Source organism: Lactuca sativa, chromosome 9 (genome assembly GCF_002870075.4).
Source record: "Lactuca sativa cultivar Salinas chromosome 9, Lsat_Salinas_v11, whole genome shotgun sequence".
Lineage (NCBI taxonomy): Eukaryota > Viridiplantae > Streptophyta > Magnoliopsida > Asterales > Asteraceae > Lactuca > Lactuca sativa.
Genome location: NC_056631.2, coordinates 201,422,325 through 201,566,503, shown reverse-complemented (window position 1 = coordinate 201,566,503; position 144,179 = coordinate 201,422,325). Strand labels below are relative to the sequence as shown.

The 144,179-nt window shown below is 40.0% G+C and overlaps 2 protein-coding genes and 1 non-coding gene across 3 annotated transcripts; 1 reads left to right on the top strand and 2 right to left on the bottom strand.

The window, feature by feature from the left end:
- Positions 1-19,432: 19,432 nt before the first annotated feature.
- LOC111903188 (uncharacterized) lies at positions 19,433-19,834 on the bottom strand. Its single transcript, XM_023898976.1, has one exon. The coding sequence runs from the start codon at positions 19,832-19,834 to the stop codon at positions 19,433-19,435; it is 402 nt and encodes a 133-aa protein (XP_023754744.1).
- Positions 19,835-20,045: 211 nt separating this feature from the next.
- On the bottom strand, positions 20,046-20,816 carry LOC111903187 (uncharacterized). The gene has a single exon (XM_023898974.2). It carries the CDS (start codon positions 20,814-20,816, stop codon positions 20,046-20,048), a length of 771 nt encoding a protein of 256 aa, XP_023754742.1.
- An 886-nt stretch (positions 20,817-21,702) lies between these two features.
- Positions 21,703-21,809, top strand: LOC111903211 (small nucleolar RNA R71). The gene has a single exon (XR_002854071.1). It is a non-coding gene; the product is annotated as a small nucleolar RNA R71 (small nucleolar RNA).
- The last annotated feature ends 122,370 nt before the right edge of the window (positions 21,810-144,179 follow it).

Genomic DNA, 144,179 nt, shown 5'->3' with positions numbered 1-144,179 from the left:
TAGATTAGGATAATACCTTGGATGTTCTTATTTGCATGTATAATAGAGAAAACATAGATCCAAGGTATTTAGGGTTGCATGTACACTTAGGAAGTGTTAGAATGCTCAAAACCCAACAACTATGACTAGAGATAACATGCACAACGTCTTACAGACGCCCTGATCCTATGACTCTTGTCACCCGCAGACCTGCAGGTCCGGCTGTAGCTAGTAGCGAGGTGTGGGATGTCAACCCCAATATAGATCTATACACAATTATCATGATCTCCCTACAACGGACTCTAGTTATAACTTACAAGAATTGGGATCCCGTACTCGAACGCACGGGTAGAGAAATGTCTCACAACCAAGTTAACTAGTTTACAAATAGATTGATGTTGAATCTTTCCCGTAGTGGGAGTAAAATAACCTTTCATTTTCCTTAATGTATAAATGTATCACAAACTATACCTATTATAGTTTATTAAAATCATTGATAATGTAAAGAACATAAACTATACTACCATAATTTAACGTATGTTTGAATACCCATGAGTGTGAACTTTGTTTATGAAATCAATTTATAACTATGCGACTTGAAGTTAAAATCCATTTGTTTTCTGATTTTTGTGGAATTTACCAAGCCAACATGACACATAATGGAAATCATCAAGATTAACACTTTGCTCAACATGTTACAAAGTGTGATAAAAATAGCATGCTGTTAACGGATTTTCCCTATTTCTGCACTATTTTAGAAAATTCACAGAAAAATCATACAATGTTGAAAACTAGATTCGTAAATTCTGAGAGTTTCCAAAATGTGTCTAGTTTGTTCATAATTTTTTTTATGATTTTTAGATGCCTCTAACAGGAGTGAAAATATCCATGTTCACAGACTGGTCCGGATTCATAGCTACAGTGATAAGCAGTTTTGTAAAAATCACCATAAATTGTAGAAAAATTTTCTGGAGATGTGCAAGTAGTCATTTTAAAGCTAATAACTTGGACTACATGCACCTAAAACAGTTTTGTAAACTAAAATGTGTAAGTTGTCCAAAACAGTCCGTGAATGGAGGCAAACTTTTCTGATGAAAGCTGTTGGAAGAATTATTTGGTGTTCTTGTTGTTTTAACTTGTATTCTCTCCCTAAAAACTTAAGAAAACATGAAAATACTGGGGTATGAACTCACCTTATGTGATTTCAGAAGATGAGTGTTGGAGATGAGAAGTGTCCAACTCAAGAACACTTGAAGATTGCTTGAAGATTCAAGAATCTAGTACAATTTATGATGGAAATTTGTGTAAGAATCAATGATTTGAGTACAAGGACATGTATTAATCATGAGAAAGGTGATAAATCTTACCACAAATGAGATAAGACTTGATGATCAGCCCTTGAATCTCGAATTTGAGGGAGAGAATTTGAGAGAAAAGTGGGTTTGATCTTTGGTAGAAATGAGAGAAGTGAGTGATAATGAGGAGAGAGAAAGAGAGAGAGAGAGAGAGAGAGAGAGAGAGAGAGAGAGAGTTGTTCCAGCTCTAAAACATGGGAGAGGCTGAAAATTGAGTGGGAGAGGACTATGAAATGACTAGGGATGGTGGGGAGGTGTATGGGTTAGTCATGGAGTAGGTGTGGTGGTTGCTTGTGTCATAAATCAAAGATAAGTCAACACTCCACCTTAAATTTTCACCCACTTGATTTTATTCTTAAATAAATATTTTCATAAAAAAAAATGATTAAATTATGAATATTTAGGGTCTTATATGTTAAAATATGATTTCTAAAGAAAATCCCGCGTTAAAATAATTAAAAACGTGCTTAAAACGAAGAAACAATTGAAAACCAGGTGAAGGATGCTGAAATCCGAAGTCAGGAGGGGGCCTCGGTCTCAGCAGCTTTAGAACCGGAGGGAGGGCTTGGTCGCTGAAGTGAATCCGAAAGGAAGGGACTGCGGTCCGAAGAGAAGCTCGCTGCGGGGGGCATGGTTCCGGATTCGGCGCTGCGGCTCGCTGGCTACGGTCGGCTTGCTGCGGCTCGCTGACTGCAGTCTCCTTGGCTGCGGCTTCGGATGGCTACTCATGGGGACCCCGGTCCTCCCCCTTTGACCTCGGTTCTAGAAGGGTATGGCCCCTATAGAGAGGCTTCGTCCCTAAGAAGCTTATTTTCAATGAATATTCCCTTTTCAAGTGGTTTCTCACCAAGTCGAGTGTCGGAATGCCCCAAAAGCACATAAAAAGTTTGAGAGAGATTCGGAGAGAGATTTGGGAGAGATTCCACATTCTTGAAGAGATTTGGGAGAGATTTGTCATACTTGGAGAGATTTCACATACGGGGAGAGGTTTGGGAGAGATTCCACATTCTTGGAGAGATTTGGGAGAGATTTGACATTCTCGAAGAGATTTCGCATACGGAGAGAGATTTGGGATAGATTCCACATTCTTGGAGAGATTTGACATTCTCGAAGAGATTTCGCATACCGAGAGAGATTTGGGAGAGATTCGACATTCTTGGAGAGATTTGGGAGAGATTTGACATTCTCAAAGAGATTTCGCATACGGAGAGGGATTTGGGAGAGATTCCACATTCTTGGAGAGATTTGGGAGAGATTTGAAATTCTTGAAGAGATTTCGAATATGGAGAGAGATTTGGGAGAGATTCCACATTCTTGGAGAGATTTGGGAGAGATTTGAAATTCTCGAGGAGATTTCGCATATGGAGAGAGATTTGGGAGAGATTCAACATTCTTGGAGAGATTTGGGAGAGATTTGACATTCTCGAAGAGATTTCGCATATGGAGAGAGGTTTAACAGAGATAGAGTAAAAGAGTTCAAAAGAGAGACTTCTTTTGAGACCCTTCTGAGTGCTAGGCTTTGTAATGCATGGTTTGTAAACCTCGTTAAGCTTCGTTATGATTATTATATATCTCCGAGGGTCAAGGAATAATGTTTTATCGAGTAGATTCATCACTTACCCCGATTAGGGTATAGAATTTTCGGACATGTGAAAACTCTAAGTGATACTTTGTATTAAGATTGCAAGTTGCTCAATAAGAATTATAATGGAAACCCTAATATACAAGGGTTAGATGAGTCGACCGGTTTCACTTGTTGACTTTATTTGACTTTGACTTGACCAGAAATTGACGGTTGTCACATCATCCCCCCGTTAGAAGGAATTTTGTCCCGAAATTAGTGTTTCGACTAGGACTTCAAGAATTTGGAGGAAGGGTGGGGGAACTTTCGTTTCATCTGGTCTTCACGCTCCCACGTGAACTCGGGTCCTCGTTTAGCGTTCCAACGGACCTTAGCAATAGGGTTGCGACTTTGTTTCGTTCTTTTGACTTCCCGATCCTTGATTTCAACCGGTTCTTCTAAGAAGTGGAGACTCTTGGTGGTTTTGGTTTTGTCGAGGGTATTACGAGAGTCTCGACGGATAAGCACTATTTCAAGTTTGACGTGTGGAAGGCCGGGGGGGGGGGGTATGATGTGTGTAAAATGCACTTGTTTTATTCCTACTTTTTATTAATAAATTTAGCACACAAAGGCAGTGAACCTGTCTTATAGTGGTATAATTGAATAAGTAGGGTATCGAACTCAGGGACGGAAAGTTAAACTTATGGTTAATTTTAACTAAACAATTAATGAAAGTAAAAAGGTTTTTTCTCCAGTTTTGCAAGACTAGAAACTTAGACACACCATAAAACACTTAATTAACTAAGTAACTAAAGCAAATAACTAAGTCACCAAATTTGATAAAGATGTTTCTATTTAGGTTCAACCAATTCACTCCTACGGTTATTTTGTATTTATGATAGATTAATTGCTATTGGCTACCAACTATAGTGGTTAGGTTCATGTTCAGTACTCCTAACCCTTAGACAATCAATTAATTTAAGTGGTGATCAAGTGTTTAAACTAATTAATTCCCTAGATTAATGATTTGGATTAAATAAGATTTGTAGTGGTTAATCAAATCAGTGGTTCAGTTAACCTCTTGTATGTTGGTTTCTCAAACAAGCTCACACATTAATCTACTCATTACCTTGTCAATCTTAGTTTCATATTCAATATTTCTAAGCATATGATTAAGTGTTGACATAGACATATGAGGTTAACAAATAAGAGATGTTCATGCAGCTTATTTGTCTTCCAATTAACAGAAAATAGTTGTGATTAATGCATAAGGTTGTTTAACAAACTTAATTTAATAAATCACCAAGAAACAATCAACCAAAAGCTAAGAATTAAACCATAGGAGTTCCTTGGTATTCCCCAAACAGAAACAAAAACGTATTTAGCTCATAGTTGTAGTAAAAACAAACACAAAAACAAGTTTAACTAGATTAAACATACTTAATTCCTAAAGCTAAGTGGAATGATTAACCTAGTTACTTTAATTCTTCAAAAGGTTGAAGATTAGAGTTCCTCAGCGCCTTCAAGGGTTCTCAATCGCAGATGGAGCTTCAAAAAACGCCAGAAAAGTACTCCCTTCGGATAAAGGCTCAGTTTTTATAACTATCTCAAAACAGGGTGTACTCGGCGAGTAGCAGACCCAACTCGCCTAGTAGGTTCTTAGTTATCCGTCTCAGATCAGGGGTCGTGGCTTATCTTCTGGAATATTCTAAAGAACTCGCCGAGTAAGCTCGTGTACTTGCCGAGTAGGTAAGCTTTTGTCCCTCAATCTTCATTGTTTGGTCTCTAATTGCTTTCCCTTGTTCCCTTTCACTCCTAAGCATGTCTTTTGGACTGAAAACAAAATTTAAACAATATTAAGTACCTTTTGTCCACATTATACACATAATTAGTTAAAAATGAATAAAAATGTATGCTAAATAATTAACTAATTATGCACATATCAAAATACCCCACACTTGACTTTTGCTTGCCCCCAAGAAAAACTGAATTTTAAACATAGTAGAATCACATATGACAACTCCAATCTAACCCAACCATTATGCCAAGACCGCAACGCATGCATTTGTGTCTAAAATTGTCCTAAATACCCCCATACTCCAAATACTCACAATCCTCATAAACATTCGCCCACTCACCCCGAACTATGCTCATTTTATGCATCCCTCTGAATTCATCCGCAGAAAACCTCTTACCCTCAAGGTATTTTTAGTTGATCAACCCAAGCATACATAATCTAGAATTACAGTTTATGATACCACTATGGAGCTCTTTTTGAATTCTTCACTTTCTTGATGATTTCATCTTTGATTTCTTTGAATTCACCACCTTTTTTGTTTGATTTTTGATTTCTTCAACTTTTTGAATTTCATGGAATTTTAATCTTTTGATCTTCACTTTATTTGCTCCAAAATTCTTCAACTTTTCTTGCAGTTGTCTCTCTCTCTCTCTCTCTTTTTTTACATGTACCTCTCTTTTTCACTCAAAAACCTACACGCTTAAGCAGGGCCGCTCAACCTCAACCTTTATTGGCTAACGATAATAATTTTCCTGGATACATTTCAGGTTTAGGTTGTTAAACATATTGCATCCCTCAGGCTGAGCATGGTTGTGTTTTTGTCCCATGATTTCATTGGAATAAGGAAGCCACAAATGCACTAGAACGTGTATAGGCTCAACTAAACATTTGGGTTTTCATGCAATTATCAACACAATTCTAACATGGAATCCTAATTTGCTTTTACCAAAATTCTCTAAATTAAGTCCTAAGTAATATTTTTGGTATGCAAAAAATTTTAAAATTAGCCTAAATTAAGATTCTAAATTTTCTAATATGTGACCAACCCCTACCCCACACTGATTTTATGCAATGCCCTCATTGCATAATATGCAAAAATAAAAATGCAAATATAGAGAGAATTGGAACAAACTCCCCTAGGGTAGCAGTCGATAGGTTGATACTATTCTCTTCAGCTCCATCCTCACTTGACTTTAGACATGGGAACAACTCATCCATGTCTTGGGTGTCATGCGTCTCGTGTGGTTGACAGCTCGAAAATTTCACGGAACATGCTTCTTAGAAAATCCCTAGTAACAATTCCTCACAAAAAGTGGATAAATTTCGTAGTGAAAGCGCTCAAAACAGTTCTCGAAATCGAAGATTGCAAGTCTACTCGGCGAGTAGTGACGTGTACTCGGTGAGTAGGCACTGACTTGGAACTTTAACGTGTAACATCCCATGTACTCGCCGAGTAAAATTTGTGCACTCGACGAGTAGGCACTATATTTCCAAAAAAAATGATCCAGCTCATGTTCCTTTCGACTTCAAGTTTGGAAATTGAAAATGTCACTGACCCTCACTCTAAATCCTTCAGCATCAACACTTTCCATTACTCTCGAATCTCAAAGACTCAATTCTAAGGACAAGACTCCATACTTTTCTTGAACATCTCTCATTCCTTACTTGACCCTCAAAAATTTAGTATGCTTCCTAACCTTCCATTCCTGAAAAATAAACAACTAAAAGTTAAAGTAATAACCATCCCAACAAAAATAAAAATCATCCAAGTGTTTAACAATTGTTCAAAACCAAACAAAACATCATAAAAACAAAAAACTCTTCAATCTTCATCCTCCATATCGGCTCCTCCCGCACCACTTCCTCCTTCTTCATTTCTCCGCCTCATTCTTTCGTCCCAACTCATAATGTATGGATAGCCGGGTCCGGGCCTTGGGGCAATGTTCATCTGTTGGAAGAGGTATTCAAAAGATTGATTATTATAATTAACCCCTCGTCCAATATCGTCCAAGTAGCGCCGGTACTCCAATTGGTTCCACCCGTCGTTGTCCTCCTCCACCGGAATAACTGGTGGGTCTTCTCGTACCCGCTCACTACGTTGTCATACCCGCCTTCCTGGCTCCTCGGGGATCGCCGACTCATCTTCATGTGGAATGGAAAATGAATCACCAAACTTCTCAATGATCCGTGCCCTCCTATATAATGCAGTTTTGATTGGTGGAGGGTGGATAATGTCACACCCCCAAACCTGAACGGCGGAAACGTTCGGGGGCGGATGACTTCATGTGGTAACGTAACAAATGAATACATAGTAAAGAAAGCAATACAACCATCATATATATAATTGAAAGTTTACATTTGTCAAAAGTTACATGTTCAAAACTCAATTACAATATGATGTCAAAATACGAGATTAAACTGGCGCCGCAGCATCTCTTCTTCAAAAGCATATTAGTACCTGAAATTACTGAATCCGTGGGACATACAAGTAATTTTGAAAGAGTAGATCAGCATTTAAGCTGGTGAATTTCATAAGTATTTAAGTGACAATGTTTGAATGAAATGAAATGTTTTATCTTTGTTTGTTTGTGTTTAGAAAATCCTATATTTTCTACTAGTATAAAAGTAGTCTTCACTCAAGACCAATGTTTGTTTCCAAAATGTATGTAAATGTAAAATAACCAATGAGTTTGAAAACCTTGTAAATCAATGCATTTTTAATACCCCTTGTGAGTTTTATAACTATACTATTGACTCTGAATGCCTATACACAACGTTCTTCAGGCGTTGGAATGTTATGACGTTTGTCACACCAAACGGTGGACTGCAGCTAACAGTCAGGGCGCGGGTTGTCAAGCCCGTATAGATCTATACACAAACACCATGCTCCCCCTCCAAGGGATTCTGGTATATAATACAGGACTTGAAATGTGTACTCGAACGTACATGAAGTTAGTGTCTCACAAATCCGTGGTATAAAAGCATATCTACTTGTTAAAATGTTACGTTTGTTCTTGTATACGAAAGTAAACTTCTTGAAATGTATGTTTCTAGTATATAAGAGTTAGAAATCTGTTCGTAAAACTATACCTATTATAGTTTTCAAAAAGTGTGTCTTGATTGTTTAGAAATACCTAGAAAAAGAGTCACTTGTTTATGAAAGCATAGATTTTTGGTGTAGAGTCTAAGATAGACAAGAAGAATCTAAGAACAGTTTAGTTCATACATGCATTACAACAACTTTATATTTTAAAAGATAGAATGCTATTGTAACATATGTTATGTATATATAAAAGTTCCTTAAAGGTTTATAAATCGCATGTAATTCGAATATATAACAGCATATAAAAGAGTTTCTTTATGTAACACATGATAATACTCGTGTGTTTTACTTGTAATCCCCCCCTTGAAAGCATATAAAAGCATTTAGAATATTTAAAAAGGTTGATTTAGGGGTATGAAACTCACTTGAAAGTTTTGGAGATAGCGAGATGGAAAACCGGGCAGAGTTTCGTCTCGGGAAACGGATTTTCCTCGGGATTCTCGGGAGAATAATCGACCTTCGGGACTTGAGCCAAAAAGACCAGAGCTTCGGGTTTGAACGGACACGAAAAACGAGGCAAAGTTGAGAGAGAGAGGAGAGAAATGAACCCTTTCTTTGGAAACCCTCGCATCCTATTTATAGTAAGGCTGGTCTGCCTCGGTACGCGGGGCGTACGCTCGTACGCGTACGTCATGCATGACCGAAGCCTCGACTGCCTCGGCCTCGGATGGGACGGGTTGCTGGGTACGCGGGTCGGATGGGACGGCGGGTCGGATGGGACGTCGGGTCGGACGGGTCGGGACTTCGGACGGGTCGGACGGGTCGGTTCCTTCGGATAGCGCGACGTGGACGATCAGAGGCCAATCCTCTCGGTTACGCGGGGCGTACAGGGGTACGCAGCGCGTACCTCGTATGAGGACGCTGACTCCCCTTCGGATAATATCCAAATTTTGAATAAAATAAATAATTAATTTATTTAATAAACTTCAAAAATTCATATCTTCTTCATACGAACTCCGTTTTCGATGGTCTTTATATCCTCGCGTAGGTGAGACTACGCTCTACAACTTTCGTTTAGACTCCGTCGGCAAATTCCAAAATTATTTTTTTATTATTTATTAAAAACCCATCGTGTTTAAGGAATTTTTTTGAAAATTCATAACTTCTTTATCTGATGTCGGTTTTTGCCAGACTTTGTACCGCTGGAATACCATTGTCGAGACCTTCGATTCTCGTTTAGGTCATTCCGGCCAAAAGTCGCTCGATTTCCGATTCGAGTTTTTAGCTGTCTGTTGATAAGCCGAACTTGGAAAAATCATAACTTCGCTATAAGAAGTCGGATTTGGGCGTTCTTATCACGTACGATCATGGTTCAAAGACATTTAATCATAGAAGGAAATTAAATAGAACTTATTTGTACATTTTATTATGAAAGTAAATTTTATTACTCAGAAGTGGTTACAATACTTGACCCATTTTGGTCGTTACAAAGAGTTGAAATATCGGGTTGTCACATCATCCCCCCGTTAGAGAGAATTTTGTCCCGAAATTTAAAGTAGTAAAGATACTAGTGAACATGAAAGAGATGAGAGTACTTTTGTTTCATCTGCTCTTCGCGTTCCCATGTGAATTCGGGTCCCCGCTTGGCGTTCCAGCGAACCTTCACGATGGGTATGCGACTTTGTTTTGTTTGTTTGACCCCTCGGTCCATGATTTCTACTGGTTCTTCCACAAAGTTGAGGCTCTCGTTGATTTCGATCTCGTCGAGTGGGGTTACAAGAGTCTCGTTGGATAGACACTTTTTCAAGTTAGATACGTGGAATGTAGAATGTACGTTACGAAGTGCGTCTGGTAGTTCGAGTTTGTAAGCTACGGGGCCGACTCTTGCAAGAATCACGAAAGGCCCTATGTACCTCGGATTAAGCTTTCCATGCTTGCCGAAGCGTATCAAGCCCTTCCAGGGTGAGACTTTGAGGAGGACTCGGTCTCCCACCTGAAATTCCAAAGGTTTCCTTCGTTTATCAGCGTAGCTCTTCTGTCGGTCTCTAGAGGCTTTCAATCGTTCACGGATCTGAACGATTTTCTCTGTTGTTTCCCGAATGATCTCCGGACCGGTGAGAGTACTGTCGGAAGTTTGCCCCCTGGCTAATTGGGTATCACCCACCTCAGCCCAGCACAGAGGGGATCTACACTTATGGCCGTAAAGAGCTTCAAATGGAGCATCCTTGATGCTCGTGTGATAATTGTTATTATAGGAGAACTCGACAAGGGGTAAATGATCCCATGCCTTCCCAAAGACAATCACGCAGGCTCGCAACATATCTTCCAGAGTTTGGATGGTCCTCTCACTCTGTCCGTCGGTCTGAGGATGGTAGGCTGTGCTCATGTCCAGCCTTGTTCCTAGGGAATGTTGTAGTGATTGCGAAAATCTTGAGGTGAACCTACTATCTCTATCGTAGATAATGGACATAGGTACACCATGTAGCCGTACGATTTCCCTAATGTATGTTCTCGTAAGTTTCTCCATCTTGTCTGTTTCTTTGATAGGCAGGAAGTGTGCAGACTTGGTCAATCTATCAACGATGACCCATATGGTGTCAAGTCCACCCGTCGTCTTGGGCAACTTGGTTATGAAATCCATAGTGATCCGCTCCCACTTCCATTCCGGGATCTCTGGTTGTTGTAGTAAGCCAGAGGGCTTCTGGTACTCGACCTTAACCTTTGCGCAAGTAAGGCATTTACTTACGAAGGTAGCAATTTCTACTTTTATATTAGGCCACTAGTATAGCTTCTTAAGATCGAGATACATCTTATCTGAACCTGGGTGGACGGAATACCGAGTGTTGTGCGCCTCGGTCATGACCAAGTCTCGGAAACCACCGTGTTTCGGTGTCCAGATCCGGTTCATGAAATATAAGGCTCCGTCACCCTTGGCTTCTAAATTCTTCTCCATTCCTCGCAGGGATTCACCCGCCACATTTTCAGGTCGCAAAGCTTCCATTTGTGCTTCCTTAATTTGTGTGGATAGGTGGGAATGGATAGTCATGGTCAGAGATTTGACCCTCCGACCAGTGTATTCCTTTCGACTGAGGGCGTCGGCTACTACGTTGGCCTTGCCAGGATGATAACGAATTTCGCATTCGTAGTCATTCAGTAACTCAACCCATCGTCGTTGTCGCATGTTGAGTTCCTTCTGATCGAAAATGTGTTGAAGGCTCTTGTGATCGGTGAATATAGTACTCTTTGTTCCGTATAAGTAGTGCCTCCAGATCTTCAGAGCAAATACCATTGCTCCTAACTCGAGATCATGTGTCGTATAGTTCACTTCGTGTGTCTTAAGCTGTCGGGAGGCATAAGCGATAACCTTCCCTCTCTGCATAAGAACACAACCAAGTCCTTGATTTGAAGCATCGCAATACACTACGAAGTCTTCTATCCCTTTGGGGAGGGATAGTATCGGTGCGGTGCACAAGGCCTGCTTTAGTTTCTGGAATGCCTTCTCTTGTTTCGCTTCCCAGTCAAAGGCCACACCTTTCTGGGTTAATGAAGTAAGGGGTTTCGCAATGCTCGAAAAGTTCTTTATGAATCTGCGATAGTAGCCAGCTAGACCTAGAAATTGACGAATTTCTATAGGTGTCTTTGGTGCCGACCAGTTCTCAATAGCCTTAATTTTGGAGGGGTCCACGTGTATACCTTTCTCGCTAACAACGTGGCCTAAAAATTCGACTCTTCGAATCCAAAATTCGCATTTAGAGAACTTCGCATAGAGTTTCTCCGTTCGTAGTGTTTCTAGGACTTTTCGTAGTTGTTGACTATGCTCTTCCTCACTTCGAGAGTAGATAAGTATATCATCGATAAAGACGATGACGAACTGATCCAAGTAAGGGCGGCATACCCTATTCATTAGGTCCATAAATACTGCTGGTGCATTGGTTAATCCGAACGGCATCACCACGAATTCGTAGTGTCCATAACGAGTTCGGAAGGCTGTCTTTGGAATGTCCCCCTCTAGAACTCGTAATTGGTGATATCCGGATCGTAGGTCTATTTTGGAGAAGTAGTTCGCCCCTTGAAGTTGATCGAATAGGTCGTCAATACGGGGTAGAGGATAGCGGTTCTTGACAGTAAGTTTGTTCAGTTCTCTGTAGTCGATGCACATACGGAACGATCCGTCTTTCTTCTTTACAAACAAGACCGGCGCTCCCCAAGGTGAGAAACTTGGTCTTATGAATCCTTTGTGAAGGAGTTCATTAAGTTGACTGGAAAGTTCCTGCATCTCTGCTGGTGCAAGACGATAAGGCGACTTCGCTACTGAGGTAGCTCCTGGAATTAAGTCGATTCTGAACTCGACTTGGCGTTGCGGTGGTAATCCTGGTAGTTCTTCTGGAAAGATATCGGGAAAGTCGCGTACTACCGAGATGCTCTTGATGTCCTTCAGTTCTTGACTCGTATCAACGATGTGCGCTAGGAATGCTCGACAATCCTTCCGCAAGCACTTTCGAGCATGGATGCACGAAATGATGAGAAGGTTTGCACTAGATTTGTCGTCGTAGATAACTAATGTTTCGTGGTTAGGGAGGTTAAGACGGACTACTTTCTCACAGCACATGATGTCGGCGCGAAGAAGACTCAACCAATCCATGCCGACTATAACGTCGAAACTTTTAATTTGAACTGGCATGAGATTGATTGGGAAAGAATGGCCGTCTAATGTTAACGTACAGCCCATGTATATGCAATTTGTGTTTTCGGTTTTTCCATTGGCCATCTCTATAGTGAATGAATTTTCTAACTTGCTAGGTTTAGGTTTAAGTAAATGAATAAAGTTTTGACTCACGAAGTTTCTCTCCGCTCCACTATCGAATAATATGCATGCGTATGAATTATCGAGAAGGAACGTACCAGCATCTATAGTTGGGTCAGCTATAGCTTCGTCGTGGCCTATTGCCAAAACTCGTCCCACACCTCCGGTGCCTGCTGCCTTAGGACAGTTTCTCTTGTAGTGGCCCACCTCGCCACAACCGTAGCAAGCCTGCCCTACACCCGCACCGGGAACCTGAGTGATCGGCTTTGCGGGTTCCTTGCAGAAACGGGCTGTGTGCCCTTTCCTGCTGCAGTTGGCGCACTGCATATCTCGACAAGGTCCATGGTGGTGGTAATTGCCTTTGGTGCATTTTGGGTGGTTACCTATATAAGGCTTTGTTGGGTAGGTATTTGAAGGGCCTGTAGCAGGTACAATGGCAGCATTTACTGACACTAGTTGTTTCTTTGCGGATTCTTGGGAAGACCCACCCTTCCCTTTAATCCACGCTCTCTTCCTGCCATTGTTGTTGTTGTTGCTGTTGTTGTTGTTGTAGTTGTTGTTTCCTTTCTGTGGTGCTGGTGCAGAAGTGGTTGAGTTTTGATGACCTCCGTAGTCGATCAGAGATTGTGCCAGTTCCTTAGCACTTTCAAAGGTGTCAGGTTTAGACGCTAACACGCTTGATCGCATTTGGGGCGTCAGTCCCCAGATGTACCTTTCTATCTTCTTGCTCTCGGGAGCAATCATATCTGGACAAAGGATTGCCAGTTCGCAGAATCTATTGGTATAAGTAGCGATGTCGGTACCCACCATTCCGAGAGTCCATAGCTCGTGTTCAAGCTTTTGAATTTCTCCCCGTGGGCAGTATTCTCTCATCATCATGGCCTTCAAGCTCTCCCAGCTTATGGAGTTTGCCACGATTAGGGTGAGTACTTTAACGTGGCCATTCCACCAAGTTAAAGCTTTATCGAGAAGGGTGAAAGTTGCAAATTTGACCTTGCTGTGCTCGGGACAGGAGCAGATTTCAAAGACTGCCTCCGTCCTTTCAATCCACTGTCTCAGGGCCATCACACCACCAATACCATAAAACATTCGGGGCTTGGCATTAGTGAAGTCCTTATAGGTGCATTATCGAGGTGGTCCATGACTCTCGCCATGGTTGGATGGGTGTGTGCCAGATCCCGAGCCATTAGCACTCGAGTTATTGATCTGTGACATGGCAGCTGCCACCGCTGCGGTGACTGCTGCTTGAAACATTACAGCATCAAATTGGGGTGGTGGAGGTGGTGGTGGTATAGGTGCTTCCTCACCGTTGTTTCGCCTTGGATTCCTACGCGGAGGCATCCTTCAACTATAGATTGAAAAGACAAGGATAAGAATTTCATAGAATGGAAAATGTATGTGTCTCATCAACTAAATCGCTATAGTTCAACAATAGATGATAGTATGAGTCTTAAAATAGAAAAATGAAAGTTATTTGTAAGATTGAAGGTATGAAACAAGTATTTGGGTTCACAAAGACCATTCAAGGTTCGAACGAAATACTTAACATAGTAGTAATAGTGCCACTTATATTAATATAAAATTTGTTATAACGATCATGAAAATTTGACCCCTATAAGGGTCTCCGATTACAAAGTTCGAGAAATTTAAAGACTTTTAGCCGAGGTCCTAAGCTATAACAAAATTTGAGTCCTTGACAAGCACTACTTGCGTCGAAGGTTGCGCTTGGAGCTTGACTCCGTATCTGATTGCTTTGACTCCATTAGACGCCTATCGAAAGCGGCTTGTTGTTCCCTTAGTTCGGCGAGGGCTGCAATCATTTGCGCTTGAAACGCTTCGGGTTGGAATTGGGCGTTGTCTTGCATCTTGTCCAACCTACGGATGTCAGAAGTGTGAACCTGCACTTCCACGTTGATATCCCGGAGTCGACTAGCTTGTACTCCAGACTGATAGGACTGATTGGCTAACTTACCCACCATTACCGGGAGTGCTCGATCAGCCGAACCTCCGCCGCGGACATCATAGAAGTCCCGGCACATGCCGTAGGGAGGGCGTAGGTTTTGCTGTTGGCTCCAATGGTGGAGGTGACTTCCCCAGACGGGAGTCGGTCCTTGAAAGTTCCTTACGAAGACGGGAGGTTGAATGGGTGGTGGATCGATAACTTCCGGCTCTGAGTCGGTACCGGAGTCATCACCCACTTCTATGGGTTCCTCGTCCTCTTCGGGATCATCTTCGATCCATCCTCCGTCGCCTTGGTTGGGAAAGTAGGGGTCGCCAGGGTGGTGAAATCCAGCCATTTGACTGTACGAGAAATAGGGTTATAAGAATTGAATAAAGTCGGAACATGTAAAACATGTAAGTTAAACTAAATTAGATAGCAAATACTCCTATAGTATTTAAATTCTTGTGTTTGATTCTTGTAATGGTTTGGTAAGTTTTGACTTGTTGCTTACTACGATCATTCCTCGATATACGTTGGTCTAATATTGGGCAAATATAGTTGATCACGCTATATTTGTCCAAAATCTGATTACATATATCGAGTCTCAATCGTAGTGTCAACTTGTCTAAATATTTGTATAGTTGTATAACATGAAAATAGTTTGTGGTATGCATGTAATTGTACTTAAATGAACTATCAATTTAAGTTGAACGAAATGCTGTTTAAGTGTAAAAAGAAAATTTGTTTTGTCAGAGAGTATTAGTCCCTTAAGCATTTATAGTTTGTATATCTTATCTGGTTAGATATACTTAGTTCACTATAAACATTGCTCTGATACCAATCTGTCACACCCCCAAACCTGAACGGCGGAAACGTTCGGGGGCGGATGACTTCATGTGGTAACGTAACAAATGAATACATAGTAAAGAAAGCAATACAACCATCATATATATAATTGAAAGTTTACATTTGTCAAAAGTTACATGTTCAAAACTCAATTACAATATGATGTCAAAATACGAGATTAAACTGGTGCCGCAGCATCTCTTCTTCAAAAGCATATTAGTACCTGAAATTACTGAATCCCTGGGACATACAAGTAATTTTGAAAGAGTAGATCAGCATTTAAGCTGGTGAATTTCATAAGTATTTAAGTGACAATGTTTGAATGAAATGAAATGTTTTATCTTTGTTTGTTTGTGTTTACAAAATCCTATATTTTCTACTAGTATAAAAGTAGTCTTCACTGAAGACCAATGTTTGTTTCCAAAATGTATGTAAATGTAAAATAACCAATGAGTTTGAAAACCTTGTAAATCAATGCATTTTTAATACCCCTTGTGAGTTTTATAACCATACTATTGACTCTGAATGCCTATACACAACGTTCTTCAGGCGTTGGAATGTTATGACGTTTGTCACCCCAAACGGTGGACTGCAGCTAACAGTCAGGGCGCGGGTTGTCAAGCCCGTATAGATCTATACACAAACACCATGCTCCCCCTCCAAGGGATTTTGGTATATAATACAGGACTTGAAATGTGTACTCGAACGTACATGAAGTTAGTGTCTCACAAATTTGTGGTATAAAAGCAGATCTACTTGTTAAAATGTTACGTTTGTTCTTGTATACGAAAGTAAACTTCTTGAAATGTATGTTTCTAGTATATAAGAGTTAGAAATCTGTTCGTAAAACTATACCTATTATAGTTTTCAAAAAGTGTGTCTTGATTGTTTAGAAATACCTAGAAAAAGAATCACTTGTTTATGAAAGCATAGATTTTTGGTGTAGAGTCTAAGATAGACAAGAATAATCTAAGAACAGTTTAGTTCATACATGCATTACAACAACTTTATATTTTAAAAGATAGAATGCTATTGTAACATATGTTATGTATATATAAAAGTTCCTTAAAGGTTTATAAATCGCATGTGATTCGAATATATAACAGCATATAAAAGAGTTTCTTTATGTAACACACGATAATACTCGTGTGTTTTACTTGTAATCCCCCCCTTGAAAGCATATAAAATCATTTAGAATATTTAAAAAGGTTGATTTAGGGGTATGAAACTCACTTGAAAGTTTTGGAGATAGCGAGATGGAAAACCGGGCAGAGTTTCGTCTCGGGAAACGGATTTTCCTCGAGATTCTCGGGAATCTCGGGAGAATAATCGACCTTCGGGAGTTGAGCCAAAAAGACCAGAGCTTCGGGTTTGAACGGACACGGAAAACGAGGCAAAGTTGAGAGAGAGAGGAGAGAAATGAACCCTTTCTTTGGAAACCCTCGCATCCTATTTATAGTAAGGCTGGTCTGCCTCGGTACGCGGGGCATACGCTCGTACGCAGCGCGTATGCGTACGTCATGCATGACCGAAGCCTCGACTGCCTCGGCCTCGGATGGGACGGGTTGCTGGGTACGCGGGTCGGATGGGACGGCGTGTCGGATGGGACGTCGGGTCGGACGGGTCGGGGCTTCGGACGGGTCGGACGGGTCGGTTCCTTCGGATAGCGCGACGTGGACGATCAGAGGCCAATCCTCTCGGTTACGCGGGGCGTACAGGGGTACGCAGGGCGTACAGGGGTACGCAGCGCGTACCTAGGATGAGGACGCTGACTCCCCTTCGGATAATATCCGAATTTTGAATACAATAAATAATTAATTTATTTAATAAACTTCAAAATTACATATCTTCTTCATACGAACTCTGTTTTCGATGGTCTTTATATCCTCGCGTAGGTGAGACTACGCTCTACAACTTTCATTTAGACTCCGTCGGCAAATTCCAAAATTATTTTTTTATTATTTATTAAAAACCCATCGTGTTTAAGGAATTTCTTTGAAAATTCGTAACTTCTTTATCTGATGTCGGTTTTTGCCAGACTTTTTACCGCTGGAATACCATTGTCGAGACCTTCGATTCTCGTGTAGGTCATTCCGGCCAAAAGTCGCTCGATTTCCGATTCGAGTTTTTAGCTGTCTGTTGCTAAGCCGAACTTGGAAAAATCATAACTTCGCTATAAGAAGTCGGATTTGGGCGTTCTTATCACGTACGATCATGGTTCAAAGACATTTAATCATAGAAGGAAATTAAATAGAACTTATTTTTACATTTTATTATGAAAGTAAATTTTATTACTCAGAAGTGGTTACAATACTTGACCCATTTTGGTCGTTACAAAGAGTTGAAATATCGGGTTGTCACAGATAACCGTGAGTGCCCTAGCTTGTTGCAAATCTAGGAACCCAAATGACTTGGCAAGCCTAGTAACAAACATGCTTCCATTAATTTGGGAGTTAACTTTTTCCTTAACCGCCCCTTTAGCAAGAAATTTGGCGATGCATTAGGGGAGATTGCAGAAAGCGTCGGCAGTAATTATACTCCAAAGATAGAAAATATCAAGGGTTGGGACCTTGTCCCAATCCTTCCGCATGTTGATGGTGCTTGCCACGAAGCGGTGAATAAGGCGATGGATTGGTGAGCGAATATGACCCTCCTGAGCGGTGGAAGGAATATACACCCGGTTGGCAATCGTGTTCCACCATGTAGAGGCCACCACTGCCTCGGGAAGTTCCTTATGGCAGTTTTCCAGAAAAGCTTCAAAGTCTTCAGTCATCATTGTGCTCTGATCAAAAATCCCCAGCCTCCAAGAAAACTCAGCAATGTTGCATTGTCGCAGCTCCCCGCCCTAAGAAAAAGAAATTGTGTTGTGGTTGTATTACTCACTACCACCTCGGAATGAGATGGTAGAAAAAAATTCCCAACACAGCTCGGCATATACAGGCTCTTGTATCTTGAATAATTGTAACCAACCATCACATGTGATGGTGGTATACCCCAAACTGCACTCCTTCACCAAGTAAGGTGTGAGCTCCTCCTCCAATCCCACATTTCCCAACCAATCCCTATCAACAACATTGGGTAAATGGATTTCCTTCTGTTTGAGCACCTCTAATCTGTTTTTGGCCCTAGCTTGTGAGATCTTGGAAGTGATTTGTTGAAATGAAAGCCACGGGATATCACTTTGGCTCCCCCCTTATAAGAATGCCCCCTTCTGGCCATGACACCTGCATAAAAACATCCAAAGCACACAAACAAACAATACCCAGTAATTAAAAACGAACAAATCAGGTCTGAATAGTCATCTACTCGCCGAGTACACGACCTACTCGGCGAGTAGGATGAACATCGGCAACTGTTTGGTGTCGGTCATATATAGGTTGTCCAAAACTCCAAATTCTTCATAGGGCTTTGTTGTAATGAGTTATCTAACCATAAATCCAAAAGAAATTCCTCCTAACATTACTTAATTCATGGCTAAATTAAAACCCTAGAATTTGAGGAAACCCCCAAATCCGAAATTAAGCAAGATAGGGGCAAATCTATGATAAAGATTGAACCTTTGATGAGTTTTAAGTGTAAAGATGTTACCTTTTTCTTTGAAAGATGAAGATTAAGTGGAAAATTGAAGAGATTTGAAGAAATCGCAAGAAATCGCAGGGATGCTTGAGGACACGTTGTGCATGGCGAGTATGGGGGTTAAATGGGTGAAAAACCCCTTTTTTACAGATTTATATCTCATCCGTGTAAGTTGGCTACTCGTTGAGTAGAAAGGTTCTACTCGCCGAGTAGAAATGCCTTTACGCGTTTTATTGGGTTACTCGGGCAGGTACTCGCCGAGTATACGCTCCTACTCGGCAAGTAATCCTTGTAGTTTGAAAAAAAATTTAATGTTTTCAAAATTTAATGTATTTTTTTCATTCTTTTAGCCACCCACCCCACACTCTAGGCATTGCTTGCCCTCAAGCAATTATATTTTCAGAAGAAGACGAATGAAAAAGATAAAAATAAAATTAAGGAAAAGGAAAGAAAATGCAAACTTGAGACTCGGGTTGCCTCCTGAGAAGCACTTCTTTTTAAGGAGTCATTAGCTGGACTCCTCCCCTTCTACGTGGTTGCAATCCCTTCCAGCAACAACAACTCTTCCATTCCTTCATTCCAGGGGACTCCTTCTTCATACTTTTTGACCCTATGGCCATTGACCTTGAAAGGTGTTCCATCTCTTGACAATAGCTCTATAGCACCATGTGGAAACACCGTCTTCACCAGAAAAAGACCATCCCATCTTGACTTGAGTTTTCCCGAGAAAAGCTTTAGTCGTGAATTAAAGAGCAACACTTTTTGGCCTTCATGAAATTCTTTATTTTCTTTAATCCTTTTGTCATGCCACATCTTGGTCTTCTCTTTATAAAGCCATGAACTAGAGTATGCATCATTCCTCAGCTCCTCAAGAGCATTCATTTGCATCAACCGGTTGCTCTTGAGTTCCTTCATATCGAAGTTACACATCTTTAAGGCCCAAAACGCCTTATGCTCTATCTCTACCGGCAAATGGCATTGCTTTCCATAAACTAACCTATATGGTGTAGTACCAATAGGTGTTTTGAAAGCTGTACGAAAAGCCCAAAGTGCATCATCTAGCATATCCGACCATTCCTTGCGATTGCTCCCTACTAGCATATCTATCATCAGTAGGGAACTTGCTGGAATCTTCACTTATTCATTCCTCCATTAAGTCGTCAAGCATATCAATTGAGAATGTCGTGTCATTACCGTTCCTTGAATACTTCATAGCTTGGTCTACCCCACATGTGACTGAATCTTCTCCTACTCGCAAGGTGAGCTTCGAGTCCCTCATGTCTACTATAGCACTTGCCGTGTTGAGGAAGGGCTTTCCAAGGATGATTGGAACTTGTGGATCCGCCTCCATGTCTAGAATGATGAAATCAGCAGGAAAGACGAATTTGTCCACCTTGACTAGTAAGTCTTCACATATGCCTCTTGGGAAGGTGACTGTCTTGTTTGCCAAGTGAATGGCCATGCGAATTGGCCTTGGCTCCGGGAGATCCAGCTTCTTAAAGAATGAGTATGGCATTAGGTTCACACTTGCTCCCGAATCAGCTAAGGCATGAATAACATCCAAGTTGCCAAATTGGCAAGGTAAAGTCAAACTCCCCGGGTCACCCTTCTTCTTTGGTAGCTTATTTAGCATAGCAGCTGAGCAGTTTTCATTGAGGACTACCTTCTTCACTTCTTCCATCTTCCTTCTATTAGTGAGAAGTTCTTTAAGGAACTTTGCATATTTGGGCATTTGCATGACGGCTTTAGTGAAGGGTATGTTAATTTGAAGAGTCTTGATATGATCTAGAAACTTATGGTATTCCTCTTCCTGCTTCTCTTTTATAGCTCTGGCTGGGTTTGGCATTGGAGGCTGAAACAGCTTTTCAGGGATCTGTTTTTTCGGATTTAGTAGTGTACTTGCCGAGTCCATACGTGGTACTCGGCGAGTAGGGCTGTCAGATTGTAAGTTTTGCTCTTCTGCTTAATTTTCTGCCTCCTCCTTCTGTGATTCCTTGGAGGCCTCAGTCTGAATAGGTGCTACGGGAGTGATTATCTTCCCACTTCTTTTCGTGACTATGTTTATGTGCGCGCCTCGTGGGTTATTTTCAGTTTTGCTAGGAAGTTCGCCCGGTGACCTTTGGTTGATTTGTTGAGCAAGTTGCCCAAGCTGTGTTTCTATATTGTGGATAGATGCTTGCTGGTTTTTAAGCATGGTCCTTGTTTCTTGAATTGCAACATCATGATCACTATGTCTTTTTTCTGAAGCAACTACAAATTTGGTGAGCATTTCTTCCAAGCTTGGCTTTCTCTCTTGCACTGGCTCCTCTTTTTGGTAGAAACCTCTCCCTTTTTGCCTAAACCTTTCCTCCTTGGCTTTCTTGTACTCTTCATAAGGGAGCCACTCTTTCTTTTGTTTGCGCCAGTCTTCATCATATCGGTCTCCACTTGAGTAACAAACTTGCACCTTCTTGTTGCCATTCTCATCTAAATCACATACTCTAGTGAGGTGAGGTCCATTGCAGTTTTCACAGCCCACCCGAATAGCATGGATCGTTTGGTCCATTTTATCCATCCTCTTATCCATGGTTTTTAACATAGCCATGACCGCGGATAAGTCCTTAGTAGCTGCATAAGCGGCTCCCCTAGTGACATCATGTCTAGGGTTGTGGTATTCTCTAGAGTGTTTAGAGAATTCTTTAATCAATTCTTTGATCACCGGGGGCGGCTTCTTTGTGAGCGGGCCTTGCGAGTCTAGTAACTGCCTGGTTGTGACATTGACTCCATCATAGAAGATGGAGACTTCTTGCTGGCTGTTTAGGTCATGGTGTGGGCAGTTTCTTAGTAAGCTCTTCTACCTCTCCCATGCTTCATATACCAACTCTCCAGCTTGTTGTTCAAAGTTAGCAATGGCCTTCTTCAACTTGGCTATCTTGGAAGCTGGGCAAAAGTGATCAATGAATTCTTCTTTCATCTTGGCCCATGTGGTGACTGATCCGGGGGGAAGTGACTTGAGCCAGTCTTTTGCAACACCTTTGAATGTCACCGGAAGCATACGAAGTAGCTGAGTCTCGCGAGGCACATTTGGAACAATGAAGTAATCAGCTACATCATTGACTTCATCCAAATGCTTGTAGGCATCTTCGTGGTCTTTTCCATAAAAAGGTATTTCTTTAAGTAAAGCTAGGATATGACCCTTTAGACCGATAGTAGCAGTCGTGGGAATTGCGGCTTGCACAAGTCCCGAGCCAGTGTCGTCGCGCATCCTCATCTTCCATTCTCCCATGGGGATTTCATCAATGTTAGCCATTGTGATAGCTAACTCTTCCTCCGAATTGGTTTCATGCTCGTATGTAGGCTCCTCTTTTTCCTTGATCTCGTACTCAATATCTTCCTTAACCGGTTCGTTGATTACTAAAGAAGCGCTGGATGCTCCTGATTTGCTGCTCTTCTTTTTCCCAAAAACAGTCTTCAAATTGGACAAAGGTGACTTCTTTGGTGTACTCGAGCTCTCCACGTCCTTTCCTTTGTTCCTTTTCAATGCGGATTCGGGATCTTCAAACGGGGGTACCAGCGGGGTTCTTGATCCTCTAGTCATGAAAGTCCTGAAATAAACAAGATACAAACGTAAAAAGAACAAAAAAAGTGTACTAAAAAAATTGAAAATTAATCTGCCAAATACACTTGTACTCGCCGAGTAGGTGCGACTGCACTCGGCGAGTATCAGTGTAATTTTGAAGAAATTATAAACTTAATATTAAAACTAAAACATATGCTAAAACCTAATTTCTAACTACTATATTGCAATAAATTAACTTTGTGCCAGTAAACTCACACAAAGGATCGAAAAATTTAGGGATTAGATTAATTATTTAGAACCGTTCTCCGACAACAGCGCCAAAAACTTGATGTGTGTAAAATGCACTTGTTTTATTCCTACTTTTTATTAATAAATTTAGCACACAAAGGCAGTGAACCTGTCTTTTAGTGGTATAACTGAATAAGTAGGGTATCGAACTCAGGGAACGGAAAGTTAAACTTATGGCTAATTTTAACTAAAAAATTAATGAAAGTAAAAAGGTTTTTTCTCTAGTTTTGCAAGACTAGAAACTTAGATACACCATAAAACACTTAATTAACTAAGTAACTAAAGCAAACAACTAATTCACCAAACTTGATAAAGATGTTTCTATTTAGGTTCAACCAATTCACTCCTACGGTTATTTTGTATTTATGATAGATTAATTGCTATTGGCTACCAACTATAGTGGTTAGGTTCATGTTCATTACTCCTAACCCTTAGACAATCAATTAATTTAAGTAGTGATCAAGTGTTTAAATTAATTAATTCCCTAGATTAATGATTTGAATTAAATAAGATTTTTAGTGGTTAATTAAATTAGTGGTTCAATTAACCTCTTGTTTGTTGGTTTCTCAAACAAGTTCACACATTAATCTACCCATTACCTTGTTAATCTTAGTTTCATATTCATTATTCCTAAGCGTATGATTAAGTGTTCATATAGACATATGAGGTTAACAAATAAGAGATGTTCATGTAGCTTAATTATCTTCCAATTAACATAAAATAGTTGTGATTAATGCATAAGGTTCTTTAACAAACTTAATTTAACAAATCACCAATAAACAATCAACCAAAAGCTAAGAATTAAACCATAGGAGTTCCTTGGTATTCCCCAAACAGAAACAAAAACGTATTTAGCTCATAGTTGTAGTAAAAACAAACACAAAAACAAGTTTAACTAGATTATACATACTTAATTCCTAAAGCTAAGTGGAATGAATAACCTAGTTGCTTTAATTCTTCAAAAGGTTGAAGATTAGAGTTCCTCAGCGCCTTCAAGGGTTCTCAATCGCAAATGGAGCTTCAAAAAACGCCAGAAAAGTATTCCCATCGGATAAAGGCTCGGTTTTTATAACTATCTCAAAACATGGTGTACTCGGCGAGTAGCAGACCCAACTCGCCGAGTAGGTTCTTAGTTATCCGTCTTAGATCAGGAGTCGTGGCTTATCTTCTGGAATATTCTAAAGAGCTCACCGAGTAAGCTCGTGTACTCGCCGAGTAGGTAAGCTTTTGTCTCTCAATCTTCATTCTTTGGTCTCTAATTGCTTTCCCTTGTTCCCTTTCACCCCTAATCATCTCTTTTGGACTGAAAACAAAATTTAAACAATATTAAGTACCTTTTGTCCACATTATACACATAATTAGTTAAAAATGAATAAAAATGTATGCTAAATAATAAACTAATTATGCACATATCAGGGTACGTTACTAAGTTCATGTGGCAGTCGAAGTTTGTACGCCACTCGGCCAATCCTGGCAAGGATTTCGAAGGCACACGTTTACCGAAATGTAACGTCCCCTTCGATGGTGAGACCTCCGATAGTACCCGGTCATTCACCTGGAATTCTAAGTGTTTGCGTAGCTTATCTGCGTAGCCCTCTCGTTGATCTTAAGACGTTTTCAGACTTTCTTGAATTTGTGGGATCTTTTCTGTTGTCTCCCTTATGATTTCAGGGCCAGTGAGGGTTTTGCTAAGGACTTGTCCCTTCGCTATCTGTGTACCTCTCACTTCAGCCTAGCGTAGTGGTGATCTGATCTTGTGGTTATAGATAGCTTCGTATGGAGCGACATTGATGTTAGAGTGATAGTTGTTGTCGTGTGAAAGTTCAATGGGTGATAAGTGGGGATTCCCACGCTTTACCGAAGTCAATCACCTGAGCCATTAGCTTGTCTTTCAAGGTTTGAACAGTTCCTTTTTCTCAACCCGTCGGTTTGTAGGTGGTAGGCCGTACTCATGTCTAGCCTAGTCCCCATAGGGGATGCTAGAATCACGAAATCAGTCTACCATATCTGTTGGGGGTAATAGGTGTTGACACATCATGCAATCGTATAATCCTTTTGATGTACTTCGTAGTCGACTCTCCCCCCTCATGTCGGTTTCTTTGATTTGTAGGAAGTGCACGGAATCTGTCAATCTGTCCGTGATTACCCAAATGGTATCGAGATCGTCCCTTTGACTTGGGTAGCTTGGTTGTGAAGTTCATGGCTATCTTCTTACACTTCCTTTTGGTTATCATTGGTCATTGTAGGATCTCGAAGGCTTCTGTTGTTTTTCCTAAATCTTGGCACATGTCCCATACTTGCCCATATGTGTAGCGATGAAAGCTTTCCTATTCGGCCACTGATGTTAGTTCTTGAGTTCTAGATACCTCTTTTGTGAACCAAGAGGAATGGGGTAGCGATTTTTCATGTGCCTTGTTCATGACGTCTTTTCTGGTTCTATCAACTTCGGCGTCCACATCTAGTTCATGGGATAACATGTCCTGCCGCTCTTGGCTTCCAGATTCTTATGATCGGTGAGGATTGTACACTTCGTGTCGTGGAGATAGTGCCTCTAGATCTCTAGGACGAATACCACCTCTCCTAGCTCAAGGTCATGCATAACCTAGCTGACCCCGTACATCTTTTGTTGTCTTGAGGTGTTAGTGAGGACTCCTGATTATTACGTAGGGCCTGCCTTTGTATTTGGAGGGTCGTTTCTTACTTCTCTCTTTATTTGGGTTTTGATTATTGTTTATCATCCCAACGGATTTTCACCATCTCGTTAGTCGTTTAGGTCGGTAGGGAACGTATGGGTTCGATTTATGTGGCTAGACTAATTTGAATGGTAGAACATTTACTCGCTTTCCTGGGTAGTCTTTCCCCGAAGTTCATGGTAGGACTCATCCCTGGTCCATCTATCATAAACTCGTGCGTAGAGGTCATATATAGCTGAGTTTGGTAGAACAGTCGGATGACATAATACTCCTCTCTTGGGTACTTCGGGGTTTCGTAACGAGGGATGACCCGGAGGTCCATGTCAGATTTGTGTTTAAGAGAGCCGAGGGTTTCGATATTCAAAGTGTTAGGTGAGGGGTCTTTTCGTAGTACTATTTATTGGGAAGGTGAGGATTAACCCAATCCAAACCGAATGTTGTCATCGAACCTTCCTAATAAAACATGCGTTAAGTTGCATTCGAACGAAATATTAGTTAGGGAAATAGAGTTTCCTGCGTTTCTTGTTAGTGTGTTTCGTATTGTTCGGTGTTATTATTTCTGCAGACGATTCTCACTGCAGCCACTAGTATTGATAGTATATGTGTTCTGATAATTAGTGATGGCGCATCATATTATGATCCCTAACAGGTCTCTCAATGATCGCTTGATGCACATAAGTGTTTTGATTTTAATTGAACGAGAGAGTATTTTGACTACTTTTAGAACGACGGTAGTTTTAGCAAGTATACCAAATTCATTACAAACATATGGTACATAAACGTTTTTGTCGTTGGAAACATTACAAAAGTCCTAATAAGGTTCCTTGTTACTTCTGCTGGTTCGGTTGTGAAACTCCTCCTATTTCTCCGTCATTCCTCTTGGTTGGGCAGTCCCTTTTGAAGTGTCCCTTTACACCACACCGGTAGCATACTGGACTTACACCAGTATTCGTGGTTGGTGTAACGTCCATAAAATTCCAACCAATTTGAACATTTCAAAAACAACCCGATTTCATAAAATTATTACAAAAAGGTTTTCAATACAATTATTTCAGAGTCTTCCCAGAACCACATCATAAAACATAAACATGAAGAGCGGTACGATCACGCCTTTGCCTTGCCACGGTCTCCTGAAGAACCTGAAAAACATTAAACCACAACTGTAAGCCCAAATGCTTAGTGAGATATCCCCAAAATACCAACCACATATACCATACACACATAACATGCCATATCATAATAGAACACAGAACAGCGATGCACTTTAGGTCTACTGTGTGACTGGTCCGCCACACCGGCCAACACTCCACCTGGTCCACCCCCCCCCCCCCCCCCCGAGTCTACCCATATACATCGAGTCTACAGTGTGACTGGTCCGCCCGCACCAGGCCTTCAATCCACCTGGTCCAATCTCTGAGTCTACAGTATGACTGGTCTGTCCGCACCGGGCCTTCAGTCGGTCTGGTCCACTCTCCGAGCCTCGGCACGTCTGGTCTGCCCTCTTGGGCCTGCAGCCTATCCAGACCGCTCGATGGGCCTTTGAAATAACCAGTCCGCCATGGGTATGTTGGTCTACAGCACAAAGCAGGTCCAACCCCAGTCCAAACAACCATGTGCACATAAACATTCAAACATATAACAATTCACATCCAATCAAACCGATCTAGCAGATCACAAAGCATAACATCGTCCTAACTAGGATACCGACCTAACCGGTCACTAGCATAGCATAATCCTATATACCATGATTTCGACCTTAACCAGGTCCCTAACATATACCATCCTAACTACCAGGATGCAACATAGCAAGGCAATAACATAACAACGATACCCGGATCACAATCCGATAAAGGGCCGGCCTTGGTGCCGTAGACCCTGTTGATATAGTGAGGATAACTCACCTCGCAACTGCCGACTGAACAGATAAACCCAAGCTGCTCCGACCACTTATATGATCCCCACCATTGGCCAACCACCAAAACACTGAACTCAATACAAATGCCAACAATTACCAAAATGCCTCTGAAAGTCAACTGGTCAACCCTTGGTTAAAGTCAAAGTCAAAGTAAACCCCTGATCGCCTCTACTCGCCGAGTCAACCCGATTACTCGCCAAGTCCCCATGCACTGAACTTCCCCAATCTGCGACTCAACTCGCCGAGTCACCCGGAGACTCGCCGAGTCCAACAACTTTGAGTCCTTTCACACTCGACTCACCGAGTCATCCCTTGACTCACTGATTCATAGCTCAACCAGAAGAAACGTTAGAACCTCACGAACAGACTCGTAAAGTCCAAGAACAGACTCGCCGAGTGCAATGATATCTGCAACCAACTCGCCGACTTGTTCTTCCAACTCGCCGAGTTCCTGACCATATTCATCCAACTCGTCGAGTTCCAGCCTATCTTCAAGCAACTTGCCGAGTACACCCTTGTGACTCGCCGAGTACCCCTATATCTGAAACCATACAGAGGCTTTCCAAGCCATGCAGAAGCTCTAAACCATAGATCTATTCTTCTACAAGTCATACATCACGTAAAGTGGCAAACTTTACGTGGATCCAAAGAGATCTATCCATTTTTCACTCTAGGGCTAGGGTTTGGGACAAAAGGGCTTCACTAATCACTCAAGAATCGGGACTCTATGACATATAGGACCATCACAAGCTTAGATCTAAAGTAGCATCCTCAGATCCAAGCTTCTATCTCAATTTAGATGCCATATCAACCACCACACATGAACCCCATGAAAAAAAGCTTAAGGAAATGGTTCCTTACCCCTGGAATGAGCCCAACCAACTGTAGATTTCTGATCTCCCCAAGCTTTCTGATACAAGCCTCCAAATCTTCAATCTTAAAGTACCAAAGATCCTTCTCCAAACTCTAATTCACTCAATAATGGGGTCTCCTCACGAATTTAGAATTTCTGGAACCCAAGGAATGATAAAGAGGCTGGGGAAGAAGTTTTATGTTCTTTATATAGGGCTCAACCTTCGAAATTAGGGTTTTCTCCACTCAGCACCAACTCGCCGAGTCCACCCAAGCTACTCGCCGAGTTGGCCACTTAACACGCGACTAGAGTCGCGAACCTACTCGCCGTGTCCACTCGTGGACTCGCCGAGTTGCCCTTTCACACTTACACTTTTAGCCCTTCAACTCTACTCTTGATATTCTAGGATGTTACAGTTGAAGTGATGAGTTGAGTCGGGATTCTGCAGAAGCGAGTGGTATGTCCTTTCCTGTTGCAGTTAGTACAGCGTGGAATCCAGCAAGCTCATGTGTGATCGTACTTACACTTGTTACACTTCGAAAGTGTTCCCATATACTTCCTGACCGGTGCTGGAGTGGCAGACGTTGTGGCTATTGTCGAAGCATGAGTTGTGATTGCTGTCATCATAGTAGGAGCAGCCCCATATTGTTTTCTTTTAGCGAGTTTTTGAGATTGGTTGCGCTCCTTTTTGTTCCAAAATTTTCGCTTCTTCTTCGTAGGTTTGTGGCATGAGGCATTTTCATTGATAGTCGCCCACTGATGTTCTTGATTGTTATTGCAGTTAGTATTTCTGACACCATTTCCACGCCTGCTGGCGGGCATAGCATTGAGCTGTGCCATGATGGCTGCTACGGCTGCCGTGACTGCAGCTTGAAAAGTAGCAGAGTCTATCTGCAGGGTTGGCGCCTTGCTAGTTGCTTGGTTTCCTCTTGGTGAAGACATAGCTATGTTTCACGATGAAAAACGACTTCGTGAGTGGGAATGATTACCTCAAGTGCATTCTTATAATCTATATTCTCATATATAAATTTTGCACATTGTTGTACTATTCTTAGTGTTCCTGCTAACCACTCCTGACATGGAGTTACGGAAATGGGTAGAAGTAGGTTTCGTACATGCGTTAAGTTTTACTCATCTTAGGATCATGTTTGCCCAAACACACTTAGCTGAGGAGTTTTGATCGGATCTGGTGCATTAGTGCTGGTATGATCGCACCCTATAGGTTTACGAAGAAGGCACCTTTCAACCAAAATGTTTAAAGGTGAGACGATAACGAATCGTTGCGAGGCTATGCGTTGCGAGTTCTCTAACTAAGTTTATCTTAGTTCTATGTGTTTTGTATTTCGATTCTTATGGTGTTTTGAAAAACAATTCACAATGAAAGTCTATATATAATAAACCAATGAATTTTGGTGGTTTTGTATCCAAGTGAATCCTTGTAATGTTATCCAAGCCAAGTTCTTATTACGACCGCTTGTTGTTTACTTAGTTGTATGAGTAAAACATATTAGACTCTCGAGTCTACTGGGCCTGCCATAAGCCCATTTCATTAATGTGATTCTAGAAGTTGTTGGTTTCATAGAAAATTTTGACTTCGATGCAAATCTACACCAAATCATTGGAAGGAAAACTTTTGATAGCCATTAAATCTCCAGATTAGTATGAAAACTTAAATCGTCGGGTTGAGCTATCACATACAATAGGGTAGCACCATTGCATACTCATGAACCTAATCTACAAGGTCTTGTGAGCAGTATGAATTCTTTTCATGACAATTCGTCTCTTGTGATACCTGAGACATGGTCGATGCTGTTTGCAACTCTGCCAAATCGACGCTTGGTTGCAACCATTCTCTCTTCAAGTGTTGAGTGTCTATCTTGATACTCTTATGCCTCTTCTCGAGCGGTGATAAGGTCTTTCAAGGAGTTGGTTTCTGACATAGTAGTCTATTTCCAAGCCTCGGGTATGTGAGGTGCTAGCGTCTGTAGTAGCATGCAATTTCTGAACTTGATTTGTAGTCTCTCTATTTTTGATCCCCGATGTTCGCGATCAGCCCGAGTCTACACCAGGAGGGCTTTGTTAGTCGGTCCCCCATGGTTGAGGTCATAGCAACCTCGTTGGTCTCCAAACGGTGATCATTTTCATTGCTGTCGACTACAACCCTCGATCACGATTGGCCAATGGGGCACAGGTCCGATAATGTCGAAACGGTTCGCGGGAATCCTGGCTACATATGGAGAGTTGATCACCTCCGGTTCCTCTTCTGATTCTTCCTCCTCTTTATCAAACACCTCGTCGGGATCCTCATCGGGTTCTTTCTTTAACTACCCACCAATTCCCCAACTGGGAGAACACGGGTCGTCTGGTAAGTAAAATCTTGTCATGCTATATGTGCGAGAATAGGAGGGGTTGGAAGCATATAGTAGTCGTACTCCTAGAAATAATTATAGGGGTTTGATCCTTATTAGTTGCTTCTATAATGACATAATGCATACTAATTACATATAACTAAGATAGGATAGAACTTCGAATAAGTGATCCTACCCTAGGTCTACATCCAAACAAGGAAAAGGAAGTAAGGCTATGCCCACAGATTCTAAGTCTATCATTTCTAAATTATATATAACTTTAGAGTATCCACTTAGTGACTATAGACCTAATAATAAGGATCCTATTTAGTTTTCACATAAATTAAAAGTTTACAAATACTCCTATAGTATTTTAAATGTTATGTTTGGTTCTTAGTAACTTTCTTGTATGGGAAGTTTTTGGGCTTGTTGCCCACTATGACCATACCCTGAGATACATTAGTCACACCTCGGATAAATATAGTTGATCAAGCTATATTAATCCCAAGTCTGATTACATACCCCAAGGTCTACTCGTAGTGTCCAACTCCTCATTTTACTTTTGTATTATCCTAGATATGATACTATACTAGTATGTATGTATGCACTCATACATTTAACAAGAAACTATTTCATTTCTAAAAGTGTATATATTTGAAAATGTTTAAATCAGAGACTTTAGTCCCAATGCATATATAGTTTGTACATCTTATGTGGTTCGATATACTTAGTTTACTATAAACAATGCTCTGATACCAATCTGTCACACCCCCAAACCAAGGATGGCGGAAACGTCCGGGGGTGGCGGACTTCATGTATACTATCATAACAACGAGTATAATAGTGATCAAAGCAATACAACCAATCATATATATAATAGAAAAAGTATTACATAGTTTCAAGTGTTACATATTTCGATGACTGAATATAACATTATGTAAAAGTAGTTGTTTAACGCCGTAGCGTTCCATCCTCAAAAGCTTGTAGTTACCTAATTTCACTGATTCCTGAGAATACAAGTAGTTTTGAAAAAGTGTCAACACAAAGGTTGGTGAGTTCATAAGCTTTTTGGAAGAAAAGTTTGAAAACCGTTCTTTGTAATGAGTTGTATGTTGCCAAGAAAAATCCTATATTTTCCTTATAAAAGTGATATGTAGTCTTAAACCCCAAGACAAAATGTACGTGTGAGTTTTACGTTATGTGGTCTAAATTTCCAAGACCGAAAGTGTACAAGTAAAATCCATACTTATTGTTATGAAGGTGGCTTTAAATCAACATAAAACCATGATAGCGATGTATATACAAGTATGTTGCCATAGTTAGAGAAATCCATGCAAGTTTAAATCGACATAAACTCATTAATTTAGTAGTAAAACCGTTTTTCAAAATAGAATTTTTGGATGTAAACTTGAAAGATTGTTAACTCCTATGTGAGTCGCTATAACCATACTATGACTAGAGATAACCTGCACAACATCTTACAGACGCCCTGATCCTATGACTCTTGTCACCCGCAGACCTGCCGGTTCGGCTGTAGCTAGCAGCAAGGTGTGGGATGTCCACCCCAATATAGATCTATACACAATTATCACGCTCTCCCTACAAGAGACTTTGGTTATAACTTACAGGAATTGGGATCCCGTACTCGAATGCACGGGTAGAGAAATGTCTCACAACCAAGTTAACTAGTTTACAAATAGATTGATGTTGAATCTTTCCCGTAGTGGGAGTAAAATAACCCTTCATTTTCCTTAATGTATAAATGTATCACAAAATATACCTATTATAGTTTATTAAAATCATTGATAATGTAAAGAACATAAACTATACTACCATAGTTTACCGTATGTTTAAATACCCATGAGCGTGAACTTTTTTTTATGAAATCAATTTATAATTATACGACTTGAAGTTAAAAATCCATTTGTTTTCTGATTTTTGTGGAATTTACGAAGCCAACATGACACATAATGGAAATCATCAAGATTAACACTTTGCTCAACATGTTACAAAGTGTGATAAAAATAGCATGCTGTTAACGGATTTTCCCTATTTCTGCACTATCTTAGAAAATTAACAGAAAAATCATACGATGTCGAAAACTGGATCCGTAAATTCTGAGAGTTCCCAAAATGTGTCTAGTTTGTTCATAAAATTTTCTATGATTTTTATATGAATCTAACTGGATAGAAAATATCCATGTTCACAGACTAGTCCAGATTCATAGCTACAGTGATAGGCAGTTTTGTAAAAATCACCATAAATTGTAGAAAAATCGTTTGGAGATGTGCAAGTAGTCATTTTAAAGCTAAGAACTTGAAATACATGCAACTAAACCAGTTTTGAAAACTAAGATGCTTAAGTTGTCCAAAATAGTCTGTGAATGGAGGCAAACATTTCTGATGAAAGCTGTTGGAAGATATATTTGGTGTTCTTGTTGTTTTAACTTGTATTCTCCCCCTAAAAACTTAAAAAAAAAACATGAAAGTACTGGGGTATGAACTCACCTTATGTGATTTCAGAAGATGAGTGTTGGAGATGAGAAGTGTCCAAATCAAGAACACTTGAAGATTGCTTGAAGATTCAAGAATCTAGCACAATTTATGTGTCACACCCCAAAACCGATAACGGCGGAATATGTTTCGGGGTGGATGACGTAGTGTACGGTATCATCACAATTGCATAATAGTAAAAACAAGAAACATACAACCATTGCATTACATAGTGAATTTAATTACAAGTGTGTTTTGTAATGTTTAACAATCACCCAGAAGTAAATCAAAAATAAGAGATGGGTCTTGTGTGCTCCACCTTCTCCAAAAATGCTGCGTCTGTACCTGTCTATCTTTGACCTGAAGATACAAGTTATTTTGAAAACGAATATCAGCATAAAGCTGGTGAGTTCATAAGAGTTTAGTGTGAGTTTTTGTATACAAAGCATTAGTGCGAAAAATGTGTCATTTATATTCTTAAGTAGTAGAAACTTAGAAAATCTCATATTTTCCAGAAAATACATTGTAAGTGACAATCTGTGAAAAGTATGCATTCTTCATTTCATTGAAACAGTTTATTGTAAAAGTATATTGGCAAATCTCCAAATAGTAAATGTGGTAGAATAGGTTAAGCCTGTAATCAGTGATAGAGGTGCAAGCTTCCTTTAGTGATAGATACTTACTTACTTCGGGATGTAGTTTAGCATTTAGTGTAGTATTTTAGTGTAGTTATAGTGTATTCCTTGCATATACTAATAGTGAGGATAATAGAGGATCCCATGACTTTCCCAGTCATGCACAATATAGTGAAGTAGTGGCATCCCTGGGCCTGCACAGCGCGGACTGAAATTAACAGTCGGGATGTAATAGCGTCTACCCCGTATAGATCTATACATGTAGTGTCGTCTTCCTATCGGAAAACTCCAGGCGTAGTGGGTAGCGAATAGAGTATCTCATAGTGGGTTAGTGTATTATTGTTTGTTTAGTGTTTTCTCTTTTGTTATAGTGTAGTAATCTTTTAGTATTGATCATAGTGTATTCTCTTACTAGTGTATTGTCTAGTAGTAGTGAGTATTATAGTGTAGAGAGTAGTGACTTTAGCGAGTAGTAGCAGTAACAACATTAACTATACCTATTATAGTTAACTTAGTGTGGATGGTTCTTGACATGATAGTGACTTTAGAATTTAGTGAAAGAAGCAATATTCGTATCCCATACTGATATACAAGTTATATAACTAAGAAATCAACGACAGTCGGACAGATAACTACTACCCTAAGCCCACAATCAAACAAGAACAGGAAATAAGGCGAGATATCGGTCCTAAGTCCTCCAAGTCTTACTTATATAAATATATCAGAGTGGTTACATTTTATAAGTAAATTGATTTAATAAAAGTATTTTCCAAAAGAACATTTAAAATCTGGCTTGCTGTCTAAAAATAGTTTTGAAAATGTAAAAACTCGTTTATAAGGCATAGTGCTAAATCACATGTGATTTGAACTAAGGATAGTGAATCACATGTGAATAACCCTCATAACGGGAAACATCATTTTGTAAAACTTTCCATATACATACATACGTAACTTGTATCTCCCCCCTAAAACATTTAAAACATTTGAAAGATTCATTAAAGGGGTATGAACTCACCTGAAATCGCGTAATTCGGGTGAATCGGGTAAATCGGGTAAAAGTGTCGGTTGAGCGTTTGGTACCAAATAACGACTTGAGCACCTTTTAGGACCCTAATGTCATATGAAATATGTATTTTACAAGAAGTTAATCATCTTATGCTTTTCATTATAGTATTTGGGCATTCTAGCATTGTTTTCGGGGTTTTAGGGCCTAGAAAGGGTTCCCGGGAGTGGTACAAGGCCAAGAATGATTTACGGGAGGGTCCATGAGCTCATTCCCTTGGAGTTTACGGCCCAAAGGCCACTCCTTGGGATTTTACGGCCATAAGCCCCCTAGGCTTGGCAGTAAACTCATGTGGTCCTCCAAATTGTATGTTGTAGGCCTTATTTCACTTCCTTACTTTAATGGTATGTGTCTTGGACCAACATGGAGGGATTAAACTCTTATTTTGGTGACATTTTGGGGAGTTTACGGCCAAGGCTTGTTCTTAGGCCGTAAACTCCATTTAATCCATCAAAATGGTTGTTAAAATGGTACAACATGTTCTCATTCATCTTAGATAAATCCTATAAGGCCTTAAGATGAGTTTTGGGACAATTTGGCATGAAAATTGGGGAGTTTATGGCCCAAGAATATCCTTGGCCGTAAACTCTTCGTTTGGCCTCAAAATGGGAAGTTTAATGGTACAACACACATCCAAGGGCCTTAGCTAAATTCCTACATGCATTAGAGAAGTTTTGGGACTTGTTTGACACAAAAACTTGGGTGTTTACGGCCCAAGCTTAGCCTTGGCCATAAACTCCTCTTTTTGTGTTCAAATGATGTTGTTTGATGCATTTAAACCTTCCTTAGTGTCAAGTCTAAATTACCAAACTCCTTAGATGAGTTTTTGGGGCTTTAAACAAGGATTTGTGGGGTTTTTGGGGTGTTTACAGCCTAAGCACAAGCTTGGGCCATAAACTCCTTTTTAAGCTCCAATTTCTTGTGTTTTAGTGTCCAAACTCTCTTAGGTATATGCCTTAATTAGTCCATAAGCTTAAAGGAAGGAGAAATGAGGTTTTTGGCATGTTTCTAGGGGTTTACGGCCTAAGGGGCTTCTTAGGCCATAAACTCCTTTTTGGTCCTTGATTTCTATGATTTTGGCTTCTAAATACAGTGAAGTATGTCTAGATTAAGATAGGGAACGAGTACTTACGTTTGGAAGTCGGAAATTAGCGGAATTGGGGTCGATTTCGGGTCTAGAGAGAGAAAGTAGTGAGAGAGAGTGAATGTGTGGTAAAAGAGTGTTTAAATGTTGTGCACACTCATTTCATATGTCTCGGGTATCACACCTGATACACGGCTACCCGATGCTTAAAGTTAACAGGGTTAAAACTTTTTACCCGGGTGAAGTGGTTGAGAAAGTAATACAACTCTATTAGGTTAAACGGGGTTAACACATACGAGTTATATTTCTTATGATAATATCAAGACATGCATATAATTAGATATTCGGTTATTGACGATTCCAAATATTACATAAAATAACGTATAGTGACGCATTCCGTTAGTGAAAATGGGATCTGTAACGGGAATAGATTTGGGGTTGTCACATTATGATGGAAATTTGTGTAAGAATCAATGATTTGAGTTCAAGGACATGTATTAATCATGAGAAAGGTGATAAATCTTACCACAATTGAGATAAAACTTGATGATCAACCCTTGAATCTCGAATTTGAGGGAGAGAATTTGAGAGAAAAGTGGGTTTGATCTTTGGTAGAAATGAGAGACGTGAGTGAGAATGAGGAGATAGATAGATAGAGAGAGAGAGAGAGAGAGTTGTTCCGGCTCCAAAACATGGGAGAGGCTCCAAAACGGGCTTAAAACGGAGAAATGATTGAAAACCGGGTGAAAGATGGTGAAATCCGAAGTCAGGAGGGGGCCTCGGTCTCAGCAGCTTTAGAACCGGAGGGAGGGCTTGGTCGCTGAAGTGAATCCGAAGGGAAGGGACTGCGTTCCGAAGAGAAGCTCGCTGCGGGGGGGGGGGGGGGGGGACTTGGTTCCGGATTCGGCGCTGGGCTCACTGGCTGCGGTCAGCTAGCTGCGGCTCGCTGAATGCGGTCTCCTTGGATGCGGCTTCGGATGGCTACTCATGGGGACTCTGGTCCTCCCCCTTTAACCTAGGTTCTAGAAGGGTATGGCCCCTGTAGAGAGGTTTCGGCCCTAAGAGGCTTATTTCCAATGAATATTCCCTTTTCGAGTGGTTTTTCACCAAGTCGAGTGTTGGAATGCCCAAAAGCGCATAAAAAGTTTGAGAGAGATTTGGGAGAGATTCCACATTCTTGGAGAGATTTAGGAGAGATTTGTCATACTTGGAGAGATTTCACATACGACGAGAGGTGTGACATCCCCATATTTCTCGGCCAGAAAAGACCGATTTAATTTATACTTTTTAAAATAAAATCAGAGAAATCTTTTTATAAGATATTGCGGAGTTGGTCCCCAAACAACATATGACAAAAGTTTATCAAAATCCTTCATTAAGAAGGTATATATTTTCCATATATATATATATATATATATATATATATATATATATATATATATATATATATATATATATATATATCAAAACTTCGGGATGTCATGTTCTTATACAGATCAAAAGCATAAACAAGACATTATAAGCCTTTCAAAAGTTATTTACAATTACTGGCCTATAATCCAAAAATCTCTCGTCATCCTCTGACTATGCTCGCGGTCCACTACCTGTAATCATAAAACTGAGTGGGTCAGGCTTGGGAGCCTGGTGAGCATATAGGGTTTTCAACCCACAATAATAATATACTTATTAAGTTCACCAATCAACAATAACCCTGATTACCCATTCCTGTTGTCCTCACTTTACGTCCCTAAACACCTATCACAAGGGACCTTGCCTAAGGAATATCGTCGGGATGGACACTACTGCTAAGGGTTTTCCTCAGCCATACATGTCCTTAAGGAAACCATGAGGGGGATGAAGTAGCCAATGAACATTTAATTCATCAACACCTACAAGTTGCGAACCTGCTAGTCTTCCACTGGACTATCTAGAAAGTCCGTGGTCGTCATCTATACTTCGCTAGATGACTAAAACAACAACAACAACAACAACATCGAGGCCTCTCACCATTTTAACACACATCAACTATTTCATCTACCCATGTTCTACCCAACATATTTTGTAGATAAAAAGTATATACAGTTTAAAACTTGTATAAAACATCAATTCAACAGTCACCTCGAATAAACAATTAGCATATTTACACATAACACGTATTTGGAGGTAATACTTCATATCTATGTGTAAATTGAAAGTAACTACACACTCACGTATTTTGGTGAAAATCGGGCAGCAATTCGTTTCCAAAAACAATCGTTTCTAATGAAACCGGGAGTTTTATTGAGAAACCAGGCTCTGCAAAAAGTTGGGCTTCCAAACCGAAAAGATAAATTTTTCGGGCTTCTCGGGCACTTCGTGGGGTATTCCGGGCTTTACAATCGATACCGGGGCTTTGCGGGATGTTAAGATGAAAGAAATATGGAGAAAGGGGCTAAAAGTGGCAATTTCTTAAAAATATCCGAGAAGGCTCGCAGCCTTCTATTTATAGGGGGAAGCTTCTGATCGGACGGCTGAGAAGCTTCTGATCCAACGACTGAGAAGGCTCGCAGGCGAAGGCTCGCATGGCTCGCACATGGCTCACACCTGCGAGGGCTCGCTGGCGGTTTCTAAGTGGACCGCGGCTTACTGGTGCACCTGCGAGGCTCGGAGCTAGGCTATACGAGGCTCGAACACACGCGGCAGCAGGGCGAAGCTTCGGCTGGGTAGCTAGCTGGTTCGGGTTGGGCCTCCTCCTCGGTCGAATCAGAAGAGGACACGTGGCTTCGCATGACTCAGCAGCTTCGGTGACTCAGCAGCCTGTCGACTCAGCAGGACACGTGTCACATTCTAAGCGAGGGTGACGTGGCAATTGTGACTATGCGAAATTTCTCGGTTTTCGTGCCAAAACTTCTAAAATTCATAAGTTTCGCATACGAGCTCCGTTTTTGACGTTCTTTATATGCACGCGTAGCTAAAATTACAATCTACAACTTCCTTTTAGACTTCGTCGGCTAATTTTGAATTTAAATTTTATATTATTATTTTTAACAGACCGGGACAAGAAATCTGTTAAAAATTCATAACTTCATCATCCGACGTCCGTTTTTGTCAAACTTTTTACCGTTGTGCTCCTAATGACGAGACCTTCAATTCTTGTTTAGGTTGTGTCGGCTAAAAATCGCTCAATCTAAAATTCGAGTTTTTAGCTGTCTACTGCTACGCTGAAACTTCGAAAAATCATAACTTCCTCATATGAAGTCAGATTTGGGCGTTCTTTTTATCGAACTTCTCGGTTTAACGAATACTACGACGTTCCTTTAAATTACTAAGGCTAAAAAGTAGTTTATCGAAAACTCACTTTTTACGACATTCAGCACCGTGCCGGTTTTGTCGCGAAACTTCGACAGGTCATAACTTCTTCGTTATAACTCGGATTTTGGTATTCTTTATATCCCTAAAATCCTTGTTTCGACCACTACAACTTTATGTAAAGATATCGGGCTTATCTCACACTTTAATTTTGACGCTTATTTTTATGCTTAATTAATTAAGCCCTAATCATTAAGCATAAAACACATAATTCACATAATATTCACATAATTCCTTTTCATTTCTTCAAATCGAGTTACAAAGGTTAACCTAGACTATCAACTCAATATAAATGCCTAGGCTAGAAACACGAGTGTTACAATTCTCTCCCCCCTAGGATGATTCCGTCCCCGGAATCACATATCACCAAACAACTGCGGGTAGCGACTCATCATGTCACTCTCCTTTTCCCAAGTGAGATTTGGTCCATTCGTATGTTTCCAGCGCACAAGCACTAAATCGACCATCTTGCGTCGTAACTTCATAGTCTTACGGTCAACAATTGCCTCAGGTTCCTCAATCAACCTCTTGTTTTCATCCAACCTTAACTCAGAAATCGGAATTATGTCGGGCACATCTCCGGTGAACTTTCTCAAGTAAGACATATGAAAGGTGTTATGAATACCTTCTAGTTATTCCGGTAACTCTAGCTTGTAAGCTTGATTCCCGATCTTCTGAAGAACTTTAAATGGTCCAATAAACCTTGGACTCAACTTCCCTCTCTTACCAAATCTTATAAGTCCCTTCCATGGCGAGACTTTAAGTAAAACCAAATCTCCAACATCAAAGGATATCGGTTGTCTTTTCTTGGCAGCATAACTCTTTTGTCGATCTTGAGCAACTAACATCCTTTCCCTTATCACTTTCAACTTTTCAGCAGTATCATGGACTATTTCAGGTCCCATAAACTGCTTTTCCTCAGCTTCCAACCAACATGATGGCGTTCGACACTTTTCCCCATACAAAGCGTGATAAGGTGCCATCTTAATGCTTGACTGGAAACTATTATTATAGGAGAATTCTACTAAAGGTAAGTGTTCATCCCAGTTACCTTGGAATTCTAGGGTACATGCTCTCAGCATATCCTCCAATGTTTGAATCGTTCGCTCGCTCTGACCATCGGTTTGTGAATGGTAAATTGTACTCAAACACAACTTGGTACCCAATTCCTCTTGTAGACTCCTCCAAAACCTTGAGGTAAAATGGCTATCACGATCGGACACAATCGTTAACGGAACACCGTGAAGCCTCACAATTTCCTTCACGTAAGAATTCACAAGATTATCCATAGACCGTTTCTCTTTGGCTGCTATGAAATACGCACTCTTAGAGAAGCGATCAACGACCACCCAAATCATGTCGTGACCGTTCCTTGTTCTGGGCAGTTTAGTCACAAAATCTATGGTGACATCTTCCCATTTACCCATGGGTACGTGTAAAGGTTCTAAAATCCCATATGGTTTCTGATGTTGTGCCTTAACCCTAGCACAAGTTACACACTCAGCCACATACTTAGCAACATCGAGCTTCATCGTCGGCCACCAATAACAGGGTTTTAGGTCCCTATACATTTTTGTACTGCCGGGATGAATTGAGTACATGGTCTTGTGAGCTTCTTCCATCAGAAGATCTCTTATTCCGCCCGTCTTAAGTACCCAAATTCTATCTTGGAATACCTTCAACCCTTGGTTGTTTGTACCGAACACTAACGTTTTGCCCAAACGTTCTTCCTTTCGGTCATTTTTCTCTAAAGCTTCCTCTTGAGCTTTCTTTATACTTTCCACAATTGTCGAGACAACTTCAATTCTCAACGCTCTTGGCCTTTTCTTTTCAAGGTTTACCTTCCGACTGAGAGCATCGGCAACAACATTTGCTTTACTAGGGTGGTAAAGTATCTCACAGTCGTAGTCCTTGAGTAACTCTAGCCAGCGTTGTTGCCTCATGTTCAATTCCTTCTGATTAAAGAGATATTGGAGACTCTTATGATCAGTGAAAAGTTTACACTTGGTGCCATAAAGATAATGCCTCCATATATTTAAGGCAAATACTACCGCTGCCAACTCCAGATCATGAGTGGGGTAGTTTTTTTCATGTTCCTTCAATTTCCTCGATGCATACGTGATCACTTTATCCCTTTGGGTCAGAACACAACCTAACCCAACTCCAGATGCATCGCTATAAACTGCGAAGTCATCAACTCCTTCAGGCAACGAAAGAATCGGTGCTTCACACAATCTCTTCTTCAACTTCTCAAAGGCTTCCTTATGCTTCTCATTCCAAGCATAAGTAGCTCCTTTGTGGGTCAAAGCTGTTAATGGAGTAGCAATCGAAGAAAAGCCTTGGATAAACCTTCGGTAATATCCAACTAATCCTAAAAAGCTTCGAATCTCCGCAGGACTCTTTGGTTGTTCCCACTTCATTACAGCTTCAATCTTTGCTGGGTTAACCATTATTCTTTCTTGGTTAACCACATGACCTAAAAATTGGACTTCTTGAATCCAAAATTCACACTTGGAGAACTTTGCATATAGCTTCTCCTTTTTCAGGACTTCTAGCACTTCACGCAGATGCTTTTCATGCCCCTGCTTGCTTTTCGAATAAATCAAGATATTGTCTATGAATACTATCATGGATTTATCTAAGAATGGTTTACAAACCCTATTCATCAAATCCATGAAAGCTGTTAGGGCATTGGTTAGTCCGAACGACATAACAAAAAATTCATAGTGTCCATATCTCGTTCTAAAAGCAGTCTTTTCGATATCCTGCTCTCTCACCTTTAGTTGATGGTATCCCGACCTAAGATCGATCTTCGAGAAATAGCTCGAACCCTACAACTGGTCAAACAAGTCATCAATCCTTGGCAACGGGTACTTGTTCTTTATCGTCACTTTGTTCAGCTCTCTGTAATCGATGCACATTTTCATGCTTCCGTCTTTCGTCTTTACAAATAACACAGGGGCTCCCCAGGGTGATGAACTAGGTCGAATGAAACATTTGTCCAATAACTCCTGAAGTTGTGTCATAAGTTCTTTCATTTCGGTTGGCGCTAATCGATAAGGTGCTTTCGCTATCGGCGTCGTTCCTGGTAACAAGTCGATACGGAATTCTACTTGTCGATCAGGGGGCAATCCAGGAAGATCTTTGGGAATGACTTCTGGATACTCACACACCATCGGAATATTCTGCACGTCATTCTTTTCCATCTTAGCATCGATCACGAACGCTAGATATGATGTACATCCCTTGGCCAAACACTTTCTGGCTTTCATTAGGGAACTGATTCCAAAATTTACTCTGCGTTTGTCTCCATACACCATAAACGACTCTTTCCCTGGCGGGTTTACTTTTACTATCTTCTTTCTACATAGTATTTATGCATCATTGGCACTAATCCAATCCATTCCTAAAACTATGTCGAATCCGTTTAACTCGATAGGCAATAATTCCTCTTGGAACTTATTCCCATCCAAGTCAATGAGGATGTTTTTCATACGATGGCTAACAGGTACAAACTTGCCACTAGCAATCTCGACTAATAAGGCATTAACTAGCCTATCTACAGGCAAAGCTAGCTTTCTACCAAATTCTTGCGATATAAAGGAGTAATTGGCTCCAGAATCAAACAAAATTTGGGCAGGCAATTCGTTTACGAGAAAGGTACCTGAAGTGACATCGGCTTCTTCTTTCGCAGCTTTGAGCGTCATCTGGAAGGCTCTCGCCTTCGGCTTTGGTGGTAGATTGGGTTTTGCTGCGTCCTTCTTCTTCGGGCAGTCCCTCAAAATATGCCATTCTTCATTGCACCCAAAACAAACGTTCTTATTGAAGGTGCATTCATTGGCATAATGCCCTGGCTTTCCACATTTGTAACAAGTGACTTCCACGCCGCACTTCCTAGCATGTTTCTTCTTACACTTGTCACACCACTTGGCTTCGGCTCCTCCTCCAAACTTTCTCGAACCAATCTTCGAGAACTTGTTCTTTTTATTGGAACCTGAAGTTCCTTCAAACTTTCTCTTTTCACCAACTTCAACCTTGTTGGCGGCTCTTCCCTTAATCATGTCCTCCATAGACTTGGCAACCCAGATAGCTGCCTCTAAAGTAAGTGCCTGACGTACTGGCACCGCATACTCCCATGGAAGTCCCTTTGCGTACCTGTCTATTTTTGCCAACTCATCTGGGACAATACGCAAAACAAACTCCATTTTGTCTGTGAAGTTATTCGTATATTTGTCAACGGTCATACTCCTCTTCTGCAACGTTAGAAATTGGTTTTCTAACTCAAGTACGTTTTGGGCCGAGCAGTACTTGCGCTTGAAGTGCACCAAGAACTCTGTCCAATTTAATTGTAGTGGCGCATTAGGGCTTATGGTTTTCCCCAAAGTGCTCCACCAACGAGCAGCACTACCCCTAAACTGACATACTGCAAACGTAGTTTGTAACTTACCTTGGCAATCACAAGTCATGAAAGCCAACTCCATTTCCGAGATCCAGACCATTACTCCGACAGGATCTTCTTTTCCATTGAAGGTCGATGGCTTGCAAGTCATAAAGTCCTTATACTTGAACCCATTTCTCTCCATTCTACCCTTGTGGTTGTTCCTCCCAACCACAAGCGGTTCACTATGACCAACCGATCTACTGTTGTTCCCTTCTTCAGATCGATCATCATTTAGTTCACGTTGTTCAACAGGAATTGAAGGTTCATCCCTGTCGTTCAGCAACATTTGCCTCAATTCCTCCCTTTGTTCAACCAACATGGCCTGAATCATAGTTTGTACTCCAGCCATGGTGATGGGTTCGGGTGACGCTCCTACTATAGGCACCTGTTCCACCACTTGAGGTTGAGGTTGTTGGTTTCTGTTTGCATTTCCTGCTCCACTCCGAGTTGTTGCCATTACAATCTATATACCGAATATAGCGAATTTAGGTCTTTATCCTTGTTAGACATGTTAATTCCCATATCACTCCGAAATGTTTACATGTTAGTTCTAATCTTGTATTCATACGCTTAGAATCCTATAGACATAAGGTTTTCAGATCCGGTCGGCAACAGACCATAGATCCGAACAAATACTGGAACAGATGGCAAACACATAGCATTTTGCACATCAGGGCATTTCAGGCATCTTCCCTAAAATAAACTAGTGCTCGTGTCTAAAATATGGTAGACATGTTGGAATACTGTCTAAGGCTGCAACTATATTAGGCAAATATTTGACCCGGTTGTGCATGGTCCTTTTGGGTTGCCTTCACCATAGCAACTTGATAGGATGATTTATTACGAGAGAGTAAATATTATTAATATATTATTAGAATAATATAATGAATAATATATTGTTATTTGATTAATATAAGTCATAGAATTAATTAGAATTAATTTGGTGACTTAAAGAGATAATTAAATAAAGGGGTATAAACTGTCAATTGTTTGATAGTTAAGCTTTAGACTGTAAATCCTTATGGATATGCTAGGGACGGATTCTAGAAGCTAGGATAGCTTCAAAATCGTCCAAGGCTTATCTATGGAAAGGATTTGGATAGCCTTAAGAGAAGATTATCCAATTAGGGTTTAGGTTGTAACCCTTAAGGAGTCTACAAGTATAAATAGACCCCATGGCATAAGGAAATCGACACCTCTCCTAAAAGCAAGAGAACCCTGGCCGATTTCCTCCCCTCTCCTCTCTCCTAAATCATCTTCCTTGCTATTGGTGTTTGTAATCCATTAGAGGAGTGACATTTGTGACTCTAGAAGCTCCAAGACCTCAAGATCAACAAGGAACTCAAAAGTATGATTCTAGATCTGTTTCAATGTTGTTATTTAACCTAATTAGTCATTAGAACTCTTGGATTCAAAGCATGTTTATTAGAAAGCCTAGATCCGAGCATTAGGGTTTTGCATGCGCACATAGGAAAGTTCTTATAGCTAAAACCCATCAAGACACTCATCTCACAATCATCACTTAGCATTCTAAGTTCAAGTCTAGAAATTCTACAATTTCTTAGTTCGCTTAAACTAATGCTCTGATACCAACTGTGACATCCCCATATTTCTCGGCCAGAAAAGATCGATTTAATTTATGCTTTCTAAAATAAAATCAGAGAAATCGTTTTATAAGATATTGCGGAATTGGTCCCCAAACAACATATGATAAAAGTTTATCAAAATCCTTCATTAAGAAGGTATATATTTTCCATATATATATCAAAACCTCGGGATGTCATGTTCCGATACAGATCAAAAGCATAAAAAAGACATTATAATCCTTTCAACAGTTATTTACAACTACTGGCCTATAATCCAAAAATCACTCGTCATCCTCTGACTATGCTCGGGGTCCACTACCTGTAATCATAAAACTGAGTGGGTCAGGCTTAGGAGCCTGGTGAGCATATAGGGTTTTCAACCCATAATAATAATATACTTATTAAGTTCACCAATCAACAATAACCCTGGTTACCCATTCCCGTTGTCCTCACTTTATGTCCCTAAACACCTATCACAAGGGACCTTGCCTAAGGAATATCATCGGGATGGACACTACTGCTAAGGGGTTTCCTCAGCCATACATGTCGTTAAGGCAACCATGAGGGGGATGAAGTACGCCAATGAACATTTAATTCATCAACACCTACAAGTTGCGAACCTGCTAGTGTTCCACTGGACTATCTAGAAAGTCCGTGGTCGTCATCTATACTTCGCTAGATGACTAAAACAACAACAACAACAACAACAACAACATCGAGGCCTCTCACCATTTTAACACACATCAACTATTTCATCTACCCATGTTCTACCCAACATATTTTGTAGATAAAAAGTATATACAGTTTAAAACTTATATAAAACATCAATTCAACAGTCACCTCGAATAAACAATTAGCATATTTACACATAACACGTATTTCGAGGTAATACTTCATATCTATGTGTAAGTTCAAAGTAACTACACACTCACGTATTTTGGTGAAAATCGGGCAGCAATTCGTTTCCAAAAGCAATCGTTTCTAATAAAACCGGGAGTTTTATTGAGAAACTAGGCTCTGCAAAAGTCGGGCTTCGAAACCGAAAAGATAAATTTTCCGGGCTTCTCGGGCACTTCATGGGGTATTCCGGGCTTTACAATCGATACCGGGGCTTTGCGGGATGTTAAGATGAAAGAAATATGGAGAAAGGGGCTAAAAGTGGCAATTTCTTAAAAATATCCGAGAAGGCTCGCAGCCTTCTATTTATAGGGGGAAGCTTCTGATCGGACGGCTAAGAAGCTTCTGATCCAACGGCTGAGAAGGCTCGCAGGCGAAGGCTCGCATGGCTCGCACCTGTGAGGGCTCGCTGGCGGCTTCTAAGTGCACCGCGGCTTACTGGTGCACCTGCGAGGCTCGGAGCTAGGCTATGCGAGGCTCGGATACATGCGGCAGCAGGGCGAAGCTTCGGCTGGGTAGCTGGCTGGTTCGGATTGGGCCTCCTCCTCGGTCGAATCAGAAGAGGACACATGGCTTCGCATGACTCAGCAGCTTCGGTGACTCAGCAGCCTGGTGACTCAGCAGGACACGTGTCACATTCTAAGCGAGGGTGACGTGGCCATTGTGACTATGCGAACTTTCTCGGTTTTCATTCTAAAACTTCTAAAATTCATAAGTTTCGCATACGAGCTCCGTTTTTGACGTTCTTTATATGCACGCGTAGCTAAAATTACAATCTACAACTTCCTTTTAGACTTCGTCGGCTAATTTTGAATTTAAATTTTATATTATTATTTTTAACAAACCGGGACAGGAAATCCGTTAAAAATTCATAACTTCATCATCCGACATCCGTTTTTGTCAGACTTTTTACGGTTGTGCTCCTAATGACGAGGCCTTCAATTCTCGTTTAGGTTGTGTCGGCTAAAATCGCTCAATCTAAAATTCGAGTTTTTAGCTGTCTACTGCTATGCTGAAACTTCGAAAAATCATAACTTCCTCATACGAAGTCAGATTTGGGCGTTCTTTTTATCGAACTTCTCGGTTTATCGAATACTACGACTTTTGTTTAGATTACTAAGGCTAAAAAGTAGTTTATCAAAAACTCACTTTTTACGACATTCAACACCGTGCCGGTTTTGTCGCGTAACTTCGACAGGTCATAACTTATTCGTTATAACTCGGATTTTGGTATTCTTTATATCCTCGAAATCCTTGTTTCGACCACTACAACTTTATGTAAAGATATCGGGCTTATCTCACACTTTAATCTTGACGCTGATTTTTATTCTTAATTAATTAAGCATAAAACACATAATTCACATAATATTCAGATAATCCTTTTCATTTCTTCAAATCGAGTTACAAAGGTTAACCTAGACTATCAACTCAACATAAATGCCTAGGCTAGAAACACGAGTGTTACAAGAGGTTTGAGAGAGATTCCACATTCTTGGAGAGATTTGACATTCTCGAAGAGATTTCGCATAAAGAGAGAGATTTGGGAGAGATTCCACATTCTTGGAGAGATTTGGGAGAGATTTGACATTCTCGAAGAGATTTTGCATACGGAGAGAGATTTGGGAAGGATTCCACATTCATGGAGAGATTTGGGAGAGATTTGACATTCTCGAAGAGATTTCGCATACGGAGAGGGATTTGGGAGAGATTTGAAATTCTCGAAGAGATTTCGCATATGGAGAGAGATTTGGGAGAGATTCCACATTGTTGGAGAGATTTGGGAGAGATTTGGAATTCTCGAAGAGATTTCACATATGGAGAGAGATTTGGGAGATATTCCACATTCTTGGAGAGATTTGGGAGAGATTTGACATTCTCGAAGAGATTTCGCATATGGAGAGAGATTTGGCAGAGATAGAGTGAAAGAGTTCGAGAGAGAGACTTCTTTTGAGACCCTTCTGAGTGCTAGGCTTTGTAATGCATGGTTTGTAAACCTCGTTAAGCTTCGTTATGATTGTTATATGTCTCCGAGGGTCAAGGAATAATGTTTTATTGTGTAGATTCATCACTTACCCCGATTAGGGTATAGAATTTTCGAACACGTGAAAACTCTAAGTGATACTTTGTATTAAGATTGCGAGTTGCTCAATAAGAAACATAATGAAAACCCTAATATACACGGGTTAGATGAGTCGACCGGTTTGACTTGTTGACTTTTTTTGACTTTGACTTGACCAGAAATTGACGGTTGTCATAGTCTCGAACAAAAACGGATCCTATTTAGCATATAATAACACACATATTGATGGGTTTTGAGCATTCTAACACTTCCTAAGTGTACATGCAACCCTAATAACCTTGGATCTATGTTTGTCTAACTATCATGCAAAGTTGAATTTCTAAGGTTATATTCGTATCTAGCATACATGGGGAACAATTTTAACTTGAATGAAAGATAGAATAACTTACCTTGTTGTTGCTTATGTTCCTTGAAACCTTGTGAGCCTAGCACCCCAAGTGTGATGCCTCAAATGCTTCACACAACACCAAATGCTCTTGGAAAGACTCTTGAGATAATACACACTTCTTCAAATCGGCCAAGCCCTGTAGTTTCTTATCTGTAGCCGATTTTGGTGGAGAATGGGACTCTTATATAGTGTTGACACATCTAGTGTTACACCATGTAAACCCTAATGTGTCATGACTCTTCATTTCCATGACCCATAGGTTTGTAACTCCCATGGAGCATCCATGGAGCATCCTATGGGTAGATCCCAACTTGATAATCCATGGAGCCTCTTAGCCCACTATACAAGATATGAATGATTTACATAATCAACCCATATATTTAATTAGTTATCCTTTGATCACTAAATTAATTCCAAATTAATTCTTTGATCAAACTAATCAAATAATATTATTAATATATTAGAACTTATAATATATTAATAATCTCCAAGTGTTATTTCTCTCATTTAGTCTATCCAATTGCATGGTGCCATGCAACCCAAATGGACCATGTCGGGTCGGGTCAAGTACACACCCGAAATAGTTATGGACTTAGACACCTTATCCAACAGTCTCCCACTTGTATAAGTCTAATAACTATAACTCTAGTACTTCAGGAACCGACCGGCAATCGTAGCTCTTTCAAGGTCTCTCGGAACTGAGAACATGATGGTACGCAATTTAAGATAAGGGATCATATAATCCTCCGTTCTAGATATCAGCCGGACAAATACATGGAACAATGTCTTACTTATTGTCCAGCAGTTTGTTTCTCGATTTCCAATTTGTTTGACAAAGAACTTAATTGAACACATCAACTTAGTTCTGACCGGGCCCGGTACATAGGTCAAAACAAAATCATCGAGGGGCCCATATATCAGCTTCTAATCCAAGAAGGAACAGATAAACTTCGACTCATATGTTTGTTCTACCACTCATTGAATTACACATAAAAGCACGTTTTATAACATCGAGTTACCAATGCGTTTTCGTACAATCAATGCATAACCAACTTGTAAGTAACAAATCATATCTCTAGGTTTGAAGACTTATATGATATTACCGTCTCATGATCACTCGAGGTAGAATTCCATGAAGTGATTCCAGTGAGCGTGGGTTGAGTCCAATACTCAGAACTTATGAGCACTCATGATTGTTGTAGCCTTGTCCAACACCTTAGACCTCTACAACCCATCATGACAGTCTTGATTCATACCTACTTCCGACATATGACCGACTGTGGAGGTTTGAATAATATGTTATACCAAACAAAATTATTCTGGAAGTCAAAACATGCAAAAGAAATATAGTAAACGATCGACAAGAGATAGCAACACTTTACTCATAAATAAAACACCTTTTATAAATTTGGCAGCTTCGCAACCAATGCCCTTTCCTTTGGCAATATAAACATATGGATCCTTTGATAATGGTACACAGGACTATCATAGACTTAGCTTTCTCTTTACCATTTGGTCAACCTAGTTGACTATGGTCGATCCCTTTCCACTGGGAAGAGAGAGCTTTACTAGATATCATTGTCAATGTCCATGAAGTTTAGGAAGTTGATCTTAGCAAATAGATAAGATCATTAACGGTCTTGTCATAGTCTGTTTCATAGGTGTCCCAAAGGAACTCACTATGTGACTTAGAAAGTGATTGAACCACCAACTTTCTCAAGATTTTGACACCCAACTCTCCCGACTTGTCAATATGTGACTACATCTCCAAGATGTGATCACACCTAGACCTTGCCTTGCCAATAGAGCTTGAGTGACCTTAAACTTTTCAAGAACTTGTGGGTTAGGGAGAATAATTGGAGGAGGAGAAAGAAGTATGATATCCATGGGACATCATCTTCATTAGGAAACCTTGTTTCAAGAGATTTGGGAAGATCATAGGTGTCCAAACCAGACATCTTTTGGGAGATATTCAAGATAGTTGATTTAAAGTCCTTAATATGACACCCAATATGAAATATTAAGGCTAGGACCCAACAAACTATTTTATAACTTAGAAGAGGTATGCCGTAATCCAAGCTATAAAATATTTGAAGGTAGGTGAATGACGATTCACCAATTTCCACCAAGATAAACAAAATGTATTATTAGGTTTTAATTGGTTTTGAAACTCCTAGATCTTTGAGATTCATTGAACTGTTCAAAGGCATGTTTCAATCTCGAGTCTGCCCTTCAGGTTTTGTGACTGGGATGCCGAGGATCACAAAACAAGGTGTGAAGTAACCATGCAAATTACTTGGTACCCTTAATAAATTACCCCTCAATCGATGTGCCGGTAAACCACACACGCTCCATCGATACTATGATAAACATTAAGTTACCCTTTGCCTACCTTGTTAAATACGCGTTAGTGTGCCGGTTAACCACACACGCTCCACTAACCGACTTAAACAAAGTGCAAAGTGTAATTTCATGGATTAGCACCTTATTCACATTTTTCCTAAGTAACTAAGATTGGGTATTATTAAGAGTTTAGTTACTTAGTATTATCATTAATACTTTTAATGAAGGGAGAATTCTAGTCCTGTCAAACCCGTTCGGCTAACGACCCTCCACCAGTCAAGCAAGCGGTGGGTGAGAGTCGACACCCATTAAGTTTCCATTTTATAGGCAACAACCTTATACCCACCTTATAGATCGGCTTCGTGAATGAGGCGTACTAGCGGTAAGACTGACTTTACTCTTATACATATATATATATATATATATATATATATATATATATATATATATATATATATATATATATATATATATATATATATTATTAACTTATAATATTATAAAGTATAAGGGTTGAATTTTAACTTTTAAAATTCTAAGGGCTAACTTGGAATTAAAGTATTCATAAGTGAAAACTTTTCAAATTCCAAAACTTGAGGGCAAGTTTTGAAACTATTCAAAACTAATTAATTCCATAACTTATGTGTTTAAAGTAGTTTTAATCCAAAAACTCTTCAAGTTCCATAACTTGAGGACAAGTTATGGAAGACTTTAAACTAATAAAAGAACTAACTTTTTCTTTATTTTATAACTTATGGATTTAATTATGGTTACATATTTTCCTTTAATGAAGTGACTCTTGAACTTCCATAACTTGAGGACAAGTTATGGAGTCATAAAAAATTATTCAATGACACAAGACTCTTCATTTTGTAACCATTGCCAACTTTTATGAGTTTTATGAAACTTAAATGTGACTTTTCATATAACTTGAGGACAAGTTACACAAACACATTTTAGAATCAACTCTTAGATTAATTTGGATTGAAAACAATAATTTCACTTAACTTTTCTATTAATCTAAGCAACTCATAACAACAAGATAATTCAAATCAAACTTTTTCATGTAATTAGTCTAAACCTTAAACTAATACAAAACATGAATCTATTGACAATTATCTTTGAAAATAGATTAGCATGAACATTACCACATCAAAAAACAAGTTTATAAGTTCAAAAACAACTTAGGGTAATGTTCCTAGTCCATTTCTAGCCAAAAAACTCGAAAATATGCTGTCTGGGGGTCCAACTCGTCGAGTGCATGAACCAACTCGGCGAGTTGGATCGAATTGATCACATTTTAGGCATGGACTTGCCGAGTCCTCTGATGGACTCGCCGAGTCTGATGATCAGACAGCACCAAATTCGTTTTTTCAGCTTCTATTGTAGGTATAACAAGAAAACAAGCCTAGGCTCTGATACCACTGTTGGGTTATGAGCATTCTAACACTCCTAAGTGTACATGCAACCCTAAATACCTTGGATCTATGTTTTCTCTATTATACATGCAAATATGAACATCCAAGGTATTATCCTAATCTAGCATATAAAACAAAGAATATAACAAGATAGAATACATACCTCTTTGGTGTAGAAAGTCTTCATGAAGCTTGAGTGCCAAGTGCCCCAAGTGTGACACCTCAAATGGTTCACACAACACCAAATACACATGGATTAACTTGAGAGAATTCTACACTTCATGAAAATCGGCTAGCCCTTTCTTACTCTCTCTAGTGGCCGATTTTTCCCAAGAATGTGATCTTTATATAGTGTTACAATTAGGGTAAACTCTTGATTGTCATGGCTTTCCATTTCCTTGGATCCATGGGTTCAAATACACCATGGAGCATCCATGAACCATCCTATGGGTTTTAGCCCAACTTGATTATCCATGGAGCATTAGCCCACTATACAAGTATGGATGATTTACACAATCAACCCATATATTTAATTAGTCTTCTTTTGATCACTTAATTAATCCTAGATTAATTCTTGATCAATACTATTTAAATAATCTCATTATTCTTATTATTAATATACTAGAACTTATAATATATTAATAACCATAAGTGTCTTATTTCTCTCATTTAGTCTATCCAAGTGCATGATGCCATGCAACCCAAATGGACCATGCCGGGTCGGGTCAAGTCTTACCAATTATAGTTATGGACTTAAGACATTAATCCAACAGTATTCCCCCCTAGAAACTTAAACAACATGAAAATGTAGGGGTATGAACTCACCTTGAGTGATTTCAGCAGATGGATGATGGAGAAAAGAAGTGTTCAACTCAAGAACACTTTGGGAGATTGCTTGAAGATTCGAAGATTTAACACAAATATGATCAAGTTTGTGTAAGATATTTATGATTTGAGAAGAAGGAAGTGAAATAAGCATATGGAGGGTGTTAATACTTACCAAAAGTAGAAGAAAATCTTGGAGAATAGCCTTGAATCTCGAATTTTAGAGAGAGAAAATGAGAGAAAATGAAGTTTTCTCTTGATGGAAGAATAATAGGAAGTGAAAGAAATGTGAGGAGAGAGGAGGGTTTTCTAACCGTTGACCAAGTGTGTGGATGAAAAATGGTGGGAAAAGTACCATGAAATGACTAGGTATGGGATGATGGTGAATAGTGACATAGAGTGGGTATGGGAATGGTTTCTTGTGTCATAGAATAAAGAAAAGTCAACACTCAACCGTTGTACTTCACCCACTCTTCATGGATAAGGTTTTTGATGGGTTTTGGTCATAGGACATCCTATGTGCTCATATAATCCCTAATGCTTGGATCTAGGTTTCTCTATTGTAGATGCAAGTTATCCAAGGCTATAAACCCTAATTCTAGCATATGGGAATCAATATTAACATATAATTAGGTTTAAGATATTACCTTGATTGTTATGTAGTAATAACAATTCCAATTCCTCCTTGTATTTACTTTGGAAGGCTTAGAGTCACAAGTGTCACTCCTCTAATGGTTCACAAACACCATAAGCAAGAGGATGAAGAGGAGAGAGGATGGAGGCTACCAAAACTCGTGAGAAACCCTAGCAAGAAGTTTAGCCACGTTTTTGGTCCTTAAGGGATCTATATATAGTGAGGCAATTAGGGTTATCTAACAAGGAAACCCTAATTTGGATGCTTAAGCCCTAAGCAACCCATGGAGCCTTTTCGTTAAGGCCCTGGACGATTTCATATGGGCTTCCCCCATAGAATTCGTCCACCTTATAATATAAGGCAATCCATGGCCCAAATTGCAATTATCTTATAATTACAATTCCAGTCCCTTTAGTTTAATTAATCTCTTTTAGTCACAAAACTAATTACCAATTAATTATTTACTAATATTAATTAAACAATATGATTTCTCCTTTAGTATATTATTCCCATAATATATTAATAAATCATATTTAATCCTTTCTCTCCATACTTCATCCTATCAAGTTGCTTTGGTGAAGGCAACCTAAAAGGACCATGCACCATCGGGTCAAGTACATACCTAAATAGTTATGGACTTAGACACTAATCCAACAGTCTCCCACTTGGATAAGTCTAATAACTATTATGCGTATGACTTCAGATCCTGATCTGCAATCGTAGCTTTCCAAAGCCGCTGTCAACTCTGATCATATCAGATACGCGTGTCCTTAGATAAGGGATCATATATTCCTCCATTCTAGATATCATATGAGACATGATTTCTAATCATTCTCTTTGTACTATATCTCGATTCCCGATTTATTACGACTGACTAATTGAACAAATCAAATTAGCCCTAGCCCGACCGAGCATTTACGTTTGTCATCACTAAATCATCAAGGGGCCCAAAGATATCGCTTTTATCCTACTTTGGATAAAAGGAATGTATAAACTTTGATACAACGCTTGCTTGCACTCACTCACCGAATCACACACAACAATATGTTTTATAACACCAAGTTACTAGTGCGTTTACATGTTATCAATGTGCAACCGATTTGCAAGATACAACTCACACATCTCGGTTTCAAGAATATAAGATGTTATCGTCTCACCAATCACTCGTGATACAATTCATGGAGTGATCCAAGTGAGCGTTGGTTTAATCCAATGCTCAAATCATATTCATAACCACTCATGAACGTTGCAGCAAACATTTGCTTATGTCTAATGCTCATTAGACAATCCACACACCAACTCACGACAATCTTTATTAATACCTACTTCCTACATATGAACGACTGTGACCCGTTCGAATAATTTGACTGTTCTTAACCAGTTAAATTATTCTGGAAGTCAAAACATGCAAATGTGAAACACAAGAATAATACTAATCCCATATGGCCTCAAACCTTTGACTATAAATAAAACACCTTTTATTTATCACCATATCGATTACTCATTATTTTTCGTTTCGGGTAATCAACTTCTTACTTGAATTATTACACTTGTCCCATGATCCTAGCATGCACACAATGTTTACCTATGGTTCTTACTTTGTGAAATAGATCACATTGAACACATTTCCAATCATTCTCATTTCAAAACTCCAAATCCTTTTCATAAGTGTAAGAATATAAAATTCTTGCCACTTATAGAATATGCTAGATTCTAACATTTTATGCAATGATCCTTTCGTAATGTCACTGCACCAAAGTCACAAAGACTATTGCCAATGATATTACAAAGTCCTCTATCGGAGATTGTTACAATACAATTTCTTAGATGTGATGTCTCTCACTCAAAGTACATTCCTTTGAACATCCTTTTGCATAAAAGTTTCTAATCTAGTCATAGATTTTCAATATTCAATTCCCAATATGGACAGGCTTCCATATTTTCCAATACTATACTTCCAACTACTCACAAGAGACCAATCCTCGGCGAACTTTGGATTGTCCTTTGATGGTTGTTTAAATATATTGGTCAAAACCGATTCTTGTCCTTTTTCCCTCTAAATGCGCTAGACATTTGGAAAATTTTAGAATGGTCAAACATTAAAGCATTTGCAATCCATCCTATACCCGAAGCGTATGGGACACGACGCATAATGTCTTATTTGCTATGTTCTCAAAATTCGAATTGTGAAGAGGAATGCCGTAATCATAATCAAAATTTTAATAACACACTATGTACCCTTGACTAAATTTATTAACATTTCTCAACCTAATCCTTTAGGTTTGAAATGAAGCATAATATTCTCTCCCTTAGTTATAACAAAACAACTTTTTAACTCTTGCAACTTTGCAAAGTGTAACTATTATTTTCTATAATTAATATTGCTAACTTGCAATACTTTCCATAATAATCATGCAATCATAACATTTATGCTCCCACTATCATGACGATTATTCTAAAACATAACACTTATGCTCCCACTAGCTTTGACATGTATTCAGAAACAACTTAACTTTTAGAAAAACAATACTTATCGAATTTCTTAAGTTCATGTTTCTAATACCTAATGCTTTGATAATCCTTTATCTAAGCTTATACACCTTTCCTTTGGATAGCTCATATGTGTGTCTAAACAATTAAGACTAATTGCCAAACATCTCAATTCAAATCATGGAAAGAGATACCGTAACCATAATCGAATTCGAGAATGCAATTTTACAATCACTATCATCTTAAAATCTTTCTTAGTGAAAACATTTCCTCACAATCATTTTCATGAAGGAGGAAATCTTATGACACTTAGATTTGAGCGGTGTATGTGTTCCTATCCATGTGAATTTGTTAAAACCAAAGTTTACGACAAATTAAACTCATATGGACCGAACTTTCTTAATCTTGATTTCTTGCCTTATGGTAGCACAGCTGCCTACCACTTCTTCCAAGTAGGTAAGCAGCTTACCCTTTCCTATCAATGTACCTTTCATTGATTAGGGTGCCTAGCCTTTTATGCGTTCAAAATCAGAACTCATAGGGCTCACATGCATAATTAACTCATTTAGAACAACACAGAAACACAATAATGTCAACACGATAAGTTGTAAACCTCAAATCGTGTGCTAGTGATGATCGATAAGGTTTATTTGATTTGTTCTTGAATCCTTTCAAGACCATTAGGACTCCCACTGACTCCTTGACATATACCATTCTCTTGTTAATAACCATTTCTTAACAAACAAATATTCAAGAGTTATTGTAGCTCTTATCAAAAACACTTCATAAATTGGTTCTAGTTGGTCTTTGTCTTATCCAAGACATCACAACTTTCCACATTTGATGAATGTTATAAACCTTCTTAATACTTTTCACTCATTGTCACAATCTTAACTCTAAGACTTGTCTCGGAACGAAGTATGATTGACTTCTTGATTTAACCATTTCTTTAATTCTTGATTCCTCTTCGTAAACATACAATTGTACTAAGACTCACTTAGAGGATTAACTGAGATATGGTTCTTAATCATTAAGACTTATCATAAAGCATAAAAGGTACTCTCCCTTCTTCTTAGAATCGAGAAACTTTTATCTTTCTGCCTACTTGATTCTTCTTATTCATTTTGCTATTGATTTAAACCTTTTTAATCAATTCCGAATTACACTTAATCTTATAAGCATAATCATATTTACTAATCCTTTAGTAAATCATGATGAATATCTTTGTTACTCTTATGGTGGACTTTGATCAACACACAACTTTGTGTACTCGATCTCCTAGTCCTTCACTTGACACTTTGTCAATGAATTAGTCTAATTTCCAAATATGAAATTTCTCATTCTTCGTGCAACCAAGTTACATGATTCCAAGTTTCTGTCCAATTGAAACTTGGGCGATGAGAAACTCTCCCTATTTGGTAAATTCTCGACTTTCCATAAATAACATAATAAGAACCAAATCCATTATTGCTAATAATAGAAACATTTTAACATCAATTTTTCATATACGTCATTGCAAGAATAATATAAAATCAAATTTTATTTTATTGCGGAAAATTTTTGTCCTTACAATGCAATTCATTGAAAAACTATGCTAATACATCTTTCTTAGCAATCTAATTCTAACTCTAAGTAGTAGCTCAAGAATCTAATCTTCGAGAAATGCGATCGAAATCCATTCCTTCATGGTTAGATTCTGCTCACTTCTTCCCTTAAGCTTCCTTTCTTTTCTTCGATCCTACAAAACATCAATTTTAATCTTATCACATTATGTATTCAGAATCTAGAATGAAGCTTAAAAGAGTTAGTCAATGGATTTTACCTAAATTAGAGCCATACGTTTCGACTCTCCCATCTCTTAGATCTCTTAGGTAAATGGGACAGCTTCGTCTCCAATGCCCTTTCTCTTGGCAATAAAAGCAAATTGACTCTTTTGGAACATGACATGGATCTACTTCAGACATTTCCTTTCTCTTATGATCAAACTTTTCGATCATAGCATGTCTTTCGTTGCCATTGTCTATATCCATATAGGTCTTGAAGGAAAATTCACCGATCAACTTTGCTTTTCTATTGCGCCAAATCATTTCTGATTCAGCAGCAATAAGCATATAGGTGAGATCTATAAGGGTCACTTCGCAGTTCATCATATCGTACTCTCTTACGAACTCACTATATGATTTAGGAAGTGACTGAAGAACCCAATCAACAGCCATCTCCTCACAGACAACGGATCCCAACATTCTTAACCTATCAATATGTGACTTCATCCCTAGGACGTGTGAACACAGCGACTTTCCTTCTTTATGTTTACTTGCCAAAAGGGCTTCAGTAATCTTGAACTTTTCAAGCCTTTGAACTTGTGGGTTAGGGAGAATAATTGGAGGAGGAGGAGGAGGAAGTGAAGTATGATCTCTTGTTCCTCGATCGAATCGTGGAATATCATCTTCATGTGGAATGCTTGTTCCACAGGATTTGAGAAGACCATAGTTGTCAAACTTTGACATCTACAATACGGGAGAAAAACGAATTCAAGTTAGTTGATAGATTGAGTCCTTAGTAAATCACCTAAATGAGATACTAAGGCTAGGACCCAATACAATATTCTACAACTCGGGAGAGGGATGCCGTAACCCTAATTGCAGAATATTTGAAGGTAAGTGAATGACGATTCACTAATTTCCACCTTGAAAAACGAAAAAGAAATTTAAGTTTTAAATCTATGAAAACTCCTAGATCCTTTGAGATTCATTGAACTTTCAATGGCATATTTAAATCTCGATATGCCCCTCTTGTTTGTGACTGGGATGCCGAGGATCACAAAGCGGGTGTGAATAACCATGCAAACTTACATGGTGCCCTCACATGTTACAGTCACCTATTCGATGTTCCGGTAAACCACACACACTCCACCGAACTATGACAAACACTGAGTCACCCTTTGTTACCTTTGCTTAGAACCATTTAGTGTGCCGGTTAACCACACACGCTCCACTAACATCTTGTCAAGGACACAAAGTGTAATTTCATGGAATTGCATCAATTCACTTTTGCCTAAGTAACTAAGATCGGGAATTTTATGAAAACATTTAGTTACTTTTATACTTCATTATACTTATAATGGAAGGTTTTGTCCTATCCTACCCGTTCGGCTAACGACCCTCCACAAGTCAAGAGTGCGGTGGGTAAGAGTGGATACCCATTCAATCGCCATTTTATAGGCAATTTCCTTAAACACCCCTTATAGACCAGCTTCTTGAATGAGGCCTACTAACGGTAAGACTGACTCTTACTCATACATATATATAATGTTAGACTTTTAATGTTATATATAGTATAGGGTGTATTTTAATACTTTTAAAATACTATGTGGTTAAATTTAACAATTATACCTTTAATTCAATAAAATTCTAAACCTAAACTTTTATGGATTTATTAAACTTATTTTAATTATACACCTTAATTAATTAATAAAACCATAAGGGTGTGGTTTGAACCTTTTCAAAACAATACTAGGGTTTTACAATTTAACATTCCTAAATTAAAATTTTAATCAACTTTTAAATTCCAAAAGTTGAGGGCAAGTTTTGAAACATTTCAAAACATCAGGGTTTAGAATTTAAATATACATCAAAATTAAACTATTTAATCAAAATTTAAATTCCAAAACTTGAGGGCAAGTTCTGAAACCTTTTTCAAAACATTAGGGTTTTAACTATTTAAATTTCAAAACAACAAAGCTTTTGGGTTCAAATTTAAACTATAAAACCTAAAGGGGAAAATATGAAACATTTCATAACATAAGGATCAAATAACAAATAATCTAAATTAACAATTAATCACATAATTATCCATATTTGATTTATTTAATGATTTCTTGCAAAACAATTTATCAATTTAGTCAAAATAATTAATCAATTATCACATAAGGAAACATATATTTTATTAATTGATAAATATCTTCAATTAGATCAAAAATATACTCATATATATAAAAAAACGGATTTATATTGATCTGATGTGATAAGGCAACTTTCCATAAGCAAAAACAGCAAGAAATCGCGAAGATATCCCCATCTGACAAATTGACTGGTCGAGTCAAGCATGGACTCGTCGAGTCTGCATGGACTCGGCGAGTCCAGCCTCCAGAAACCAAAAATTCGAATTTTTCAAACATATCAAGCATCAATACAATAGAAACCAATCTAGGCTCTGATACCACTGATGGGTTTTGGTCATAAGACGTCCTATGTGCTCATACAAACCCTAATGCTTGGATCTAGGTTTCTCTATTGTACATGCAAGTTATCCAAGGCTATAAACCCTAATTCTAGCATATGGGAATCGATATTAACATATAATTAGGTTTAAGATATTACCTTGATTGTTATGTAGTAATAACAATTCCAATTCCTCCTTGTATTGACTTTGGAAGGCTTAGAGTCACAAGTGTCACTCCTCTAATGGTTCACCAACACCATAAGCAAGAGGATGAAGAGGAGAGAGGATGGAGGCTACCAAAACTTGTGTGAAACCCTAGCAAGAAGCTTAGCCACGTTTTTGGTCCTTAAGGGATCTATATATAGTGAGACAATTAGGGTTATCTAACAAGGAAACCCTAATTTGGATGCTTAAGCCTTAAGCAACCCATGGAGCCTTTTCCTTAAGGCCTTCGACGATTTCATATGGGCTTCCCCCATAAAATTCGTCCACCTTATAATATAAGGCAATCCATGGCCCAAATTGCAATTATCTTATAATTACAATTCCAGTCCCTTTAATTTAATTAATCTCTTTTAGTCACAAAACTAATTACCAATTAGTTATTGACTAATATTAATTAAACAATATGATTTCTCCTTTAATATATTATTCCCATAATATATTAAAAAATCATATTTAATCCTTTCTCTCCATAATTCATCCTATCAAGTTGCTTTGGTGAAGGCAACCCAAAAGGACCATGCACCATCGGGTCAAGTACATACCAAAATAGTTATGGACATAGACACAAATCCAACAATTTTATCCCCAAAAACGTGGGTAATTAGTAGATATGGATCCCTAAATGTTAAAATAAAGTTTCCGGTGAAAATCTCGCGTTAAAACAATTAAAAACGGGCCTAAAACGCAAAACTAGTCGAAAACCGGGGGGAAAAGAGCTTCCTGCGAGACCTCTCGGTCCTAGGCCGAGGTTTGGTCTCTTCTGCTGCTGGGCCGAAGGCGAAATGGAGCGAAAGTGAATGGAAGGTTCGGTCCGAAGGGAGGTTCGGTGCCCAGGCGAGGTTCGGTCCGAAGGGACCTTCGGGTTCGGTCTATGTGAGCCTTCGCTTTTGACAAGTTCACTTCTGACAAGTTCGGTTACTAAGAAGGTTCGGCTCCTTAAGAGGGGTTTCGGGTCCTTAAGTCTATTTTATCCGTTTTTACCCGGTTTCAAGCAGTTTTTGACCTGGTTAAGGGTCGGGATGGCCCGAAAGACTATAAAAATTATAAGGAACTTTTAAGAGAGATTTGGGAGAGATTTCACATTCTTGGAGAGATTTCTCATACAAAGAGAGATTTGGGAGAGATTTCACATACTTAGAGAGATTTGGGAGAGATTTGACATACTTAGAGAGATTTGGGAGAGATTTGACATACTTAGGGAGATTTGGGAGAGATTTGACATATGTTGAGAGATTCAGGAGATATTCTAAATAGAGAGAGATAGAGTGAAAACGATTGAGAGAGATTTTGTGTGTGACATTTGTGAGTGTCCGGCTTCGCAACCCAAGGTCCGTAAACCCCGTTAAGCCATGTTTAAGGATCTTACACACTCCCGATGAGTATGTAACATTGTTTTATCGGTTTGGTTCGTTACTTACCACAGTTTGTGGTTAAGGAAATCTAGATGTACGTACTTTTCAATTTATGATTTCTCCTTAGAATAGCGAGTTGTATAGTAATTACCTAACATAAGCCCTAGTACACAAGGGTTAGTTGTGTTGACCGATTTGACTTGTTGACTTTAGTTGACTTTGACTTGACCGGAAATTGACAGATGTCACATCATCCCCCTGTTAGAGAGAATTTCGTCCCGAAATTAGCACTTTGACCGGGACTTCATGAATTTGGAGAAAAGATGGTGAAAGGTTTTCGTAATACAAGAAATTGGTATGGCGGGGACCAATCCGCCTGATATTAAATGACGCCTTGGAATTTCTTATTGTAACTTGAGCTAAGTCAATTTAAAGGAGTTATTGTTTTGAAATGATAATGTATTCTATGTGTGCCTTTATGCTCCCCGCTAGAAAGTGGAGACTCTCGTTCATTTCGATTTTGCCAAGTGGTAAGTGGGAACACCCACATTTTACCGAAGTTAATCAGCCAAGCTATTAACATGTCGCCCAAGTTTTGAAAAATCTCTTTTTTTCTGCCCGTTGGTTTGTTGTTTGTAGGGCATGCTCAAGTCTAACCTAGTTCCTTGCAAGGGTCGCCAGGGTTACGAAACGAATCTACTATCTCTGATAGGGATAGCATATATTAATAGAACCCGTGGGCGCATAATCCCTTTGATGTACGTTTTAGTCGGTTCCTCCATCCTGTCGGTTTCTTTGATTAGTAAGGAGTGTGCGTTTTCGGCCAATCTGTCGACGGTTACCCAAATGGTCCACTGCCTTGGGTAGCTTTGTTATGAAGCCCATGGTTAGCCACTCCCACTTCCTTTCAGGTATCAGTGGTTGTTGTAGGAGACGTGAAGGCTTCCTTTATTCTCTCTTGTCATTGGCACAAGTACGATACTTGCCCACATGTGTAATGATGTCTGCTTTCCTATTCACCCAATGAGGGTACTTTTTGAGGTCCGACCACATTTTGTCTGAGCCTGGATGAAGGGAAGTAGCGAGTTTTCGTGTGCTTCGTTCGTGACATTATTTCTGAATCCATCAACCTTGGTGTCCAGATCCGGTTCATGGGATAACATGCCTCGCCGTTTGCGCCTTCTAGGTCCTTACGATCGGTGAAGATTGTATGCTTCATGTCGTGGAGATAGTGCCTCCAGACCTCTAGGGTGTATACTACCGCTCATAGTTCAAGGTCATGCGTCACCTAGCCAACCTCGTATGTCTTTAGCTGTCTTAAGCCATATGTAATGACTTCTCCTCGGTGCGATGCATAGAGCCTGCTGTAGCGTCCACCATTTGATTAGATCGGTTATGAACTTATGGGATCAGATTACACGACTAGACTTATTCGGATGATAGGGCGTTCAATTGCACTCCTGCGTAACCTGGTCCGAAGTTCATGGCAGGACTCGTACCTAGTCTATCTATCATTAACTTGCGCATATAGGTCGTATGTACTTAAGGTTGGCAAGAAAGTTGGATGGGTGGCTCTGCCCCAAGTCCACAACCAGACATGGAACAGGAAATAGGGCGGAAGCACACATCCAATGTCCGTAGAATCTTAATTATACATTATCCTCGTGTGTACACGTCGTAGTAGTATACTAACTGTATCTGTCACAAGTTTTTGTGCTTGAACCTTGTCTGCGGTATGCGTGACATTCCCGAAGGGTCTCCTGGAAATACTTGTGATAAGGTTTCAGAAGGTATAACACTCCTCTGGTGAGTGTTTTGGGGTTTCCCAGCGAGAGATGACCCAGAGGTCCATGTCGAATTCAAGTTTATGAGGGACGAAGGATCTGATATTCGGTGGGTTAGGTGAAAGGTCCTTTCGAAGCCGTTAAATCAAGAAGATGAGGAATATACCAATCGAAATTGAATGGTGACAATCGTTTCTTTTTAGATAAAACATGTGTTAAGCTGTATTCATAAGAAGTGCTCATTAGAATGATAAAGTATCTTGTGTTTCTTTTCACTGTGTTCCGTTTTGTTCGATGTTATTATTACTGCAGATGATTCATACCATAGTGTCTAGCACTGGTAGTGGGTGCGTTTCGATAGCTAGTAATGATACCCGATATCATGATCCATGACATGTCACTCTATGATTGAGCGGTATATGTACGTCGTATGTAGCTTGATGTTGGTGAAAACGTCCAGTGGGTGGCTCCACTCAAATCCTACTACTAGACATGGAACAGTAGTCAGGATGGAATTATTTGTTTCAAGTCTTTAGTGTTTTGATTATAATTAACCCCAATGTATGTATAAAGTCATCACAACTTACATGTAATGATCCTAAGGTCATATATGAGTGTATTTGTTTTGATTTGAACGAGAGAGTATTTTAACTACTTTTTAGAAAGACGGTGATTTTAGCAAGCATGACAAATTCATTACAAACATATGGTACTTAAACGTTTTGTCGTTGGAAACATTACAAAAGTCCTAACATGGTTCCCTTGCTGCTCCTGTTGGTGTGGTCATCACACTCCTCCTCCTCCTCCGTTATTCCTCTCAGTTGGGCATTCTCTTTTGAACTGTCCCGTTTCGCCGCATAGGTAGCATACTGGTCCTACCTTGGTTCTGGTGATTGAAGGGAGATGATGGTTCGGGGCCTTGCAGAAACGGACGGTATGTCCTTTCCTATTGCAGTTGTTACAGTGTAAAATCCGGCAAGCTCCTATGTGATGGTAGTTACACTTGTTACACTTTAGGAGTGATCCCTTATATGGTCTGGCCAGCAATTGGATGACATACCTTGCTGCTAGTGTCGAGGCATGTGTCATGACTGCTGTTGTAATGACAGGTGCAGCTACGGATTGCTTTCTTCCAGCAAATTTTTGAGGTAGGTTACACTTCTTTTTGTCCCAAAACTTTCACTTCTTGTTCGTAGGTTTGTGGCCTGAGGCACCTTCGTTGGTAGTGACCCGTTGGTGTTCCCGATTGTTACCACAATCTGTATTATCGGTACCACTTACATCTCTGCTGGCATTGTTAGCATTGAGTTGCGCCATGACAGCTGTCACGGCTGCCGTGACTGCAACTTGAAAAGTAGCCGAGTCTATCTGCAAGGTTGGCACCTTGCTAGTTGGTTGGTTACCTCTTGGTGAAGACATAGCTCTATTTCACGATGAAAACGACTTCGTGAGTGGGGATAATTATCTCAAGTGCATTCTTACGATTTATATTCACATATATAAATTTTTGCACATTACTGTACTATTCCTAGTGTTTCTGCTAACGTTCCTGAGACGGAGTTATGGTAGTGGGTAGGAGTAGGCTTCATAGGGGCGTTTTAAGCTTTACTCATCTTGGGGTCATGTTTGTTCAAACACACTTCGCTGAGGAGTTTTGATGGGATCCGGTGCATTAGTGATGGAAAGATCGCACTTTATAGGTCTACGAAGAAGGAACCTCTCAACCAAAATGTTCAAAGGGGAGACGATAATGAGTTTTTAGAATGGCTATGTCGCGAGTTTTCTCACTAAGTTTATCTTAGTTCAATTTGTAACGGAATTCCGTTGTTAAGGGTGTTCTGTAAACAATTCATAATGAGAGTCTTTATATGATAAACTCATGTGTTTTAATAGTTATGTATCCCAGTGAAACCTTGTAATTTAACCAAAGCTAGGTCCTTATTATGACAAGTTGATGTATGCTTAGTTATACAATTAAGACTAAATAGACCTTCGAGTCTGTTAGGTATGTCCTAAGCCCATCTTGTTAATATGATTCTAGTAATTTTGGTTTCAGCGAACATTTTTGACCTCGATGTAGGTTTACTCCAGACTATTGTAAGGAAAAGTTTTGATAGCAACTAGATCCCTTCATTAGTATAACCGCTTAAATTGCAGTGACGTGCCTACACCTAGAATGGAGTAGCACCAACGGATACTCATAAACTTAATTCACCAAGTCTTGTGAGCGGTATGAACTCTACTCATGACAGTTCGTCCCTTGTGATGCCTGAGGCAAAGTCGATGCATCTTGCAGCTTTGCCAATCGACGTTTGGTTGCGATCATCCTCTCTTTGAATGTCGTGTGTCAACCCTGTCATTCTCTTTCCTCTTCACGAGCGGCGATAAGATCCTAAAAAGGGTGTTGGCCTCTGAAAGAGTAGTCTCTTTCCGAGTCTTGGGTACATGAGACGGTAGGGTCTATAGTAGCGTAGTTTTTTGAACTCGGGTTGTAGTCTTCCTGTTTTAATCCCCAATTTTCGCGATCTGCCGGGTCTTCGCCGGGAGGGCTCTGTCAGTCGATCCCCCGTGGTTGAGGTCATAGCACCCTCGTTGTTCCCCACATGGGTGTTGCTATCATTGCTGTCGACATTCAACCCTCGATCACGGTTGCCCAACGGGGCATAGGTTCGATTAGTCGAAATGGTTCGCGGGAACCCTTGCTATGCATGGAGGCTTGATTACCTCCAGTTCCGCTTCTGATTCTTCTCATAACCATCCACCATTTCTCTAGTTGAGAAAGTAGGGGTCACATGGTATGTAGGATCTTGCTATGTTGTACGTGCAAGAATAAGAGTGGAAGAGATAACTACTAGGCATCTAAGTCTATTATTAATTACATATAGGGGTCTTTAGTTTTCACATAAGTTGGTTATAGTATTACAAAATACTCCTATAGTATTTTAATGTTTGATTTGTGATCTCAATGTTTGTTTGTAGATAGAATTGGTAAGCTTTTAGACTTGTTGCAACGCCACAACCATTCTCGGGCATATGCTAATCACTTCTGGGTTAGACATAGTTGATCAAGCTATGTCCTTCCCAAACCTGACTATACATCCCCAAGCCTACTTGTGCTATTCAACAATCATTGCTTTTGTTTCGTTCTAGCATGATGCTGACCATAGTACGTATGCATGCATGTATACTTTTAATTAGAAACTATCTATTTCTAAAAGTATAGTTATTTGGAAAATGTTAAGTCAGAGACCTTAGTCCCAATGCATTTCTAGTTTGTATATCATATGTGGTTCGATATACTTAGTTCACTATAAACAATGCTCTGATACCAATCTATGACACCCCCAAAGCAAGAATGACGGAAACGTCCGGGGGTGGAGGACTTCATGTATAGTAGCACAACAACGAGTATAATAGTGCTCAAAGTAAATACAACCATCATAAATATAATTGAAAAAGTTACACCAAAGTATATGTTTACATGTTTCAAATCAATTACATTATGATGATAAAATGAACTGTTTGATGATTCAACGTCCCATCCTCAAAATGCTATTGGTTTTCCTGTTTCACTGATTTCCTGAGAATACAAGTTGTTTAAAAAAGTATCAACACAAAGGTTGGTGAGTTCATGAGAGATTTCGTTAGAGAAGTAAACCGTTTTCCTTGTAAAAGCGATAAAGTATGTATCCAGAAAATCCAATATTTTCTTTATAAAAGTTATGTGGTCCTAAATCTCGGGACCGAGAAATAACAAGTATTTGCCATACTTAAAGATATAAAAGTGGTTTTAAATCGGCATAAAACCCTTTTTGATTTGAAGGAAAGTCCCGTAACAAATGATATGTAGTCTTAAATACCAAGACCGAAAGTGTATAGTAATATCCGTACTTATTGATATAAAAAGTGTTTTTAAATCGACATAAAACCCCTTTTGATTTATAAAAAGTCTTGTAAACTTTATGTGTTGTTAGCTCCCTATGTAAGTCGCTATAACCATACTATGACTAGAGTTAACATGCACAACGTTTTTCAGACGCCCTGATCCTATGACTCTTGTCACCATCAGACCTATCGGTCCGGCTATAGCTAGCAACGAAGTGTGGGATGTCAACCCCAATATAGATCTATACACAATTATCAAGCTCTCCCTACAAGAGATTTTGGTTATAACTTACAGGAATTTGGATCCCGTACTTGGACGCACGGGGAGAGAATGTCTCACAACCTAAGTTAACAAGTTTACGTGTGGTGTGCGTGAGTGTAGAACCTTTTTCTGTGGGAATAAGACTTTTCGAAATGTATTTGTTGTGTTAATGGAAACATAAACCATACCTATTATAGTTTATCAAAAACGTTTAAATGTAATAGTTAAAACTTTGTTTAATATGTTTAACTACTGTACTTGTGAAGGTAAAAACCCTTTTATTTACCGATATGTGTATATATATATATATATATATATATATATATATATATATATATATATATATATATATATATATATATATATATACCTTTTTCTAAAGTGAAGCAACATGCATTATAACAACTAATTAATTACCACAGTTTTGTAGGTAAAAATGCATTTGTATTATGATGTATGACTATATACTAAGACAAAATGTCATCTATTTGTAAGAACATATTTTCACATAAAGATATACACCTTGCTCAACATGTTACATGGTGAAATGAATTCAAATTGATGGCATTTTTCTGTTGTTAGCATTTTCAATTACTGTTCTTAGAAAATTTATATAATAATTATCAAAAGTCCAAATCAGAATCCGTAAATTCTGAGAGTTTGGGAAATGAGTATAGTTTGTTCATAATTTTTATTATGGATTTTAATGACCTCCAACTTGTGTGAAAAAGTCCATAATCACAGACTGGTCCGGATTGATGTTTGAAATGATAGCCAGTTTTGTAAAAATCACCACAAATCGTAGAGAAATCGTGTGGAGATGTGCAAGTAGTCATTTTAAAGCTAAGAACTGGAAATACTTTGACCTAAAACAATTTTGAAAACTAAAATGTTTAAGTTGCCCAAAACAGTCCGTGAATGGTGTCCAAGTTTTCTGATGAAAGCTGTTAGAAAAGTTTAGTTATGTTCTTGGTGTCTAACACAAATATGATCAAGTTTGTGTAAGATATATATGATTTGAGTAGAAGGAAGTGAAATAATCATATGGAGGATGTTAATACTTACCAAAAGTAGAAGAAAATCTTAGAGAATAGCCTTGAATCTCGAATTTTAGATAGAGAAAATGAGAGAAAATGAAGTTTGTTCTTGATGGAAGAATAAGAGGAAGTGAAAGAAATGTGAGAAGAGAGGAGGGTTTTCTAACCGTTGACCAAGTGTGTGGCTGAAAAATGGTGGGAAAAGTACCATGAAATGACTAGGTATGGGGTGATGGTGAATAGTGACATGGAGTTTGTATGAGAATGGTTGCTTGTGTCATAGAATAAAGAAAAGTCAACACTCAACCTTTGTACTTCACCCACTCTTCATGGATAAGGTTTTATCCCCCAAAATCTGGGTAATTAGTAGATATGCGAGCCTTCGGTCCGAGGGGGGTAGTTCGCTTCTGACAAGTTCGGTTCCTAAGAAGGTTCGGCTCCTTAAGAGGGTTCGGCTCCTTATGAGGGGTTTCGGGTTGTTAAGTCTAGTTTATCCGTTTTTACCCCGTTTCAAGTCGTTTTTGACCTGGTTAAGGGTCAGGATGGCCCGAAAGACTATAAAAAGTTTAAGGAACTTTTAAGAGAGATTTGGGAGAGATTTCACATTCTTGGAGAGATTTCTCATACAAAGAGAGATTTGGGAGAGTTTTCACATACTTAGAGAGATTTGGGAGAGATTTGACATACTTAGAGATATTTGGGAGAGATTTGACATACTTAGGGAGATTTGGGAGAGATTTGACATACGTTAAGAGATTTGGGAGAGATTCTAAATAGAGAGAGATAGAGTGAAAATGATTAAGAGAGGTTTCGTTTGTGACATTTGTGAGTGTCCGGCTTCGCAACGCAAGGTCTGTAAACCACGTTAAGTCATGTTTAAGGATCTTACACACTCCCGATGAATATGCAACATTGTTTTATCGATTTGGTTCGTTACTTACCACAGTTTTAGGTTAAGGAAATCTAGATGTACGTACTTTTCAATTTATGATTTCTCCTTAGAATAGCGAGTTGTATGGTAATTACCTAACATAAGCCCTAGTACACAAGGGTTAGTTGCGTTGACCGGTTTGACTTGTTGACTATAGTGGACTTTGATTTGACCATAAATTGACGGTTGTCACAACCAATGTGGGCCCGATGGGCTGAAAACTTCGTTATTGGACTTTATATTTTTGGTTATATTCAATTCTAGCCCAACATCAAAAAAAATTTCGTCTTCTCTCAAATTCTTGGGCCACACATATAAAAAAAAGATAATATGCGGTTAGTTTGGAACATGACACCTCACTAATACCTAGAGGTTGTCTATGTTATTAGCATTACATATATCTAAGCTAGATCCTTAACCCTTCATGTAATAACCTAATTCAACCTCTCTCTCTTCTTCTTCTTCTTCTTCTAGTCTCGGCCGAAACCACCACCCACCACCTTCATTTTTACTCTCAAACTCACCCAAAAATTCTCTCTAGAGCTCTCAAGAAAATCTCACTTCCCTCTCCAAATTTGTGTGTGCTTGTGTGGTGTTCAAGAACACTTCTTCAAAGATCATCACTTTTGGGTATGCTAGTCTCTAAACAAGATGATTAACTTCATTTTATGATAAATCCTTCCCTCCTTAATACTCCATTTCATGATCCATGCTTATAAAATCTGCTAAAATGCGATGATCTCCCCAAGAGGTGTGCTAGGCCAAAAATATCTCCAACATCTTCAAAAACCAAACCCATCTACCCAAAGTGAGTTTATTCCATATTTTTAGTTTTTACTTGGTTTTGGGGGAGAATACTGTTGGATATAGTGTCTAAGTCCATAACTATATTTGGTATATACTTGACCCGACCCGGCATGGTCCATTTGGGTTGCACTTCACCCGAACAATTTATGGATAATATTTGAGAATAGTACAAGTTATGATTTATTAATATATTATAAGTTCTAATATATTAATATAAGATCATATTATTTAATTAGTAGTGATCTATAATTAATCTAGGATTAATTTAGTGATCAAAGATATTACTAATTAAATATGGGCTTCTATATTTATATAGTGTGGGCTTATGCTTATTTGGAATGGGCTAGACTTGGATGGAGAAGTCCATGGATACTCCATGGAGCTTTAACCCATGGATCTCATGGAAATTAAGAGACATGGGTATTAGGGTTTACATGGATGTAACCCTAATCCACCACACTATATAAAGGAGGCTTTGGCTCTTGAAATCACACTAGTTGACACATGTTGAGGTGAGGGCCGATTTCAAGAGAAGTGTGACTATTCTCTCAAAGTTCCAAGTTTGTGGTGATTTGTGACTTTCATTTGAGGCATCTACATTATTGGTGCTAGGCTCTAAAACTCCAAGGAATCAACTACAATTACAAGGTAAGTGTTTCTACTAGCTTTATTTGATTCAAGTTCCCCATGCCATGCTAGTTAGGATATAAGCCTTGGAAAAATAATTATTTGCATGTATCTTAGACAAACATAGATCCAAGGTTTATTAGGGTTGCATGTACACTTAGGAAGTGTTAGAATGCTCAAAACCCAACAAATACAAGTTTCATTGTGTAGATCTATGTGTATATGCATGTATATATGTGTTTTTCATGATTTGTGCTGTGATTATGTGTTGAAATCTTCATAAACTCAAAAAATATGCTAACACATGATGGTATTTGTGAAACATACTACTTGATGCAACATAATATGAAAATGAAAGGATTAAATCATTTCAAGGATGTTGAAACTAAGAAAATCGTGTAAAGGGCCAAAATTGACAAAATAATAAAAAATGAGGTGCTTATGTAACCCACGGTTTTGAAAGGACCAAAAACGATTATTTTATATAAACATAGATCTTTATGTTATTCATGAATTTCCGAGGGCTAAAAATGTAAATCTTAACGGTTTTATGGGCAAAACTTGAAAATTTTTGGCTTTTATAATTTGAATTGTCATTTTAGACAAATTTGAGCCAAAAATGTAAATTTTGGGTGAAAAGGGCTGAAAATGTAAATTTATTTAGGTTGGGCCAAAAAGATAAATTTATACACAATTGGGCCAAAAATGTCAATTTCATAAAATTTAGGCCAAAAGTGTTAATTCTAACAAAAGAGGGCTAGAAATGCTATTTCGTTTAAAACAAGCCATAAAATATAAACTTTCGGTTTTAAGGACCAAAAACGTCTTTTTACAAAAGTTGGGCATTTTATGTCATTTTGGTAAGTAATTGAACAAGAACAAACAATACAATAACAAGCGAGTCAATTACGTCAAACTCACTTCTATTGGGCCTAGATTATACATTACATGTCTATTGGGCCTTAGTGGTCCACTTACATGCTTATTAGGCCTGGAATATACATTACATATCTATTGGGCCTTAGTGGTCCACTTACATCCTTATTGGGCCTAGAATATACATTAAATGTCTATTGGGCCTTAGTGGTCCACTTACATGCTTATTAGGCCTGGAATATACATTACATGTGTATTGGGCCTTAATGGTCCACTTACATGCTTATTGGGTCTAGAAAATACATTACATTTCTATTGGGTCTGGAATATATATTACATGTTTATTGGGCCTTTGTAGCCCATATACATGCTTGTTGGGCCTAGAATGTACACTTACATGTTTATTGGGCCTTTATGGTCTATTTATATACTCGTTGGGCTTTGTAACCTTAAAACATATTCGACAACATTAATTACTACATTAAACAATGTGATACAATATTCACGTAAATATTGTTAAGGTTCTTGTGAGACACGTTCGTTCATTCGTACCTACCTAGTGTATAATCTTTAGCTTGTAGTTATAAGCAGAGTCTCCTGGAGGGAGGGCGATATTTTCTGTATAGATCTATACGGGGTTGACACCCGACACCTGAGCTATTCGCTACAGTTAGACTAGGCCAGTCTAGGGTGACAAACCATACCTTAAAAAATGTCATGACGGGCGTATCAGTCATTTTCAAGTATGGTTATAACGACTCACAAAGAAATTAACTCCACTATGAATTTATGGAATACATAAACAATTCTACAATTACAATTTTATACAAACACCAACTTACGGTGTTTGGGTATTAATTCTACAACACTTTTGCAAGCAGAAAATATCGGATTCTCTGGGAAAAACTTATACTATACATAATATTTTACTTACACAGAAAACATGGGATTTTCTGGAATACTTTCCTCATACATTTTCAAAACACACCTGAATTAACACAAGATTTGATACAAAGCGTTCAAACCATTTACTTCATATACAGAAAATATCGGATTTTCTGGTGTTTACAAAGTGATACAAACTTTTCATACAAACACACTTATGAATTCACCTGCATTATATATGTTGATCGTTTTCAAAATGACTTGTATTCTCAGGAAACCGTTAAGCAGATGGACATCAAGATCATATGGAAATTTGTTGCATTTTGTTGCTACTATAAACATTTATATTTTGGGATATAACTCTTGTAAACAATTACAATGATGTAAGCTCAATATTGTTGTATTCTTTCTCGTGTGATGATGATTCATGCTTTGTTTCAATTATATTCATTGTGATGATATTACAAGATGAAATCACCTCAACCCCTGGACGTTTCCGCCATACTCTTCGTTTTGGGGTGTGACAGATTGGTATCAGAGCATTGTTTATAGTGAACTGGCAAATCTAATCATATAAAATATGCAAATATAAATACAATGGGACTAAACTACTCTGAACGAGATAATTAAAATACATACCTATGTATGCATCATTGCAATAACAATAAAAGTATTTGGAGGAATTAAACATCGTGGTTAAACCCGGACAGTTATGTAGTCGTACTGGGGATAAATATAGCCTGATCAACTATATTTAGTCAAAATACGACCAACATGTGTTTGGGAGTAATCATGGTGGGCAATGAATCTAGAAACTTACCAACCTTGTATTCAAAAAGTTTTAAGGAACATAAACAATTAAAATGCTATAGACATATTTTGGAATGTTATACACTCCCCTTACGCACTTTTCACACCTCCATTTCTCGCACAAACATTATGGCCGAGCACCAACAATGCGACCTCTATTATCAGGCCCTGGAGGCCCATGGCTTGATCGAGGAGGAACCTGAAATGATTTAGGAGGCAGGTCCAGGGATAGAACGTAATGAGTACCTAGAGACGGACTACAGGGACGAGGGATCCGACAAGGAGGCTGGAGAAGTAGAGGGAGTTGATAAAGTCTTTAGTAAATACCAGCCTTTAGGGATGATATCTGATCCACACACAGTACTAGAGGACCCCACATATCGGACGTGATCCTTGGAGGTGGAAATTGCCATTCTCAGGCAACAACCTTTTGTAGCAGAAGCGAGAGAAGTTTGTGCGGAGAAGGAGAGAGACGACATCACTCGGGAGATGAGTGAGTTAGCCGACCATTTAGTACGTTATTTCTATATCTAAGTAGCACCACCGGATACTTCCCGCCCCGACTAGGATCCACTCCACCCATCACCACTATTACTATGGTTCTCTTTTATGTTTTATTGTGTGTGTGATCGGCTTTATGTTTAAGTGACTACACTACTCAAAGCATTATACAACAAATCTATCATTAATGACATGATTCCATGTTTTATTTGTGATGTTGTTATCTGCTATGTGTTCTATTTTCCTTATTTTATGATATGGTATGAATTCAGTTATATGCACAACCGAACCATCGAAACCTCTATATGTCACAGGAATTTGAAACCACGAACTACTATGTACTCACCATCTTTTTGCTCCATGGCAGAAGATGCCTCAAAGACCGATACACAGAAACCACAACATATCACCACCACCACCTCCGCCAGAAGTGAACTCTGCTGCTTTCCACGCAGCAGTCTCGGCTGCAGTCATAGCAGCCTTAGCACATATTCAGACTGGGAACAATGGTGGCGGTAACGGTTAGGGAACGGGAAGCTCGAATCAAGGAACAAATAAAGGGCAAGTAAAAGCCTATACCTACAAAGACTTTTCAAATGCCAAACCAAAAACATTCAACGGGATGGGAGGCGTGATAACTCTAAAGTGATGGATGGAGAAGATCGAATCGGTATTTGAATCTGTGGATGCCTTTAAGAGTGCAAGGTGAAGTTTACAGCTTGCACGTTTTTCGACCAAGCGCTTTCGTGGTGGAATGGTCACGTGTAAGCTAAGACACTCCCTGTGGAAAATGCCATGCCATGGGAGGAGCTCAAGGAAATGCTGATGGCGGAGTATTGTTCCCGAGGGGAGAAACAGAAATTGGAGCAGGAGTTTTGGAACCTCACAGTATAGAACTCGGACATCGAGACTTACATCTAAAGGTTCAGTAAACTAGCCATTTTTCTATGTCCGGGGATGATCACATCTGAAGGGAAAAAGATCGAGCGATTTATGGGATTAACTTCTCTAATTCAAGGAAATGTGATTGCAGCGAATCCGGAAACTTTTGATAGTGCGAAAGAATTAGCTCAGAAGCTTTACGATCATGGCAACAAGAAAGGAGCCAAAACCGCTGAGACCAAGAACAAAAAGGAAGGAGATAACAAGAAAAACAAGGACAAAAAACGAAAGGGGCGACAGAATCAGGGATCCTCCAAGAAGCAGCAGACTATAATAGTTCATGCTACTACCGCTCAAGTCACACCAGCTGCTCCAGCCTCAACTACACAAACAACTACCAGGCAGTACTCAGGAACTTTACCCAAGTGTAACAAATGCAGCTTTCACCACCATGGAGAGTGCAGAGAAATGCAGTGTACCAACTACAACCGTAAGGGGCACACCGCCCGATACTGCAAATATCAACCCCAACAAAACCAACAGCCAAACAACAACAACAACAACGTCGGGGCCAGCCATACTTGTAATGAATGTGGAGGAACTAGCCATTTCAGGAGAAACAGCCCCAAGGCCAGCAACCAAGGAGCAGGAGGATCAGGTAAGGTCCTGACGTTGGGTCAAGGAGAGGCAGTTCAAGACCCGACGGTTGTTACTGGTATGCTTCTCCTCAATAACACTTACGCATGCATTTTATTCGATAGTGGAGCTGAGCGAAGTTTCATTAGTAACAAATTCAAACACTTACTAAACCAACAACCCCAGAATCTAAAAGAAGCCTTCACGGTGGATATGGGTAATGGGAAAACCGAAACAACCAAAGATGTTTACGTAGGGTGCAGATTAACACTAAACAACCATTCATTATAAATAGATTTGATGACAATAAATATTAGGATTTTTGATGTAATAATCGGCATGGATTGGTTAAGCCCCTACCATGCTGATATTATGTGCCACGAGACGACAGTTCCCCTTCACCTCCCCAATCACGAAACCCTAATAATCTATGGTGATAAAATTGGCGCCAATCTTCGTCTGTAACATCTATTTCGAAGATTAGCTGGAGTTTACCATTTAGGGGAAATTTTATTCATGGACTCGGCGACTTGGGAGTCCAACTCATTGAGTAGGTTCGCGACATCTTGGACGTGGGTCGGAACTTGCTCGGCGAGTCGGAAGGACCAACTCGGCGAGACAGAGCTGTTTAGAGAAAACCATAATTTCGGCGTTTGACCCCTATATAAACGTCATTATCTGCCCTAGTAGCCTTCCTTAACACCATAGAATAACGTTCACGGTCACAAACCCTCTAGTGTGGGAAGTAAGAACAATTGGAAGCTTATCTTTGAGATTTTGGGGAGGATTCCAATTTTGAAGAGGAAGTATCAAGGGAGAAGTATTAGATAAGGCATTTATTTCGTGTTGGGCATCTGTCTAAGGTATTAATCTGCTACCTTAAGCCTGGATTTCTTTTTGGAAGTTATGGCCAACCTTGAAGAGATGGAATCAGGCTTGGATCTGGACCTATGACAAGGATATGGTTCTAGATCTGGACCTTCATGGTCAAAGGTTCACAGCCAAGGGTTCACGGTCAAGGGTGTTCGGTTGGAATTTTACGACTGTGAACATCAAGGAACTCGACGAGTCTCTCGGGTGACTCGGCGAGTCGATGAGTTAAGTAGGGAACCCGACAAGTGGCTGATTGTACTCGACAATTCAAGATCAATATGGACTATTGAACTTGACTACAGACCTTGACTTTGACCAAAGTTGACCCTGGGGGTATTTATGGGATTATGTTGCGTTATTTACTCATTGATTATAGGCAAAGGAGCAGCGTGGATTTATCTGACTTCAGTTTGCCAGTTCAGCTTTTGAGAGGTGAGTTTTCTCACCATACCAATGGGTCTAAGGCACCAAGGCCATCCTATTTCATGATAGTTGGTTTACTTGCTATGTAGAGGTATGATATGTATGTATACATGATATGTGGTAGAGATAGCCTTTATGGATAATGGTAGAGATAGCCTTATGACAAATGGTAGAGACAACCTTTATGGCTGATGGTAAAGATAGCCTTATGGCTAATGATAGAGATAACCCTTGTGGCTAACAGTAGAGATAGCCCCTATGGCTAATGTGACAACCCGAATTTTCAATTTTGTATAAGCCATTCAACCCAATAAAAGTTAGACTTGTTTCTGCAATCTTTTAACGTTGTTTAGGGTCTGATTTAGTGTTCTAAACTTAATACAATTAAGGCTTGAGTCTAGGAATGAGTTATATAAAATCATAAAGTTACATTTTGGGCCAAACACTCCTTCAGGAGGAGTGTACGGCCGTACACATGGGTGTACGGCCATATACCCCCCCATGGACATACACTCTCACCTATAAAGATGACACTTAGTTATTTTTACAACACTTTACACACTCCCAAGCCAAGAACTCAGTTTTTCTCTCAACTATCATCAAGTTCTTCACCTTGATCTTCAAAGAAGTAAGCGTTTCCTACCTTTATTTGTTGCTACATTTCTTTATCTAGTGATGAATCCATGTTTCATTCCATAAATTTCGTCTTTGGCTAGATCTTCATCTTTCACCAAGAACACACACTAGTTCTTGGTGGCTATGAACCCTCATCAAGCTTCCAAATCGTGGTTAACTGCTTCCTATGCTTGTTATCTACTACAAACACTTGTTTTTCATTTTAAAATTGACCATCTTAGCATGAAAATGAGGGGTCTACGACCTTACACACCTCATAGGGTCGTACACCCTTGTTGATGTTCATAGTTGGCCTTGAACTTCCCTAAAAGCTAATCATGGGACCAAGAACACTTCATTGATGCTAGATAGGACCTTAAAACACCCTTTTTGCATACTTCTTCCATGAGTGTACGGTCGTACACACCATGACCGTACACCCATGTGGTCGTACACACAACGGCCGTACACACCTTGGTAGTACACACCATTATGTGGCCGTAAACCCCTTGGATGCAACCCTATATGATTTTAACACTTTAATATAAGTGTTTCCTAGTCCCTAAGGTGGTTCCCTAGCATAACTAGTTGTGATATACACAAATTTGATAGCTATATGTGTTGGATAAGGTGTCTAAGTCCATAACTATTTCGGGTGTGTACTTGACCCGACCCAGCATGGTCCATTTGGGTTGCATGGCACCATACAATTGGATAGACTAAATGAGAGATATAACACTTGGAGATTATTAATATATTATAAGTTCTAATATATTAATAATATTATTTGATTAGTTTGATCAAAGAATTAATTTGGAATTAATTAAGTGATCAAAGGATAACTAATTAAATATATGGGTTGATTATGTAAATCATTCATATCTTGTATAGTGGGCTAAGAGCCTCCATGGATTATCAAGTTGGGTTCTACCCATAGGATGCTCCATGGGAGTTACAAACCCATGGGTCATGGAAATGAAGAGTCATGACACATTAGGGTTTACATGGTGTAACCCTAGATGTGTCAACACTATATAAGAGTCCCATTCTCCACCAAAATCGGCTACACATAAGAAACTAGAGGGCTTGGCCGATTTGAAGAAGTGTGTATTATCTCAAGAGTCTTTCCAAGAGCATTTGGTGTTGTGTGAAGCATTTGAGGCATCACACTTGGGGTGCTAGGCTCACAAGGTTTCAAGGAACATAAGCAACAACAAGGTAAGTTATTCTATCTTTCATTCAAGTTAAAATTGTTCCCCATGTATGCTAGATAGGAATATAACCTTGGAAATTCAACTTTTCATGATAATTAGACAAACATAGATCCAAGGTTATTAGGGTTGCATGTACACTTAGGAAGTGTTAGAATGCTCAAAACCCATCAGTGGTATCAGAGCCTAGGCTTGTTTGTTTGTTATTTGTGCGTAAAAGTTGAAGAAAGTCGAAAAACTTGTTGTCTGACTGCTGGACTCGTCGAGTCCATGGGGGGACTCGTCGAGTTCACTTGTATCTTCAACCTACTCGTCGAGTAGGTTCATGCACTCGGCGAGTAGGGTCGACAGAGTGCAGATTTTCGACTTTAGTTGCTGGAAATGGATTACAAACATTACCCTAAACTGTTTTGGTACTTGAAAACTTGTTTTAGATGGTGTAATGTCTTGCTAATTCATTTACAACAACTAGTTATCAAAATTCCAAAGTTTTAAGTGTAGTTTTGATTCATGAAAGTGCTTATGTTCATGTTCTTGATCTTATGATGTTTAGATGATCATAGGAATTATTTGTAACCTATGTGGTAGTTTAATTCTTGATCAAAATGTGTTTTAATGGAGTCCATAACTTGTCCTCAAGTTATGGAAAACCAAAAGTCACTTGAGTTAAAACCCATTTAAAGAACACAAGAGTTAGAAAAATGAAGAGTCTTTATTTTATTACTCTATTAAACTCATAAGTTACAAGAAATGAAAAGTTTTGAAAGTTTACAAAACTTGCCCTCAAGTTTTGGAACAAGTAAAGTCAAGTTAAAACTTTAGTTCCAACCCTTAGAATTTTAAAAGTTAAAATTCAATCCTTATACTTATATTATTATGATTTAATAATTATATATATATATATATATATATATATATATATATATATATATATATATATATGTATAAGAACAAAGTTGTCTTACCGCTAGTACGCCTCATTCACGAAACCGGTCTATAAGGTGGGTATAAGGTTGTTGCCTATAAAATGACAACTTAATGGGTGTCCACTGTCACCCACCGCTTGCTTGATCGGTGGAGGGTCGTTAGCCGAACGGGTAAGACAAGGACTTATAAATTCTCATTAAAAGTATGATGAATATTATAAAGTAACTAAATGTTTTATTACATTCCCAATCTTAGTTACTTTACGAAAAATGTGAATAAGGTGCTAATCCATGAAATTACACTTTACACTTTGTTTAAGTCGTTGGTGGAGCGTGTGTGGTTAACCGGCACACTAACTTGGACTTAACAAGTTAGGTAAAGGGTGACTTAAGGTTTATTATAGTATCGATGGAGCGTGTGTGGTTTACCGGCACATCGATTGAGTGATAAATTTTAAGGGTACCAAGTGATTTGCATGGTTACTTCACACCTCGTTTTGTGATCCTCGGTATCCCAGTCACAAAACTTGGAGGGAACACTCGAGATTGAAACATGCCTTTGAAAAGTTCATTGAATCTCAAAGAATCTAGGAATTTCTAAGAACCAATCAAAAACCTAATATTTAATATTTCGTTTTTCGTGGTGGAAATTAGTGAATCGTCATTCACCTACCTTTCAAATATGTTATAGCTTGGATTACAGAATACCTCTTCCAAGTTATAATATATTGTGATTGGATCCTAGCTTTAATATTACATTTGGGTGTTTTATTAATGACTCTCTTAATATAAACTAATCTTGTCCTCTTCTTTTAGATGTCTTCAAACAATGTTGCTTCTGGCTCTAACCCTAATAGCTCCTTTACTCTTATGAACTTGTGTGGGAAAGTCACTTTTGATGGGTCCAACTTCAATGAGTGGATCAGAAACATCAGGATGATTACCCGCTACGAGGACAAAGAATATGTCCTTGACAAGGAGCTTAAGGAGATTGATGAGACCACTGCAACTCCTCAGGAGATCGCTGACTTTCAGGCACATGAAAGGGATGCTACGAAAGTGGCATGCATCATGATGGCCACGATGACAGCGGAACTCCGAAAGTCTTATGAGGATTTCTACCCTTATGAAATGCACCAAGATTTGATGGAAATATACCATCAAAGTGCACGACAAGAGAGGTATGAAATCATTTGCTCCATGATAACAGCCATGTTGAAGGACGGGGAATCCGTCACGAGCCACATGCAGAAAATGCAAAGGTATGTGGATCGTTTGCTGAAACTTAATGTGAACTTCCCGGAGGAGCTTGCAAAGATATCATTTTGCACTCCTTACCATCGTGCTATGATCAATTCCGCATGACATATCACATGAATAAGGAAGAGGTCACACTCAACAAACTTCAGGGACTTCTCAAGACCGCAGAAACAGGTCTTAAGGGGAAGTCGGTTGTTAACACTCCTACTCAAAACTCTACTTCGTTTTGGCAATCGGGAAAAGTCGAGGGAAGAAAAGAAAGAGCTCTTCGAAGGGTACCAAGGCTCGGACCCTTGATGGCTCTTCTTCAAGTGGAACCAAGAAAGGTTTCATCACTCCTTCTTCTGACCCAAAAGAGGCTGAATGCTTCTATTGCCATGAAAAATCACATTGGAAGCGGAACTGCCCAAAATACCAGCATGATGTGAAGGATGGGAAAGTTAAACCCAACCATGCAGGTATTTACACTATCATTTCTAATAACTCACCCCATTCTAAATCTTGGGTCCTTGATACCGGTTGTGGTATTCATATTTGTTGTGACTTGCAGGGACTAAGAAGAAGTGAGAATGTGGAGCAAGGAAGAATAAACTTGATCATGGGGAATAGGAAAGCTTTACCTGTTATCAAGATTGGAGTTTATACTTTATCGCTATGTAGTGGGTTTAATTTAGATTTGAATAAATGTTGTTACTCGCCAGGAATGGCAAGAAATATTATTTCCTTTCATGCTTTGTACAAAGAAGGGTTTACCTTTTCATTTAATAATGAAGTTGGTTCGATTGATGCTTTCTTTAATAATGTTCTTTATTTTAAAGCATTACCTTGTGATGGTGTGTATGAAGCTGTATCTGTTATAGATAACTTAGGAAATAATGTCTTGTGTATTGATTCTATTAATAATAATAACTTGGATAAAGCATCATTATGGCATTGTCGTCTTGGACATATAAGCAAGAAATGCATAGGCCAACTCCAAAAGGATGGAATCTTGGAGTCATTTGACCTAAAGTCAGATGATAGTTGCGAATCATGCTTACTTGGAAAAATGACAAAGTCACCCTTCACAGGTTCGTGTGAGAGGGGTGAAGGTTTGTTGGACCTTGTACACACGGATGTGTGTGGACCATTCAAACATGCCACAAGGGATGCTAATCGTTATTATTTGAATTTTACCGATGATTATAGTAGATATGGATATGTCTACTTGATCAAGCATAAGTCAGAGACTTTCGAAAGCTTTAAGGAATTTAAACAGGATGTCAAGAATCAATTGGGTAGGAACATTAAGATGCTTCGACCCGATCGTGGTGGTGAGTATCTTAGTTCAAGTTTCCTTGACTATCTAAGTGAATGTGGGATAGTCTCACAATTGACACCTCCTAGGACACCACAGTTGAATGGTGTGGCTGAGAGGCGTAATTGAACCTTGTTAGATATGGTTCGTTCCATGATGAGTCGAGCTTCGCTACCAATCTCATTCTGGGGGTATGCCTTAGAGACTGCCACCCATATCCTTAATCTAGTCCCTACAAAGAAAGTTGCCAAAACTCCTCACGAGATGTGGACTGGTAAAGTACCCAAACTAGACCACATCAATATTTGGGGTTGTGAGGCTTTCGTGAGACGCGATACTCATGATAAGCTCGAACCCCAAAGCGAGAGGTGTATTATCATCGGCTACCCACAACAATCCTTTGGTTACCTCTTCTACAGACCTAGTGAAAATGTGGTCTTTGTAGCTAGGAGGGCTTTCTTTAGAGAGAGAGAGAGTTCATAAGCCAAGGAAACAGTGGGAGGCAAGTTGATCTTGAAGAAATTCAAGAGTCAAGCGGTGAAGGAACTTCAAACTCTAGCACTCAACTTGAGGAGGAAACTCCTATTGAAGCAATTGACAAGTCTGTACCTCTGAGGCGTTCCACAAGGGTCAGGAATGCTCCTGAACATTACTATGGATTCCATATTACTGTAGAAGGAGATACACTTATCAGTGATGAGACACTGATAGGTCTGGATGAACCTAACAGTTACGCGGAAGCCATGGCAGGCCCTGAGTCAGCCAAGTGGAAAGAGGCAATGGACAGTGAAATACAGTCCATGTATGACAATCAAGTTTGGACCTTGGTTGAGAATGTACCTGGTCGTAAGACAGTAGGGTGCAAATGGGTCTTCAAGAAGAAGACCGACATGGATGGTAATGTACACACATATAAGGCTAGACTGGTTGCAAAGGGCTTCTCTCAAATTCCTAGAGTGGACTATGATGAGACCTTTTCTCCAGTAGCCAAGATTAAGTCTATTCGGGTTCTGTTGGCCATAGTTGCATTTCATGACTATGAAATATGGCAAATGGATGTCAAAACCACTTTCCTTAATGGAAAGTTGGCTGAAGATGTTTACATGAGTCAGCCAGAGGTTTTTGTCAGCAACGAGTACCCTAATAGAGTGTGTAAGCGTGAGAAATCCATTTATGGATTAAAGCAAGCACCACGCAGATGGAATCTTTGCTTTGATGAAAAGGTCAAGGAATTTGGCTTTTCTAGGAGTGAAGATGAATCTTACGTGTATGTCAAGGCTAGTGGGAGTATAGTTAGCTTTTTGGTGTTGTTTGTGGATGACATACTACTCATAGGAAATGACATCCCAACTCTGCAGGAAGTTAAGTCCTGGCTTGGGAAGTGGTTCTCTATGAAGGACCTAAGAGAAGCTACCTATATTCTAGGGATAAGGATCTTGAGAGATCGGAGTAAAAGACTAATTGGACTTAGTCAGAGTACCTACTTGGATAAGGTGCTGAAGAGATTCAGCATGCAGGATTCCAAGAAAGGAGAGTTACCCATCCAGAGTAACACCAGATTGAGTAAGACACAAAGCCCTAGCACTGAGGCTGAGATAGCAGAAATGAGTCGAATACCTTATGCTTCCGCTGTAGGATCGATCATGTATGCTATGACGTGTACTCGACCTGATGTAGCCTTTGCCCTGAGCATGGTTAGCAGGCATCAGGCGAACCCTGGCAAGGCACACTGGACTGCGGTAAGAATATCCTCAAGTACCTACGGAGGACTAAGGACTGGGTCCTTACCCTCGGTGGGAGTGATGACTTGAGAGTTGTAGGGTATAGTGATGCTAGCTTCCAGACATATAGGGATAATTTTGCTCTCAGTCGGGCTGGGTCTTTACCCTAAATGGAGGAGCAATTTCTTGGAAGAGTTCCAAGCAAGAGACAGTGGCTGATTCAACTTGTGAATCAGAGTATATTGCAGCTAGCGAGGCGGCAAAGGAGGCGATATGGCTGAAGAACTTCATTGGAGACCTTGGAGTTGTACCAGCTATCAAAGAGCCAATGAAGATTTTCTGTGATACTGAAAGTGTTGTTGCCTTAGCCAAGGAACCAAGGGATCACGAGAGATCCAGACACATCGACAGAAAATACCATTTTATCAGACATCAGATAGAAGAAGGACTCCTCGTGGCAAAGAGGGTATCATCGGATGAGAACCCAGCAGATCACCTCACGAAGGGACTGACTCGGGTTAAGAATCTCCAGCATGCTCGGAGCATAGGGCTGAAGGATGATATTAGATTTAGTAGTTTGACTCTACTTCAGGTAAAGTCCACTATCTAACTCTGTTAACTTTCTATTCTGAGATTCTTGGTACATGATGTGACTAGGTCACATGGTGATGTTTTAAGAATCAAAGAAAAGTGAAGAAACTTAAAGAAAGAATATGCTGAATCTGATCGCATAGATGGATTTCTATCGCATAGTTTGAAAAATCGGATTCTTGAGCTACTTCTTAGGTGTTATGAGATTTTGCTTAGGAATAGATAACAACAAGTTTTCATATGGATTGTAAGGATTAGTTTTTCCGCAAAGTTTTAAAATAATCGAAATTTTTTGATTTTATTTATTTTAAAATATCCTTACAATGGCATTTGAGGAAAAATTGTTGCTTATAAGATTCCATTAACAACAAGAGTGGAAATATGAAATTGATTCTTTCATTTGTGGTAATGTCTAAATTTACCAAATAAGGAAAGATTCTCATCAACCAAATTTCAATTGGACCGGAACTTGGAATCATGCAAGTTATATAGCATGATGAATGAGAACTTTCAAGTATTGGAAAAATTAAGACTAATTACTCGTTCACATGGATGTGTGAGTCAATTAATGGACTAAGGGATTGAGTACACATTCTTGTGCACTGGTCAAGTCCACCACAAAAAGATTGATAAAACTATTCGTCATAGTTTACTAAAGCTCAGTAAATATGATTATACTTACAAGCTTAAGTGTAACTCTGAGACATTGGAAAAGGTTCCAATGTATGGCAGAGCGAATAAGAAGAATCAAATTAGGCAGAAGGATAAAAGTTTCTCAAATCTGAAAAGATGAGAGAGTACTTTAGTATCAATTTTGTGATCATCTTAATGATTAAGAAACCATGTCAAAATTAGTTCTCTAAGGAAATCTTAGTGCATTCTTATGACTAAGAAGAGGGATCTTGAATTGTTGAAATGGTTAAATCAAAAAGATGAGTCATACTTTGTTCCAATACAAGTCTTAGAGTCATACTCCAAGATTGTAACTTGAGTGACATGTCTCAAAAGAAGGTTTAAAACACTTGTCAAATGTAAGAGTAAAAGTTTTCTACTCTTGTACATTTGAAATTGGTAAGTTGTGATGTTTTGGATAAAACAAAGACCAACTTAGGCCAATTGTGTGAAGTGTTTGTCTTGATTAGAATCCACACAATCTCTTGGATGTTTGACAAGGGAGTCTTATAGGTCAAGAGGACAGTGGGAGTCTTAAAGGTCTTGAAAGTCTCAAGAACTAATCAAGAATAGAACCTGAAGTTCTTCACTAGCACACGACTTGAGGTTTATAACCTATCGTGTTGACATATTCTGTGCCCATTCCAGTTAAAGTTGGCTTTGAATATGAGTTCTTAGAGTTCTCAATTTGTTGCACAACAACTTGGAAGCAATGGCAGGCCCTTGAGCTGCCAGGTGGCAAGAAGTTAAGATTGAGTTCAATCCATATGGTTTTGGATTTGTCATTATCTTTGTCTTATGATTATGGTTTTGACAAATTCATGTGGGTAGGAACTCATACACCATTAAACCTAAGTGTCATAAGGTTTCTCTCCGATTCATGAAAATGATGGTGAGGAAACACTTTCACTAAGTAGATTTTATCTAGATAGCAATTGTGATATTTGCATTCTCAAAGTCGTTAGTGGAGCGCGTGTGGTTAACCGGCACACTAATATGGACTTGTGAGAAGTGGCAAAAAGGTCTAACCATTATGATTATGGCATACCTCTTCATAACTGTTTAGACACACAAGTGTGCTATCTAAGGGAAGGTGTATGATTTTGGATAAAGTTTTATCAAAACAATCTAGTATCAGAAATCTGAACTTTGGTAAGAAAGTCAATGAAGTATTGATTTCTAGAAGTCCAGCTGATTTCTGAGTACATGTCAAAGCTAGTGGGAGCATAAGTGTTATGCTAATAATCATCATGTTAGTGGGAGCATGATCATTATGATAAGTATTGCAAGTTAGCAATGTTAATTATAGAAAACAAAAAGTTTCAATTCGTGAGGTTGCAGAGGTTGGAAAAGTTGTTTTGCTATAGTTAAGGGAGAGGAAATTATACTTCATCTCAAATCTATAAGCTTAGATCGGGAGGTTTCAATCATTTAGTCAAGGATATATATGAATTTCATGTTGGAATGGCTCAACATAAGGAAATTCTGTATATGGATCCATTATTTGCGTTCTAAAATTCGATTATGATTACGGCATCCCTTTTCATAATCTGAATTATGAGAACTTGGCAAATTGAAATGGACATATTATAGCAAAAGACTGGTTTAGTCTTTATGTGAGACATCATGAATCGTGTCCCATATGCTTCGGATATAGGATCGATTACATGTGCTATAATCATCTGTTCTAAAATTTTCCAAATGCCTGGGGCATTAAGAAGGGAAAAGGTTTAGAACTGGATATGACTAAAAGGATTAAACAATTGTCGAGGACAATCTAAGGTTTTCCAAAGATTGGTTGCTCAAGGACAGTTGGAAGTATAGTGATAATTCTGGAAGGACCATATTGACATAATCTGTAAGGAGGCAACTCTTGTTCAGAAGTGATAGCCAAAAATGGAATCTGGAAATGTTTCAAAGTTTGAATTTTCAATCTGTTTAAGATTAGGAAACTTAATGCAAGAAGGATGTTTCCAAGGAGATGATCTCCTTTGGAATACTCTGTAATGATTGTTGTCAAGTCTTTCTGATTTTGTACATAATCATTACAAGAAGATCAATGCATATAAGTTTAGAATCTAACAGATTTCAGTAAATGGCATGAATTTGGAATTCTTGCATTTGCGGTAAGGATTTGGGAGTGTGAAAAGAGAATCATTGAAGTTATGTTCAATTGATCTAGTTCACAAAGTAAAGGTCATAGACAAAAATAGTATGCATACTTGGTGTGTGGCATGACTAGTGTTTAAGAAAACATAGTGTACATGCTTGGAGCATGGGACAACTACTGTTTTAAATTCAAGAATAAAGTTGATAGCTGAAACAGTATACAATGAATAATGTGTAATCATATGGTGATAAATAAAAGGTGTTTTATTTATGTTCAAAGGGTTGATACCATATTGGATTCAATTATTATTGTGTTTCATTTTGCATGTTTTGACTTCCCGAATAAACTGGGTTATTCTTCCGGAATGACTAAGTTATTCAAACCATCCACACTCGGTCATATGTTGGAAGTAGATATGAATTAAGACTGTCATGGGTTGGCTTGTAGAGGTCTAAGGTGTTGGACAAAGGGCTACAACACTCATGAGTGCTCATAAGTTCTGAGTATTGGATTCAACCCGCACTCATTGGAATCACTTCATGGATTTTATCACGAGTGATCATGAGACGATAATATCTTATATTCTTCAAACCTAGAGATATGAGTTGTTACTATGAGTTGATAGTACATTGATTGCACGAAAACGCATACGGTAACTCGGTGTTATAAAACGTGACTTTGTGTATGATTCAACAAGTAGTAGAACAAGCCATATGAGTCGAAGTTTATCCGTTCCTTTTACCTTCGGGATAAAAGCGATATCTATGGGCCCCTCGATGATTTGATGATGACAAATGGAAGTGCTCGGCCGGGCCAGGACTGATTTGATTTGTTTAATTAGTCAGTCGTCATAAATCGCAAATCGGGAAACAACAAATGGACAGAGAGAATGATTATAATCCATGTCTCATTCCATATGATATCTAGAATGGAGGAATATATGATCCCTTATCTAATGGAAAAGTCACTGACAAAGGTCAGAGTTCATCTACAAGGTCAGAGTTCGACAGAAGCTTTTGAGAGCTACGATTGCCGGTTGGTTCCTGAAGTCATACGCAATAATAGTTTTAGACTTATCCAAGTGGGAGACTGTTGGATTAATGTCTAAGTCCATAACTATAATTGGTAAGACTTGACCCGACCCGGCATGGTCCATTTGGGTTGCATGGCATCATGCACTTGGATAGACTAAATGAGAGAAATAAGACACTTATGGTTATTAATATATTATAAGTTCTAGTATATTAATAATAAGAATAATGAGATTATTTAATTAGTATTGATCAAGAATTAATCTAGGATTAATTAAGTGATCAAAAGAAGACTAATTAAATATATGGGTTGATTGTGTAAATCATCCATACTTGTATAGTGGGCTAATGCTCCATGGATAATCAAGTTGGGCTAAAACCCATAGGATGGTTCATGGATGCTCCATGGTGTATTTGAACCCATGGATCCAAGGAAATGGAAAGCCATGACAATTAAGAGTTTACCCTAATTGTAACACTATATAAAGATCACATTCTTGGGAAAAATCGGCCACTAGAGAGAGTAAGAAAGGGCTAGCCGATTTTCATGAAGTGTAGAATTCTCTCACGTTAATCCATGTGTATTTGGTGTTGTGTGAACCATTTGAGGTGTCACACTTGGGGCACTTGGCACTCAAGCTTCATGAAGACTTTCTACACCAAAGAGGTATGTATTCTATCTTGTTATATTCTTTGTTTTATATGCTAGATTAGGATAATACCTTGGATGTTCATATTTGCATGTATAATAGAGAAAACATAGATCCAAGGTATTTAGGGTTGCATGTACACTTAGGAGTGTTAGAATGCTCATAACCCAACAAATACAAGTTAAAACACCAAGAACATAACTAAACTTTTCTAACAACTTTCATCAGAAAAGTTGGACACCATTCACGGACTGTTTGAGGCAACTTAAACATTTTAGTTTTCAAAAATGTTTTAGATGAAAGTAGTTCCAGTTCTTAGCTTTAAAATGACTACTTGCACATCTCCACATGATTTTTCTACGATTTATGGTGATTTTTACAAAACTGCCTGTCATTTAAAACATCAATCCGCACCAGTCTGTGATTATGGACTTTTTCACACAAGTTGGTGGTAATTAAAATCCACAATAAAAATTATGAACAAACTAGACTTATTTCCCAAACTCTCAGAATTTACGGATTTTGATTTGGACCTTTGATGATTTTTGTATAAATTTTCTAAGAACAGTAAATGAAAATGCTAAAAACAGAAATGCCATCAATTTGAATTCATTTCACATTGTAACATGTTGAGCAAGGTGTATATCTTTATGTGAAAATATATTCTTACAAATAGATGACATTTTTTCTTAGTATATAGTCATACATCAGAATACAAATGGATTTTTACCTACAAAACTGTGTTAATTAATTAGTTGTTATAATGCATGTTGCTTCACTTTAGAAAAAGGTATATATATACATATCGGTAAATAAAAGGGTTTTACCTTCACAAATACAGTAGTTAAACATATTAAAGAAAGTTTTAACTATTACATTTAAACATTTTTGATAAACTATAATAGGTATGGTTTATGTTTCCATTAACACAACAAACACATTTCGGAAAGTCTTCTTCCCACGGAAAAAGGTTCTACACTCACGCACACCACACGTAAACTTGTTAACTCAGGTTGTGAGACATTCTCTCCCCGTACGTCCAAGTACGGGATCCAAATTCCTATAAGTTATAACCAAAATCTCTTGTAGGGAGAGCGTGATAATTGTGTATAGATCTATATTGGGGTTGACATCCCACACTTCGCTGCTAGCTACAGCCAGACCGACAGGTCTGCAGGTGACAAGACTCATAGGATCAGGGCGTCTGAAAAACGTTGTCCAGGTTAACTCTAGTCATAGTATGGTTATAGCGACTCACATAGGGAGCTAAGAACACATAAAGTTTACAAGACTTTTTATAAATCAAAAGGGGTTTTATGTCGATTTAAAAACACTTTTTATATCAATAAGTACGGATATTACTATACACTTTCGGTCTTGGTATTTAAGACTACATATCATTTGTTACGGGACTTTCCTTCAAATCAAAAAGGGTTTTATGCTGATTTAAAACCACTTTTATATCTTTAAGTATGGCAAATACTTGTTATTTCTCGGTCCCGAGATTTAGGACCACATAACTTTTATAAAGAAAATATTGGATTTTCTGGATACATACTCTATCGCTTTTACAAGGAAAACGGTTTACATCCCTAACGAAATCTCTCATGAACTCACCAACCTTTGTGTTCACACTTTTTCAAACAACTTGTATTCTCAGGATATCAGTAAAACAGGAAAACCAAAAGCATTTTGAGGATGGGACGTTGAATCGTCAAACAGTTCATTTTATCATCATAATGTAATCGATTTGAAACATGTAAACATATACTTTGGTGTAACTTTTTCTATTATATTTATGATGGTTGTATTTACTTTGAGCACTATTATACTCGTTGTTGTGATACTATACATGAAGTCCTCCACCCCCGGACGTTTCCGTCATTCTTGCTTTGGGGGTGTGACAGATTGGTATCAGAGCATTGTTTATAGTGAACTAAGTATATCGAACCACATAAGATATACAAACTAGAAATGCATTGGGACTAAGGTCTCTGATTTAACATTTTCCAAATAACTATACTTTTAGAAATAGATAGTTTCTAATTAAAAGTATACATGCACGTATACGTACTAAGGTCAGCATCATGCTAGAACGAAACAAAAGCAACGATTGTTGAATGGCACAAGTAGGCTTGGGGATGTATAGTCAGGTCTGGGAAGGACATAGCTTGATCAACTATGTCTAACCCAGAAGTGATTAGCATATGCCCGAGAATGGTTGTGGCGTTGCAACAAGTCTAAAAGCTTACCAATTCTATCTAGAAACAAACATTGAGATCACAAATTAAACATTAAAATACTATAGGAGTATTTTGTAATACTATAACCAACTTATATGAAAACTAAAGACCCCTATAAGTAATTAATTATATAGTTAGATGCCTAGAAGTTATGTCTTCCACTCTTATTCTCGCACGTACAACATAGAAAGATCCTACTTACCATGCGACCCCTACTTTCCCAACCAGAGAAATGGTGGATGGTTATGAGAAGAACCAGAAGCGGAACCGGAGGTAATCAATCCTCCATGCATAGCAAGGGTTCCCGTGAACCATTTCGACTACATCGAACCTGTGCCCCGTTGGGCAACCGTGATCGAGGGTTGAATGTCGACAGCAATGACAGCAACACCCATGTGGGGACCAACGAGGGTGCTATGACCTCAACCACGGGGGATCGACTGACAGATCCCTCCCGGTGAAGACCCGACAGATCACGAACATCGGGGATTAAAACAGGAAGACTACAACCCGAGTTTAGAAAACTACGCTACTATAGACCCTACCGTCTCACGTACCCGAGACTCGGAAAGAGACTACTATTTCAGAGGCCAACGCCCTTTTTAGGACCTTATGGCCGCTCGTGAAGAGGAAAGAGAATGACAGGGTCGACACACGACATTCAAAGAGAGGATGATCGCAGCCAAGCATCGATTGGCAAAGCTGTAAGATGCATCGACTTTGCCTAAGGCATCACAAGGGACGAACTGTCATGAGTAGAGTTCATACCGCTCACAAGACTTGGTGAATTAAGTTTATGAGTATGCGTTGGTGCTACTCCATTCTAGGTGTAGGCACATCACTGCAATTTAAGCAGTTATACTAATCAAGGGATCTAGTTGCTATCAAAACTTTTCCCTATAATAGTCTAGAATAAACCTACATCGAGGTCAAAAATGTTCGCTGAAACTACAATTACTAGAATCATATTAACAAGATGGGCTTAGGACATACCTAACAGACTCGAAGGTCTATTTAGTCTTAATTGTATAACTAAGCATACATCAACTTGTCATAATAAGGACCTAGCTTTGGTTCAATTACAAGGTTTCACTGGGATACAGAACTACTAAAACACATGAGTTTATCATATAAAGACTCTCATTATGAATTGTTTACAGAACACCCTTAACAACCGAATTATGTTACAAATTGAACTAAGATAAACTTAGTGAGAAAACTCGGGACATAGCCATTCTAAAAACTCATTATCGTCTCCCCTTTGAACATTTTGGTTGAGAGGTTCCTTCTTCGTAGACCTATAAAGTGCGATCTTTCCAGCACTAATGCACCGGATCCCATCAAAACTCCTCAGCGACGTGTGTTTGAACAAACATGACCCCAAGATGAGTAAAGCTTAAAACGCCCCTATGAAGCCTACTCCTACCCACTACCATAACTCCGTCTTAGGAACGTTAGCAGAAACACTAGGAATAGTACAGTAATGTGCAAAAATTTATATATGTGAATATAAATCATAAGAATGCACTTGAGATAATTATCCCCACTCACGAAGTCGTTTTCATCGTGAAACAGAGCTATGTCTTCACCAAGAGATAACCAACCAACTAGCAAGGCACCAACCTTGCAGATAGACTCTGCTACTTTTCAAGTTGCAGTCACGGCAGCCGTGACAGCTGTCATGGCGCAACTCAATGCTAACAATGCCAGCAAAGATGGAAGCGGTACCGACAATATAGATTGTGGTAACAATCGGGAACACCAACGGGTCACTACCAACGACGGCGCCTCAGGCTACAAACCTACGAACAAGAAGCGAAAGTTTTGGGACAAAAAGAAGTGTAACCTACCTCAAAAATTTGTTGGAAGAAAGCAATCCGTAGCTGCACCTGTCATTACAACAACAGTCATGACACATGCATCGACACTAGTAGCAAGGTATGTCATCCAATTGCTGGCCAGACCATATAAGGGATCACTCCTAAAGTGTAACAAGTGTAACTACCATCACATAGGAGCTTGCCGGATTTTACACTGTAACAACTGCAACAGGAAAGGACACACCGTCCGTTTCTGCAAGGCCCCGAACCAGCATCTCCGTTCAATCACCAGAACCAAGGTAGGACCAGTATGCTACCTATGCGGCGAAACAGGACACTTCAAAGGAGAATGCCCAACTGAGAGGAATGACGGAGGAGCAGGAGGAGTGTGATGAGCACACCAACAGGAGCAGCAAGGGAACCATGTTAGGACTTTTGTAATATTTCCAACGACAAAACGTTTAAGTACCATATGTTTGTAATGAATTTATCATGCTTGCTAAAATCACCATCTTTCTAAAAAGTAGTTAAAATAATCTCTCGTTCAAATCAAACCAAATACACTCATATATGACCTTAGGATCATTACATGTATGTTGTGATGACTTTATACATACATCGGGGTTAATTATAATCAAAACGCTAAAGACTTGAAACAAATAATTCCATCCGGACTACTGTTCCATGTCTAGTAGTAGGATTTGAGTGGAGCCACCCACTGGACGATTTCACCAACATCAAGCTACATACGACGTACATATACTGCTCGATCATAGAGTGACCTGTCATGGATCATGATATCAGGTATCATTACTAGCTATCGAAACACACCCACTACCAGTGCTAGACACTATGGTATGAATCATATGCAGTAATATTAACATCGAACAAAACGGAACACGGTGAAAAGAAACACAAGATACTCTATCATTCTAATGAGCACTTCTTATGAATACAACTTAACACATGTTTTATCTAAAAAGAAACGATTGTCACCATTCAATTTCGAATGGTATATTCCCCATCTTCCCGATTTAACGGCTACGAAAGGACCCTTCACCTAACCCACCGAATATCGGATCCTTCGTCCCTCATAAACTTGAATTCGACATGGACCTCTGGGTCATCTCTCGCTGGGAAACACCAAAACACTCACCAGAGGAGTGTTATACCTTCTGAAACCTTATCACAAGTATTTCCAGGAGACCCTTTGGGAATGTCACGCATACAGCAGACAAGGTTCAAGCACAAAAACTTGTGACAGATACAGTTAGTATACTACTACGACGTGTACACACGAGGATAATGTATAATTAAGATTCTACGGACATTGGATGTGTGCTTCCGCCCTATTTCCTGTTCCATGTCTGGTTGTGGACTTGGGGCAGAGCCACCCATCCAACTTTCTTGCCAACCTTAAGTACATACGACCTATATGCGCAAGTTAATGATAGATAGACTAGGTACGAGTCCTGCCATGAACTTCGGACCAGGTTACGCAGGAGTGCAATTGAACGCCCTATCATCCGAATAAGTCTAGTCGTGTAATCTGATCCCATAAGTTCCTAACCGATCTAATCAAATGGTGGACGCTACAGCAGGCTCTATGCATCGCACCGAGGAGAAGTCATTACATATGGCTTAAGACAGCTAAAGACATACGAGGTTGGCTAGGTGACGCATGACCTTGAACTATGAGCGGTAGTATACACCCTAGAGGTCTTGAGGCACTATCTCCACGACATGAAGCATACAATCTTCACCGATCGTAAGGACCTAGAAGGCGCAAACGGCGAGGCATGTTATCCCATGAACCGGATCTGGACACCAAGGTTGATGGATTCAGAAATAATGTCACGAACGAAGCACATGAAAACTCGCTACTTGTTTGGACAAAATGTGGTCGGACCTCAAAAAGTACCCTCAGTGGGTGAATAGGATAGCAGACATCGTTACACATGTGGGCAAGTATCGTACTTGTGCCAATGACAAGAGAGAATAAAGGAAGCCTTCATGTCTCCTACAACAACCAGTGATACCTGAAAGGAAGTGGGAGTGGCTAACCATGGGCTTCATAACCAAGCTACCCAAGGCAATGGACCATTTGGGTAACCGTCGACAGATTGGCCGAAAACGCACACTCCCTACTAATCAAAGAAACCGAGTGGATGGAGGAACTGACTAAAACGTACATCAAAGGGATTATGTGCGCACGGGTTCTATTAATATCTGTTATCCCTATCATAGATAGTAGATTCGTTTCGTAACCCTGGCGACCCTTGCAAGGAACTAGGTTGGACTTGAGCATGGCCTAAAAATAGCAAACCAACAGGCAGAACAAAAGAGATTGTTCAAAACTTGGGCGACATGTTAATAGCGTGGGTGATTAACTTTGGTAAAACGTGGGTGTGCCCACTTACCACTTGGCGAAATCGAAATGAACGAGAGTCTCCACTTTGTAGCGGGGAGCATAAAGGCACACATAGAATACATTATCATTTCAAAACAATAACTCCTTTAAATTGATTTAGCTCAAGTTACAATAAGAAATTCCAGGGCGCCATTTAATATCAGGCGGATTGGTCCCCACCATACCAATTTCTTGTATTACGAAAAGCTTTCACCATCTTTTCTCCCAATTCATGAAGACCCGGTCAAAGTGCTAATTTCGGGATGAAATTCTCTCTAACCGGGGGGGGTGATGTGACAACCGTCAATTTCCGGTCAAGTCAAAGTCAACTAAGGTCAACAAGTCAAACCGATCAACGCAACTAACCCTTGTGTACTAGGGCTTATGTTAGGTAATTACTATACAACTCGCTATTCTAAGGAGATATCATAAATTGAAAAGTACGTACATCTAGATTTCCTTAACCTCAAACTGTGGTAAGTAACGAACCAAACCGATAAAACAATGTTACATACTCATCGGGAGTTTGTAAGATCCTTAAACATGGCTTAACGGGGTTTACGGACCTTGCGTTGCGAAGGCGGACACTCACAAATGTCACAGACAAAACCTCTCTCAATCGTTCACTCTATCTCTCTCTATTAAGAATCTCTCCCAAATCTCTCAACGTATGTCAAATCTCTCCCAAATCTCCCTAAGTATGTCAAATCTCTCTAAGTATGTCAAATCTCTCCTAAATCTCTCTAAGTATGTGAAATCTCTCCCAAATCTCTCTTTGTATGAGAAATCTCTCCAAGAATGTGAAATCTCTCCCAAATCTCTCTTAAAAGTTCCTTAAACTTTTTATAGTCTTTCGGGCCATCCCGACCCTTAACTAGGTCAAAAACAGCTTGAAACGGGGTAAAAACGGATAAAATAGACTTAAGGACCCAAAACCCCTCTTAAGGAGCCGAACCCTCTTAAAGAGCCGAACCTTCTTAGTAACCGAACTTGTCAGAACTGAACTTGTCAGAAGCGAACTTGTCAGAAGTGAACTACCCCCCTCGGACCGAAGGCTCGCATAAACCGAACCCGAAGGTCCCTTCGGACCGAACCTCGCCTGGGCACCGAACCTCCCTTCGGACCGAACCTTCCATTCACTTTCGCTCCATTTCGCCTTCAGCCCAGCAGCAGAAGGGACCGAACCTCGGCCTAGGACCGAGAGGTCTCGCAGGAAGCTCTTTTCCCCCCGGTTTTCGACTAGTTTTGCGTTTTAGGCCCGTTTTTAATTGTTTTAACGCGAGATTTTCACCCGAAACTTTATTTTAACATTTAGGGACCCATATCTACTAATTACCCACATTTTTTGGGATAAAACTGTTGGATTAGTGTCTAAGTCCATAACTATTTTGGTATGTACTTGACCCGATGGTGCATGGTCCTTTTGGGTTGCCTTCACCAAAGCAACTTGATAGGATGAATTATGGAGATAAAGGATTAAATATGATTTTATTAATATATTATGGGAATAAGATATTAAAGGAGAAATCATATTTTTTAATTAATATTAGTCAATAATTAATTGGTAATTAGTTTTGTGACTAAAAGAGATTAATTAAACGAAAGGGACTGGAATTGTAATTATAAGATAATAGCAATTTGGGCCATGGATTGCCTTATATTATAAGGTGGACGAATTCTATGGAAGAAGCCCATATGAAATCGTCGAAGGCCTTAAGGAAAAGGCTCCATGGGTTGCTTAAGGTTCTAATGAAGTGTTTAACAACATAGGGTTGCATATAAGGGGTGTAGGGCCTCACATAGGAGTTTACGGCCCATGGGTTTATGGCGCAATGAGTTTACGATCGTAAACCCATGGTAACTTGTACAATTTTGTGCGCTAAGGTCCTATGGTATTCCTTGAAGTGTTCTAGACTTAATTCCAAGGCTAAGGAAGGAGTTGTGGTAACATTGCAGCACTAATTAGGGTTTACGGCCCAAGGAGATTGCCTTGGCCGTAAACACTCTTTTGATCTTGATTCCTTGATTTTTCAAGGTGTAAAATAAGTGATTCAAGCATATAACTAGCTAATGAGAGAGTACTTACAATATGGAAGCTTGATAGGGTGTTTAAGGTCCAAGAACACTAGTGTGTGTTCTTGGTGTTCTTGGTAAAATGAACAACACTTGAAGATCTATCAAAATGAATAGATTTCATGGATGAAATCATGTACAATCACTAGATAAGGAGATGTAAGAACAAAGCAAAGGAAGAAATTCTTACATTTTTGGAAGATCGGGATGAAGATCTGATGATACTTGAGAGAGAAATGGGGTTTCTTTGACTTGAAATGAAGCAAATGATCAAAAATGATGTAAACTCATGCATATAGCATGAGTTCACGGCCAAGGTTGAGTTTACGGCCCAGACTCATGAAGTTTGGTTGTAAACACCTTTTTAATGGGGTTTCTGGTTTGATTGTTGCACATTAACCCTAGAAGATACTTCCTAACACCCGTTTCTTAAATATACTAGGCTTAGAACACTCAAACAGACCCTAAACATTGCTAAATGATAGTAGAAACATGTCTGACTTTGATTGGATTGATTAACTATACAAGATAGAAATTTCAGGTTGTCACACCAGATCTATGGTTTTGATGCGTTAAGACCCATTATAATCGACTATATAGTTTTGGACAAAGAGGGACTCGGCGAGTCGTTCATGGGACTCCGTGATTCGGGGTGTGTTTTCCACCAAATCGTTTATGTTTATAGACCATGTGTTAAGATCTAACATTCCCCAGTTGTTTAGGTTCACTAGGGACCTGGAAACCATAGGACTCAGCGAGTGGATGAACAGACTCGGCGAGTTCAAGGAAAGGTCCCATCCACATGAAGACGGACTCGGCGAGTTCAAGGGGAACTAGTGAGTCATAGACTAAACACCTTCATATGGATGAAGATGAACTCGGTGAGTTCAAGGACGAACTTAGCGAGTCGGTTGAAGATAGTCCAATGTGTTGTTGAAGGAGAATTCATCGAGCTCTTGCTATACTCGACAAGTAGGGACGGAATTATGGCACTTTGTGGATATAGGGACTCGATGAGTTGGTGGGCCAACTCGGCAAGTCGAGTCAACCAGATGTTGACTTTGACTGAAAGTTGGCTTTGACCAAGGATTTAACTTTGATTTGAGTGACTATAACATCCCAAGATTAGGTATACCTCGTAACCCTTGGACTTTTGAGTATTTGACTTTTTTAGTCCCTTTATGAGAAAAGGTGGTGAATGAGTACACGGGGCGTACGCGAGTGTATGCTCAGTGTACTCATATGTGTGCTTTTGACGCGGAAGCCACCTAGTACGTTGGGTGTACCAGAGGGTGTAACGACGTGCATGTGCTCCTATAGACGCTGCTACTACACACCGACCACTAACTCTGTGCCAAACCCACAATTATCCCAATTAGGAACTAAGTCCAAACTCTCACTCAATAGTTTTAAAAGTAGTCAACTAACCAGCCCATCAATGACCTAAAAACCATTGGGCCCACCAAGTCCCAATAATGTATGGGATCTCCCAAGGCCCAATTATAAATCTAAATGCCAAGCCCAACTCAAGGGCCCAAAGCACAATACAATATTTCTTTCCTCAAAGTCACTAATACACAAGCCCAAAGATCCAAGCCCAACCCTTAAGGCCCAATAATATATTCAACCCAAAAGCTCACAGAGAGGTTACGCGGGGTGTACCTTGCTTGGTACGCTCAACTTACACTAGCTTAAACGAATCTGATCGGGGACACCAACCCTGTACGCACGGCGTACTGTAATTACACTGGACGTACACCCAGTTTTGCTTAGTCCATTCTCTTGGTCTTAACCCGTTAAGTCCTTAGCTCATTTCTCAGATCTGCACTCCCTAATAGCTCTTAGTCCATAAAGTCAGTTGCTTTAAGCCTTTGCAGGGCCGATAAGGTCACAAACACACAAAACTCTTACTCCCTTTACTCAAAATGCTCATAACTCATGCATTGGCTGATTCTCACGTTCAAGACCTCATTTTTATGGATCCTCTCCACTAGAAACACTTAAAAGGACAAATATTAAGGTCTGGAGTGCAACAACTCATAAAGCCTCAAGCTTTGGTACCAAAACCCTAAAATGGATAGTATCATGCACAAAGCGTAAGGATGGGAAAGCTTTGAGCTTTATACCTTCAAATGATGCTCCAACCTCAGAAAAGCTCAGATCCAAAGCCTGGACTCCAACTCTATTCTCTTCCATGCTCCTCCTTCACTCCAATAATCCCACAAGAACACTTAAAAGCTCACCATGGACACATAAGCTCAAGAACAAGGATTAGGGTTTGAGAGGGTCTATTGTTTGAGGATGGTGGCCAGGATGAGGCCAGCTCATTCTTTATATAAGGACACTTCTCTCAATTAGGGTTTTCCTTATGTGCCTAGTACACCCAGCGTACCCTCTCGTATGCCCAACGTACTAGGTGGCTCCACTTAAAAGTCACACACGTGAGTATGCTAAGCATACACACATGTACGCCCAGCGTACTCCGCTGCCACCTTTTTCAGTTAAAGGACTTATCCTGCCATAACTTCAAACTTCTATTTCTTCCTCGATATAACTCAGTTTCCAATGAATCTCATATCCTTGGAAAGGTGTCGAGATGCTCTACGCTTCCAGAAACTCTTCGCAACCTTGAGACTTCCTCATGCCCAGGTTGCAGCCCACAAACCCTAACCTCAGACGGTCTGAAACAGGATGTTACAACTCTCCCGCACTTGAATTTGATTTCGCCCTCGAAATTGCTCCTTATCTACACAAAGATCGAACCCAAACCCGAGAAGCAATACCGAAAATACTCCATATACTACAACAATCTCCACCAATAGCACCTGAACCCGACGGGGACTCCCGACCCCGAAGAATGACAGACCCAACTGCCGCTACGATACTCTATCTGACTTTCCAGAGCATGAAACTCTAGTGGTCTATCTCCCTGTCAGACCAACCTTGCAAAACATCATCATGTTAATCGCCAATTGACTAACGGACTCAAAGAACACTCTTCCAACTCTGATCCTCTAATGGAACCCGATCGCAACTCGAAAGGAACGGAAAGGTCATAACCCCATAAAGACCCAACGCCTGAACAACTATCAGAACTCATCGGAAGGAGAGAACCCCAAAACTCAAACACAAGAAAAGGTCATGCTCACGTGGAAGTATCCTCTGATATCTATAGACATACGCCCCACCTTCCTCTCAATTATCCCGTTCAACACCGAGCATCAGGTCAACTCCCGACCCAAAAGATGAACCTCCAAAGGCTACTCATTGCTAACCAAAATGTCTCACCGACTTCCTTCTCACGATAAATATCTCGACTCATCGCGACACACAAGTCACGAAGTTCGCTTTACCCCAAGCGAATGCTACATATCATCTGAAATCGTTTCACCTCCGACCTCATATCAACGAAACTGATCCACTCCGGCCCAAGATATCAGATGGAGGTTAATACCCCGCTTCAAAATGAACCCATCTACGGATCTGAAACCTCATCATGCCTATTCAAAACACGAATGGATCCAGACTCAAGCTCGAGAATCTGACTCAACAGCAGAATTGGAACCACTCATTTCCAAGTTGGTACTCAACTCATGAACCAAAATTTGCGGATTACACTCACACCATCTTTCCAATTCCTTCCGATTACGATAATCCATACTCATCCTGGAATATAACAATTCCCGAATGACAAGGAGACCCCCGTCTCGCCCCTAGTTTGGCAACCAGGCTCCTGAAGACTCAACCAATAAGGCTACCCAAGCCTAAGAACTCCTCTGCACCATACTCTGACTAGTGAAGACTACAGCTCCCACCATAACAATATGCACCCTTATCAACTACCGGGTGCTACGGCCTCCCCCGTCGTTTTGCGATACTCTCTCACTGACTCGTGACTGCTACGGCTCCCCATAGTATCACAACACACTCTATCTCTCTCTGTCTCTAACCGGTGGACACTATGGCTCCCCGCAATATCACGACACTCTCTCGCTAACTAATGAATACCACGGCTCCCCGCAGTATCACAACCCTCTCCCACTATCTAGTGAATACTACGGCTCCCCGTAGTATCACAACACACACACACACACTCTCTCTCTAACCAGGCAATACTATGGCTCCCTGCAGTATCACAAGACTTTCTTTCGTTGACTCATGGATGTTACAGCTCCTTGTAGTCTTACAACATTCTCTCGCTCATGACCTCACCATGGGCTCACTCCATGGTTTCTCCTGATAATGCAAACCGAATACTCCCACCCGAATCCACTTGCTTTCTTATGACTCAATAACCTCATCATCACACATCACCACACTGAGTTCACCAACTCATGCTCCACAACTCAACATAGATAGGTGCTTACACCCACCCAACTCATGCACCACCACTCCTGATGTACGTTCTCGCAGGAAAGGCACTAATCTCAGCACAGATACACCCTTAGATAGTCTCATCCCACCAATAGTTAATTGATGGTTCCCATGGGAACAAAAGTCACTCGGTACTCCAATCTCCATCCCATAACTCGAGTCTCAACATGACCAAAAATTAGGGCATCATACACGGGTACCTCGGTACATCATCACAACATCTCACGAAGTCTTACCTCAACCACTGATCTTCCACTCACACAAATCGAAACCTCGAAATACTCCAATCTCACAAATTGAAACACCGAGGAATCGTCAACGACTAAAAACACGTTGACATGAAAATCCAAAGCTCAATCCTCTGGTGATCACCACCCATACGAAACTACTCATACTGACTCTGAAATTGGTTGACAAATCAACTACTGCCCCTCTTGGGGTATAGATCACAATGTATACCGATACTTACACATCTCAGCAATTACACCCTAAACTCGGCGACCCAATCGCCTCGAACTCAACATTTGCAACCCCAAAAAATCCCTGGCCACATTAAATTCTCTGACCAACGGCCACCTGCTGTGGACTCACTCATCCATTCTTAAGCACATACACTTACATCATCCCACCTTGCACTTCGCCTCATCCACCAATAACCTAGGTCTCATGTGTCTGTACTACAGATCTCCATAGCCGGTTATCTAACCACTCTCGAACAGACCTCTGATCCTCTCAATAAAATACCCAGTTCTCCTCTACTCAGGGTTCGAACCATCACCAGTTGACATGCCCCAGCCTACCCCCACAGACTGGCTCGCCAGATGTACCAATTTCGTCTCATAGAAGGTACCACACAGCACTCGAATATCTTCCAGATAATGACCAAATAACTCCAAGTATCCTGTAACTCAGACGAATATCCCAGAATTCTCCCAACGTGACTACCTCTAGTCATCTCGAAGTCTCATACCGACACACCATCGGATACCCCAACTGTTCCGGATTAGACCTGGCGCCCCATCTAGAAATAACGCTCTATCACGCGCCTCATCTTTGATTCCTCGACCAACCTCCCATCGCAGAAATCATCAAGGAAGCAAGAGACCTCACTCTTACAGTCGATACACAACGTAGACAACGAGGGACACCGCCCCAATATACTCCTCTTGATCACTTGAAACTGCTGCTAAAAGCATGCCTCACTCGAATAAGGCATCTCTTTTTCCTCATCTCAGTCTCCACTAATAGCTCTCTCGTGGTATAAGGAATACCTCGCTGCAAACATGCTGCCCAAATACTCTGGTGAAAAGGTTGCTACCCTGTGCTACCCCATGGGGTTTATCTCCAACTTTGAAACCGGAATCTCAATATCTGATTTTTCTTCACCCAGGAAACGGGAACATCGCAACTCTTGTCGCAGAAAGTAACATCTCAACTATCGGCCGATTGCTCAACTCCGGCCACGGGCCTCCAATAAGCATCATCTCTACTCAACCCTAGGTCTCAAGACTACAACTGGCATTTCACCAAAAATCTCTCGGAAACTATCTCGATTTCCTCCATAAGGTATGCTCCATTGAACGTCATTTGACATGGCTATCTGGTCCCACACTTTATTACATCTGATCCCAGTCTAATCAATCACAACGAGATAACTGGTAAAACTAGAAGCACTAACCTCTATGAATAATGGTACTCGAACCATGTTGTCACCTCTCGTTCTGCTACGAATCATGGTACCCGAACCATGTTATCTCCTCTCACTCTGCTATAAATCATGGTACTCGAACCATGTTATCTCTCTTCTCAATCTGCTACTTAGAACCTCTGGAATTCTCCCTATTTCGAGTATGGGTCCTCCGCTTTCAGTAGTACGGGCCCATACTACTTGCCACATCTACCCATACTTTCCACACAGATCGTCCTAGATTTCCTAAGTAGTTGCTCAACTTTCCCGATCACCAATCCCGCTACACAAGTTCGCCCTACAATGAATACTTTCCTCTATTAGCGTACTCATTTGACTCAAGTCACTTCCTAGGTTCTCACACTTCTCCGCCATCAGCTGCTGAAGAACTCCTCATGATGCCAACCACCTACCTCCTGAATATCGTCATATTCACTTAGTAGCTTGCTCCCATCATCAAGAATTCCACAAAGCACGAAGAAAGTAGCATTCGGGCATTGAATAATCTCCACCAACACGTAAAACCACTCTAGGTTACAACACAAGTAAGTAAGGGTATTGTGGGAAATCACTGTTTGGGCTCTGGCTGATTGTACACACTGCTCCTTCTCGTTTTTCTCTTAGAAACTCTTAGTTTTTTAGAAAAAACATTTCTTTTGAAAAACTTTCTCAAAATCCTCAGTTTGAGTTCAAATATACCTGGAGGTGCATCTGAATCCCTCAAACCAAGGCTCTGATACCAACTTATAACGACGTAAATTTTCAAACTATTTTTTTTCATTTTAAAATCATATAATTCTCGTAGCACATTTCACAAAAATCTCATTCATTTAATTTACAAAACACAACTCCATAATTGTTTGATTTGTACTCTAGGATCCTCAAAACATAACTACTGCTCTAGTGTGTACAATCAAGTCGATGCCTTCCCACGATCCAGAGAAAACCTGAAACACATATCACATAACACAGTAAGCATGAAGCTTACTGAGTTCCCCAAAATACCTAGCACATATAAATAGCCACTCGAGGATATAGCTCTGTAAGACCCTCAGGTCAACGTGTCTCAGTGGGACCCTCCAGTCCCACAACTCGTTGTACCCTCTAGTCCGGTCTAAGTGAGCACTGTACGGTCTCAATACTCGTTGGACCCTCTGGTCCGGTCTGTAAAGCTCTGCATAGTATAAATCAAAAATACATAATGCATAGCATACAACATAAGGCAGGATAACATAATACTCAATGTAAGCACATAAGACCCTCTGGTCACACATAATTACCACTCTAGGTAAAGTATGCTGAGAAGACTCACCTCGGATGACGAACAGCTCCTATAGACGCTGCTGCTACGCACCGACCACTAACTATGTGCCAAACCCACAATTATCCCAATTAGGAACTAAGTCCAAACTCTCACTCATTAGGTTTAAAGGTAGTCCACTAACCAACCCATCAATGACCTAAAACCCATTGGGCCCACCAAGGCCAAATAATATAAGGGCTCTCCTAAGGCGCAATTCTAAATCTAAATGGAAAGCCCAACTCAAGGGCCCAAAGCACAATATAATATTTCATTACTCAAAATCACTAATACACAAGCCCAAAGATCCAGGCCCAACCCTTAAGGCCCAATAATATATTCAACCCAAAAGCTCACAGAGAGTTTATGCGGGGCGTACCTCGCTTGGTACGCTCAGCGTACACTAGCATGCACGAATCTAATCAGGGACACCAAACCAATACACGGGGCGTACTGTAATTACGTTGGGCGTACGCCCAGTTTTGCTTAGTCCATTCTCTTGGTCTTTACCCATTAAGACCTTAGCTCATTTCTCAGATCTGGAATCCCTAATAGCTCTTACACCATAAAGTTAGTGACTTTAAGCCTTTACATGGCTGATAAGGTCACAAACACACAAAACTCTTACTCTCTTTACTCAAAATGCTCATAACTCATGCGTGGGCTGATTCTCACATTCAAGACCTCATTTTTATGGATCCTCTCCACTAGAAAGATTTAAAAGGACAGATATTAAGCTATGGAGTGCAACAACTCATAAAGCCTCAAGCTTTGGGACCAAAACCCTAAAATTGACCATATCATGCAAAAACAAAAGGATGGGAAAGCTTTGAGTTTTATAACTTGAAATGATGCTCCAACCATAGAAAATCTCAGATCCAAAGCCTAGACTCCAACTCTATTCACTTCCATGTTCCTCCTTCACTCCAATAATCCCATAAGAACACTTAAAAGCTCACCATGGTCACACATAAGCTCAAGAACGAGGATTAGGGTTTGAGAGGGTCTATTGACTGAGGATGGTGGCCAGCAATGAGGCCGTCTTATTTTTTATATAGGTAAACTTCTCTCAATTAGGGTTTTCCTTCTGTTCCTAGTACGCTCAGCATACCCTCTAGTACGCCCAACGTACCAGGTGGCTCCGCTTAAAAGTCATGCACATGAGTACGCTAAGCGTACACACATGTACGCCCTGCATGAGATATGTGCTTTTAATCATAAGAGGGTGAGTGTTTTGTGTGTTTGGGACCATTCCAGCCATGCAAAGATTTAAAGTCCCTAACTTTATTGGTTAAGAGCTATTAGAGAGTCTAGATCTGAGATATGAGCCAAGGTCTTAACTGTTTAAGAACCAACAAGTGAGAAGGGTTAAACTGGAGCGTACGTCAGGCATAGTTCCAATACGCGCAACGTAGGGGTCGCGCATCCCCGACATCTGCATGGCAGCCGAGTACGCCCAACGTAAAGAGCTGGTACGCGCGGCGTACTCTCTGCCGTTGACTTTTATTGACTTTTAGGGTTTGGGTAAAATTAGTGACATTTAGGTCCATTGAGGGGTAAAATGGTCTTTTTCCCTTCTATGAGATAGTGTAGCCTCTTGAGAGTCGTGATTAACTATGGATAATTGTTGTGTATGTTAGGCGGAGGCTATACCGGTGGTTTGAGTTCGAGTTTTGTTGACTTCTTGCAAGGTGAGTCTTCTCACAATACTTGCCTTGAGTGGTATCTTGTGTGATTGAGTTGCTTATTGTGATTATTTGTGTATTTGATATTCTGCATTATGTCTTTGTGATTTATGCTGAGTATCGTTATTATGAGCTTGCTGAGTTGGGACCGGAGGGTCCCACTAAGACACATTGACCGGAGGGTCTTATCGAGTTGGAGTGGCTATTGAGTTATATGTGGTATTTTGGGGAGCTCACTAAGCCTCATGCTTACCGTGTTATGTGTTATGTGTTTCAGGTAGTTCCGATGATCGCGGGAACGCCCCGACTTAATTGTACACACACTCGCATTGGAGATATGTCTTGGAGGATCCTGGTTTATGTGATAAACAACTTTTGATAAATAGACTCTATTAATGTTGATACTTGAGATTTTCGGGAAACATGACATGTGAATTTTATGTTTAAAAATGAAAACTCTATTTTGAAAATTTTCGTTGTTACAAGTTGGTATCAGATCCTTGGTTTCAGGGATTCCGATGCACCTTCGGGTGTGTTTGGACTCAAACTGAAGATTTGAGGAAACACTTTCAAAATAAATGATTTTTCTAAAACAAGAAAGAGATTTAAGAAAAAACGAGTTAGAGCGGTGTGTACAATCAGCCAGAGCCCGAACGGTGATTTCCCAAGATACCCTTACTTTGTGATATGAGATATTTCGAATGTTCTGTTTGGGTTGCATGATAGAAATTAGCCTAGGTGTTTCATATTCTAGGGGTAGAGTTGCCTGATTTGTGATGCCTTAGCCTAGGAGTTGTTCTTGACAGGAGTCTTCCAGATATAGAGTATTTGTGAATTAGAATCCTACAAGGATGACTTCGGGTGAGTACGGACCTGGTGTGGAAGGTAGTATTGGGCCTGTACTATTGGAAGCACCAGATCTGCAGGCAGCCTAAGTATGAATCCATAGGGTACTAGGAGTAAGTGATCGAGTGTGAGTATACTCAAGCGAGTCTCTGATGATTTTTTGTTGTGTTTCAGAGACATCATGGTAGCTACGCACAACACCCCATAGAGCATTGGAGTTAGTGATGACGAGATTCGCAGGATGATTCATGATGAGGTGGCCGCAGCTATTTGGTAGGCTATTCCAGAGATGTTTGGGTCTATTTAGACCACTCTGATCGAGATGTTTGATGAGCGATATGTTGTTGTTTCGGAGGCGGCTACTGTTGCAGCCACCGCAGCTGTCACTACTGCTAGGCCGCAAGGGGATGACTCGTTGCTGTATTGGGAGTTCAGCAACACGAAGCCACTAGATTTTGATGGGACTCAGGATCCGATTTATGCGATGAGATGGATCTCGAGGGATTCTATACTTGTTCATGCCCAGAGCATTTGGGGGTGCGGTTCGCGTTGAACCAGCTTCGCTTCGGAGCAAAGGACTGGTGGAAATTTGCGACAACCAGCTTTACTCCTGCAGAGCATACTGAAGTGACTTAGGAGAGATTTTTGATGATGTTCTATGATGAGTATGTTCCCCCAATGGAGAGGGAACGGTTGGCCCAGTAGTTTCTCTCTCTCTCAGATAGAAGACGGAGTTGGTGACTGTGATTACTCGGATGTTTCATGAGAGGACCCTATTCTGCCCTAAGCATGTGTCGACTGAGAAACCACGCATAAGCCGGTATTTGAGCATTCTGAGGAGGGATATTCAAGAGTTCATGGCTAACTCATCTTATCGTACATTTTCAAAGCTTCAGGTAAATGCCAGGAGGAGGGAGATCGAGTTGGAGACTAGTGAAGACCGAGGCTCCAAAGGCTTGTGGGAGAGCTTTTCAGCTGACAGCAGAAGAGGTCCGTGCAACACCTGATGTCGTGGCTGGTATGTATTTTTTTATTGTTTTCTTTTATGATATTTATTGTGCTTATTCTATGCTATATCCGGGTACATTTCTTGTGAACGCGGTACCTGCTTTACTGTTATTTGATTTGGGTGTGAGTCGATCCTTCGTGTCGTTAGCTTTTGTCGTCACATCAGTATCCAACGCGAGGAGTTGAGTCGACCATTTAGGGTTTCTATAGCTGATGAGCATGCGGTTTTTGCTGCTGATGTGTTCCAGGGATGTGTACTGGAGATTTTTGGTGTCGAGTTTCTGATTGACCCGGTACCGATTATGATGGATTATGTCTGTGTCAATGTGGGCATGGATTGGTTGAGCCGTTTTGGAGCAGTGATCGACTGCAAGCGTCAGTTGGTGACTATACGAGACCCCAGTGGGGGAGTGCTTACCGTGTATGACGAGGTTACCAAATCCGGGTCAGCCTTCTGCTCTGCTGCCAGGGAAAGGCAGAGTTTACAACGGGGATGTAGGGGTTTCTTGGCATACGTGATGGATACGTGAATTGTGTCAGAGAGGCCGAGTTCTATTTCCAAGGTTCCGATAGTGTGCGAGTTTCCTGATGTTTTTCCCGAGGAGTTACCGGATTTGCCTCTTGAGAGGCAAGTGGAGTTTCGGATTGATTTGGTTCCGGGAGCGACACCAATCGCCAAGGCACCTTATTGCCTTGCGCCACCAGAAATGCAGGAGTTATCCTCACAGCTTCTGGAGCTACTGGGGAAGGGATTTATTCGACCAAGTAGCTTTTCGTGAGGAGCACCGATCCTTTTTTTCAGGGAAAAGGATGGTTCACACCGAATGTGCATTGATTACCGGGATTTGAACAAGCTAACGGTCAAGAACCGTTATCCACTTCCGAGGATCGATGATTTGTTCGATCAGTTGCAGGAGGCATCTTGGTTTTTCAAGATTGATTTGAGATCTGGGTATCACCAGATGAGAGTACGAGAGGAGGATATTCCGAAGACGGCCTTCATGGCTCGTTATGGGCATTACGAGTTTGTGGTGATGCCTTTCGGGCTCACCAATGCACGTGCAGCGTTCACGGATCTCATCAACCGGGTTTACAGGCTTATGTTGGCTAGGTCGGTGATCGTGTTCATCGACGATATCTTGGTATATTCAAGGTCCAGGGAGTAGCATGACGAGCATTTGTGTGAGGTTCTTAGGGTATTGAGGTCGGAGAGGTTATATGCTAAATTCTCCAAGTGTGATTTCTCATTACGAGAGGTCTAGTTCCTGGGACACCTCATTAATCAGAATGGGATTTTGGTCGATCCGGCCAACATTGAGGCCGTCATGCAATGGGAGGTGCCAAGATCCCCATCCGAGATCAAGAGCTTTCTGGGATTGGCCAGCTACTATCGGAGGTTTATCAAGGATTTCTCCAAGATTGCGGTTCCTCTCACCAGATTGACCCAGAAGGGCGTTGCATTTGTTTAAGGGGCTGAGAAGCAGGCATCATTCGAGACTCTTCACTAGAGATTGTGCGAAGCTCTTGTATTTGATCTTCTGGAGGGAGTGGAGGACTTCGTAGTTTTCTGTGATGTGTCCATTTCGGGGATGGGTGTAGTGTTGATGCAGAGGGGTCATGTGATAGCATATGCATTGAGGCAGCTGAAGCCTCATGAGACGAGATACCCCACTCATGATTTAGAGTTACAGGCAGTGGTGTTCGCCCTCAATATTTGGCGCCACTATCTTTATTCTTCCCAGTGTACCATATACACAAACCATAAGAGCCTGAAGTATCTGATGGATCAGCCCAATCTAAATATGAGGAAGAGGAGATGGTTGGATGTAGTGAAAGACTACGACTGTGTGATCTTATACCACCCAGGCAAGGCTAATGTGGTAGTCGATGCCTTGAGCCACAGAGCAGAGAGTGCTCCGATCCGAGATATGTGTATGAGGATCATAGTGATGACTACAGTCTTAGATATCATCCAAGAGGCCCAGGTGGAGGCTATGAGGTTGGAGAACCGCAAGAGAGAGCGTGTGGTTGGGCAGGCGCCCGAGTTCGTGACGGACAGTTATGGGCTTATGACCTTCCACGGGCGGATTTGGGTGCCCTATACAGGTGGAGCTCGTCGTATTCTGATGGAGGTTGCGCATAGATCGAGATTATCGATCCACCTGGGGGCCATTAAGATGTATTTGGACCTGAAGAGGGACTATTGGTGGCCCTATATGAAGAAGGATGTGGCTTGGGTTGTAGAGAGTTGTTTGACTTATCGTTGGGTTAAGGCAGAGCACCAACGACCGCATGGTCCATTACAGCCTCTGGAGATTACCCAGTTGAAGTGGGAACAGATTTCTATGGACTTTATCACCAAGTTACCGAGAACTGCGCATGGGGTGGATGCGATTTGGGTGATTATGGACTGGTTGACGAAGAGTGCTCACTTCCTTGCTATTAGTGAGAGTACTTATGCGGAAAGACAAGTCAAGATTTATGTGAGGGAGGTGGTAGCTCACCATGGAGTGCCGACCTCGATAGTGTAAGACCGAGATGTGCGCTTTAATTCCAGGTTTTGGAAGAAATGTCATGATAAGTTGGGTACACGGTTTCACTTCATCACCGCATACCATCCGCAGACAGATAGGTTGTGACAACCCAAAATTTCCATTCTGAACAAACCATATCAAGCCAATAGAAGTTAGAACAGCTACAGTGAAATTCCAAACTTTGGGTATAAGTTTGAGTATTTCAGGTTTAGCACTTAAGGGGATATCAGGAGCGTGGATGCACTAGGGTTTTGTGCAACACTGTTATTCCAATACTCTAGGATATTAGAGTTCATTCCGGGAATAAAAATATTTTCTGCCAAAAATCTCAGGACTATATATAGAAATCTGAACTAAATAATTCATTAGTTACATTTCCAATTAGACAAAAGCCAAATTCTCTCTCACGGATCTTTAGGTTTTTATCCCAAATCATGAGTACTTCTATCTAGTTGTATTATATAGCTTAGATTGTGTTTAGAAACATCAAAATCATGTCAAAACCCTAAGATTCGGGAGTTTACCGCCCAAGAACACTTGGAGAGGAAACTCCATTTTTAGGCCAAAAGTGTGCCCAATGTCCCTCAAAGCCTTAGAACTAAAACTAGAAGCCTTCATTACAATGTTTAGTGCATAAAACAATTAAGAATCAAGGGTGAAAGTGAGTTCACAACCATGGAAGTTCTTGGGCCGTAAACTCCATTTTAGGTAGCCAAATTGCCCTAAATGCCTTCATTGAGCCAAGAGACTAGCATAGCACATTACCTTGATGTGTTTAGGACCCAAAACAATCAGAATACCAACACCTATGGGTGTTCACGGCCGCAAACACATGGCCAAATGGTTCATGGGCCGAAAACTCTAGTTAGAGGTGTTTTGATGCCACAAACACTTCCTAGAGCTTAGGCTTGAATTTAGACATGTACCCTCAAGTGTTTATAGCCTAGAAAACATAAGGAATCACAAATATTAAGGAGTTTACGGCCAAGACAAGTTCTTGGGCCGTAAACCCCTATAAAGGGGTCAAATGACAACCTAACTCCTTCCTTATGCCTAGAACCCAACATAGATCATAACCTTGAAGTGTTAGGAACCTCAAAACATCAAATTGTACTCCTTACTATGATTTTACGGCCGTAAACTCATGGGGGAGTGGTCCCAGGGCCGTGAACATCAAGCAAGGCCATTTTAAGGCCTTAAACCCACCCAAACACTTGTTTAAGACTAGAAGCTCTTCACCACTTAAGTTGTATTAATGTTAAGCTTCATTTTGTGACCTAAGAGAGAGTTTACGGCCATGAGTTTACTCCCCTAGGCCGTAAACTCCAAAACATATGGTGTTTTGACCATAAACTCCCATACGAGGCATTGCACTCCTTTGTTGCATCCCATTAGCCTCCTAGCACTTGACCAAAGTGTTTTCCTCGCATTAGGATATTTATACATGTTTAATTAGTGTTATAATCACTAATTGTTTATATACATATGTCTTCATATGTAATTAGGATCATTGTGTGTGTCTAAAGTTTCCACTTGACACCTAGCAGTCCTACCTCTTCAATTCATCCGTATCACCCACAACAGGTGAGTTCATACCCCTTAATCAATGTTTTAACTATTTTTAAATGTTTTATGGGGGGGATACAAGTAGAATCATGCTACTTATTATATCAATCACATGTGATTAATAAGCAGCATTTAAATGATTTACTACTCATTAGCCGTTTTACCAAACAGTTTCCTTCAAATGATTTTCATAAACATTTTATATGTTTTAAAAATCCTTATTACACTGTACATTTTACTATGTATGTTTTATTTAAAACTTATTTACAATTGTGTTTCAAACAAATGTTTCTTTATACTAAATTCTTTTATCAAACCCATGCCTTCAAACCATTTTATAGATCGACATCAAGTCGATCTTTTCTTAGATAATAATTATGTTCAAAGGTTTTACAAAAGTTATTTTATGTTTTTATATTATAAATTGCATGCCTCTATATGTATAATTATATAAGTAATGTTTAAAAGACTTAGGAAGGCTATCCACCTTGTTTCCTTTTCCTCGATTTGGATGTGGTCTGATAGGATATCGGGTACTTGTCCGAAGGTCGTTTAAATATTAGTTATATATCATGTGTACATATATAGTCATAAAAGGCCCTTCCAGTTCATCCAATGCCCTTAGGTAGCAAGGGTATACATCCATGTTCCTACGTCCCAGTTATATTACTAGTAAACTACCATATGGGTAGTTTAGGAAGATACTAGAACCATTACTAGAACACAATATCATACAATGAGTCAGTTCATTCATGAGTCTATACTTGCTAGATAGAGAGCACGTACATTACAGCTAGAACAGTTCAGTACATTACATATACATAAATACGTTGACGAAATTGTGATCCTGTATCGGAGCATGCCTTAAATGTCATGGCCCGAGTTGTAGCCAGAGTCTCTTGGAGGGAGAGCGTTAGTTTGCGTATAGATCTATACTGGATTGACTATCCTACACCTTGCTGCTAGCTACAGCCGGACCTGCAGGTCTGCGGGTGCCAAACGTCATTTCTTTTTATGACCATACATATGTCATTGTTACTAGTCAATAGTATGGTGCAATTAATCACATGATACCTTAATATAAATCAGGTTTAAGGTAGTTAGTATAGCAGTAGTTCTTATAGCGCTACACTTCAGTACTACAATAATTTCCCCTTTACATATATTTAGTGATCTTTTCACTTAAACTTTAAATGTAAAAAATATATTTTGTTAAATGATAGTACACTTGGGAAAATTACACACTTTTACAAGAAACGAACATTTAGAACAGTTAAGTCTTGGTAGAAGACTACATTCAAAAAGAGTTAGGTCTTGGTAGAAGACACCCTTATATAATTGTAGGAATCATAGGGATTTCTAGGGTTTTTCAAACGCTTACAGTTGTTTTACAAACATTTTTACATTTACCGTTCAAATACATTTTTAATACTTACAAATTCTTACATACAAATTAAGACACAAAAATACTTATGATCTCACCAGCTTTAAAGCTGACACTCGCTTTCAAAATTACTTGTATCCTCAGGTCATCAATAGACAGGTACCGATGCAAGGATTAGGGAAGAAGGAGCTCGTTCAAGACTCATCTTTCATTTTGATTTATGCTTTAGTGTTTATCAAAATTTGATAGAACACACTTGTATAATAATTATATTATTAATGCAATGGATGATGTTGTTGCTTGTTTACTACTTTACATTATTGTGATACTGTACATGAAGTCCTCCGCCCCAGAACGTTTCCACCATTCTTAGTTATAGGGTGTGACACGGGCAGAGCGAGCAGACGATTCAGACGCTTGAGGACATGTTGCGAGCATGTGTGATGGACTTCGGAGGAAGTTGGCACAACTATTTGCCCTTGGCTGAGTTTTCTTACAACAACAGCCATCATTCGAGTATTGGTATGCCTCCCTTTAAGCTTCTTTATTGGAGGACGTGTCGGACTCCCATTTGTTGCGGAGAGGTAGAACAGCGAGCGATGGGTGGCACTGAGATAGTGCTAAAGACGAATGAGCAGATTTAGTAGGTCAGACAGAGGTTACTGATGGCCCAGATTCACCAGAACAGTTATGCAGATAGGCGGTGATCCGAGCTGGAGTTCCAGGTCGGAGATTTTGTACTCTTGAAGGTATCCCCATGGAAAAGGGTGATCCGATTCCGAAAGTAGGGTTAGTTGGGGCCCCGTACATCGGTCCTTTTAGAGTGACCGCCAGAGTGGGTAGGGTAGCTTACCGGTTGGAGCTACCTGTAGAGTTGAGTTTGATTCATAACACCTTCCACGTGTCCCAGTTAAGGAAGTGTGTAGCCGATGAGACGACAGTGGTACCCTTAGAGGAGATTCAAGTGGATGCGAGCCTGAATTAAATCGAGAGGCCGGTCGCAATTTTCGATCGGAAGGTGTCACACCTCCAAACCCGAACGACGAAAATGTTCGGGGGCGGAGGACGTCATGTACAATATAAATACAATCCACAAAATAAATTGCATTAATAATATAATTTATTACAAGTGTGTTGTGTGTATAGTTTGAAAGACACCAAAATATGAATCAAAATAAAAGACAAGTCTCAAATGTGCTCCGTCTTCTTAAAACCTGGTCCAGAGTACCTGTCTACTGGTGAAGTGGGAATACAAGTTATTTTGAAAGATTAGATTAGCATTTAAGCTGGTGAGTTCATAAGTATTTTAGTGTCAATGTTTGTAAAAGTTTGACGAAAGTGTTTTGTAAATGTTTGATGTAAATGTTTGTAAGTTGTTTGATGTACATGTTTGTATCTCTTAGAAAATCCTATATTTTATATTTATAAAGAAAAGTAGTCTTCTACCAAGAACCGACTGTTCTGCATGTTTGTTCTTTTGTAAAAGTGAGTGTTTTTCCCAAGTATGACTATCATTACCAAAATTATAGTTTACATGACCGTTTATGTGAGAAGATCACAATGTGAATGTAATGGGAAAATAAAGATGTATTGTAGTATTGTATATAGTAACTACCATTGTACTAACTACCTTAAACCAATTGTTTAATTAAGGTAAAATGTGTTGAGATTATAACCATACATGATTGACTAGTAAAACACAACGATCAAAGACGTCGAAATGGTATGACATTCATCACCCATAGACCTGCAGGTCCTACTGTAGCTAGCAGCAAGGTGTAGGATAGTCAATCCCATATAGATCTATACACAAATTCATGCTCTCCCTCCAGGAGACTCTGGTTACAAAACGTGACACATCAGTATATTGCCATGCCATGAAGTAGTGGCTCACATTAATGTTATAGTATTCATGTATTTGTATAGTATGTTCTATCTATTCTTGTGTATTGTATGTTCTCTTGGTATAGTATGTTCCTCCCTGTTTCTCATTATAGTATGTTTTAACAAACTCATTTATGAACTGACTCTTGTATGTTTCATTGTACTAGAAACAGTGAGTAGTAGTCCTCTAAACTATACCTATTATAGTTTACTAGTAATGTTGTTTGAATGACTGAGTATGTTTGTACACCTTTGCTACCCAAAGGTGTTGAACTTATGTAAGAACTTTTATATCTATACACATATACATAATATAAAACTAAGATTCAAACAACACTTGTACAAACAAACGATACCCTAAGTCCACAACCAAACAAGGAACAGGAAATAAAGTGTGTTATCAGTCCAAAGCGCTTTCAACCTTATTTATATAACTATATCTATATAGACATGATTTTGAAAATATATATGTTTAAAAGAGTTTAATAAAGATTTTAGCATATAAAAGAGTTTGATAAAATGTTTTGAAATAGTTTGTTTGATAACATAGTTCGAAGTATAAGAAATCCACTTGTTTGATAGTTATTAATCACATGTGATTGATATAATAACTATAATGTTTTCTACTTGTATTCCCCCCATAAAAGCATTTAAAATCATTTAAAAGAAAACTTAGGGGTATGAACTCACTTGTAGTGATTGATTCGAATGTAAGATCGATATAGGATGCTAACTGTCAAGTGAAGTCTCGAGCACAAACGGATCCTATTAAGCATATAATGACACATATATGAATATCACTAGTGTATATAACAACTAATCATGTTAGGGAACCACCTTAGGAAATGGGAAACACTTGGAATAAAGTGTTACTATCACATATGATTGTTCTAAAAGTGTTTACGGCCACAAAAGTGTGTGTTTATGGCGAAGGAGTGTTCACGGCCAAGAACACCTGAAGTGTTCACGGCCCAAGCTTGGTCTAAGAAGGGTTTACGACCCTATCAAGATCACTTGAAGGGTTCACAGCCACATGAAGGGTTCACGGCCGTGAACTCTTGAAGATCATGCCTAAAACGTGTTTATTTCATGGGGATTCGAGAGCTTCTAATGGATAACAAGTATATGGAAAGGATACTTATGTTTTGAAACTTGAAGGGGTGTTCACGGCCCAAAGAACTAGTGAGTGGCCTTGGTGTTCTTGAAGATCTAACCAAAAAGAGATGATTTCACGGATGAAATCATAGGGTTTTACTAGATTAAGAAAGGTATCAACTAATAAATGGAAGAAACACTTACAAATTTGTCGAGAATTAGAAGTGTTCTTGATGATACTTAAGAGAGAAATGAGTGTTCTTGAGTTGGAATTGTTAGAAATTATGAAAAATGAAGGAATGTCATACTTAAAGGGCTAGTTCACGGTTAAGCAAGAGTTTACGGCCGTGAACTCTAGTTTGTGGTCGTAAACTCCACATGATGGAGTTTTCCGGCATGAATGCTACATAATGAACTCTAGCAAATACTTCCTGACACCCAATCCTTTAATGTAATAGGCTTATAACACTCAAATAGACCCTAAACAATGTTAAAAGATAGCAGAAACAAGTTTGGCTTTGATTGAATTGAATGGTTGTACAAGATAGAAATTTCGGGTTGTCACAGAAGGTGAAAGTTCTGAGAAAAAAAGAGGTGCCCCTGGTTCGAGTGCAGTGGCAACATCGTAGAGGGTCCGAGTCGACTTGGGAGCCGAAGTTAGAAATGTGAGAGCAATATCCCGATTTATTTTCAGAGCATGACGTCGAGGGCGAAGTCTGATCCTAGTTGGGGAGAATTGTAACATCCCAAGATCAGGTATACCTCGTAACCCTTGGTCTTTTGAGTATTTGACCATTTTATTCCCTTTATGAGAAAAGGTGGTGAATGAGTACATGGGGCGTACGCGAGTGTACGCTCAGCTTACTCATATGTGTGTTGTTGACGCGGAAGCCACCTAGTACGTTAGGCGTACTAGGCTCAGATTGAAAGCCCTAATTTAGGGTGAGACCCCCTATTTAAAGGATATGATGGCCTTATTCCTAGCCACCATTCTCAATCACCAACCCTCCTAAACCCTAGTTTTCGTTCTTAGAGCTTTTGAGTGCATTAGAGAGCCTTGGGAGCATTCTTAAGTTTCTTTGGAGTGAAGAAGGACTCTTGAAGAAGAAGGAGTAGGATTTCAGGCCTTGGATATGGGCTTATCTTAGTCTGGAGCTTCATTTTGAGGTATAAAGCTCATAGCTTTCTCACACTTTTGGTTTTTGCATCTTAGTAGAGTATTCTAGGGTTTTGTCCCAAAAGATGGAGACTTTATGTGATATTGTACTCCAGATACCATGATCCACCCCCCTTTGAGTATATTCAGTGGTGTAGAGTCATAAAATCCTATCTTGGACGTTGGGACAAGCCATGCATGAGATATGTGCTTTTTGTCATAAGAGGGTGAGTGTTTTGTGTGTTTGGGACCATTCCAGCCATGCAAAGGCTTCAAGTTCCTGACTTTATGGGTTAAAGCTATTAGAGAGTGTAGATCTGAGATATGAGCCAAGGTCTTAACTATTTAAGACCCAACAAGTGAGAACGGTGAAACTGGAGCGTACATCGGGCGTAATTCCAATACGCGTAGCGTAAGGGTCGCGCATCCCCGATATCTGCATGGCACCCGAGTACGCCCAGCGTAAGGAGCTGGTACGCACGACGTACTCCCTACCGTTGACTTTTGTTGACTTTTAGGATTTGGGACAAATTATGGACATTTAGGGCCATTGAGGGGTAAAATGGTCTTTTTCCATTCTGTGAGATAGTGTAGCCTCTTGAGAGCTGTGATTAATTAGGGATAATTGTTGTGTATGTTAGGAGGAGGCTAGATCAGTGGTTTGAGTTCGAGTTTTGTTGACTTCTTGCAAGGTGAGTCCTCTCACTATACTTGCCTTGAGTGGTACCTTGTGTGATTGAGCTGCTTATTGTGATTATTTGTGTATTTGATATTCTGCATTATGTCTTTGTGATTTATGTTGAGTATTGTTATTAGGAGCTTGCTAAGTTGGGACACGAGGGTCCCACTGAGACACATTGACTTGAGGGTCTTATCGAGTTATAGCCTAGAGTGGCTAATGAGTTGTATGTTGTATTTTGGGGAGCTCACTAAGCCTCGTTCTTACCGTGTTATCTGTTATGTGTTTCAGGTAGTTTCGATGATCGCGGGAAGGCCCTGTCTTGATTCTCCATGTAACACCCTATTTATTTATTAGATAAATAAATAAATTAATAATGAAATGGCAGCCCTAAAATAAATGATTATATATCAAAGGATGGTGTTGAGGAGTTAAAAGTTATAATTATAGAAGTTGGGGGATGAATTGTAATTCACGGGTTAGTTTGTAAAGAATGTTGGAAGTTGAGAGTGATTTGGTAATTCTGGGTTTAATTTGAAATAAAATAATGAAGGAAGGGGTTAAAGTGTAAGTATTGGATTCAATTTAAGAATAAATTATGGAGGAGGGGCAGTTTAGTAATTTTGGGATTTATTTTGTAAGAAATTATGGAAGGGAGGGCTAAAGGGTAACTTTTGGATTTAAATTGGAAAAGATATGGTAAGGAGGGACTAGAGGTGACAAATTTGTAGAAATTTTGGATGGGATATGGGACTTTAAACCCCATACGTTCTTTCCCTCCCATGTTTGGATGAACAAACCCTAACCCTATCTAGAATTCTCTACAGCCGCCACCTTACTCCTCACCTTCAACCGCCACCATGAGAGATCTTCAAGCCACCATTAAAGCCAGTCGTCGGAGTCCATCTTCCCCCACGTCGGAGTGAGAGCACATCCCTCGGAGGATTGATTGCCGTTATGAGACACTGGACCTCAGTCGACATCTCCCTCATCTTCTTGTTCGTTTTCCGATCAGGCGAGTCTGCCAGCGACCACCTTGCCACCAGAATGCTGTCACTGGCCGGAGACGTCATGGGCCACTCGGGAGCCACTAAGATCGAAATTATAGCTAGTTCGTTAGGCTTGGGTTAGCTGCCTTCTGATTTTCTTCCTTTCTTCTTGTCGTTCATTGCTGCCATTATCGGATTTGATTCCTACTGCCTTGTGTCGTTGTTGTTGAAGCCGAAGCCATCATCTGTCGCCGCTCAAATTGGTCGCTGAGGGTGCTGCCGACCCCTAGGACCGTCAAACTGCCCTTCACCGCCGCTTGGTGTTTGTGTGTATGTGTATTTTCTCGGGGTCCGGTCTTTAGTATGGAATTTGTGCGCGTGTTTGGGTGTTTTGCCGGAGTTCATGGAAGAGCCACTGCCACCACCGTGAGGTGGTGGCTGCCACCACGGGTGGGTGTATTTTCATTAGTGTGTGTGTGTGTGTGATTTCGGATCTTGAGTTGTAATTTGCAACATGAATGGTATAATGAAAAGAAATTAAAAACCACCACCTTAAGGTGGTGGCTGCCGCCACCGGCCGCCGTCTCGGTTGGCGGTGTGCTTTGCCTCTTGTGATAGATTCGCTTGGGGTGCTAGAAACCCTAATGGGCTCAAAGGAGCTATAATGGGCCCAATGAAGCTTAATGGACTCTAAAGGACCCAATGAAACCCATATGGGCTTAATAAGATTTTAGTGGGCTTATTAGGCCCAATAAAGCCCCAAATGTCATAAAAGACCACCAAATTAATAATGGGCTAGTATTTGAGTTGGAAAACCCTAACGCTATGAAAACCTAATTTTGGGGAATTAATCGAGACACACGGGAATTATTTAATAACTTGAGATATTAAATAATAATCATTGGCGGAAATTAATCTAAGCGATATTGGACTTAATGGATTAAGTCCTTAATGGATTAAGCCCTTAATGGGTTAAGTAGGAAACTTAACCCTAATCATCATTTGATATGAAACCCTAATTTCACTTGGGTTTGTTGTTGGGCCTTTGTTTTAGGCCTTGATGAGTGGGTTATTAAATGGGCTATCCAAGATCAAGCAAATAGTCTAGAGAAAGTTCATGGGCCTAGGGTAAGGCCCATTTATGGGGTTGGGGCCCAATTTGGAAAATTGGGCCATAGATGGGCCATAAATCGGGCCTTTATGCTTATGAGGTATTGGGCCATTAGAATGTTAAATGTTGGACTGGACTAGATGGTTGGGCCTTATGGTAAGACCTTGTAAAGGTTTGGGCCCAATTTTCCTGGGCCATAGATCGGACCTTTATGCTTATGTGGTATTGGGCCATTAGAATGTTAAATGTTGGACTGGACTAGATGGTTGGGCCTTATGGTAAGACCTGGTAAAGGTTTGGGCCCAATTTGGAAAATTGGGCCATATGTTGGGCATTGAGCCATAGTTTGACTTTTGGGCCTTTGGATTGGGCCTTGGGCATGCTTAAAGCCAAGCTTGGGGGTAATGTAGTAATTATCCAAAGTATGCACTCATGGTTATGTAGTGGAACCCAATTATTAATTGGATGTTGTTTTGATGTTCACAGTTCGGGAATCTATCAGCCAACAGCTGGGGTTGAGTCTACGGGACTTCAGCAGTGTGGGATTGTGTCTACAGGACTTCAGCAGTGTGAGGTGAGTTACCTTCCAATAGCGGTCGGTCTACGGCCACAATGCCGGACCACCAGTAGGAGTTGTATGTTAGATGATTGTCTTTGTGATATCATCTAGGTTTGCTACTACCTGATATGTTATATGTGATAGTAGTAGAGTTCGGTTGTTAGGACCAAAGGGTAGGACAGACACCCCAGATATGTCTGACAGTATGTGATGATATGTTTATATGCTGACATGATATGTTATGATATATTTGATAGTAGCAGTAGGGGTGAAATAGTCCCCGGTAGTCGGGTGCAATAGACCGACGGGAACATCTAGCACCCTAGAATGGCTTGACCTGGGTATGTCAAACATCCCAGAATGGTTTGACCTGGGTACATCAAGCACCCCAGAATGGATTGACCTGGGTAAGTCAGACACCCCAGAATTGTCTGACAGTATATTATGTTATGCTATGTGGTAGTTGTAGGGGTGTAATAGTCCTCGGTAGTCGGGTGAAATAGACCGACGGGTACGTCAAGCACCCTAGAATGGCTTGACCTGGTTATGTCAAACACCCCAGAATGGTTTGACCTGGGTACATCAAACACCCTAGAATGGTTTGACCTGGGTAAGGCAGGCGCCCCAGAATTACCTTAAAGTATATTGTAGGGTATGTGGTATGATGGGGGAACTCACTAAGCTTTGTGCATATGGTTTTCAGTTTTGGTTTCAGGTACTTCGTTTTTAAAGGAAAGGAGCTGGCTCGATCGCAGCGCATCACACTATGTTTTCCGCACATGAGATCCTTGGGGATTACGCTCTAATATGGTTTTATGATACTATGTTTTGGATTACTGACACTTGGGTTTTGACATGAGACGTTATTATCAATGTTTTTATACTGATGGTTTTATGTAATAACATAATTAAAATGAAATTTTTGGCCTGTATTTTTGGGACGTTACAAGTTGGTATCAGAGCCTTGGTTTGAGGGATTCGGGTCACTCTCAGGTGTGTCTGAACTCAAACTAAGGATTTGGTATGAGAATTTTCAAAATTAAAATCATTTTATAAAAGAAGTTTGAAAAGAGAAAAGAACTTTGAAAAGAACAAGGTGTGTGATGCATGCAATCGGTCGAGCTTAAGTAAGTCTTCCCCAAGATATCCATACATGTTATGAGATGTTATGATATGATATGCTTATGAGAACTGCATGCTAGATTAGGGATAAGGATCTAGGAGGATGCCTTATATGCCTATTATATGTGCTTGTAGACTTGCATGCTAGTACTGATCAGTCAGTAATAGGACAGTCTGTTTAGGTTATGCCTGATTGTATGAGCCTTTGAATTGTATGTACAGATTCCTGATTAAGGGATAGAATGATTTGATTGGAATATGATGGTTAGATTTTTTTCATTGTCTGAATGTTGCTTGCTTTGTGCTTTGTGGGACTCTTAAGTGAATATGCTAAGTCACATGTGGCACAGGCTGGATAATCTCATAGTGATAGATTTGACCCTATTACACAGCTCTCGTTTAAGTCTAACCGTTATAGGGATGAGTCTGTTACTTGAAGGATTATCTGATCTCTGTTGCATGTGGCTATATTCATAAGGTAGCTAGTTGACGTTACTGGGAATCTTTCAGCAGCTGAGGACTAGGTGAGTTCGGGAACCTAGGAAAGCCTAGGATACGTTTCAGTAGGTTAGTAGTAAGGCTCAGTGAGACTTGGGTGTACCGGTTTGAGGATGTGACTTAGAGGATTCGGGAGGATCGCTGAGGTAAGTATGGATAGGTGTGGAAGGTAGTATTCGGCCCGTACTACTGAGAAGCTTCTAGGAAGAGTTAGTGACCCGGTTTAGGGATAGAGGATGTTCCAATGTTGTAGATTGGCAATTGGCAAATGAGCTAGCGAGCGTGACAGGGTGTCAGACCTTGAGGGATATGATTTCCATGAAGTTGCAGATGCGAGATCGATTTGGAGCACTTTGAGAAGAGAGGTTTGAGCTAGGTGCATATAGTAAGGGTCCCGGGAAGAGACCCATGATTTCTGATCATCAAGTGAAAGGCCAGCAGGGCCGAAGTCAGTGTAGCACATACAGGACATTGCACAAGGGAGTTTGTCGCTCCGAGGGTTTGGGCTACTTCAGGGTAGCAGGGTTGATCATGTCAGCAGAAGGTGATTAGTATTCCTCCAGATGTTGTGGGTATGTCATCTTCCATTGCTACTAGATGGATGTTGGGGATACGTATCGCGTTGGAGTTATGAGTAAGTTTGGATACGTTAGATCTCGGGTCGGTTTCCTGCTAGTGTTTGGGTTATCAAGGATCATATATGCCATCCTGCATGCGGAAAAGTCGTTGATGAACCTACAGAGGGATGCATCTTGCGGAGCGGGTTCCGCGTGTACCGTTATCATTCCGGATCTTTGTCGATATCTGTGCAGGAGCATTGTTTGGAAGATCCTTTATGAGGGTTAGAGTGATAGTTCTCCAGTGAAGTCAACGTTCAGGGGTTCTATCCTTGTTCAGGTATGGTCGGTAATTGTCTATGGATGAACTTTGGAGTTCAAGGCACTACCATTGCTAGGACAGAGCTGGTGAAATGAAAAGGGTAGTGTCAGTTGTGGGTGTTAGATGCATAAGTGGTTGGTCATCGTATGTTCAAGAGAATGGTATTTTCGGATGGGCTATGTTCGGTTAGAGTTCAGTGATACTACAAGATTGGAAATGAGAACGAGGATTCGTCAGCCAGAGTGAAGATTGAGACCTTCAATTGACAGCATGGTAGATGGATTGAGGCGTTAGATTGGACCAGATTTTAATAGTACTCATCAAGATTTCCGAGGATGGGTGATCTTAAGGATTAACCGGTGCTTAATCGCTAGTATTGGTAAGCACATGTTGTCATCAGTAGGATACTAGAAGGCGAGAAGGATTGGGAATCCTTCAATTCTCGTGTTCAGTGCAGACTCAGTCGAATCTAAGTGGGGGAGAGACTTTTTATAAAGTTCTCCAAATGTGAGTTCTGGTTGCGCATGGTGCAAATCTCTTGGGCACCTTGTCAACCACAAGGGTATTTTAGTTGATCCGGCCAAGATAGAGGTCATGATGCAGTGGGAGATTCCGAGGTCTCCATCTGAGATTCGGAGTTTCGTGGGTCTAGCAGGTTACTACCGGAGATTTACATGGGACTTCTCCGAGATTGCGGTTCCTTTCACCCAACTGATCAAGAAATCGGTGGCCTTTTGCTGGGGGCCTGAGCAGCAGGCAGCCCTAGAGACTCTCAGACAGCGGTTGTGCGAGGCATCGATTCTCACCCTACCAGAGAGTGTAGATGATTTCGTGGTTTACGGTGATGCTTTGATCATGGGCATGGGTGCGGTACTGATACAATGAGGTCACGTGATAGCAGGTTTCGGGAACCAGGTTAGAGTTTCGGTTAGGAATCGAGTTCAGTTGAGGGTTAGGTCGAGTGCGTGTTCGACCCAGATTGGAAAGTGTTATAAGACTACGGGGGTAGTCGTAGCATTCACTAGTAGTCAGATGGTATGGAAAGTGTTATAAGACTACTGGGGTAGCCGTAGCATTCACTAGTAGTCAGATAGTATGGAAGGTGTTGTAAGACTACGGGTGTAGCCGTAGCATTCACTAGCAGCAGATAGTGTGAGGGGTGTTGTAGGCCTGCGGGTGTAGTCATAACATTCACCAGGTTGGCAGATAGTATTAGAGTGTTATAAGTCTGTAGGTGTAGCCGTAGCATTCACTAGGTTGGTAGATAGCATGAGCGCGTTGTTAGGACGCGAAAGGAACAGGAGTACACACCAGTTCGAGTGTAGTAGTAAGGATATGGAAATCCACCTATTGGATTTCAGTATTATCCAGATGGATTAGCTCTGGTTGAGCCAGTGATAAGACTGTAGGAACACCACTACAGTTATGAGATCAGGGAAGTAATGGACTGCTTAAGGGTGTTTGTGATGTAAGGCTACCATTGGTTAGGTAGCAATCACTTTTAGTCTCGGATTGGATGATGACAGGATTCGACGCATGGGCCCGATCGGTTGTATTAGGAGGTTGTTAGAGCCACAATGGCATGATAACTAGTGGAAACTAGTTCAGAGAAGGATTTCGTTTAGGAGCCGTGTGAGGCGACTAAGTGGGAGTCCTTTGGCTCCGCAGCCGAGTCAGAACCCAATATTTCAGATGATTAGCGAACAAATTGAGACCAGGTAGGTCTCGGTAGATGTTGGGAAGCAGCCATGTGGCAACATACTACTTCAGGTAGTTCAATGTTCGAACAGTTTCAGCGATTTTCACTATTAGTATTTGTGTATAGGTTGCAAGTTCAGATGGAAAAGTTGGTTGATTGGGAAGTGACAAGTCACTCCCAGCGGGATTAGCTGAGCCTCGACCAAGAATAAGTGATCTGCATGGATAGTTAGGTCTGTGAACCTGTTTTATAGTGGGAGCTTCGAGTTATTAAAGGTTGAGTAGTTGGTCGAGGGATAAATGGACTAGATTCAACGATAATGGTTCAGTATGAGTGGTCTGTTAGGGATTCAGATCATCTCGAGACAGCAGACTTCAGACGGAATAGACGAGATCTGGTTGCGACAAATTCGTTCACCTGTGGATTTTAGGGTTGTACGAGGATTGATCATGGATACCCTGGGAAGGCTAGGGCGTGCCCAGGTTGGTGACCATGCTACTAGAGTGGTTGGGCGAGTAAGGAATGCTAAGGAATGATTTCGATGATGAAATCTAATTTAAGTGGGGGGGGGGAGATGTAACACCCTGTTTATTTATTAGATAAATAAATAAATTAATAATGAAATGGTAGCCCAAAAATAAATGATTATATATCAAAGGATGGTCTCGAGGAGTTAAAAGTTATAATTATAGAAGTTGGGGGATGAATTGTAATTCACGGATTAATTTGTAAAGAATGTTGGAAGTTGAGAGTGATTTGGTAATTCTAGGTTTAATTTGAAATAAAATCATGAAGGAAGGGGTTAAAGTGTAAGTATTGGATTCAATTTAAGAATAAATTATGGAGGAGGGGCTGTTTAGTAGTTTTGGGATTTATTTTCAAAGGAATTATGGAAGGGAGGGCTAAAGGGTAACTTTTGGATTTAAATTGGAAAAGATATGGTAAAGAGGGACTAAAGGTGACAAATTTGTAGAAAGTTTGGATGGGATATGGGAATTTAAACCACGTGCGTTCTTTCCCTCCCATGTTTGGATGAACAAACCCTAACCCTATCTAGAATTCTCTACAGCCGCCGACTCCTCACCTTCAACCGCCGCCATGAGTGATCTTCAAGCCACCGTTGAAGCCAGTCGTCGGAATCCATCCTCCCCCACGTCGGAGCGAGAGCACGTCCCTCAGAGGATTGATTGCCGATGTGAGACGTCAGACCTTAGTCGCCATCTCCCTCATCTTCTTGTTCGTTTTCCGATCAAGCGAGTCCGCCAGCGACCACCTAGCCACCAGAATGTTGTCACCGGCTGGAGACACCATGGGCCACTCGGGAGCCACTGAGATCGAAATTATAGTTGGTTCGTTAAGCTTGGGTTAGCTGCTTTCTCATTTACTTCCTTTCTTCTTGTCGTTCGTTGCTGCCATTATTGGGTTTGATTACTACTGCCTTGTGTCATTGTTGTTGAAGCCAAAGCCATCATCTGTCGCCGCTCAAATTGGTCGCTAAGGGTGCTGCCGACCCCTAGGACCGTCAAACTTCCCTTCACCGCTGCTTGGTGTTCATGTGGATGCGTATTTTCTCAAGGTCCCGTCTCTAGTTTGGAGTTTGTGCGCGTGTTTGGGTTTTTTCCGGAGTTCATGGAAGAGCCACTGCCACCACCGTGAGGTGGTGGCTGCCACCATGGGTGGGTGTATTTTCTTTAGTGTGTGTGTGTGTGTGTGATTTCGGATCTTGAGTTGTAATTTGTAACATGAATGGTATAATGATAAGAAATTGAAAACCACCACCTTAGGGTGGTGGCTGCCGCCTCCTACTGCCACCGGCCGCCGTGTCGGGTGGCGGTGTGCTTTGCCTCTTGTGATAGATTCGCTTGGGGTGCTAGAAACGCTAATTGGCTCAAAGGAGCTCTAATGGGCCCAATAAAGCTTAATGGACTCTAAAGGACCCAATAAAACCCATATGGGCTTAATAAGATTTTAGTGGGCTTATTAGGCCTAATAAAGCCCCAAATGTCATAAAAGGCCAACAAATTAATAATGGGCTAGTATTTGAGTTGGAAAACCCTAACGCCATGAAAACCTAATTTTGGGGAATTAATCGAGACACACGGGAATTATTTAATAACTTGAGATATTAAATAATAATCATTGGCGGAAATTAATCTAAGCGATATTGGACTTAATGGATTAAGTCCTTAATGGATTAAGCCCTTAATGGGTTAAGTAGGAAACTTAACGCTAATCATCATTTTATGTGAAACCCTAATTTCACTTGGGTTTGTTGTTGGGCCTTTCTTTTAGGCCTTGATGAGTGGGTTATTAAATGGGCTATCCAAGATCAAGCAAATAGTCTAGAGTAAGTTCATGGGCCTAGGGTAAGGCCCATTTAAGGGGTTGGGGCCCAATTTGGAAACTTGGGCCATAGATGGGCCATAGATTGGGCATTTATGCTTATGTGGTATTGGGCCATTAGAATGTTAAATGTTGGACCGGACTAGATGGTTGGGCCTTATGGTAAGACCTTGTAAAGGTTTGGGCCCAATTTGGAAAATTGGGCCATATGTCGGGCTTTGAGCCATAGTTTGACTTTTGGGCCTTTGGATTGGGCCTTGGGCATGCTTAAAGCCAAGCTTGGGGGTAATGTAGTAATTATCCAAAGTATGTACTCATGGTTATGTAGTGGAACCCAATTATTAATTGGATGTTGTTTTGATGTTGACAGTTCGGGAATCTATCAGCCAACAACTGGGGTTGAGTCTGCGGGACTTTAGCAGTGTGGGATTGTGTCTACGGGACTTCAGCAGTGTGAGGTGAGTTACCTTCCAGTAGCGGTGGGTCTACGGCCACAATGCCGGCCCACCAGTAGGAGATGTATGTTAGATGATTGTCTTTGTGATATCATCTAGGTTTGCTACTACCAGATATGTTATATGTGATAGTAGTAGAGTTCGGTTGTTAGGACCGAAGGGTAGGTCAGACACCCTAGATATGTCTGACAGTATGTGATGATATGTTTATATGCTGGCATGATATGTTATGATATATGTGATAGTAGCAGTAGGGGTGAAATAGTCCCTGGTAGTCGGGTGCAATAGACCGATGGGTACGTCAAGCACCCCAGAATGGCTTGACCTGGGTATGTCAAACACCCCAGAATGGTTTGACCTGGGTACGTCAAGCACCCCATAATGGCTTGACCTTGGTAAGTCAGACACCCCAGAATTGTTTGACAGTACATTATGCTATGCTATGTGGTAGTAGTAGCGGTGAAATAGTCCTCGGTAGTCGGGTGAAATAGACGGACGGGTACGTCAAGCACCCTAGAATGGCTTGACCTGGGTATGTCAAACACCCCAGAATGGTTTGACCTGGGTACGTCAAACACCCCAGAATGCTTTGACCTGGGTAAGGCAGGCGCCCCAGAATTGTCTGACAGTATATTGTAAGGTATGTGGTATGATGGGGAAACTCACTAAGCTTTGTGCTTACGGTTTTCAGTTTTAGTTTCAGGTACTTCGTTGTCAAAGGAAAGGAGTTGGCTCGATCGCAGCGCATCACACTATGTTTTCCGCACATGAGATCCTTGGGGATTACGCTCTGATATGGTTTTATGATACTATGTTTTGGATTACTGACACTTGGGTTTTGACATGAGACGTTATTATCAATGTTTTTATACTGATGGTTTTATGTAATAACATAATTAAAATGAAATTTTTAGCCTGTATTTTTGGGACGTTACACTACACACACTCGCATTGAAGATATGTCTTGGAGGATCCTGGTTTATCCTTTCAGGTATAAAGAGGACCCCTTGGGTACCTTATTTTCGTTCACCATCTCTACCTTAGAAGAGCCGAATTTTGCACCTCTCTCCTCTCTCCTCTTATGTGTTCTTGTTGCTAGGGTTTGGGTACAAACCATTAGAGCCACTAAACTACTAATGCTAGCTTCTCAAGTCTACAAAAGGAATGAATCAAGTAACTTGTTTACTACAACAAGTTTAAGGTATGTATCTCTAGTTTATGATTTTTGAAATTACGAGGATGTATATTAATTTTGTTATTTCATAGTATGTTGCCTTAATGTGAGGACGTGGTTTCTTTTAGGTTGCATGTACATTTTTTAATTGTTATGTGATTTTCCGCATTGAACACTTTGTTGTAATCTAATAAACTCATCAACAACATGGGTGGCAATGGAGGAAACGTTGGGTACAACGATGGTAATGGCGGAAATCCAAACCATAATGGTGGTTATTTGGTGAAATCAAGATGGTCAAGGTGGAAACGGGAATTACAATTGGAATGATGAAAATTTCAACGATGACGGAAACCAAGACTATAACGGCGGTTTTGGAAACCAATGCAAGATATGTATATTATGAACCCGGATGATGAATTCAATAATATTGGGACTCAAGGCTTACAACGAATGTAATTTTAACCAATTTCCTACTTTTATTTTTCCACAACCAAATAGATAGTCAATGGCATCTCACTTTCGGTCCGGAGAATGTCACTCGTCGTCTTTTCGGAAGGAAATGAGCACCACATGGATATTAAACCATAACTAATAGATTTTAGAAGGAACAAAACCGATGATGTTTAAAATCATTTTTATAAGTTCCTCGTAATTGTTAACGTGAATATACTCTTTCCGTTTACTGTAAATAAGAAAAATATTGCTTTACTGCAGAAAAAAGTTCGAACTCCCCTCTTAAGTGAAAGGACCGTTAAAATATCTTCTATAGGTTCACGAATTCTTAATTTATAGGTTATTATTTTGCATTCCTTTTGAATTTGAAATCACCAAATTAAATGATATTGCATTGAGTTGCTATGAATTATTGATGTTACTTTTCTTCATAAGAAAAAACGTCACCCATAATTTGAAATGTGCTTTTTGGACATTATCGCAATTAAATGTGGCTCAGTTTTTTCCAGTCAAACCAATTATGTTAATAAAAGAGTCACCTAAATTATATCCATTTATTATTACCCGTCTTGTTTAGGTATAAAAGTTTTATAAATAATAGGAAACTAGGTGTGAGACCCGTGTATTACACGGGTTTATAAAAAAATTAATATAAAATTATAAGTATTACATATTTTTTAAAGTAATAATTTTACATAAATACAAAGAATATAATAAATAAAGTAAATAATAAAGGTTGTAGAGCATTTATTATTAAATTTAATAGAATGATCTACTTTACATATATAAATCTCATTAAAATGTGGATTTTAACTTTAAAAAAATGACAAGTGGAAAAAAAAATAATTCAAAAACTCTTAGAAAATGATATGTGTCAAATTTAATGAGAACATGACATTTGACAAAATTTGATTTTCATTTATTAGGTTAGATAGTATATGGATTTTCTGTATTAATTTTAAACAATTTTTATTCAGCCATATATTGTTTTTTTTTTTTTTTTTTTTTTTTGAAAAAGACATCTATCTTCATTTTCAGTTTCCGGTATAAAAATAAAATTAAGTCGTCACTGAAATTAGCATACAACTAAGGTTGATGGGTACAAACCGTTCATCAAGCATGTGCAACGCATCACAAAAGATACCCTAGTAGGATCAACGATAAAGTTTTGGTTGTTAAATGAATGTTGTTTGAAACATAAAAGAACAGAAATATAGTAAACTCAATGGCATATTTCTTCATTAATTTCCTTTTTACACGGATATTGCCACCTTCTAACTATTATTGTGAAAATAATCACCATTTTCAACTTTAAGCAACAGTACAACTAGATTCATTCATACATCACATTTAACCTCTTTTGGTAAACACATTTATTACTACTTTGTTTATTTTTGGAGATCTAATAAAAGTGATGTTGATATGGAAAATTCGAATATGATATTTTTGCAATTATTATGTTTCTTTGTTATACATAAATTAAAAGCAAGGGAGAACACACTAGGTGTCCCAGAGAGTAGTTGTCTCGGGGTGTACAGAAAATCATTCAAATTTTACCGTCAAGTGCAAAATTTAATTTAAATTTTTTAAAATTCATCGCAGTCCGTTGGAATCCATTGGAAATTCGTCATGAAGTCCTAATAAATGTAAATATAGTTTAAATTTGTCGGTATAACCCTTTTGGTGACAGAATTTCTGATTAAAACTACCATAAAAATTTGTTTTTTGTCTACTAAGGCAACCTTTAAAAAAAATTGTGCAATCCTTGATATATTTTTCATTTGGGTTTGTACTAAGTAATGGAATCAAGCTTATATATATATATATATATATATATATATATATATATATATATATATATATATATATATATATATATATATATATATATATATATATATATATATATATATATATATATATATATATATATATAATCAAGTAGGGACTCACAAAACGGTAGGAACCGCAAGAAGACAATTTTTGGCCTTAAGATTGAAAAAATAAATGACAATGATTTGATTTTATTTATCATCAAAATCTCACGAGATATATGACATTTTGGTAATTAATTGAGAGATTTTGATAATTTTCGGAGAAGGTTAATTATTTGAAGGTTACAAGTGGAAAAAAAAGATTAAAAAAAAAAAGAAAAAAGGAAATTTTGCCTATGTTGCATGTCTAGACGATGACACGTGTCCGAACCCCAGCATGACAAGAGTCCAACTCTTATTGACTGGTGGGTTTTTTCACCTGCCTAGTTTTCGACCATAATTTTTTTCCTTAAATAAAAATTTTGTGAACAATCAAAATTCTTAAAATTTAATTCTCTAACAAATGAGCATAATTATGAAAATTTGAAAAAAAAAATATTGTTTATATTTATAAGGAAACTAAAAAAAAGTTTTTAAAAAATCATAAAAATTTAAGGAATACATCTACTCACTATTTTAATGACTTTGTAAAAAGAATTTTTCTAAAAATAAGGTTTTTAAGATTCCAAAATTGATTTTAAAAGATTAAAAGATTTAAAAAAAAAAAAAAAGATGTTGAACATAATTTGATTCAAATAGAGATAATTCAAAATGTTTATGATTCAAAAATATTATGATTCAATATGTTTATGATCCTTAACTTGTTATCATCTAAAAATATTTTGATTTAAATATTTGATAATCCTTAACTATTATATTGTTTATGATTCATAATTAATTGATTCAAAATATATAATGATCCAAATGTTGTATGGAACAAAAATTTTATTTAATTCAATAAATTATTATCCAAATTAATATTGTAACACTCATAAATTTTTGAAAATTTTTAACTTTTAAAATAAACACAAAACCATTCTTCATTACAATTTGTTTTCAAAATAAGTTTCACACCAGAGTTTTCCCAGAAATCATCACGCAAAACATGAGGAAGTGCACGATCAAGCCTTCTCCTTCCTGCGATCATTTGAAGTACCTGAAACATAACCAAAATTTGTAAGCCCAAAGCTTAGTGAGTCTTCCCCAAAATACCATCACGTAAACAGAACCAATAACAACATGCATAATGAGCCTTCAGCCTGATTGGACAACCTCGTAGGGCCTTCAGCCTATCTGGACCGCTCCCGAGTCTTCAGCATGACTGCACCGCCTTGTAGGGCCTAAAACCTATCCGGACCGCATGCTGGTTCTTCGGCTTGATTGGACCGCCTCGCAGGCCTTCAGTCTATCCGGACCCCCTGGGTCTGTTGGCCTACAACACAAAGCAGGACCGCCTTAACTCAACCACACACACATACATGTCGACATATATATAGCAATCAAGCACATAACCAGTCTACAGACAACATACAGAACTTACAGATTACTAAGCATAGCATCATCCTATCTACCAGGATACAGATCTAACAGATCATAGTAGCATATCAACATTCTACAAGGATAAACATCCAAAAAGGGCCGACATTAGTGCCTTTGACCCATAAGTATAGTGAGGAAAACTCACCTCATACTAATGTATCAACCAGAACCTCCGACCGCTAGCCCATGAAAAACTCGACCTATCATAATAAATAAAACTCCAATTAATAATTAGACTATAACCTCAAATTTCTTAACTCATAATTGTCCATTAACTATTCATTAACTGGGCTAAGCCCAAGTCTAACCTTGATCTAAAAGGTCCAAAATATACAAGGCCCATAATTGGCCCAGTTTTCCAAATTGGGCCCAACTCCCTAATAGACCTCATCCTAACACCCAATTCCCTTAACTAGCCCATAATACTTCTACTCAGAAAGTCCATTAAGGGCCTAAGCCCAAACTGTCCCAAAGATGGCCCAAAACCGAACCCCAACTCGCAAAATCCCAGCAGAGAGCGTACGTTGGGCGTACTCCGAGGCTACGCGGGGTGTACGCGAGCCTCACATTGACTGCAAACGGGGGCGTTGACTGCGTATGCGGATCGTACTCCATTTACGCGGGGCGTACCCTCACAGAGTTCAAACTCCGATAAGTTCTTAATGGCTAAGGCACTTTAGCCCAAATGTTAGATCCATGGTCCAAATGCACCTTAGAGTCATAAAGGTTCCAACTTTATGACTTTAGACGTCCACAAGTTCTTAATACAAGATCTTAGTCCATTAAGACGTTTCTACCAAATGCATGGGACACTTCTAGCCATTGGGACTTCATTTTTATCACTTAGGACCCTTCCTAGGGCCTGAAAGGACAGCCTAAAACGTCCAAAACGTAGCATGTACAATATTGGGATTTTTGGGACAAGAAGAGTACCAAAAAGCTAATAAAACAAGATCCACATAATACAAGCACAAAGGTAGAATATTTTCACCTTTTGGAGCTTCTAAATGACAAGATGATCCCTGATCTACAAGCTTGCTTCACTCACCAAACACCTTGATGCAACGTCTTCTTCTTCAACTACACAAGAAACACACTCTTAGCTTAAACACACACAAAAGAGAAGCTACGGTTGCCAATAAATGATCTCAGGACTTGGAGGCTGAAAGGATGGGGGTAAAGGGTCCATAATGGGGATTAAATACCCAACAACCCCTAAAAGTTAGGGTTGCACTCGGACATACGTACGCCCTGCGTACATATGCGTACGCCCATTGTACTCATATGTACGCCTAGCAAAGTCCCCCCCCCCCCCATACCAAAATTTCTAATTTGTCCCTCGGGGCTCTTAGGGCTAAATTCAACCAATTTCAAAGACCAATCATGACATATTCCCAATGAGAATAATAATGTAGCTCATAATATGTGCTACTCAAACTATCCCATTGTAGTTCTTTGGATTCATTATGGAATTAATGGAATGACTAGAAGGAAGCAGTTTCACGACGAGATGGGTCCTACACTTCCTCCCGTAGAGCGTCTCGAAGGGAGGTCAATCTATGCTGGCGTGGTAACTGTTGTTATACGAAAACTCCGCTAACGGAAGATACGTATCCCAACTACCACAAAAATCCAATACACATGCACGTAGCATGTCCTCGAGAGACTGAATCATCCTCTCACTCTGCCCATCCATATGAGGGTGGAAAGCAGTACTGAAGTGAAGATGAGTACCCATCTTGTCGTGAATCTGCTTCCAAAATCTGGAAGTAAAACGAACACCCCGTATAACATACCCAAAACAGGCATTCCATGCCGTGCCACTACCTCACATACGTTGATCTCAGCCAACTTCTCAGCATATATACTCTCCTGGTTCGGGATGAAATGAGTGCTCTTGGTCAACCGATCCACGATGACCCATACTGAATCTACTCCACGTGTGGTCCTGGGAAGCTTCGTGATGAAGTCCATAGTGATATCTTCCTATTTCCATACAGGAATGTCTAACGGCTGCATCTTGCCGTGAGGCCTCTGGTGTTCGGCCTTGACCTTCCTGTAGGTCAAGCACCGCTCTACGTACCAAGCAATTTCCCGCTTCATGCAGGGCCACCAATAATCAGGGCGAAGATCCTGATACATCTTCTTCGTCCCATGATGGATGGAGAACATCAAATTGTGAGCCTCATTGTCACAACTAAAAATTTTGTGTCATGTAATCTATACACTCAAGTTAATGTGAATCAAAAACTTAAGAACATGTGTGACACCTATGATTATGACATCAAAAACTTCAATCAAATACATCATACAAGTACTACAAATAGTCATCAAACAATTGGAGACCCTAGAAGTCCTTGTTTAAGTCCATTTTGGACTAGGACTTCCTTATTGGATCCAAATGGACCAATAAGCTTCCAATTAGACTATCATGGGCTTAGAACCCTAATTGGGCTCTAATTGGACCCACACTAGTTTATTTCAACATTTTGGGCCATGTTGGGCCTAGAATGGAATGAATTAAAGCTTTGATCCATGAATACCCCAAACTAGCTCTAATATTGGGCTTAGGAGCAAAAAGCCCAAATTTCCCTTTCCCTTCCAGGTTTTCGGCCCAAATCAAGCCCAAGAGGAAGGTTTGACTTTCTCATGCCACCTCATTATTAACCAAAGGATATCTATGCATGGAACTCATACTTCCAAGCACCTATCTCATCAAAGATCACTTCTCTTCTCTCCTCTCTCTCACTCTCGGCCATATCCAAACACACACACAAAAATTCACTCATTCTTCTCTCAAAGAAACTCTCTCATTTCTTCTCCATAATTTCGAGATTCTAAGAAGCTTTCAAGAAGATCTTGCAAGTTAATCATCATCTTAGCTAAGTTTTTACTTATATCCATGATCTAGCTACTTCATTCCATCAAAAACCTCTTCTAAATCTATTCCAACTTGTGATCATGCACCTTAGAAGTCACCAAACTCGAGATCTACCAAGGAAAGGTGCTAAGGCCGAAAATCACTTCATTTTCTTCCATCTTTTCTTCAAAATCCGAAAGCTTCAAACAAGGTGAGCTTCATACCCCCTGTTTTCTGTTTTTATGAGTTTTGTGGGGGGGGGGGGGGGGAATACAAGTGAAAGTGTAGATCTATATGTGTTATGTATGCCTTGTATGATTTCCATGCTTATATGTGTGTTGTTGTGTGTTATAATGTTGGATCTAGCCATAAAACCCCTCAAAACCGAGATATACTTTATGTTAAATGATTCTAGCATCAAATATATTTCTACATACAAAGTGTTCCTAGAAAAATAGCTAAATGGCTTAGTAACATTTTCTTTGGGCTAAAAACACAATTTTTGGACCTAAAATGTGAAAAATACAAAGTTAAGGGCCCAAATTGACATATCACGAATTCTGATGGATGAGGTGTGTTAAAACAGTTTCAATAAAACAAATTCTGGAAATATACTCATTTGGAGGATTAAAAACATAAATTTCAAGCTTAATGGGCTAAAAATGACATTTTCGGCCCAATGAGGCCCATTATGCGAGATTTTCTGTTTTGGAGGGCCAAAACTGTGTTTTTCTGTAAAACAGTGGACTATAAGTGTTCCAAGTCCTTTTCAAAGGTTTAAAATGCTTTTTAAATTTAAAAAGGACCAAAGTTGCAAAAAATTTGCAATTTGGGCCAAAATTGTCAAAGTTGCGAAAAAGAAGGGCTATTACCGAGAAAACTACAATTTCAGGGACTAAAACTGTTTTCATTGAAAAATATGCTGAAAAATATCAATTTCAATAATTTTTGGTGTTAAAATGTCAAGAAAAATGATTTAAGGATCAAACCGGAAAGTTATTTAATTCAAGGGGTTGAAAAAGTAAATTCTACAAACAATGAGGGGCTGAAAACAGAAAACTTCCAAGGCTAATTCAATACACGCAATTTGATCAAATAATGGCACCACGACTATCGACGAAATACAATACACAACAATACCAAAAATCGTTGTTAAACGAATTGGTTCGGTCTCGAACCAATAAAAATCCGAAACTACTAACACGACGACACTACGGTTCATACAAGTAATGTTTGGGAATTCAATATACATGCGAGTGTGCACAGACGTCTATGCACCATCTTTGGGCCCCAAAAGTGTAAAATCTTATTTGTTGGGCCTAGCTAGCCCAATGACCTGATCTTAAGGCCCGAAGACCTCTATCTTACGAAGTGTTGGGTTTTACCGATCTAACACAACGTAAAAGGACTTTCAATGGCTTGTATACTACTGGTCCCCAAGGGTCCTTTGGTATTGCTAGTAAAGTCGACATTTCATGCGAGGCGGGTCTGGGACCCCTCGTACATTTTTTTTATCCCCAACCGGTTAATGGAGTCATCGGGGCCTTCGTGTCCTCTTTCTCTTCGGATGTGGGACTACACGTAGTCAGGGCGGTTGGATAACGTGATTAGTACGGACGACGCCTACGGGATCGTTAGTATAGCTATAAACTGGTCGTTTGTGTAATGCGTGTTTGTAGCAATTAATCATGCTAAAAAATAATCCAACGTCGCCTGGGACTGACACTACACGCTATGCAATGGTTTCAATGTAACTTCATGGAATTCAAGGAATTAGGAAAACATCGTGTTTTCCTAGGGTTTTTCAATACATACAGATTCGAAATGCATACAACTTTAATGAACAATTTTTTTTTTACAAGTATAGAAACAAACAAGCATACCTATGGGTCTTCACAAACGTTTTCAAAAGCTTTTCTTTTCAGAAAATATCGGATTTTCTGGTGGTTTTCAAACGATACGAAACATTGTTTTTTTTTTTTTCAAATACCGCTTATGAACTCACCAACATTTCACATGTTGACGTTTTTCAAAATACTTGTATTCTCAGGGAACCAGTGAATCAAAGGAAATTGTACTCAGTGATGGCTTGCAGTTTATTTATTAACGAACTAAACAATTTATTTTGGGAATGTAATGTTTAAACAATGTACTTCATGTAAACTTTACTGGTTGTACTATATTAATGCATGGTGACGAATGTTGTTACGTTTCATATATATTCAATGTTATGGTATTCAATTGAGTCACAACAGCCCCCGAACGTTTCCGCCGCCTTGTTCGGGGGTGTGACAGGTTGGTATCAGAGCTTTGTTTATAGTGAACTAGCATGTCGAGCCACACATTGATATGCGACTATAAACCAAAAAGAGGGACTAACATAACTCTGAACAAAACAAGTAAATAAAACACACTTGTTTGCATTAGGAATAAGGACCTAACGCCGAATCAAACACAATAATGTTGGTATCTCGGTTAATTCGGGACTGTTCTTAGTGATACCAAGGAGTGAATGTAGCCTAATCAACTACATTCTCTCCAAAGTAAAACTAACACACGTCTTGATGAGATCGTGATATCTAGGGAACTTAAAACTATACCCCTTTAGCACCAAAAAGAGAATGCCTGTTTAGTCTATGCAATAGTGGTAGGGTCATAGGATAATATTAGTGAACTTTTACGTGTTTCATTATGACATTGCAACTTGCTATGTGTTGCGAATCCATGATTGTATGCTAAACGATAGAAGTGTTAAGTTCGTACCATGCACCTAGTCAGTAGGATCACAACCCCACGGAAACCACGTACACTCAACATCTTTCCGTTTCGTGACAAGAAAGATGCCTCTCCGACCTACTCGTGGAAATCCCGAACCAACCCCGCCCGAAGTTGACACCACTGCTTTCCAGGCAGCCGTGTCTGCTGCGGTCACAGCAGCTATGGCACAACTTCACCGAGGGAACAACGGAGGAGGCAACGGGCAAGGATCCGGAAGTTCGAACAACGGGACGAATCAAGGACCCACTAAAACGTGCACCTACAAGGACTTCACAAATGCTAAACCACGAACTTTCAACGGCACTGGAGGGGTGATCACTCTGAAGCGATGGATCGAGAAAGTAGAGTCGGTATTCGAGATATGCGATTGCCCCGAGCAGATGAGGGTGAAGTTCGCGGCCTGCACTTTTGTGGACCAAGCACTCACTTGGTGGAACGGACACGTGGAAGCTATGACGCTCCCTGTAGCCAACTTTATACCATGGGCAGAAATGAAAGAAATGTTAATGGCAGAGTACTGCCCCCGAGGCGAAATACAGAAGATGGAGCAAGAGCTATGGAACCTCACTGTGCAGAATGCGAACATCGATACCTACATATCGAGATTTAGCGAATTATCTCTGCTGTGCCCGGGTATGATCACATCAGAAGGAAAGAAGATTGAACGATTCATCTGGGGACTGACATCCCCCATTCAAGGGAATGTGATAGCTGCGAGCCCTGAAACGTTTGACAGTGCGAAGAGATTGGAGAAGAGGTTATATGATCATAACAACAAGAAGGGCGAGAAGCCAATGGAGGCTGAGAAGAAAAAGGAGGGTGATGGCAAAAAAGGGAAGAACAACAAGAGGAAGGGGCGTCAGGGCCCCGAGACCTCTAAAAAGCAGCAAACAGTGGCAGTTAACGCTGTCACCGCACCGGTTCCAGCCACACCACATGCTCCAGCCTTAGCTGTTTCAAATGCTTCAAGACCCTATTCCGGTAATCTTCCCAAATGCAATAAGTGCGGTTTCCACCATCTTGGCGAATGTAGGGAATTCCATTGCACCAGTTGCAACCGAAGGGAACACACCGCAAGGTTCTGCAGGGCTTACCCTTCTCAGAACCAAAGTCAGGGAAACAACCACAACAACAACAACAACCACCGCAATAACAACAACACAAATGCCGGCGGCAACAATGCAGGGCCTAGCCACACCTGCTTCGGGTGTGGAAGGACGGGGCATTTCCGCCGAGATTGCCCTAACAACAGCTCAGGAAACAGAGGAGTAGGAAGAATGCTGACTATGGGTCAGAGTGATACAGTTCAGGACCCCGCAGTTGTGACCGGTACGTTCCTCCTAAACCACACTTATGCATGCATCTTATTTGACACCGGAGCGGAGCGAAGTTTCGTAAGCGAGAAGTTTAAACATTTATTAAAACAACAACCCCAGAAGCTAAGTGAAACCTATACGGTGGAAATGGCCAATGGGAAAACCGAATCCACTGGGGAGATCTACATCGGATGTACCCTAACCCTTAACCAACACGTTTTTCGAATAGACCTAATGCCAGTATCAATTAGGAGTTTCGATGTGATTATCGGCATGGATTGGTTAAGCCCCCACCATGCTGAGATTATGTGCCACGAGAAGGTCGTTCGCCTTCGTCTCCCAAATCACGAAACCCTAGTAATTTACGGAGACAAACCCAGTACGAATCTTCGTCTCATCTCGTGCATCAAAGCACAAAAACATCTGCGAAAGAACAATTTGGCGTTCTTGGCTCACATAGTGGACAAGACCAAAGAAGAAACTAACATCCAAGATATTCCGGTAGCGTGTGAATTTCCAGACGTGTTTCCTGAAGATCTTCCAGGAGTACCCCCAGAGAGACAGGTTGAGTTCCGAATCGACCTCGTTCCAGGAGCAACTCCTCTCGTTAAATCACCATATCGGTTGGCTCCTGCTGAAATGCAGGAACTGTCCAGCCAACTCAGTGAGCTTCTGGACAAGGGATTTATCTGACCTAGCTACTCGCCATGGGGAGCTCCGGTGCTCTTTGTCAAAAAGAAGGACGGATCTTTCAGAATGTGCATCGATTACAGAGAGTTAAATAAACTCACTGTTAAAAACCGCTACCCACTCCCACGAATCGATGATCTATTCGACCAGCTCCAAGGAGCTAGCTATTTTTCTAAAATAGATCTACGGTCCAGATACCACCAACTCAAAGTCCGAGAAGAGGATATTCCTAAAACCGCTTTCCGAACCCGCTACGGACATTATGAATTCGTCGTAATGCCCTTCGGTCTAACAAATGCACCTGCCACATTTATGGACCTAATGAATCGAATCTGTCGACCGTTCCTTGACAACTTCGTCATTGTGTTTATCGATGACATCCTCGTCTATTCTCGAAGCAAAGAGGAGCATGGCCAACATCTCCGACAAGTCCTAGAAACTCTGCGATCAGAAAAGCTTTACGCCAAACTCTCCAAGTTTAGTTCTGGCTTCGGAGTGTGAATTTCCTAGGCCACGTAGTTAGCCAAGACGGAATTCATGTGGATCCCTCTAAGGTCAAAGCGGTGGAAGGATGGGCAACTCCGACCACGCCCACGGAAATTCGTCAGTTCTTAGGCCTAGCAGGCTACTATAGGAGATTCATCCAAAACTTCTCTAAGATCGCCAAGCCGCTTACCTTGCTTACGCAAAAGGGCGTGCCATTCAAATGGATAGACAGACAAGAGATTGCGTTTCGAACCTTGAAGCAAGCTCTCTGTAGCGCTCCTGTACTATCTCTACCTGAAGGAACGGAAGATTTTGTGGTCTACTGTGACGCGTCGAATCAGGGCTTAGGTTGCGTTCTCATGCAACGTGGAAGAGTGATAGCATATGCGTCCCGCCAACTAAAGACGCACGAAGTAAATTACACGACCCATGACCTAGAACTGGGAGCCGTGGTCTTCGCTCTGAAAATTTGGAGGCACTACCTATACGGTACAAAGTGCACCATCTTCACGGACCACAAGAGCCTCCAGCACATCTTGAATCAGAAGGAGTTGAACATGAGACAACGAAGATGGGTGGAATTGCTAAACGACTACGAATGCGAGATCAAGTACCATCCAGACAAGGCCAACGTGGTAGTTGATGCATTAAGTCGGAAGGAGTACTCTAATCGCCGTACGAAAACGCACTCGATAACCATTCAATCTCATTTGGCCACTCAAATTGCATCAGTCCAGTCGGAGGCTATGAAAACGGAAAATAGAGCTAGTGAGGCATTGCGCGGGATGGAAAAGAACCTAGAAGCAATAGAGAATGGGGTATACTACTTCATGAACCGTATTTGGATCCCAAACATCGGAGGATTTAGGGAGGTCGTTATGAAGGAAGCCCACAAGACACGATACTCCATTCATCCCGGTTCGGACAAGATGTATTTGGACATTAAACAACACTATTGGTGGCCTAACATGAAGGCGGAAATCGCGACCTATGTTGGTAAGTGCCTTACGTGCGCCAAAGTAAAGGTGGAGTACCAGAAACCTTCAGGATTGTTACAGCAACCGGCAATCCCTGAGTGGAAATGGGAGGGGATTTCTATGGATTTCGTGACCAAGCTGCCCAAGACGTCGGACGGACTGGACACCATATGGGTAATAGTCGACCGACTGACGAAATCTGCCCATTTCCTGCCAATCAAAGAATCCTACAAGATGGAGAGACTGACACGTTTGTACCTACGAGAAATCGTAAGACTCCATGGAGTGCCAAAATCTATCATCTCGGATAGGGACAGTAGGTTCACATCGCGCTTTTGGCAATCACTCCACAAGGCAATGGGAACTCATCTCGACATGAGCACCGCGTATCACCCACAAACGGATGGTCAAAGTGAACGAACCATTCAAACGCTTGAAGACATGCTTCGTGCATGTGTGATAGACTTTGGGAAGTCTTGGGATACCCACCTACCGTTGATCGAGTTCTCATATAACAATAGTTACCATTCGAGCATCAAGGTGGCTCCTTTCGAAGCACTGTACGGGCGTACATGTAGATCACCGTTATGTTGGGCTGAAGTAGGTGACACCCAGCTAGCAAGAACGCATACGTCGGACAGGGCACTAACGAGACCGGAGATCATTCGCGAAACCACAGAAAAGATCGTCCAGATCAGGGCTCGATTACAAGCATCGCGTGACCGACAAAAGAGCTACGCTGACAAACGGAGAAAGCCCTTAGAATTCCAGGTCGGTGATTGAGTACTGTTGAAAGTCTCACCCCTGGAAAGGGGTTATACGTTTCGGAAAACGGGGAAAGATGAACCCGCGATACATTGGACCTTTCGAAATCGTCGCCCGAATAGGTCCGGTAGCCTACAAACTACAACTACCCGCGGAGCTAAACGGTGTACACCCCGTGTTTCATGTCTCTAATCTGAAGAAGTGCCTATCAGATGAAACCCTTGTCATTCCTCTTGACGAAATCGAAATCAATGAGAATCTCCTGTTCGTCGAAGAACCAATCAAAATCATGGACAGGGAGGTGAAGCGTACTAAGCAGAGTCGCATCCCGATCGTGAAGGTACGGTGGAACGCAAAGCGTGGGCCAGAATTCACGTGGGAACGCGAAGATCAAATGAAGCAAAAGTACCCTCACCTATTCTAGCATTCTCAAATCTAGCTTTCAAACAGAATTTCGGGACAAAATTCCCTCTAACGGGGGGATGATGTCACAACAGAAAATTTTGTGTCATGTAATCTATACACTCAAGTTAATGTGAA

Coding starts and splice junctions, on each gene's coding strand:
- LOC111903188 (XM_023898976.1), bottom strand. CDS start 19,834: ATGTGTAACTTCGATATGAAGGAACTCAAGAGCAACCGGTTGATGCAA.
- LOC111903187 (XM_023898974.2), bottom strand. CDS start 20,816: ATGGACTCGGCAAGTACACTACTAAATCCGAAAAAACAGATCCCTGAA.